Source organism: Convolutriloba macropyga, chromosome 1, assembly GCF_964194025.1.
Source record: "Convolutriloba macropyga chromosome 1, txConMacr16.3, whole genome shotgun sequence".
Taxonomy (NCBI): Eukaryota; Metazoa; Xenacoelomorpha; order Acoela; family Convolutidae; genus Convolutriloba; species Convolutriloba macropyga.
In genome coordinates this window covers 69,174,181-69,307,332 of record NC_134468.1, presented here as the reverse complement: position 1 = coordinate 69,307,332, position 133,152 = coordinate 69,174,181, and the positions used below count along the sequence as shown (strand labels likewise).

The 133,152-nt window shown below is 36.0% G+C and overlaps 6 protein-coding genes across 14 annotated transcripts in view; 1 reads left to right on the top strand and 5 right to left on the bottom strand.

Annotated features, from left to right (window-relative positions):
- The window catches only part of LOC142341977 (putative phosphoglycerate kinase), a 55,839-nt gene extending 39,196 nt beyond the window's left edge, over positions 1-16,643 (bottom strand). The window contains exon 1 of one of the 2 annotated variants that reach the window (XM_075393187.1): positions 16,616-16,643. The gene's annotated coding sequence lies outside the window, so the exon portion shown is untranslated. The remainder of the gene's footprint in view (positions 1-16,615) is intronic. The other variant, XM_075393186.1, reaches the window with a different exon arrangement.
- On the bottom strand, positions 868-1,757 carry LOC142348547 (survival motor neuron protein-like). The gene is made up of 2 exons (XM_075399965.1): positions 1,428-1,757; positions 868-1,072 (listed from the first exon to the last, which is right to left on the bottom strand). Exons 1-2 carry the CDS (start codon positions 1,616-1,618, stop codon positions 868-870), a joined length of 396 nt encoding a protein of 131 aa, XP_075256080.1. The 5' UTR covers positions 1,619-1,757.
- Positions 16,644-18,314: 1,671 nt separating the features above from the next.
- Positions 18,315-33,916, bottom strand: LOC142341951 (conserved oligomeric Golgi complex subunit 6-like). 2 transcript variants are annotated; one of them, XM_075393184.1, is made up of 5 exons: positions 33,530-33,916; positions 26,189-26,549; positions 20,726-20,987; positions 19,976-20,431; positions 18,315-19,047 (listed from the first exon to the last, which is right to left on the bottom strand). In XM_075393184.1, exons 1-5 carry the CDS (start codon positions 33,870-33,872, stop codon positions 18,514-18,516), a joined length of 1,956 nt encoding a protein of 651 aa, XP_075249299.1. In that variant the 5' UTR covers positions 33,873-33,916; the 3' UTR covers positions 18,315-18,513. The 2 variants fall into 2 exon arrangements, with proteins under 2 accessions (XP_075249299.1, XP_075249300.1); XM_075393185.1 differs by lacking the exons at positions 26,189-26,549; positions 33,530-33,916 and adding an exon at positions 24,238-24,635.
- A 15,944-nt stretch (positions 33,917-49,860) lies between these two features.
- Positions 49,861-79,091, bottom strand: LOC142341879 (uncharacterized). Of its 2 annotated transcripts, XM_075393181.1 has the most exons (7): positions 78,809-79,090; positions 75,338-75,536; positions 74,622-74,812; positions 66,871-67,048; positions 62,578-63,699; positions 55,373-55,401; positions 50,396-50,536 (listed from the first exon to the last, which is right to left on the bottom strand). In XM_075393181.1, the coding sequence occupies exons 1-6, from the start codon at positions 78,980-78,982 to the stop codon at positions 55,391-55,393; spliced, it is 1,875 nt and encodes a 624-aa protein (XP_075249296.1). In that variant the 5' UTR covers positions 78,983-79,090; the 3' UTR covers positions 50,396-50,536; positions 55,373-55,390. The 2 variants fall into 2 exon arrangements, with proteins under 2 accessions (XP_075249294.1, XP_075249296.1); XM_075393179.1 differs by lacking the exon at positions 55,373-55,401 and having other exon boundaries at positions 49,861-50,536; positions 78,809-79,091.
- A 320-nt stretch (positions 79,092-79,411) lies between these two features.
- On the bottom strand, positions 79,412-109,577 carry LOC142341905 (protein phosphatase Slingshot homolog 1-like). 6 transcript variants are annotated; one of them, XR_012759137.1, is made up of 12 exons: positions 109,392-109,577; positions 108,788-108,859; positions 100,052-100,129; positions 99,285-99,636; positions 96,382-96,600; positions 95,694-95,978; positions 94,649-94,798; positions 90,965-91,025; positions 90,700-90,839; positions 83,462-83,724; positions 79,988-80,264; positions 79,412-79,671 (listed from the first exon to the last, which is right to left on the bottom strand). XR_012759137.1 is itself a non-coding variant. In XM_075393183.1 (12 exons), the coding sequence occupies exons 1-11, from the start codon at positions 109,522-109,524 to the stop codon at positions 80,056-80,058; spliced, it is 1,962 nt and encodes a 653-aa protein (XP_075249298.1). In that variant the 5' UTR covers positions 109,525-109,577; the 3' UTR covers positions 79,412-79,671; positions 80,050-80,055. The 6 variants fall into 6 exon arrangements, 2 of the variants coding, with proteins under 2 accessions (XP_075249298.1, XP_075249297.1); XM_075393183.1 differs by having other exon boundaries at positions 80,050-80,264; XR_012759139.1 differs by lacking the exon at positions 100,052-100,129.
- Positions 109,578-114,510: 4,933 nt separating this feature from the next.
- LOC142348459 (uncharacterized) lies at positions 114,511-130,814 on the top strand. Its single transcript, XM_075399860.1, has 5 exons — positions 114,511-114,724; positions 121,955-122,209; positions 125,446-125,643; positions 126,629-126,787; positions 130,756-130,814. The coding sequence occupies exons 1-5, from the start codon at positions 114,511-114,513 to the stop codon at positions 130,812-130,814; spliced, it is 885 nt and encodes a 294-aa protein (XP_075255975.1).
- Positions 130,815-133,152: the final 2,338 nt, after the last annotated feature.

The following is a 133,152-nucleotide window of genomic DNA, read 5'->3' as shown; positions in this document are numbered from 1 at the left end:
CTACAAACGAAGCTATTGTTAAAGTCCAATGTTCGAAAACAGAAGTCAACAATCAAAAACGGAGTTAAATGCTCGAACAGAAAGAAGTCAAAATTCAAGTCATGAACAAACTTGCTTTCTGCTAAAAAAACCTGTAGAATCTCAATACTCCTCTTCGAGTCGTAAAAACCTGTAGAATCTCAATACTCCTCTTCGAGTCGTAAAAACCTGTAGAATATCAATACTCCTCTTCGAGTCGTAAAAACCTGTAGAATCTCAATAATCCTCTTCGAGTCGTAAAAAGACACACACGTTTACAATAATTGCTATGAACTTCGTTCAATTCGTTCAAGAGCAATTTAAAACTCAGGTGAGCCTATAATTCCTCCCCCCTGGGTAGGTACACTTTGAACAATAAAAAACTAGAACAGCAAAGAAAGTATGAAATGTAAAATCCACTATTCTATAACACAATACTTATTTGATGCCTGCATTGAAAACAGTTTTGCCAAATCGGCCAATAAGAAGCATAATGGTAGTGTATGAAGATATTGGCAAAATGTTTCAAAGTTTTGCGAGAGTAATCAAGATCTTGCATGAGATGGCAATGTATATCAAGTTCCGTCTCAGTGGGCTGGGACTAGTCACTACAACTTTTATCTAGTGTTATCGTGAGGTACATGTATGCACCATTACAGATGGTGTTCTACCGCGACAGGCTTACATATCACCTTAAATATGATCCCTATTATATTGACCATAGAGGAAGTTAGATGCGACTGACAATTAAAAATTAACAGCACTTGAACAATTGATTTTGTTCAGAGCGAGCAAATATCTGCCAATCCATCTATAAGGTAGGTAGGTGAGTGAGACTGGATCAGAGTCTTACCGTACGTAGCAAGTGTTTCCCTTGATTGAGATGATCTCAGCAGGGTAGAGCTCTCCATCTTCAGTGTAATAAGCACAGCACCTGTCTCCCACATTCCACACTAGCACTTTTTCCTCACCTACGTTTGCATTTCCAAGAACATTTCCGCCACCAGTAGCCCCGTTTTCAGACCTGGAACTCTTCCTAGAGCCTCCATTGGACCTAAGACACATAACAGATTCTAACAAAACAATGGCAAAATTTGTCAGCAGCAATAGTCTGTTTTGTCAGGAAAAGAGCTATCTTTGCTTGCTTAGTAACAATTTTGTACAGTTTGTTCCTTCATGAATGCTCCTCAATAATATCATTTAGTCCATTTAGTCGATTACTGCACAAGCCATTTAAAGAACGGATTGATTAGATCAAAATGGTATCAAATCACATAGCAGCTATGTGTGAAATTTGATGGGTAATAATATAGTGAATAACTATAGTAATACCTACGACAGTGAAACCCAGTCTATCGTGTTATCTATTATACCTATTTAACTTTACACTAAATTTGATAAAAACTTACATATTGCTGTTAGACTGAGATTTCCTTGCGCTGGCTGATTTGAACTTTTGACTAGCTCCACCGCTTGGCTTTCCATCCGAACCCAATTTACATTTCTTCTCAAACGAACTCAACGCCGCATCATACGCTCTTATCAAATCAGTATCATCCCAGGTGTTTGCGTCATAGTTGCTTGCATCGTATCTGTACATTGCAGTACACTCTATTGCTGACCAGATTTGGTTAATAAGTAAGGAATCAAGAGCACAGCTCTTCTAACAAGTTGATTGACAAGTACCAGCTAATCACAGATCGCCGTATCTAATTCAAATTAGAATTTCTATCAATAAAATATCTGAAACAAGTTGCGACAATTAGACCAACCCAATTGCTTGCACAGCATTTTTAGCTCAACAACTACGAAACAAGTAATATTTTTTCCTCGTTTATAAGTAGATGACCCACATCCTTAGTTATTACGTGGAATTTAACGAAACATCAATCAGATAAAAGAATTTAAGGTCCAACTTACGGCCCCGAATAGAGAAATACGGAAACGTCCGTAAAAGGCAATATTGCCAATCTTTCGGAGTTTGTGATATGAAAATCAGAGGCAAAAATCTACAAACATGACCTACTAACGTCGGGTTAATTGCTCTCAAACCCCAGTTGAGCGGTTGGCATCAACAGTAGCAAGCTGGCGCTTAGGGAGGCTAGTTAACTTTAACAAAGAGTGCCTTCATTAGGGAGCACGTTGGAGCGCGTGGAGCTCTCAAGGGGGTCAAGCGTGCGGGGCTAGAGTAGAATGCGGCGGAAGGATATGGTCGACGAGTTTCGGTCGAAACATGGGGTCTAACCCCCCAAAAAACCGGCTTCTCGTCGTAATTAAATATCTTCTAATCAGCGCCGGTCAGAAAATCTGATCATTGAGACTAGTGAAGCTCTAAGATAGCTGCTCAGCAACTCAAAGCCCTCTAGGCATTGCATTTTATACCCGAGTTTGAGGACAAAAAATCAAATGCGGCACAATGTGACAACATGACTAATATAATTGCTACAAACTCTGTTTGAGAGCATTTAAAAAATCAAATAAGCATCCAACACATCTTGCAAACGCAAATGTGGAACAATCATTAAATTTTTGTGGTAATTTGTGGTCCAATTAGGAATAAAAACCTACTCAACTCCCTAAAAATTACAAGAAGGCCCGGTAATGTGCGTACGCACATAATGTTTCGACCCCGCTCATCCGCATTATTGACAACCAAACTACAATTAATTGGCTACCAAATGTTGAAGAGACAGAAAAATTTTAAAAACATACATAGTTCAATGAACAACTCGTGGAATACAAAAACGCAACACTAGAGGGCCGATAAACTTGTTGCTAATAGGATTACTAGAAAAGACAACAATAAAAATCGAATAGCCAACATTAATTACGACCAAAAATCAATGTCTACAATAAAAAAAACTCAAAACAAAATCAAACTCGCATCAGATAAAACCTACACAAAACAAATTAAACTATCCTTCAATAGAAAAGAAACGGGACCTGTCCTCAATTAAACTGGGTAACAGTTCAACAAAAAAGAGCAAAACGATGCGAAGTTCAAAAACACGTATTTATTTTTGCAAACAAATAATTTTTTATTTTGAAAACAAACCTACTTCACTCAACGTTTCTACTGAATGGATTCCAAATTATTTTGCGCATTGAATTACGCAACATAGTGACTACGGTCAAAGTCAAAAGAGCAAAATCAAAAGAAACGGGATAAACAAATAAAGCCCGGTCATTAAGTAAGGTTATCAATGTTCATTTAAGCGATTGCTAGCTGGCATTAGTATTAGGCTTAATAGCGCTCAGTTCAGAACTTGAATTAAAAGTAATTTTAGAATATGACCGAATATGCAGAACTTACTCACAAAAAAACGGACACTTAGAAAAATCTGTCATTTTTTCTATCTCATTTTTTTTCTGTTTCAATCCCTAAGTGTGAAGCCGATCAGGTGCGGCCATTTTCCTGATATTATCGGCTATGTTTAATAGGATTAGATATCAACTGAAAAATAAAATTTTCATCTATATCTCCATAGGAAGCAATTAAGACGTGTCATTTTCCAGTACGTAAAACCACTAAAAAGGACAAATAGCGCAAAAATAACAAGTTCAATTCAAACTTGCGCAAAAATGACAGTAAAGCCGTCAGAACTATAAACTTGTCACTCAGAGCTTTAAAAGTGTTCAATGGCGCAATACTTTGAAGTCAACGAGACCTACCAGTAATGTTCTAACTTGCAAAGAATACAAAAATCTTTTAAAATGTATAGATAAAAATCTTAAATACTTTACAAAACTTCTGTATCAGTAGAAACCAAGGCACGAAACAGAAGATTGAAACTAAAACCGTTATAAATATTTAATTATAGCTCATTGGAACTGGAATGGGCCTGTTTTGACACACACTACGCTACAAATCGACCGAAAAACATTTAAAAAATGGAGATGCTCAAAAATCCAAATGTTTTTGAAAACAAATATTTTGAAAAGTCATAAAAGACAAAAAAGTTCCACAAAAAAGATGGATTTAGTTGCAAAGCCTCAGGAGGCCTTAAGTCACAAGACAACAAAATTACAACAAATACAGGCTGAAACCAAAAGAGTTTTTCAACACCACAGTCTTTAAAGCTTTATAATCATAAGACATTATCTGCAAGAACTGTAAACCTTCACTTTCTTCTCATCTGAGCATCAACGGGTGTTCCTTGAAAGAAGACTATATAGAAATGACAAAAGAAAACCCAAAAATGAACAGTATAGAAAACTCGCAATTTTTTTTATGAAATTAAACAATCAAAGAGATCAGTCACAGCATGTAACCAACAGAGAAAATAATGTTTCAATAAACAAAAGTAGCTGAGATTTGTTCTTAGTGAGATTGATTAACATGGTTACGAAAAGGAAAGCAAACAGAAGACAGTTGAATAAATCTTTATAAAAAGGTTAACTGGTCACTAAAAGAAATAGCTATAAGTTGAAATCTACAAACAGGTTCAGTTTTGCGTCCTGGGGAAGGCATTGGGACCTAACATTATCAAGTATACGTCTTAAAGCAAAAAAAAAGAAACATAGTTAAATAATAAAAAAATCCACTTAAGAGAACTGTGTCTCCGCCCGAAAGCATAAACTACTCAACAGAAACAATTAACATATTCAGATTCATTCAGTTGCATTTCCCAATTAAGCTTTCATTCAATTGGACCTGTCAATGATCCGATAAGACTAAAAAGAAGAAATGAACAATTATGCTAAGAAAAATGTGAAAACTCTTAGTATCAAAACTAAGAAACCATTAGTTATACAAAAAACGTTCCAAACATTAGTTTATAACTCACAAAAAAATGCGTTTCCGCCTGTTCTTAATGAGACTACGTCAGAAATGAGAAACATTAGGTTGAAACAAACTTCAAATATTCATCGACAAACTCTCTATTTAAATATACTCAAAGTCAGAGACATTAGATAGCAACTGAAGGCATTGTCGAGGTTCACGTGCACCTCATAAAAAATCTCACACGAAAACAATTTTTCAAAGGCATAAAAAACATGATCTTAACGCTAAAACCAAAAAATATAAATTGGTTGAGACTCATTTTTTCCGTAAAAAGTATCTGTCAATAATTTAGCCCTGATTTGAAACTCCTGTCAGTAATTTGCATAAAAAACTGGATGCGGAAATGTTTTGAAAAAAGGCCAAACAGAAGTATAAGTGTTATCATTAGAAAGTCCGTCAAGAACAAAATATCTTAAGTGGAGGAAGGCCTTTAAGCTTCAAAATGCTACAAAAACTAGAAGCTATATTTGCTGAATATCAGGTGTTTCAGAGCATCTATCAAAAGTTGTCTCGCTACCCATCTCGCTGTTTAGAGCTGAATACAACGATTGGTTTTCCTCTAATCGTGATAATTGTTACAGCGGGAACTGTTTCCTCCCTTTCCGGGTAAAACATGACCATCTTTTGTTTTTGTTTACATTTAAATTGCATTTATTAATTGCAACGACTAGTCACACGTATATCGGGATATACATTTCATTGTAAGTGTCTATGGGACCAGTGTTTAGTTCACACAAGCAAAACTTTTGTTCGGCAGGGTACATTTAAGAATCTCGTCTAAATTTACCTGCTCTCTACTTTAATTTTCAATTTTTACCATAGTCTCAAAACAACCGACTAACGTCGATTATTATGATTTCCAATGACAGACGGAGCTCAATTTTGTAGCCTGCTTTAGCCAGAGAGCCCAATAGCAGACTGATTTATAGAGAGGGGTCAGTGGTCTCTAGGTAATTAGAGGTTAGAGACCACTAAAATGATTTTTCAAAATGTCAAGTTATCGGTTTTATGAGTGTCAGTTAAATATTACAATTATACAGACTTCAGCTTCTTAATTGAAAGCTATTAACATTAACTCAATACCAATTAGTGTTCTCCCTAGCAAGGATGATAACTTTTGGCACTAACTTCATGAAAGGATTTGATTATTTTATCCCGTTTCTTTTAGTTTCGCTCATTTGACCTAATTCACTTTTTTTAACGCCTTTATCACTTCACCCCAATTTCAATCTTTTATAACAGAATGTGCAGAAGTTACTCACAAAAAACTGACACTTGGAAAAAATCTGTCAATTTCTATCTCAATTTTTTCTGTTTCAATCCCAAAGATTGTCAAGCCGATCAAGTGCGGCCATTTTCCTGATATTATCAGCTATGTTTAATAGGATAAGATATTAACTGAAAATTAAAATTTTCATCTATATCTCCATAGGAAGCAATTGAGACGTGTCATTTTCCAGTGTACGTCATACGACTGCAAAAAGGAAATATCGCAAAAAAGAAAAGTTCAATTAAAATTTGCGCAAAAATGACAGTAAAGCCGTTAAAACTATAAACTTGTCACTAAGAGCATTAAAACATTTCAATGACGCAACATTTTGAAGTCAACGGGACCTACCAGTAATGTTCTAACTAAAAAGAATACAATAATCTTTTAAAATGTACAAATAAAAATCTTATTTTGCAAAACTTCTGTATCAGTAGAAACAAAGGCACGAAACAGAAGATTGAAACTAAAACCGTTCTAAACATTTAATTATAGCTCATTGGAACTGGGTTGGGCCTGTTTTGACACACACTACGCTACAAATCGACCGAAAAACATTTAAAAAATGGCGATGCTCAAAAATCCAAATGCTTTTGAAAACAAATACTTTCAAAAGTCATAAAAGAGAAAAAAGTTCAAAAAAAGATGGATTTAGTTGCAAAGCCTCAGGAGGCCTTAAGTCACGAGACAACAAAATAACAACAAATACAGGCAGAAACCAAAAGAGTTTTTCAACACCACAGTCTTTAAAGCTTTATAATCATAAGAGATTATCTGCAAGAACTGTAAACCTTCACTTTCTTATCATCTGAGCATCAACGGGTGTTCCTTGAAAGAAGACTATATAGAAATGACAAAAGAAAACCCAAAAATGAACAGTATAGAAAACTCGCAATTTTTTTTATGAAATTAAACAATCAAAAAGATCAGTCACAGCATGTAACCAACAGAGAAAATAATGTTTCAATACACAAAAGTAATTGAGATTTGTTATTAGTGAGATTGATTAACATGGTTAAGAAAATGAGAGCAAAAAGAAGACAGTTGAATAAATCTTTAAAAAGGTTAACTGGTCACTAAAAGAAATAGCTATAAGTTGATATCTTCAAACAGGTTCAGTTATGCGTCCTGGTAAAGGAATTGGGACCTAACATTATCAAGTATACGTCTTAAAGCAAAAAAGAAAGAAACATAGTTAAATAACAAAAAAATCTACTTAATTTTGCGAGAGAACTGTGTCTCCGCCCAAAAGCATAAACTACTCAACAAAAACAATTAACATATTCAGATTCATTCAGTTGGATTTCCCAATTAGGCTTTCATTCAATTGGACCTGTCAAAGATCTGATAAATCTACAAAGAAGAAATGAACAATTATGCTAAGAAAAATGAAAACTCGTAGTATCAAAACAAAGAAACCATATGTTAAAAAAAACGTTCCAGACATTAGTTAATAACTCACAAAAAATGCGTTTCCGCCTGTTTTTAATGAGACTACGCCAGAAATGAGAAACATTAAGTTGAAACAAATTTCAATTATTCATCGACATATTCTTTATTTAATATATTCAAAGTCAGGGACATTAGATAGCAACTGAAGGCATTGTCGAGGTTCACGTGCACCTCATAAAAAATCTCATACGAAAACAATTTTTCAAAGGCATAAAAAATATGATCTTAACTCTGAAACCAAAAAATATAAATTGGTTGAGACTCATTTTTTCCGTAAAAAGTATCTGTCAATAATTTAGCCCTGATTTGAAACTCTTGTCAGTAATTTGCATAAAAAAACTGGATGCGGAAACGTTTTGAAAAAAGGCCAAACAGAAGTATAAGTGTTATCATTAGAAAGTCCGTCAAGAACAAAATATCTTAAGTGGAGGAAGGCCTTTAAGATTCAAAATGCTTCAAAAACTAGAAGCTATATTTGCTGAATATCAGGCGTTTCAGAGCATCTATCAAAAGTTGTCTCGCTACCCATCTCGCTGTTTAGAGCTGAATACAACGATTGGTTTTCCTCTAATCGTGATAATTGTTACAGCGGGAACTGTTTCCTCCCTTTCCGGGTAAAACATGACCATCTTTTGTTTTTGTTTACATTTAAATTGCATTTATTAATTGCAACGACTAGTCACACGTATATCGGGATATACATTTCATTGTAAGTGTTTATGGGACCAGTGTTTAGTTCACACAAGCAAAACTTTTGTTCGGCAGGGTACATTTAAGAATCTCGTCTAAATTTACCTGCTCTCTACTTTAACTTTCAATTTTTACCATAGTCTCAAAACAACCGACTAACGTCGGTTATTATGATTTCCAATGACAGACGGAGCTCAATTTTGTAGCCTGCTTTAGCCAGAGAGCCCAATAGCAGACTGATTTATAGAGAGGGGTCAGTGGTCTCTAGGTAATTAGAGGTTAGAGACCACTACAATGATTTTTCAAAATGTAAAGTTATTGGTTTTATGAGTGTCAGTTAAATAATACAATTATACAGACTTCAGCTTCTTAATTGAAAGCTATTAACATTAACTCAATACCAATTAGTGTTCTCCCTAGCAAGGATGATAACTTTTGGCACTAACTTCATGAAAGGACTTGATTATTTTATCCCGTTTCTTTTAGTTTCGCTCATTTGATCTTATTCACTTTGTTTAACCCCTTTATCATTTCACCCCAATTTCAATCTTTTATAACAGAATGTGCAGAAGTTACTCACAAAAAACTGACACTTGGAAAAAATCTGTCAATTTCTATCTCAATTTTTTCTGTTTCAATCCCAAAGATTGTCAAGCCGATCAAGTGCGGCCATTTTCCTGATATTATCAGCTATGTTTAATAGGATAAGATATTAACTGAAAATTAAAATTTTCATCTATATCTCCAGAGGAAGCAATTGAGACGTGTCATTTTCCAGTGTACGTCATACGACTGCAAAAAGGACAAATATCGCAAAAATGAAAAGTTCAATTAAAATTTGCGCAAAAATGACAGTAAAGCCGTTAAAACTATAAACTTGTCACTAAGAGCATTAAAACATTTCAATGACGCAACATTTTGAAGTCAACGGGACCTACCAGTAATGTTCTAACTTAAAAAGAATACAATAATCTTTTAAAATGTACAAATAAAAATCTTATTTTGCAAAACTTCTGTATCAGTAGAAACAAAGGCACGAAACAGAAGATTGAAACTAAAACCGTTCTAAACATTTAATTATAGCTCATTGGAACTGGGTTGGGCCTGTTTTGACACACACTACGCTACAAATCGACCGAAAAACATTTAAAAAATGGCGAAGCTCAAAAATCCAAATGTTTTTGAAAACAAATACTTTCAAAAGTCATAAAAGACAAAAAAGTTCAAAAAAGATGGATTTAGTTGCAAAGCCTCAGGAGGCCTTAAGTCACGAGACAACAAAATAACAACAAATACAGGCAGAAACCAAAACTTCACAAACAATTTTCAACACCACAGTCTTTAAAGCTTTATAATTATAAGACATTATCTGCAAGAACTGTAAATCTTCACTTTCTTCTCATCTGAGCATCAACGGGTGTTCCTTGAAAGAAGACTATGTAGAAATGACAAAAGAAAATCCAAAAACTGAACAGTATAGAAAGCTCGCAAATATTTTCAATGAAATTAAACAATCAAGGAAATCAGTCACAGCATGTAACCAACAGAGAAAATAATGTTTCAATACACAAAAGTAGTTGAGATTTGTTATTAGTGAGATTGATTAACATGGTTAAGAAAATGAGAGCAAAAAGAAGACAGTTGAATAAATCTTTAAAAAGGTTAACTGGTCACTAAAAGAAATAGCTATAAGTTGATATCTTCAAACAGGTTCAGTTATGCGTCCTGGTAAAGGAATTGGGACCTAATATTATCAAGTATACGTCTTAAAGCAAAAAAGAAAGAAACATAGTTAAATAACAAAAAAATCTACTTAATTTTGCGAGAGAACTGTGTCTCCGCCCAAAAGCATAAACTACTCAACAAAAACAATTAACATATTCAGATTCATTCAGTTGGATTTCCCAATTAGGCTTTCATTCAATTGGACCTGTCAAAGATCTGATAAATCTACAAAGAAGAAATGAACAATTATGCTAAGAAAAATGAAAACTCGTAGTATCAAAACAAAGAAATCATATGTTAAAAAAAACGTTCCAGACATTAGTTAATAACTCACAAAAAATGCGTTTCCGCCTGTTTTTAATGAGACTACGCCAGAAATGAGAAACATTAAGTTGAAACAAATTTCAATTATTCTTCGACATATTCTTTATTTAATATATTCAAAGTCAGGGACATTAGATAGCAACTGAAGGCATTGTCGAGGTTCACGTGCACCTCATAAAAAATCTCATACGAAAACAATTTTTCAAAGGCATAAAAAATATGATCTTAACTCTGAAACCAAAAAATATAAGTTGGTTGACTCATTTTTCCATAAAAAGTATCTGTCAATAATTTAGCCCTGATTTGAAACTCTTGTCAGTAATTTGCATAAAAAACTGAATGCGGAAATGTTTTGAAAAAAGGCCAATCTCCATTATAATCTAAACTTGTTTTAACGTAAGGTTCCATGGTGAGGTCAAGATCAGCCCTGATATTGCTTCGCGTCTAAGAAAACACTCAATTTTTTGAACGGTTGCAAATTAAATCAATTTTCTCAAAAATTTTTCAGTATATCAAAAATAAATAATGCCTTTTGTATAATTATCGAGTTTAATTTTGCGAAAAACTGGCAAAAAATAATTCGTTACGACTCCTAAAGTCTGTGGGAGTACATCTAGCTCAGTTTTTGAGCTTTCGAAGAATATGAACACAATTTCGCAATTTTAAGGTATCTAATTCCAGTCCACTTTTAAGAATAATTGTTCCCATTATTGACGGAAAGTCTAAATTTTGAAAAATTTCGTATACATTCTAGCCAAAAAAAACCCGGATCCAACACCTCAGCAACTCTGTTCTATCTTTAAAGATAAAATCAATAACACTACTGTTAACAATATCAACATATTTTAGCCAAGTTGATCAAAAATTTGGTCAAAAACAAAAATGTGAATAGAAACAACGGAGTTTCGACTGCTATTCACAAAAGTTCTAACCTCGATAACTCCCTGTAAAAGGCAAAAATTACAAACAATCTTTTTAATTCCATTTTCTGCGCTGGATGGTCTTTCTACTGATACCACTCACATTTCTCTACAATGATATCGATCGCCCAAATTGACTGAACAAAAAACCCATTGGAGTATATAGATCCTCCCACCATTAACGTGGGTCAGAACAAAGAAATAATTTTGACTGAACTGATAACGCTGCAAAGTATATATTACTATTTGATCGTTTAGATCTACAGTGGTGGTAGGAACTGTATGCTCCTGGTAATTTTTTTATTTATGCTCGGGCACTCAATATATTTTATTTAGGCTCGGCCAATCAAAGTAAGAGTTATAAGTGTTATCATTAGAAAGACCGTCAAGAACAAAATATCTTAAGTGGAGGAAGGCCTTTAAGCTTCAAAATGCTACAAAAACTAGAAGCTATATTTGCTGAATATCAGGTGTTTCAGAGCATCTATCAAAAGTTGTCTCGCTACCCATCTCGCTGTTTAGAGCTGAATACAACGATTGGTTTTCCTCTAATTGTGATAATTGTTACAGCGGGAACTGTTTCCTCCCTTTCCGGGTAAAACATGACCATCTTTTATTTTTGTTTACATTTAAATTGCATTTATTAATTGCAACGACTAGTCACACGTATATCGGGATATACATTTCATTGTAAGTGTTTATGGGACCCGTGTTTAGTTCACACAAGCAAAACTTTTGTTCGGCAGGGTACATTTAAGAATCTCGTCTAAATTTACCAGCTCTCTACTTTAACTTTCAATTTTTACCATAGTCTCAAAACAACCGACTAACGTCGGTTATTATGATTTCCAATGACAGACGGAGCTCAATTTTGTAGCCTGCTTTAGCCAGAGAGCCCAATAGCAGACTGATTTATAGAGAGGGGTCAGTGGTCTAGGTAATTAGAGGTTAGAGACCACTACAATGATTTTTCAAAATGTCAAGTTATTGGTTTTATGAGTTTCAGTTAAATAATTTTTTTTTCTCTTTTCTTTATATTTATTTCTAACAACAATAAAGGGCCGTGTACACCATCCGGCATCGATGGATGTAGGTCAAAAAATAGGGCATGATGAGTAGCACTTAGTAGCCGGATGCTGCACTCCAAGCTGTTCCCCTCCAGACAGTGTAAAGACGGCCCAGTCATAAAAACAAATAACAAGTGGAGAGGAAAGCATATATATATATATATATATATATATATATATATATATATAGCACACATAGGGAACTAGAATAGAAGGATTAAAATAAAAATGGAACATCAAGGAATAAGCAAATGAATAAAGATAAGCAGCCAAACACTCAGTGCAGCCTTCCCTCCTCCACGACGGCGCTAATCGAAGTCTCACTGAGAACACGAGGCTTGAGGGCACGACATCCCCTCAAGCAGAGAACACAGCTCCTCAGAAGTGCGAAGCTGATTTTCGTTCGGATGTAGCTTATAGTGTCGGCGTACGGCTCTCCGCGTTTTTCGCTGATCTTGGTTGCGAGTTGTTTCATAACGCGCGATGCTGATGGACCTGGACCACCCGAACAAGCAAAAACCAGTGCATTGAAGCTGCTGTGTTCGGTTTCGCGGATTCGCTCTTCGTACTTATTTCGCTTGATGCTCTCGTGATATTTGTATGCATCTTTTATGGTCTTAGGGCAGCTCTTCGCATGAGGGTTGAAAATCTTCACATCGAAGAAAGTGCGATTAAAGCGGGAGCCCCACAGACCGTTTGCCTTGATGTCCAGTCGAGCGTCATCATCAGTGGTGGTGGAATTACTCGAGAAAATTTCTCCATCGAGCGACTGAAGTTTTGGCTCTATCTGTACATCGTGGCAAACGTCATCCATCAGGTTTGCAAACACATCTCTAATTTCGTTGTGTCGTAGGTGCGTATAGCCGCCTTTGGCGCAATGGAGGGCATGGGTTAGGCTGAATTCTTTCCCGCATGGGCATATGGCTGGCGTGTTCTTCACTTCCCAGGTGTAGCGAAGTGCTATTCCATCACGGAACTCAGTCTTCGTGAGGTCAAAACCATGTTTTGACAACGGAAGCGCGTTAAGCCAGCTTGATGCTCCTTTCTCTGAGGCCAGCTGGATGGTATACTTCATTTCTGGTAGATTGTTTTCGATTCTGGATTTTTTCGAGATGAGTTCACGTTGATTGTCTGCTTTCTGTCTGAGACTGATCTTGGTTTGTTCTACTTCACATTGTTGAATATCATTGGATGACGCCAATGGTCTTGAGAGTTCAACTGATTGCTCAAGATTTTTGTGATCTTGTGGGAGGGCGATGTTAAGCCCACCCATTCTGAGAGGGAGAGAAAAAAGTTCTCTTTCCTCTTGGATTACTTCTTTGCCGACGATGTTCGGTATGACTCGGCCGAGCCGCTCCTCCACCTTGTCCAGAACCCCGTCCATGGAAGGTGTAGTACGCGAAAGGAAGCTCAACTTCTGTTGAACCCCCTTCGTCAAAAATGCATAGGCATTCTGGGGAGAGGTGAGAGCAAATTGACCAAGTCTGTCTAAACTTTTTGTGTATTTAGTTTCTGCATCTTTCAGGAAATTTTTACTGGCCTCAGAGCTTCCGATAACTGATCCCAGGACTCGAGCGCCCTGCGTGATTTCCACATTTGTGCCTGCAAACACAGTTGACGCTTGGCGCTCGCCTCCTGGCTTAATTATCAACTGACACTTCGGAGGATTGACAAGATATCCATACTTGGGACCGAGCTCAGTGAGCTTGTCGAAGAGTGCCCTGATATCTAACTTACCGACGACGCTACCATCATCAGCATACCATTTTTGTGTCAAAGAGTCATTATGAAGTCTTGTTATCAGGGGTAGGATTGCGATTCCATACATTGCCATCGCAAGGGGATCACCTTGTGTCGTACCTTCCTGAGACAGTATGGTCGACTTACCTATGTAGAGATGAGACGGGTGGCTACAGGAATTCTGTAAGGCAACATGCAAAGATGGGCATAAGGCTTTCACGTTCTCTAAAGCTGTTCGTCTATTGAGCACGTTAAAAGCTTTTTTGGCATCAATTAGAAGAATTGCTTCGTTTTCGGGATCATCAAAACTGTGGCGAAGCGAATGTATGGCATGTTCTATGCCACATTTCTGGCCCAGGCACAGTTGCATGTTTCCACCGAGGGATGTTAGATCTTGCCTGATGCAGTCGACGATTATGCGTCCGGTGATGCGACGCATTACTTCACCAATACCAATAGGTCTCACACCTGGACATTTATCCAGAGCCACTAGTCGACAACCATTGTATGTAATCAAATCATCCGGTGGTATTATGGACGTGGCCAGCCTCTTAGCAAACTTGGCAACAAGCTTGCACAGGTTGGTGGAGGTTTGCCCGAAAGCAGAAAGTAGTCTACGCCAGTCATCGGCATCGAGACCTGAAGGGCCGGCACTGCCATGAGTCTTCATTGCATGCTTTCGGACGAGCCTGGCACTGATTTTGCGGGGTGGTAAGGAAGCGTGCGTGGATGTTCGCTCTGAATGCAGTTGGGCTGCAAGGGTTGACCTTCAGGATGTTTGTCGCGTTAAATCTCGAGGACCGGTCTACCGTCTATGAGATCGGTGCACGCCGCCTTTGTGCTCATCCGAAAGAACGCGAATAGCATTACTAATCTTACCACGAGACATGAAATCGTTGAACATCTTGAGGTCAGAGTGCTGCTGTTTGTTCCTTGAATTCATTCTCATTTGGATTGCCTTCGCTTCACAGAACAGTTCTGAGAAGTTGCAGCTGTACCATGCTTGCAGTCTACGCTTGATGGTCTTATTGTTCGATCCATCGTCCGTGTTCTTTGTTCGACTGAGGGTTAGGTGCGGAAGTATCATACAGAGGGTCAGAGATATATCGGATCTATCCGTGTTTACGGCAATCGGGGAGAGGACACTGTGAAGGGCTTCGGCGAACTGTTACCCTGTCTTGTTCTTACCGAGCGTGAAGAACGAGGGCTTCCAAGTGACGACCTCGCGGTATATTTCGCGCACTGTTACCGCGTGATGAGGCTGGAAGTGGTCCCAAAAATTATCCGATGCTGCGGCGACGGAACGTTCGGGGGCGTGCGATGTTGCAGGATCTATGAGTGCAGTGTCGGGAACGGTCAAAGCGTTGTGTGGTGCCGGCGTTGCGATTGCTGTTTCGGTGGCTGCGGTGATCTCAGAGCAGTTTTTGCAGCTGAAGTTTTCGGTCCAATCTTTCGCTGCGGCTAGACCACTGCATTTCACGTGCAAATATTTATAACATGTATGACACCAGATGCCTCCCCTACGTAGGGGACCCTTGCAGAGTGGACAATGGGTTTGATCAGCCATCAAGCTGCGGGCTAGGAGTTGGGAAGGCTGCACTGAGGGGGACTAGATTAAGTTAATTACAGGAGAGTAGTAACAACAACGATATTTAAAGTATTGAATGATTTTAAACAGAATAATAGTGAAAACATGGTTTCCATGAAAGGAGAAGTGCACGGTGTCTTTACAGAACAGGTTAGGTTGAAGAACATTTCTAAATGAGGGTGAAACAAAAAACAACTTTAGGGTACAAGAATCAATATAATTATACAAAGCGTAGTTAAGGGCAATGATTTTCTTATTTATGAGGCGATTACAGCTGGTGGGTATAACTTTGGGAACAATCAAATTATTTGGGCTAAATTTAACAATAATCAGCTGAATGAGGAATTTCCAATGCTCTATGAACGTTTCAAAACTACTACGGTGATCATTGAAGCCGGCAATTACTACAACAGTGTTCAGCTTCTGGTCTGGGTATTTATTGATAACATCACAGAGATCTAGCAGTTTAGCACCTCGATAGGAGTGAACACAACCCTTTACTTGACCCTCGTCTATATATTTGGTACGCGAAGTACCCAAGACCAAGTCCGAGCAGCTGGAGGGAAGAGGGTAGGCATCAAAACGTCCCATTCACAGAGCCTGCTAACATTCAAAACACAAAAAAAATGCTCTAAAAATGAAACCAATTAGAGTGCTACGACCTGATGTGATGAAGGAAGATGGTTGGCATCAAAACATCCCATTCACGGAGCCTGCTAACATTCAAAAACACAAGAAATTGTTCTAAAAAAGAAATCTGTTAGAATGATACGACCTGATGTGATGAGTCGGACCTTGACTCTAACGAACCATACCCGAACCTTGCCTCTAAAACCCTCCCATTGGAGGTCCCCAGTACAAGGATTTTGCCATAACAAATCTTTGCCATAACAAATCTGTCGTTTCTGATTTTCTACAGGAACTGAACTGTATCTGCTCAGAACTGACAACAAATTTAACAATGATCGTTGATGTTATCCTTGAGCGAACAAACTGGCGGCAGTTGGAGTCAAAGAACTAGGAGGATGTCATACTTCTATTTAATAAGTTTATCACAACAATTAGGCTAAATAATACAGTTAAATAATACAGTTATACAGACTTCAGTTAAATTCAGTAAAATAATACAGTTATACAGACTTCAGCTTCTTAATTGAAGGCTATTAACATTAACTCGATACCAATTAGTGTTCTCCCTAGCAAGGTTGATAACTTTTGTCACTATTCATGAATGGACTTTATAATTTTATCCTGTTTCTTTTAGTTTTGCTCATTTGACCTTATTCACATTTTTTTTAAGTTTGTCGAGTTCACTCAACATTGAATTTGAGTGTAAGACAGAAGTCAATAATATGGTGTTCCTCTTTTCACCCCTATTAATTAAGCCCGTCATTTAACCCAGATGCATTCGCCCCTCTTTCATTTAACCCCTATCATTTCACCCCAATTTCAATCTTTTTTATAATAAGGATATTAAATTAGCAATATAATCAGTTGGCCATGCCTCGCCATGGCCACGCCTCAGCGGCCCGTGGGACTTGTTATGAAACTATCACAACCGAACCTGGAATTAAGTTATCCACTTACTTATGACAAATCATGCCTTTAATGTTGACTGCTGATTGGCGGAATGAAATGATAGAGGTGTTAAATGATATGGGGTTAAAATATGCTGGGTTAAATGAATCGGGGTGAAAAGAAGTAGAACCCAATAATTTATTTGGCCTCGGTTCAAGAGCAGTTAAGAAAAGTTGGCTTTATTTCACTAAGATGACATTAATCAGTGAAGCAAAACTTTATTCAAACAAATAACAAGATATAATTCTCCTAATTTCCACTGGAATGATCCGAGTAATTTCATATCCAAATTCGATTCTTGAAATCAGTTTGTTGCAGAGACCTTTTAAATTTTTGGTTCACCTTTTTCTTTTAACTATTTGCACAATGCTAGTGGAAACTATCTTTTTCATGCCAATAATGGTGTTTCTTAAAACCATTAAGCCCCCGTTTGACTCTTAACGCCCCCGTTTGACTCTTAACGAGCTGCGCATTTAGCGCGTCTGGCCATGCCTCGCGAGCCATGCCTTAGCGGACAGTGGGACTTGATGTAACTATCCCAACCACAAAAATTATCACGCCCAAAATTCACATTTAAAACGGGGGTTTATTTCCGTGGGGGTTAATTATCCTAAAATTATGTGGGGGGATGAGGTTAAGATTAATTCCTGTAAATTATACAAAAAAACATTAGCAAGAAATCTGTCATTGATTTTATTCGAGCAACGTTTACATTAAAACGCAAAACGCAATTCCAAAATGTGTCGTCAAATTTCAAAGTGCATCGATGCGCCAAATTTCGTTAACTTTGTTAAATTACATGTGCCAATCAATCCAAATAAATGCTTTGATAAATGTAATTGATCTCATTTGCATACTAGTTTGTTTCCTGATTTTAAGCACACCAACGGCAAAATAACAATTATGCAAATTATCAGAATCTGCATGGCCTTGGAAAATTGAAAAACGCAAATATAGATACCAAAAAGAATGATCCCAAAAGTAAAAAGAGCCACATGCGTCTCAAAAATGGCCAGTTATCCTTTTTCATCGGAAATCTTTGCCATCATAGTAATAGTCCTCCTAGGAGTTTTTTTTTGCCTTCATAGTAACCCACCTTAAATTTACAGAGTCATTTGAGAAACGGGTGTCAATCCCTTTCTTCGGAAACAAGTATGTATTTAAAGAAACAAGTGAATGTTGAATTTTATGGACAATTTTACAAGTCATTTTCCAAGAAAACTGAAGAAAGCCCAAAAATTATCCTGTACATGACCAAACACCTAAATGGTACATAAGATAGCATTTTAATAAAACTTCATCGAATTTTTCTTAATATAGCTACAGTTTTTGACGCCAAGATATGTCTGCACATTGATTTACACTAAAAGCGATTTAACTTGCTCCGGATCTCGCATCAATTCTGTCAGATCTTGCAGCGTCACATCTTGCAAATACTTATACAAGTCACCATATAACTGAGCAAAATAACTCTGACACCTGGTTATTGCAGCTTCTCTCAACGTTGCACTAGACACCAATCTGCTCTGAGTAAGCATAAACTGGTCAGGATTCGAGAGCAATCTGTCCAAATTATTCGCTGCTTTTTTCAGTCTTTCATTTTCTGAATCTGAGAATTTTCTATCTCCACTAGTTTGCTTATTGTAGGCGAACATCAAATCTGTCGAATTTAGGAATGCAATGACTTGTTCGTTGATAAATGTGTCTAAATGAGCATCAATTTGCCCGCTGAGCATTTCTATTTTGTCATCTGTGAATTCGTAGATACTAAGGACAGTTTTAGCTTTGTGTAAGCTGTTCATCATATAAACTGACATGTCTGCGTGTGTAGATGTATTGGCTGCCGATTGTTGCAGACACTGTAAGAGTGACGACACGATTATATCGATTAGCTGAAAAAAATACAAAATATTAATTATAGACTCTAACAATGCCACAAAATACACGGATACTCGATTAAAAGGGCAATAGGGAAGGTGAAGGTGGGGTCCAAATTATTATAATAGCCTTAAACACCACGAAATTATGTAATGATACAATTCAGCAGTTTCGGCGAACTACAGCTTAGAGCCTACTAAAGATTACTGCACAGCTAGGTTATCCCGTTTCACCCCACAAAAGGACATATCGGTTAGGCCACAAAAAAACTATCAAACAAAACTGGGTTAAACTGCCCAAAGATAGGTTACTGCTCATCAACAAAGATTGACCAAAATTCTGACATGCCTTTAAACATCATCGAAGGTGTGAATTTCTTTGATAGGAGATAACTGAATTAGAGTGAACCAAGAAGATATCAATGACGACGTTTATGAGTGCATGTGCATTGTGATTAGTAGAAAAGAAAGGTGCTATAATTCGAGTTTCAAGTTGGTTTAATTTAAAACTTGACACACCTGCGTCCTCAATAGAAATCATAAATCGACTAACGTCGGATAAATTGCTCTCGAACGAAAGACAGGGCAGTTTAATTTAGTGGGTTACAAATGTTTTGCAGGTGCAAAAACACGACCCCATATGAGTTTGAAGCCAAGCTCTCCAGGTTGGCGGTCTGACATCTTCACCTCTCAGCTACAATGGCTTCAATTTCCTTTTGCTCACAATTGCATTTGAAAATGAGAGCAACTTAGATCACTCAAAAATGAAGAACTGAAAACGTCACTCAAGAAGTAAAAAAATGTTTTAGAACAAAAGCGTAAAAGTGGTCAAGCAAAAAATTTGCATAGGACCCACGATTACAATAACTGCTTCAAGCTTCGCTCGAGAGCAACAAAAAACATTAAGCGAATAATTTGCAATTTAGATAATATCGCAACTTACAGCTTTAAAGTCCTGTTGCTTCACTTTGGGGTCGAAAAAAGCCGTGCTGTAGGAATGCAGAATCTGTTGAAGCAACACTAACATCTTTTCAAACGCATTAGAGGGTGATAAGTCTGATGTCAGTGACTCTTTCTGTTCACAGAGTGAGTTCAAACTGGTCCTCAAGGTCGAGAAAAACAACTTATCGAACAAGCTCCCGTTTTCCAACATAGCTGTACACAAAGGCGATGTGGCGGAAACACTCTCTGCGAAAGTAGAATAGTAGAACTTCAGCAATGCCCGAATTTTGAACATCGTAATGACATCAGGGTCGTTTGCAATTACGTGATCCAGTCGCACTTTGAGAGGCCGACAGAGACCTTCACTGGAGAATGCGACAAAATAACCAATTTCTTCTCGACTGTTGTTTGTTTTCTGCAGCATCATTTCAACCAGTTCCCGTTCTCCTGCAAGTGCCTGCAACATCGGTTTGAATTTCATTATCATGCTGAAAATTTCTCAGAACAATTTTCCGCTATTTAATTAACAATTATCGCTTTTTCCAATTTTGGCTTTTCCGCTCGAGAATTATCTTTTTCAGCAGCACAACCTCAAATTAAGATGTGATATACATAGTGGAACCACGTTTTTAATTTGAAATACTTGAAAATTCACCAAAATAAAACAGTCGACTGTTGGCATAGAGTGTTTTAACAATATTTTCTTTTCAAAGTCAAGAAATAAGACCATTGATGATGTTTCATTAAATACCTGATGAATCCACGCAAGCATGTCGCCAATGTACCGAACAGGGTCGTGTGCATGCATCTCAATTGGCTTCACTGATGTGTTTGTAGGTCCACTTGCGCTGCTGCCTCTTGTCAAGGCATCTATGAATCCCCTGGACACCACTCCCTTCCTCACCATGCAGAACTCATCCATCGTGTAATTGAGGAGTGTCTTGCGTTCACTTAGCGCGGCCAGGGCATCCACCAGCAACGAATTGATCTCAGGGCTCTCCGAAACCAGATTTCTTGAAACAATCTCAAATTTCACGTCGAGTTACCCGAAATTTTTCCCCTTTTGTTTCATAAGTAAATATACAGAAAAACAAGGAGGCTCGGTAATGTGCGTTTGCACATAAAGTTCATAACCTTAACTGTCTAGCAAATGAGGAAGAGATTAGAAAAAATTAACATATCGTTCAACGAACTACTAAATGAATAAAACAATCTACCTTAGAGGGCCGATGAGACCTGTCATTAATGTGACTACCAGAAAAGACGGCGATAAAATGAAATAATTACAAAACTCGGTGTCCATTTTTTTAAAACCGTCAATAACCAAATCAAAAGGGCGTCAGATAAAACTTACACTAATGAAGACTAACTTGTACTTCATTAGAAAAAATATGCGACTTTTCCTCAATGCGACTTCGTAACAAGTTGACAAGAAATGAGCAAAGAGCAAAGTTTAAAAACCGTTGATTTTCTGAAAAGAACTAATGAAAAACTGATCAGAAAAATTATGCATCAACTGAAACCATTAAAGAATTCATTTATCCCTCCATAGAAAGTTGGTGAGACCTTTCATTGTCTAGTATATGTCATACGACTACAAGAAAAAATTCAAAAATTTGCAAAAAACGGTGTGCCAGCCAATTAAAGATTAAGCTATTAACTAACTACATTAACCATTTTTGATTGCACGTTTTCAAATGGCCAGAGGAGCGCCCATTATTGTGATAATGTGAAAAGAAAACAAACCTTAAAAATGGGCAAATATGCAAAATCACAAATATTTTAAGAAAACTCGTTGTAACAAGCACAAAATCAATTCGAAAAAAAAGAAAACAAAAACCATTACAAAGGGCCAAAATTAGTTCAATAGATAAGGGATGTGACTTGTCCATAGAGATACTAAGCGCCAAATTAACAGAAATAAAAGCTCAAAAATACATTGACTTATTTAAAACAAATAGTTTCAAAATTCATGGCCAATATGAGCTTTCGAGTAAAAAAAGTAGACCGGTTAGTTTGCAACTTCTTCCAAAGCAAAATTCCTCTGCTACTCATAAGAATAAAACGTAACATTAAATACAGGCAAACATAAAAAACTTAACAAAAAACTTTACGAAACTAGAGTGTTGAAGCCATTAAATTTATAAAATATTAACTGCGGGAAAATTAAATCTTGACTTGCATCTCGTTTGAACATCTTTATATTTATTTATAAAAGAACTATATCAAAATGACAACAAAAAGAACAACAGAAAACGAAAAGTATCTAAAACTCACAAAATTCTCCTGAAACAAATAGTCTAATACCTAACTACATCAGTTCAAACGTTTAACCAGCAGAAAAACTATTGTTTAATTCAAAAAAAAGAGATTTCTCAATCATGAAGGTAAAGTAGGAAAAGGATACACAATTGCAAAATACGAAAAAGACGAAAATCAGAAAAAAGGGATAAGTTGAAGAGAACTTTTACTTTTTGAAAAACCAATTGAAAGTCAATAAAACGATTCGCTATATACTGATATCAGTTATTAAATTCCTTTCATATATCTATAGTAGGCCACTAGGAATTTTCATTATCCAATAATTGGCATGCGACAACAAAAATTACCAATAAATACAGGGCAAAAATTTTATCAAATTCTGCAAGAGAACGGTGTCGCAGCCCCTAAAACCATCAGCTATAAAAACAATAAATATATTCAATAACGCATTTTGCAAATTTTTTCAATTGAATTGTTCAGTAATGTGACAACTAACAAAGAAACAAAAAGAACAGCCAAAAATGTGCAATTATGCACAAAAATCACAAATTTTTGTATGAAAACTGGTACTAACAAAATCAAAAAGCCGGCTTTTTGAAATCCGCCAGAGATTAGTTTTTTATTAAAAAAGAGGGTTTGAGAGTATTTATTGAGAATAAGCAAGAAGTTGACAGAAACAAGATAAAAAAATTGACAAATTCAAAAAAATCAATGAAATTTTCTTCAAACAAATATATTCAATGTCATAAGAGACAACCGTCTCTTATGTATCTATGTCATATAGATAACCACCGAATTCATTTTAGAGGTTTCCCTTCACCTCTCGATGAAACCATTTGGATCTTTGATTGGTTCGAATTAGTAATCAGATTGCAAGCAGAATAAAAATTGAAGGCAAAACACAAAAGTTCAGTTGAAGTTCACTAAAAATTTTCTTCAAAGCCATAAAAACCATAAGGTTTCGTAAATGAGAGCTGCCATTACTGGAGCCGTGACTTGAAAAAATTGTCATTAATCAACATTAACGAAAAAACAAAAGCAAATAACTTTTGAAAGAGGCAACACCAAAATAAAATTTAAAATACTTCTTATTGTTAGAATCCATGATGATATCAGACCTATCCCTGACTTTGGCTCGCATCCAACAAAACACCCAAGTGTTTCGAATGTTTGTGAATTAGTGAATTAGACCAATTGTTAAGTGAAATAACTCAAAAAAAAACAAAAAACAATTATGCATTTGTATAATTATCGAGTTAAATTTACCAAAAACGGCAAAATTGGAATTCCAGAAGACTTTATAGGGCACCCAATTTCAACTAGCTCTTTATGAGTTTGAGGAGATTGTGCCAGTGGTAACAAAACCTCCAATTTCGGTAAAAACTAAAACCAAAAAAGCATATTTTGAGCAATTATTGCTGAATTGTCTCATATTTGAAAATATTATACAAATTTTTAGCCAAAAAATTTCGAATCAAACAATTCAGCCATGCTTTTCTATCTTTAACGGTAACAGATATACTCTACCGTTAAAAATTTTAACTTATTTTAAATTATATTAGCAAAATTGAGCCAAATTTTAGAAAAAAATACGGAGAATGTGAATGAAAACTGTCGAATATTCACAAAACTTTAAATCTCGACATCTCCCTGTAAAAACGAAATTCAAAAAAAATCTTAATTCCATATTCTAGTATGAGCGTGCTTTTCGATGATACCACTCACAAATCGCTACAATGAATATATAGATCGACCAAAACTGACTGAACAAAAAAAACCATTTGAGTCTATAGTTCCTTCCTCCCCACTAAAGTGGGGGGTCGGAACAAAAATAATTTGAAATTAGCAACCCATTCACTTCCACTCGTTTATTGATCAATTTTGTGCAATGGGTATTGATTGAAGCGGTCAAAACATGAAGAGCATACCCCCAAGGATCAGCGCCACTGATTATCAAAACATTTGACCGCAACTGAAATCAAGAACCGTTATTTTTCTCACCTGCACTCTCGTTGCGCCCATCTGTACAATTTCTCGAAACTCTGCTCTTCAAACTGACCCATTCTCTCAACAATCTCAAGCCCAGTCTGCTGATTATTCGCTCTCAGAAGCACTTTCGCGTCCTCATGGATCCTTCTGATCTTTTTGATTATACTCAACAGCAATGGCACGTCATTAATGGTTAAGAATTCTTTACTTCTGATCAGGTTCTCCTCTTCGGGTTGAAGGTAGAACTTCTTGCAAAAGGCTTCTGTCAACTTCTGCTGCATTGTGAGCAATTTAGCCTCTTTGTTCAGCTCGTTTGTTCTGTGCATTAGAGACGAAGTGCTCTCCTTGGTTCGCTTCAGTTCATCTTGCATAGCTGTCAAAAATGAAAAATTGTTTTGATAAATTTATAAACGGTGCTGAATAAACGATCCTAAAAAGCACTTGGAAACTACTTCCACTAATCAAAGGATTAGATTCGAGAGGAGTACCTGGCAGTATTAATGCGACAAAATAAACACCGCACGCCGTTCTGTCAAACATTTGACGTCTTCCTTGTATACAGTGTAAGAACTTACAGAACTGTCACCAGTAATGACCAGGTACAATCTGGCCATCTGTAACTGGAATTTTTACACTATTATCATAGTATTCATAAATTGCAACCGCTGTACATGTTAATTTAAAACATTTTTATAAAAAATTTTGCGACAAGTGACGTTTCCGAAACACTTTTGGAGACTTCAAGGAATTTAAAGGTCTTAGAGAGATAAAAATTGCTTTCTGATTAGCTTTTGTTAAAAAACAACTTTATACTCCTAAAGTCAGAGCTGACTTTCCGAATATATGTATAAGCTAGTTCAAACACATTCTGCAATATTGTTCATCTTTTTTAAATTCCTATTTACATCAGTTAGATGCCTTCATTTATCAGCAGTAGGTATTCGGACCGCCAATATTTTGTACTTTTAAATGAAAATAGGTTCACATTGCCGTAACTTCTGATCTGACGGCTTATCAATTGAGATTCCGTCGAAAACTAGGGACCAATAAATAAACAAAACCCTGTCCGTACCTCTTTTTGTTGAAATCTTACATGAGAGAAAGAAAAAAGTACTTTAGTTTGTAATGTAAGCAGTGCTGTTTTTGATAATTTCGAAATCATAATTAATGTGTATAACTTAGAAATTCAACAATTAGAAAAACAAGAAACTCTGACAAATTTTTGAATGGTTCAATCTTGCGGTAGAACACTTCTCGCTGGAGTCTGGTTAGTCTTATTGTTAGAATCCATGATGATATCAGACCTATCCCTGACTTTGGCTCGCATCCAACAAACCACCCAAGTGTTTCGAATGTTTGTGAATTAGTGAATTAGACCAATTGTTAAGTGAAATAACTCAAAAAAACAAAAAACAATTATGCATTTGTATAATTATCGAGTTAAATTTACCAAAAACGGCAAAATTGTAATTCCAGAAGACTTTTATAGGGCACCCAATTTCAACTTTCAATAAATTATATTAGCAAAATTGAGCCAAATTTTAGCAAAAAATACGGAGAATGTGAATGAAAACTGTCGAATATTCACAAAACTTTAAATCTCGACATCTCCCTGTAAAAACGAAATTCAAAAAAAATCTTAATTCCATATTCTAGTATGAGCGTGCTTTTCGATGATACCACTCACAAATCGCTACAATGAATATATAGATCGACCAAAACTGACTGAACAAAAAAACCCATTTGAGTCTATAGTTCCTTCCTCCCCACTAAAGTGGGGGGTCGGAACAAAAATAATTTGAAATTAGCAACCCATTCACTTCCACTCGTTTATTGATCAATTTTGTGCAATGGGTATTGATTGAAGCGGTCAAAACATGAAGAGCATACCCCCAAGGATCAGCGCCACTGATTATCAAAACATTTGACCGCAACTGAAATCAAGAACCGTTATTTTTCTCACCTGCACTCTCGTTGAGCCCATCTGTACAATTTCTCGAAACTCTGCTCTTCAAACTGACCCATTCTCTCAACAATCTCAAGCCCAGTCTGCTGATTCTTCGCTCTCAGAAGCACTTTCGCGTCCTCATGGATCCTTCTGATCTTTTTGATTATACTCAACAGCAATGGCACGTCATTAATGGTTAAGAATTCTTTACTTCTGATCAGGTTCTCCTCTTCGGGTTGAAGGTAGAACTTCTTGCAAAAGGCTTCTGTCAACTTCTGCTGCATTGTGAGCAATTTAGCCTCTTTGTTCAGCTCGTTTGTTCTGTGCATTAGAGACGAAGTGCTCTCCTTGGTTCGCTTCAGTTCATCTTGCATAGCTGTCAAAAATGAAAAATTGTTTTGATAAATTTATAAACGGTGCTGAATAAACGATCCTAAAAAGCACTTGGAAACTACTTCCACTAATCAAAGGATTAGATTCGAGAGGAGTACCTGGCAGTATTAATGCGACAAAATAAACACCGCACGCCGTTCTGTCAAACATTTGACGTCTTCCTTGTATACAGTGTAAGAACTTACAGAACTGTCACCAGTAATGACCAGGTACAATCTGGCCATCTGTAACTGGAATTTTTACACTATTATCATAGTATTCATAAATTGCAACCGCTGTACATGTTAATTTAAAACATTTTTATAAATAATTTTGCGACAAGTGACGTTTCCGAAACACTTTTGGAGACTTCAAGGAATTTAAAGGTCTTAGAGAGATAAAAATTGCTTTCTGATTAGCTTTTGTTAAAAAACAACTTTATACTCCTAAAGTCAGAGCTGACTTTCCGAATATATGTATAAGCTAGTTCAAACACATTCTGCAATATTGTTCATCTTTTTTAAATTCCTATTTACATCAGTTAGATGCCTTCATTTATCAGCATTAGGTATTCGGGCCGCCAATATTTTGTACTTTTAAATGAAAATAGGTTCACATTGCCGTAACTTCTGATCTGACGGCTTATCAATTGAGATTCCGTCGAAAACTAGGGACCAATAAATAACCAAAACCCTGTCCGTACCTCTTTTTGTTGAAATCTTACATGAGAGAAAGAAAAACGTACTTTAGTTTGTAATGTCAGCAGTGCTGTTTTTGATAATTTCGAAATTATATTTAATGTGTATAACTTAGAAATTCAACAATTAGAAAAACAAGAAACAATTAGAAAAAATTTTTGAATGGTTCAATCTTGCGGTAGAACACTTCTCACTGGAGTCTGGTAACAATCGAAAACATTATCAAAAACTTGAAAGATCTATTAGTGGTTCATTATGTTGTATTTTAACTCCACGGAACTGCTCTTTTGACTACTTAAAACGCCCCCGGGATAATTGACGAAAAGCAATCAATAACTGGTACCATCCATTAACTTCCATTTTGCAGTACTTCTTGCCAGAAAAACATATATTAACGAAATCTTCAATCAGAAGGAATGCTTCCGTAGCCCCAATTTATGATCCACACTCACAATTTTAACTGTTTCGTCTAAAAATCATTTTATTTGCGCTTTGTTCACTGTACGCAAGTTTTTGAAATTTCTGTCTCCCGATTATTTTTCTACTAGACAAAAATTTATTGAGTTCCATTCCTCGGGCACTTTCCCGCAATTGCGGTTCAATTAATCCAAAATTTCTCCATTCAAATTTATGTCTCTGAGGAGTAACTGCTCCCTTACACGCTTCGTTTTTCAACTAATAGAATCGTAGCTCTTTCAATAGCGTCCTTGCGTAGATGTACCACTCAACGTAAAGTTAATTCGCAGAAGAATATTGCATGACTTGACTTGAACAGAGGTTCTACTGCAAAAACAACTGATCTATTTTAGGCATTATCGATTTGCGGGTAAACATCAACTAGTGCACAACAAAGGAATGTTTTCTCAGATCAAAACAATTCAGATGCAACTTTAAACCTGAACTTTACCTTTCACGCCGTGGTCAATGAATTTGTCGAATAAATAATTTTCATTAATTGAAAACAACTTACAGGTCAACTTTATTTAAAAACAGATCTATGTTAAAAATAAGTGCTTTGGCTCTTCCAAACTGTTCTCCAATGCTTTTTCAAAATCCTCATAAAGAACATGTGAATAGTCCTATTAAGCGGTCTATCTATAAAACACTAAACACCATATTTTGCCTACACATGTTAATTAAGTCATAAGAATGTTTGCTTAAGTATAAATCCGAGCAAATCATATCCCTTTATAAATTCTGACCCCCTAATCAAAATCCCTTACTTAATTTTGTTCTTCTTAATCGAGAACAGCTAAATAAACATAAAACTAAAAACAACTATTAAAAGTCACCAGTTGCACTCGGGGCCTAATTAATTTTTTGAGCCAATTGTTTGGAAGTCTTCCAGTGCGTTAAGAATTGATTTAATATCTGCCATATACCAAAAAGAAAAATTTATTTGCAGATATGCAGTTATTATCACTGGGGTGGTCTGAGTTTAAACGTGAGAACTCACAAGAAAGCGAAATTTGTCAAAATGTTCTCAACGTTGTCGGTGGCCCGTGCAAGAAACGTAATTTAAGTATCTGGCACGGCGTAACTAATAATACAATTACCCCACTTAAGCAAACAAAACCGTTTCTTGTTCTTGAAATAAATGAAACTCTGCTGCAATATAAAAACCGCATTGCTGCTTTTGTATATAACAAAAAGATTTGATGCTTCACTCTGTAACGCTTTTAAACAGCTTATTCCGCATCATTGTAGAAACCACAATCTGAATAATGACATATCAAAATAGCGTTTTTGCGTTACTGCCGAATCACGACACGTATTTGCCCACAGCAAAAAAAACAAACTGGAGTTCTTTAATCCATAGAAAATATTTGCGAATTTTTCAAGAAGCTTTCTCAGAACCGAAAAGAAGCAACAGAAAGTTCATTTGTACTTTGGTTTTTCCTAGTCTGCTAGATTCTTTGTTGGTGGAGAGGCTCGTAGTTGGACCAACTTATTCACTAAAAAAAGATACACTAAATAAAAATTTTGATTAAATATTTGAATATTAGCCTGGCATGAACTATGATAGTAACATGAAATATTCGGAAAAATAGCATGATCTTTACTGCTTTGAAGTGCACTCCATTGAATACGAAGTGGAAGCCCTAGAAAGCAATCATACTGCCTCCAACAAAGATCTAATGAAGATGATGGAGCGGATTTCACATTAATGTGATGAAATTAAGTCCATGAAGCAAAATCAGTATAACCTGCAAGAAATGGTAGTGTCAACAATTTAAATTCAAAAACATGACGATCTGATTGTGGAGCTTAAAAATATTTGCGTACATTGTGCGTCATCTTCAACAACAACGAAAACAAAGGTGGTCCGTTAACTAGCACACGATACCTTTTTAAACGCGTGCTACAATTTATTCTGCACTCATCAAGTATTGAAGCGTTTCATCCACTTAATCAAAAAAGCTGCATGCTCCTATTAAGTTTGAAACCATTATTTTCAGATTGAAGCGGAGTTTGGAGACAAACATAGTTGAAAGGTAATTCTAATTCAACTGGACGAATGGTTCCAGTTGAGGAAGGCCTGACCCCGCAAGCTCGAGAAATCAGGAGTGAGGAAAAGCAAATAGGACTACTGCTATATGAGACAAAAGGATGTTTTTGTATAAAAACAGAATCTCCCTAAGGCAGATGCCGTGCCAGTAAAGACGATTGTAAAATTGAAGTATTCTATTCAAGCTCAAAATCCAGAAGAAAACAGTTTTTCAACGAGAGCTACTGAACTGCAATTGACCAATCCCATCAGAACGCCAAAATCAACGGAAACTATAAAAAGGATGCACCAGCGCTAAGCGGAAACGCCTCCGGTTGCCACCGTAAGTTGAATCAAAAAACGCAGCGTCGTTAGCAAGCGATAATGTTAAATGGCTAGTTTTTGCATTAGTACAAGCAATAAAGGAAGCTAATAAATCAAATTGGAAAATAATCAAAAGAAGGCTCACTAATGCGACTAACAAAACCTGCAATTTTTCAAAAGAAGTTGAATATAATTTTGATGATGCATTGAAATTTGAGCTCATTACCGAAAGCACATAGGCAAAGAACTAGGTGTCAAGTCTTAAATTATTCTTAATTCAGACATGACTCTCTAAAAATGACCGAAAGTCTTTCGTTCTACAGACAGTTACTCTGAGTATCTAATAAAAAGCAGAACTTGAACAAACAGGGGTGACGTGATTCAAACGCGAAATGTTTTGACCCTAATCAAAGAAAATGAAGCAACTATTGAGGAAGCTGTTAGCTCATATTTTCGAAGCAAGAAAAATTTTAAATCGATAGGTTTAACTGTTTGTTTTGAAAGTTTGCCGCTTTCAGATCATTCAGTTTTAAATTAGGGAGAAATCACAAATAGTTATTGAACGAAAAAAATTCAACGAGCAGTAAAAATCTGTACCCAAAAATTGGAAAACAATTAACTTGTTAAAAAAAAGAGTTTGAAAACTCGTTGAAAACTACAACAGTATTGCTCTTTTCGATTCGTGCATAAGAGCCGAGACAAAATTAGGCTGAATTGAACGACCGTTATGGTAGAAGCGTACAATACAAAAATGTACAAAATTTACGTAATTGCTGGGATGAATGTCCTCTAACGATTCTTATACTGCTAACCCGAAGAATGACTTCTTTGCTGATATCCGATAACATTTCAGGGAAGTTGCACTCTATTTCTCTCGAGACTGTACTCTCCCATGACAATGTTCCTCTATCCATTATCATATAATGAAGTACGGAAAAGGTAGATCGGTTAGAACAAACCTGCATCTTGTCATCATCAGTAACATCCTGGTAATAACTAGGGTTACTATTCAATAATCAATATCTCTTATCAATTAATCATTCAGTAACGGAAAGTTTCCAAAAGCTTTAGCAGAATACAACGTACATTCTCTGCATGAGGATGGTGATTAGACCGAGGATAATAGGAGCGAAATATCGATGTTTATTACTAGGTGTTAAGTTTTCGAAAGAATTATGTACAGCCTCTCTTTAGCCTCTCAAGACCTCTCTTTAGCAAACAAACACTTTGGATCATGCCGGAAACAGTACGCCTGATGAAATGCTCAAATTAATTGAAGGGACTCAACTTTGCACAAATAAGTTTTTCTTGATCTTGAGAAAGATTTTGGTAAGATTGATAATTAAATATTGCTCCATGAATTATAAGGTTATGGAAGTCGTGGTAACAGTCACAGTTGTTTTGCTTCGAACTTATCGAATAGGTACCAGAGATAACGGATGCGTATAAAACTGGCAAAAATTACATTGTGGTGTACAACCAGGATTGATCTGATGACCTCTACTCAATAGCTACGTAGATCTGCGTCTCAAAAAAGAAAAAGAAACAGAACAAGAAAGAAACTTTTTACTAAACGCTAAAATGTTAAAATTTGAAAAAGAATCTGTTTAACTTATGGCTGCTTCTATTAACTTCCCTCAATTACCCTTCAAATAGAGTGACAAGCCAGTCAAATTAAGAGTGGGCAAATCCTTTTGAAGAGTGAGGCCAGCCACACGTGACCAAAGACTTAATCACGCAAAAGAACACTAAGCGTAAAAATAACGTCGCGGAGACAATTAATTTCAAATTTCACGAACGAATGAACAAAAAGCAAATTTCAAGCTATTGTGACGTCATATGGTTGTAGAAAAATTCTTGATGAAATAAAAAAAACCAAGAGAAGGATAATCATAGCCTCAGCTATCTCTTTGCGATTATTGTTAAACTGTAAGACCACCTGCTTCAGACATAATTCTGTTTGCAGAAAAGCTAAAATATAATCAATTGGATGTAAAGCTGACATTGAAACGGACATCAATGAAATTAGCAGTTAGCTCAATTGTCTCTTAATTGAGACTAAATTTGCTTTCTACTGTTTACTTCAATGATCACTGATTTTGGTATGCGCCAAAACTATTTCAGGGACACGGAATTTTATCAAAATTCGAACTACATATTTATGAAATTCTCAAATTCGTCTGATATCTATATTCCAGATCTACAGCTGAAAAAAAATTAAAAGACTTAGTTTGCTCTGGAAAGCTACGAGAAGTGAACCTTTGCGTGAGCCTCTTGATAGTAAAATACTAAAAGAAAGTAAGAGCAATATCACACCTCAAAACTTTATAATAAGTTCAACAAAATCTCATTACCAGCTTTGAAAACTGCACTGTTAAGGAGTAAGTAATTTTTATTACAAACTGGAAAAACTTACCAACTGAGAACTGGTAAAACATACTTTTGTATCATGAGGTTAAAATTTAGAAAACCATTTACGTGCATGTTACAGCACTGTCCAAATACAGCCGGCTTTTAATGAAAGAATCTTCCAGGACCCCGAGTGCATTTTCTGGTACATTTTCCCAATAGAACCTAGAAAAAGGAAGAATAATTTTCTTAAAGAAATTCCTAATTATATGCTTTCATTTAATACTACAATAATTATATAATTAAAGATCTGAAGGGCAGAGTGTTGAGGACAATTCTTCCTGTTGTATGTCAAATCCGAAACTCTTTATCGATTCAAATTTATAGTTACTGTTTATGAGTACTTGGAGAAACTATTTTTTTCGTTCTTAATTCTTCCAAAGTGAAACTATTTTTCTACCAAGAGTTCCTTTTCTCTTTTTCAAGTTCACTCCAAACAACTACTTTTCAAATAATCAATCCGTTGAGATAACGGATAGTTTATTTCCATTCGTCGTCTTCATTACTTTAAAAAAAGCATCCAATGCTGTTTTAAAACACAAAGAAATATGCTCAACGTATCCAAATAGTTTAGGATGAATTCCTCTGAAACGACGGGCGGGCGGGGGTTCAAGTAAAAACTCCTTCAGTAGGGCGAGAAAACTACAGCGAACGAGTTAAGCTGTTTTAAATTCTGAATACTTAACACGACAGAATCACTTCCTTCGACCTCAGTTAATCGATACACCAAAACAAATCAGATTCCGTCCATTACGCAGTTATTCGGATCTCGCAACACACTTTTGTGAAATTAGTGACTTCCCGCTAATGAGTTTATTAGTGTCTATTGAGAGCTCCTGATGTTGTGATGCTGCGATCTTGCTTACTTCTGCCTTGCCCCTGTCTTGCATCTTTTGCAGACAAATTAAAATTAGCCTAGGTTCCCGCATATTGTTTCAATGACATGTTGAAAATGTTTACAAATTTGTATACGATTAGAAGAAACGTAAACCAGTCCAACCAGTCCGTATAACCGCATTTTTAAGCAGTTACAAATTTGTGAACTGAAATATTGAATCTACATACTTGTGCAGTTAGTTGATATCTGTTCGACCACATCTGACAGATTGTTCAACTCGTCCTTGATGACTTTGAACTTCTCCAGAAAAGCTCGACTGGTTGCCAAATTCCTCCTTTCCAAATCACTCCTTAAATTCCTCCTGGTAGCAATTGTGTTCTCAGGCATTACTTCCGAGAGGTACTGCATAGCAGCGATTGCCTCTTTGTCAGTTTCAAATCGGCTTTCGAGCAACTTCTGCAACTTTTTAGCTGCCGGATTCAGTTGTTGTGGTTGTGCAGCTGAATCTGATGACGTTGTTTGTGGCTCGTTACGGGCAGCCGCAGAACTTGCAGAACTATTCACTGACATATTGATCTGGAAAAACGGTTAAACCAACTTCCTTCGTTGTAGGGGTGCCACTAAAAAATCGTCGTTGAATTTCATTAAGCAGCTTGATTTGTTCCATTATCTATTTTTAAGGAGTTTATTTGGCGATAGCTAGTTAAAAGTACTTCAGATAGGTATTTCAGATACTTAGATTACGAATTTGCTCATTCTTTCTTCAAATGAATGCTTAATTTGATAGTCCTCATAGAAATTAGTCAACATTGCTTTTTAATTCTATGATTTGTTGAACGTTGACAGCATGTCTGTAAAGCCATAACGCTAACGCTAACATTCCAAAAGTCAAAATTGACTACAAATCGAAACAAGACGGATCGCCTAAAACTGCGCATGGTTCACACATTCACCTCGGAGGATATACGTGAGCAATCAGCCCAGAAGCTTGAAGCAAATGCTATATAAATCCGGATTTAAATCTTGCTAACACAATTTTTGATATTCAACCATTTAGCCATCTGATATTCAGTCAAATTGAAAACATGATTCAATAAAAAAACATAGCCGGCAGATTGCCGGAAAAGCTGCGAAAGAATAGACCTGCGTGCCATATAATAGAGATAGAACCAGATACAGATGTAAATTGAAAAAAAAATCGACGCCACTCAAAAAAATAGGCTAAAAAACATTCAGCGATGAATTAACAAAGCTTGTTAAAGTTCATTCCACAGAAGCCTCTTATTAGGGACCTTTACTGCACATATGAGTTTCTTTGACCTTAAACAAATTCAAAATAAACTTAAGTTTCAAAGTGCAAAAGTCATTTTATTGAGTGAGGTAAGTCACGTATGATCAAAATCTAATCACGCAAATAACCTAAAAACTTTCGCTAAAGCGAGTGCGAGTGAAAAATGACATCACGCGCGCAAATGCGGTTAGTGAGAGGAAGAAGTCATTCAGAAAATTTGACTTTTTCAGCTTTGCTGTGTGAACAAATGTAAAACGAAAAAAGAGCGTCAGACGACGAAACAAAAAACATAGCAGGACAAGTCCTGACGTACAATTCAAAGAATTTTCATTGACTAAACAGAACACTAGACCACGAACGGACTAAGAATGGGTTGGAAAAACCATTGAGAAAAAAAATCCGATCCAAAAAACCGAAAAAACAGTAAAATCAAAGTGAAATTGCCGCATGTGAACATAAAAACCACTAGCGAGAAAGCGAAGTTTTGTTCAAACGCCGTTTTCTCACTCTACTTTAAATTTGCAGCGAAAAAATTTCACGCCGCAAAACCACTCGCTTTTTCGCTCAACTTGCTGTTTCGGCGTGACCAAAATCACTACTCCAATTTGAATCCAAAAATCATGAAAATGTGGAACAGATCTTAAAAAAAAGACAGCGCCCCAATACAATTCAAATTCTTTGAATTGTAAAAACCAAGCGCACCGCAATATAGCTACTCTCAGCTTACAGCTATAATAGCCGGCAGATTGCCGGAATAGCTACGAAAAAATAGACCTGCGTGCCATATAATAGAGATAGAAACCGACAGATTTAAAATGAAAAACAATCGACGAAGCTCATAAAGCTAGGCTGAAAAACATTCAGCGATGAATTAATAAAGCTTGTTAAAACTCATTCCACAGAAGCCTCTTATTAGGGACCTTTACTGCACATATGAGTTCCTTTGACCTTAAACAAATTCAAATTAAACTTAAGTTTCAAAGTGCAAGTCATTTTATTGAGTGAGGTAAGTCACGTATGATCAAAATCTAATTACGCAAATAACCTAAAAACTTTCGCTAAAGCGAGTGAGAAATGACGTCACGCGCGCAAATGCCGTTAGTGAGAGGAAGAAGTAATTCAGAAAATTTGACTTTTTCAGCTTTGCTGTGTGAACAAATGTAAAACGAAAAAAGAGCGACAGACGACGAAACAAAAAAAAAAACATAGCAGGACAAGTCCTGACGTACAATTCAAAGAATTTTCATTGACTAAACAGAAAACTAGACCAAGAACGGACTATGAATGGGTTGGAAAAACCATTGAGAAAAAAAATCCGATCCAAAAAACCGAAAAACCAGTAAAATCAAAGAGAAATTGCCGCATGTGAACATAAAAACCACTAGCGAGAAAGCGAATTTTTGTTCAAACGCCGTTTTCTCACTCTACTTTAAATTTGGAGCGAAAAAATTTCACGCCGCAAAACCACTCGTTTTTTCGCTCAACTTGCTGTTTCGGCGTGACCAAAATCACTACTCCAATTTGAATTCAAAAATCATGAAAATGTGGAACAGATCTTAAAAAAAAGACAGCGCCCCAATACAATTCAAATTCTTTGAATTGTAAAAACCAAGCGCACCGCAATATAGCTACTCTCAGCTTACAGCTATAATAGCCGGCAGATTGCCAGAATAGCTACGAAAAAATAGACCTGCGTGCCATATAATAGAGATAGAAACCGACAGATTTAAAATGAAAAAAAAAATCGACGAAGCTCATAAAGCTAGGCTAAAAAACATTCAGCGATGAATTAATAAAGCTTGTTAAAATTCATTCCAAAGAAGCCTCTTATTAGGGCCCTTTACTGCACATATGAGTTCCTTTGACCTTAAACAAATTCAAATTAAACTTAAGTTTCAAAGTGCAAGTCATTTTATTGAGTGAGGTAAGTCACGTATGATCAAAATCTAATCACGCAAATAACCTAACAACTTTCGCTAAAGCGAGTGAGAAATGACGTCACGCGCGCAAATGCCGTTAGTGAGAGGAAGAAGTAATTCAGAAAATTTGACTTTTTCAGCTTTGCTGTGTGAACAAATGTAAAACGAAAAAAGAGCGTCAGACGACGAAACAAAAAAAAACATAGCAGGACAAGTCCTGACGTACAATTCAAAGAATTTTCATTGACTAAACAGAAAACTAGACCAAGAACGGACTATGAATGGGTTGGAAAAACCATTGAGAAAAAAAATCCGATCCAAAAAACCGAAAAAACAGTAAAATCAAAGTGAAATTGCCGCATGTGAACATAAAAACCACTAGCGCGAAAGCGAATTTTTGTTCAAACGCCGTTTTCTCACTCTACTTTAAATTTGGAGCGAAAAAATTTCACGCCGCAAAACCACTCGCTTTTTCGCTCAACTTGCTGTTTCGGCGTGACCAAAATCACTACTCCAATTTGAATTCAAAAATCATGAAAATGTGGAACAGATCTTAAAAAAAAGACAGCGCCCCAATACAATTCAAATTCTTTGAATTGTAAAAACCAAGCGCACCGCAATATAGCTACTCTCAGCTTACAGCTATAATAGCCGGCAGATTGTCGGAATAGCTACGAAAAAATAGACCTGCGTGCCATATAATAGAGATAGAAACCGACAGATTTAAAATGAAAAAAAATCGACGAAGCTCATAAAGCTAGGCTTCAGCGATGAATTAATAAAGCTTGTTAAAATTCATTCCACAGAAGCCTCTTATTAGGGACCTTTACTGCACATATGAGTTCCTTTGACCTTAAACAATATCAAATCAAATTTCAAAGTGCAAAAGTCATTTTATTGAGTGAGGTAAGTCACGTATGATCAAAATCTAATCACGCAAATAAACTAAAAACTTTCGCTAAAGCGAGTGAGAAATAACGTCACGCGCGCAAATGCCGTTAGTGAGAGGAAGAAGTCATTCAGAAAATTTGACTTTTTCAGCTTTGCTGTGTGAACAAATGTAAAACGAAAAGAGCGTCAGACGACGAAACAAAAAAAACCAAGAGCACCGCAATATAGCTACGCTCAGCTTACAGCTTCGCAGCTATAATAAAGATTTTTTCGGAAATTTTGCTTCTAGATTTTTTTTTAAAAAAACTAAATTTCCTCATTTGCTATTCTATACAAAATTTCAACCTCATAAAAGCAGTGTATTAGAACGCTTACTTGAGGGTAAATCAGAGACAATGCTTCGACGGATCACAACGAAGATATTGACGTTTCCATTTCTTGTTGTTCAAATGCATAATTGTTCCGACACCTCTTGAGGGGGGAGGAACTATATACTCAAATGGGTTTTTTTTTGTTCAGACAATTTTGGCCGATCGACATTTTGATCGCAGAGAGTTGAGTATTAAAAAGCCCCTCCATTGTAGAGTATGGAAGAAAAAGGAATTTTTGAATTTCGTTTTCTAGAGCGAGTTATCGGGGTTTAAATTTTTATTAATATTAGACCGATTTGCGTCATTTTTATTCACATTTTCCGGAATTTTTGCCTAAAAATTCGTCAAATTTGCTTAAATATGTAAAAACTGTTAAAAATAGTACTGCTAGTTTTTAAAGCCAAAAAATATTGTGGACTATTTTGATTCAATTATTTTGGCTAAAATTTCAGCTAAAATTTTAAAATTCAGCTTTTTTAATCAAAAATTGCCCTAAATTAAGCTTGTTCAAAACACTTTGATTAAAATTGCCGGAAGTACACACCAAAAATAGATAACGGAATCTTTCTAAGATACAAAGGGACTAATCCTACATCCACTTCCATTGAGAGTAGTCTAGAATTGAAAGTTTTCGGTTTTTTGTAACTTTACTCCATGATTATCAAAAATACAGCATTTATTCTCGATCTTTTAACTAACAAATTATCTAGATCCATAACACTCGAAACAAAAGAGTGTTCTTAAGGGACGAACAGCAATATCAAGCCTGATTTTGGTCCAATCTTGGACTGCTACAATAAAAAATAATTCGGGTTATCAGTCGGTCTTTTTTTCTACAGAAGTTTCGATCATTATTTATATTACTTAAAGAACAGAACGATTCAAATCAAAGCTCACTGTTGATAGGTTCAACTGTCGTCCAAACCAGTTCCAAATTAATGTATCTAGTTTCCTTCATCGAAAGATTATGTTAGTTTTGATTTTTAAAAAGGTTTGATTTTTAAATAAACAGTGGATTATTCAACTTTGCAACAATTGTTCTCTTAATTTGGTCAACTTGCATCTTAGTGTCAGAAGAGAAAGAATGCGTCTTCTTCCTCGTCTTTCCAGTGATCTAAAATTTAATTATGCGGGTTTTGCACGTTAAGTTATGGTTTTCTGGCTTAGGCACTACTAGATTTCATTTTTTTTTGATTTTTAGTCATTGACCCGTTTTTCACGTTTTTTTTCTCGTTTTGTCAAACTAACATTATTGACAGTTCACGTATTACATTATTGGCGATCAAAATTAGGCATAATTGAACACATAAAAGTCTTTAGTAGCACAAATAACGGTGTTAACGGCTTCCACAGCCCGTTCTCGAAGAATTCAATTGAAATTTTTAAATTGCTATTTAACTGTCGTTTAAACTTTGTCTTTTCAGTCGTATGGATCTTTCTGATAACGACTCTTTCATTTGTTTTGTATGGAGGAACAAATGAGCCTACATTCTGATTTGAGAAGATAGCTGATGGCTTTCATGACTTTGAAAACAATTGTTTTCAGAAAAAAAACTTAACTTCGCATTTTTGTTCTCTTTTTGTCTAATTGCAACGTAATCTCGTTAATTACAGGACACATGTTATATCTCATTGTCGTCGAGTAAAGGTGCAGGAGTGCAAATTTTAATATTTGTAAAGAATTTTATGAATTTACTGGTTTCGACAGGGGTTTTTCGCAAAAAAGTATACTAATTTTGGATTTTTGTCCTGTTCATTTGACGTTCTTTTTGTAGACGTAAGACATATTCTGAATAATGAAAACGTCTCAAGCGCTTCCTTCGGACGGATACACGAACGTATTTAATTATTTCATTTTGTAGGTAACGACTTTCATGACTTAGAAAAAAGAGAAAAAGGCAAAATTATGTAATACTTGTATTTTTTTGGAAACAATTAGTTTTTTCTCTTTTTTTCTACTTGTTACCTATTCTCAATAATGAGAGGTCGCATATCACATTATTGGCGATCGAGGAAGGCTCAATTCAATATAATTTGAGGGGCAAAAAATGGCTTTACGGCTTCAACAGTGTTTTCTCGCGTTTTTCTCTATTGAATTTATGTTTTTCTCTATTTACTGTTCTTTTTTAACAGCATAAAAAACTGAATAATGAGAGGTCTTAAAGCCCTCCTATAGAGACGTATGAAACAAAAATCGTATCGGTGGTTTTCAATTGCAATCTAATGGTTTCATTTGAAATTCATATTTATTAAAAAAAATAAGCCAATTTTTTAAGTCGCTGTTCTTTTTCTTCTTTCTTGTCCAAATTTTACCGAGCTTAATTATCAACTGGTCCCATATCTTTTCTGGTGGAGTACAAGTTTTTTGTTTAGTTTCAGTTTTATCTGACAACTTTTGACATTGTTAATAAGTGTTTTTTCAAATGAATAAGATTTGGATGCAATTAATGTTCGTTCTTAATGCTGTTTGATTTTGTTGTTAGTCTTGACTTGCCTGTTTAATAATGGTTGATTTCATCAATCTTATGCGGTCCTTTTCACTTCATTGAGTTATTTGCGTTGGAGGCTATCTTTTTGAAACATACTTGAATTTTTGTAGGTTTTCTATCTTCATTTGGTAGACATTCAAGCCATTTTTTAAAGTCCATTGATTGATTTGAGTTGGAGGCAATTTTTTCATTTTCCATTTTTTTCAAAAAATATTTGAAGTTTTGAAAGTTTTCTATCCTCTCCTCATTTGGTAGACAATTAAGATTAAAACGTGGATGAGCGGGGTCGGAACTTTATGCGCGGACGCACATTACCGAGCCTCCTTGTTTATTATCCTGTAAGCGAAAGCAACTGTCCGTTCGACTGTGAACAAAATCTTAAACAAAAACCCTAGCAACGCTTTGTCACTAAAATGGTATTGAACACCTTCAAAATTTCGAGGAAAAAACAAATTGAGAAACTGTTATTAAAGAAAATGCAGAATCTAAGAAGCAGAAGTTATTTATATGAATTTGAGTTGGTCTTTTAAGTTTTTGCTTCTTTAAAGCCAAATTAACAACCATAATAGCCACCAAAGACCGAGAGGGAAAACAAGCACATCTATTGATGCGCAATATTTACACAAACAAAAAACTGCAGAAAATCTTTTAAATCCTTGCTTAAAAAATCTCACGAGAAAAAATTTAATGAATACAAAAAATAAAAAATATGTTATGATTTTCAACTGCTCAATGCTCACAAAATGTTATGATCGTGACTCATTAGTACGAAATAACAGCCACAGCGATAATCGCAGATCAAAATGTATTATAACACTTCAGTTAACTCATAACATGTCATTTCGTTTCATTAAATCAATATGTCGTTTCGTTCCGGTCAAACTTAGAACTAAGTGGTCACAACTCTTGGCCAGCATCCTGGATGGTTGTGCCAAAACACCAGATGAAAGAAATTGGCAGAAACTGTTTTCAGTTTCCAAGTGCATCCTGCGTGCGAGCCACCGAGGAGGTAAGAAGCATGAACGAAATCAGGATCAGCGGCTCTCCGATCGCATCGATCGATGGAATGCGGGTGAATATGCAAATCTTTGGACAGAAGCTTTCTCAATCAAAGCAAAGAAAAATTCCACAAACAGAATAGAAGAATTAGCCAGCAGAGCTAAGAGTATGTTTGCAAGGTCAATTTGGTCCCGCCGCAAAAATCCTGTCATCTGAGGGACTTGCGCCCAATAGCAGAGCTACTTTGAAAGCACTGGAAGAGCTACATCCCAAAGAAGTGCCTCCAAACTTGCTCCAACCTGATAATGTTGCATCAAGTGCGTATCAATTTAGCGATAACATAGTTTTTGAACAATTGAAAACTTTCAGCAAGTACACTGCAGCTGGTCCTCCCAAGATGTATCCAGAGCATCTATTGCAGGCAGTAGAGTGTACTGCTCCCGACCACTCTGAATCCGACCTTAAAGCAATAACAAGGTTTGTAAATACCGGAAGCAGGGGTAAATTCCCTTCATTTGTTTCAAGAGCCCTCTGCAGCGCATCGCTCACCGCTCTATCCAAAAAGAAAGGAGGAGTACGCCCAATAGCTGTGGGCGAAATCCTGAAGCGCCTTATTGCTAAATGTTAAGTGAAAGAAGCAAAATCAGAAGCAATTGAATTGTTCAATTCCATTCAGCTAGGGGTTGGAGTCAGAGGAGGTGCGGAAGTAATTATCCACTCTGAAAGCAATTATCCACTCTGCGAAAAAACTTACGAAAAGATCCTCAACGCTGACTCTCAGGCAGGAGTGCTTCAGATTGATTTCCGAATTGCCTTTAATTCGGTTAGGGGTTCACACTTACTGCAAGCAGCATGCAATTTCATACCAGGTATTGCAACCTTCACAAATTTTTGCTACTCTCAGCATGTTCCACTACTTTATAATAACGCCAGTCTAAAAGTTAATCAGGCGTGCAACAAGGAGATCCCCTGGGTCCGCTTCTTTTTTCGTTGACGTTATGGCCTGTTATAGAAAAAATAAGAGACGCGATTCCAATTCTTACCCAGCACACTTGGTATTTGGACGATGGTTTCGTTGCAGGCTCCAAAGATCAACCCGAACTACGCTCAAAATCTTAGCCAATGAAGGTCCAAAAAGGGGTCTATATTTGAGGAGACACGTGCGAACTCTGGTCAATCGTAGATCTACCCTCAGTTGATCGAGTAGTTACAAGAAATACGGGCAATGGCTTTGAAGTACTGAGTGCCGCAGTCGCATCACCAGAATTTGTTTCTTCTAGCTTGCAGAAACGTGTTCAGAAGGTTGTGTCGTTCTTGGAACTTTTCAGTTATCTGGATGATCCTCAATGTGCTCTCGGCATACTTCGTTGTTGCTTAGGGACACCAAAGTTAATCTACTCTCTCCGCACTAACACGCCGACAAGAGATCTGATCGACGTTTTAAAAGTCTTCGATTTCAGCCAACGGGATGCGTTGGATCAAATAATAGGTACTGTTAACTGTGACTATGCATGGAAGCAGTCATCCTTGCCAAAAATTATTTCAGGCCTCGGAGTGCGACAATCGCAAGAGCAATACAGAGCCGCATATGTGGGCTCAGTGTTAGAGATCTGATTACTTGGTTCAGAAAATTACAAACCAGCGCGTTTCAGATAGTAGCTTTTAAAGAACTCTATACAAGCCCTGAACCTTTCAACTTGAATTCCTACACACAGAGGAAAATTCAAGAAGCTGTAGATACTGAAAAGTTTTCTGAGCTGCAAAGAAATCGGTCGCCAAACAGGGAGAAAGCAAGACTGCAATCACTGTTTGCCTCCATCCGGCGCATGGCTTGCGGCACCTCCAGTTCCTGCCTTCCGTCTCCATCTCAGTCCCAGTGAATTTCAAATTAGTGTCAAGTACAGACTAGGGATTGCAGTTTATGAAGATGAAAGAAATTGCCCTTTCTGCAGGTCTGGGACCCTTGACATTTTTGGTGACCACGCCGTCATCTGTCACGGAAGAGGAGATGCAATTTCTCGGCACGGCATGATTCGTGACCGTATTGCATCAGCATTCTCAGCAGCTAACTTGTCCCCAGTCATCGCAAAACGGGAACTTATTGCTGGAAACAGTTCTCGACCTGGCGAAATATTTATGCCTTCATGGAAATCAGGTCGTCCAGCTGCTCTAGACGTCACCGTAACTTCTCCACTGCAACCAAACATTATAAATCATGCGGCAGAGAAGTCTGGTTAAGCGATTGAAGCAGCCGAAGAACGAAAGTATGCACAACACGAAAATAGTTGCTCTGAGCAAGGAATTTCCTCTTTGCTGTTGAGTTTGTTCCTCTTGCTGTTGAGTCATTAGGCGGTCTGTCAGTTACTCTCAAGAAAGCGTTAAAGCGAATAGCTCAGTTAGCTGACAGCAGAAATTATCAGTCTCAAGGACATGCTATCGCTTTTGATAGATTGGCTCAGTCGGTTTCCGTTGTGATTGTACGAGGATCGGCTACAATGTTGCTTGCACGAGTCCCTTAACCCCAACTTTTGCAAATTTTTTGGGCAAATTCTATTTTGGGCAAACATTGTGAACTCCAAGAAGAGTGGAGTCATTTTAGAGGTGTCACACAAAGCGAGGGGACCTTCGTTCTTGTAAATAATGTCTCACCCAACGAGCGGGGAGAACATAAATAATTTTCAAGAGTTCAATGAAGATTGAAAAGAGAAGAATTCTGAAATTTAAGGAGAACAGGACTGATGTTACAGGGAGCGATTGAGAAGAATTCAACAAAACAAACACTCCCTTATTTGAACTTTTAATGAGCAGAAACTTCTGATTCCGAATCAAAGTTTGATAAAGATTTGTATTAATTTAATTTAAACAAAACAAATTTTTTTTCACTGGAAAAAAATCCTTGCTGCAATCGAACAGTTTGATTTTTCAACAACTCAATTGAATTTTTAATTGAGCGCTACTTATATGACGCAAGCACATTAAATTGATAATGTTGCTCGAAAAAGTTCAAAAGAAAATGTCTATATACTTTTATTTGATTCCACAGGATCTAAAAACTCCTTTTATTATATACTATCAGTTACAGTAGTTGCAATATAAAAGACTACGTTATCAAATACTCTAACGGCAAAAACAATGTAGAAATCGAGACATTTGCAGAACCGGTGCGGTAGTTGGAGTCGCCGGTGCAGTAAATAAATGGCACTAAAAAATTTGAAAAGTGTATAAAACATAAATATTCACATTTTAGTCGCGACAACAATCTTTTGAATTACAGAGTCCTCTTTTAACCTCAATAACATAAAATGACTGATGTCGGACAAATTGCTCTCGGACGACAGGCGGGGCTATTTAATTCCTAGGGGGCTGTAGCCTAGATACTTTATGGTTGCAATAAAATTCCGACTACATAAGGCTCAGAATCCCCGACAACCGGCGTAATAGACTGAAGCATATAACACTCGGACATCAAGGCTCTGTAATAGCTTCTCTTACAATCGGTTGTGTTTCAGCAACAGACTTAATTTCTGAATAAGAGCAATTAGGTCACAAAAAATAAGTCAAGCGTAAAGAAATCACTCGAGAAATGAAAAAAATGTTCTGGAACAGAAGAGTCATGCAAAAATTTTGCATAAAACAAGACACGCATGTTTGCAACAATCACTACCGACTTCGATCAAGAGCAATTAAACGTTCTATTAAGTAACCTTAAAATTATCTTAACGTCGATCAAAGCGAGTACGGTTCGTCTTTAAGATAAGTCAGCTACAACTAAATGAATATGAGTGTAAAAATGACGACAAATATTTTAAAAAACATAACCGACTAACGTCAGCTAGTATTGAAGTATTGAAGCAAGCGTAACCCGAGGAAGAGAAGTGAGAGCCGGTGGTAAAGTGAGCTTGGGACTATTCACTAATCAAGAGGCGGCCAAAGGATCTTTTACACTGTGATATTACACACAGAAGAGATCGGGGGTTGGAGTAGGGGTACAACACTCCTGGTCCCTTAGATCATGAATCTGTCTTCTTGGCGGTTTGGGTGAACTGCATACTTAAGAGATCAGTACGGCTGTAATAATACTGCTCAGCAATATAACTCTTGCAGGATTTATCAGTTTATCCCGTCTTTCAACAAACTTTTGAGCTAACGGACAGACGAAAAATCAGTTGCACAAAAAAAGTACATCACGGCTAAAATATATGCAAAAAGAGTCCGATTTAGAGCAATAGAAAACAGCAAGCAGATTTCGACGAAGTAGCGTAGATAGTCACTTTTGAGCTGAGTATTGAAAAGTTGACAAAAAACTAAAGCCTTTTTCTTCACTATTTACAGGTTTCATAAACTAACGTACATGAACCTTTGCAAATCCTGATGTCCTTAGTTAACAATAATTTCATCGATTCAAACAATCAGAAACGATTGAAAGAGAAAGATGAGCCATCTTTAGCCACAAAACAAATCGCATCCATAAACAAGAATTTCCGCAAAAACAGCCGGCAAATTGCCGCCGTTGACCCGCTTGACGCACATTGGGATTGAAACAGAAAAAGAAAAAATTTAAGAGATAGAAATTGACAGAATTTTTCTAAGTGTCAACTAAACTGAAGGCTCGCAAGCATAATACTAATGATGGTCAGCAATTGCTTTAATGAACTTAGATAAACTAATGTACTATGACTTAATGACCTGGCTTTATACGTTTTCCCGTTTTCCACTTTTGACCTTGACCGTATTCACTAAATTACGTAATTCAATATCTGAAAGAATTTAAAATGCATTCAGTTGAAACAGTGAGTGAATTAAGTCAGACGTCAAGCGTTAAAATTGTGATAAATGTAAAACGAAAAACGTGATCAAAAGCGAATTACAAAATCTCGTTTTCAAAATTTTATCTAAAGTTCATCTTTTGTCCGAAAGAATAATTGAATTCTAAACCAAAGGATCAACACGTATTTAAGTTTAGCAATATCAGATTTAAACTTCAAAAGGATAGGATCTATCAGGTATACCAACAAGGGTGTTAAAATGAGTCTTCTAACTTTTGATTTACCTTTTAAGTATTAAACAGTCACCAATAAGCGCTCAATTAAATTTTGAATAAGAGCCGCCAAAATTGCAGAGAATCAAAACTTAATGTGTGAAAAACATGATCAAAACAAGTTAAAGCAGCACACAAGAAATAGCTTAAAAAAGCAAGACCGTAATAACAATTAAAACCCTATGAATAAAATCATCCGAGGGTACCAGTAGGACTGTATTACTCCAAGCATATTTTCTATAATTCTAAGTACTTCAGCGTTAACTTTACTTTCAATGTAAATGAAAACAATTTCCTTCAAACGAACTAATTATGGAATAGAGCGATGGCCACTTGAAACCAGTTCACTTTTGACACAAAAATACGAAACATAACCGACTAACGTCGGACCAATTGCTCTCAACTGGCGAGCGGTTGGCTTCGCCAGTAGCTAGCTGGAGTGGTGAGCACGGGTGGGAGGTATGTCTCTTAAACAGCTGCGGTTAATCCCATACTTAGAAACTAGTGAGCTGTAAGGCGATAAGAGAACTTAATGCCATATGGGCTTTACCTGTTGATCCGTTTTTGAGGATAAAAGTTAAAAGCGTCCGATGAAAAATCGGTCAAGCGAAAAATCGCAAAAAATATCACAGGACTAATTTTAATGCTACAAAATTCGTTTGAGGGAAATTAATCATATGCCTAAGATAGCCCAATAAAAGCTCATGTTGAATCCACTAAGCGACGTTGGGATTGCAAAGGTCAAAAGAGATATGAAATGATCTGATGGGCAAAAAGTTCCATCTTTGTCCGCAATTTTATAAGACTTGACAAATAAAATGACGCACGCATAAGTTGAACTCAGCCTCTAAATAGAAGTTCAGTCTTTAAATGCTAGATCGATAAGTTCAATAAAAATACCACTTACCGATATCTCCAATAATATCTGGTAACTTAATAAAATAAGTCTAATGTCCGGTCTTTATTCGCTTTCTTGAATGTCTCCGCAGCTGGCTTACTACTTGTTGGGCAATTAATTGAGGGACTGAATTTGAAACAATTAAGTTTAGAGGTATATCCTCTGTAAATCCCGAAAATTGCGATTTGTGTAAAACAAAACATGTGAACAAAGCGTCCAACCACTTAAGAAAAGAAAAGCACATGAACAATAGCCAATTGAGTAGATGACGACTGCTATTTAACACCACCGACCGTTATCGGACCGACGAATTGCTCTGCTCCCAAACGACTGTCGAGAGATTGTATTCAATAATAGCCAGCTTAACTGTGGGTGTGTGTGTGAGGCGCGGTCAAAAAAAGTGAGTGGCAAAAAATTTAACCAACCGCCCAAAATTGCCTCAATACGATTAAATTCTACCTCCTTTTAGGTGATTTACTCCCTAAAAAACAGGCAAATTAACCGAGATCTTGCCACACTACATTATATGGGCCTTTTCTGTTTGTAACTTTGAAGTGAAGTAAAAAAAAGTACTTCGCTGTAGATTTGATTCGTTTTAGCACACTTGGATGGAAACCGAAGATAACATTAACACAAAGTTTCTTTGTTTCTCTGAACACAAACATAAATAATTTCATCTTTTTATATCAAGAAAGCAACGAATAGATTGTACGTCACAGCAAAGAGTTGGCAATGACCAAGTCTCAGAAGGGACTTCGCTAGCGAAACAGCAAACAATAGACCAAAACTATCAACATATATCTATCCAGGATTGGTTGAGAAAGATAAATTATAATCTAATCTAGCACCAACTATAAACATTTTCAGTTCCTATGCGAGTCCTTTCATAATAATCACACAATATTTAGGCGGATCTGAAAATGGATTGGAATTGCTGAATTTAAATGCAAGATTTCGAATAGCAATTTATATCAATTGCCAAGGAAAACTAAGGGGCCTCTAGATTGAAAGATCTCTTCACCCAGTGAACGAATCATCAAAAGCTATTTCACCAGAACTCATAAAATGCACTTTTGTAACTATTTTTTCTCTAGTAACTATAACAATTTTACATCTAAGTAAATTGGCACCGCAATATATTTTCAGCCAAAGCTTCTAACATTCAATTGAGAATCAGCAAATAATATTTAATACGTTTTTTGGCGGTTAGATAATTAGCTGCGTTTTTTTTCTGTGTTAATGCGATAATAATTTCTCGTTTAGCATTGAACCTCTACCAGTCACCTTGTTAAATAAACTTCCACGAAACATTAGCCCATTTACTATGTAGCAGTCGTATGCAATTAACTAAACCAGTGAAATAATCTACGGGTACGCAGTTGCTGGAAAGAAACATTCACTGGGTGGAAGAGGCAAAGAAAGCTCATTGGAGTTACAGGACATTGCGCCAAATCCCGAACCAGCGGGAACAATGCAGTGTCAGGATATTCATATGCACAATTATTCTTTTACCGCATAGTACATTTAATTTATGCAAAAACTATTTATGGTAAAAACTATTTTTCATTTAAATGAGATTTGTTGCAACTCAAAGATTCTTCTACTCGGCAGTTTAAAAGAAACTACTTTCATCGGCTGTTCTTAGCATGACCGGTTATGTATAAGACCTCCATAACCTGGGATTAAGAATAATTTTGATGATAAAGTAAAAATCACAAAGTAGCGCTCAGACAGGTTCGATCGTAAAATGAGAACTAATTCTTTCCCTGCAGAGATTGTGTCTATAATTCTATCTAAAGATTGTGTAAAAGATTTCAAATGTATAACGCTGCACCATCCTACGTCATGATAGATGTTTGCTTTGAAATATATTACCAGGGTTGACAAAAGCTGATAAAACCGTAGCCCCAAGAACATATTGTACATGTTTCCCTACAAGATCATGTATACAGCTTTTCTTGCAGCCACATTTTCAACAAAGTTTTCAATGCTTGTCCACGGGGAAGGAATTATTCCTTATCATGACTAAATGCACTCTTTGTATCTTTGTACATAAGCGATTCTAAAGGCTAAGAAGAGTAAACATGAAAGCAACGGCAGTTACTCAACCTCAAAAGGAGCAAAAAACAAAAGGTCGTAAAAACCTGCCACTCGGACTTTCTGGATCCGAGTACTGGTCGAACTCTGTAAAAGGAGAAACCAAAACTGCACATTTGGAAAAGTTGGCTTTGAAAATTCAATTGAGCGAAAATTTTCCATTGTTAAATAAATGTGCAGTTAACAACGTTTGAAAAGCATTAACATCAAACAGCTAATAAATTCCATCAATTTTGAGACATATAAAGTGATTTGATAGCTTAGCGATTGCAAAACTTGAGATTTTCTTCTTTTGACGGGTGGGGGTTGTATTATAAATATGAAGAGAAAAATAGAGAAACTACAGATGGGAAACTAAAATGAGAGGTAAGAAGTTTGGCGCTATCTTTGCTGCATAATATGTAAAAGGAGACCAGACAGGCAGATAGAAATCATGGGAACTGAAAACCCACCCCCCCCCCCCCCCCAACAAGTGTGAAATATTTCACATACAAAACCTAAAAACGTACTTATTCAGTATTATAATTCTTCGAACCTTGCATGCTAGTCTTTGAAACCAAATTACGATCAGAGTGAACTCTTTCAGTGGGGGTATGCATTGTGATCGGCATAACACTTCACAATGCCACAAAATATAACTGCCATCACAGCACAGAAGAGGTCGGGAATCATAAATAGCAGTGCACACATATCTGGCCAATTAGTCTAGAGTAATATAGGTGACCTACGTACCGGGCAGCAGTTCCCAAATCTATTCTAGAACACGTAAGAAGCAGTGCTTGTTTAAAACATAGGATATGCGAACCCTGGTGGAGCATTGGTAGCCGAGGCAGAGGCCGGTCCATTATAATACGTGAACACACTGCTCCCATCACTATGTTCCGTAGTTCCCGATTCCGAGCTAGAGGGCGCTGGCATCACTGGCATAGGCTGCAACATTGGGGAGTTCGGGACTACCATAAAGGTTCCCAGTGATCCATTTCTAGATCGACCAGCAGATCCACCTTTATTCACGAGACCACCAGCCGAGTACGGCCCATACATGGACGAATGAAGTGGGTAATCGGGTGAACCCTCCTCGAAGCTCTCGTGTTCGTTGGAGCTCATTAGACGCGGCTTTAAAGGCCCTCTTGGGGAGATTTTGGGAGAGGGTTGAGCCGAAAAGCTTCCACTTACTCGCCATCGTTCCCAGTCATAACTCGTGGACGCGTCAAAGTAGCCTTGATCCTGGTAGTAGTATCCTGAAATATAATATCAACTCAAATTGATCAACTCAAATTGATCGCATCCTAGGTGCGTCTGTACAAAAGTTACAGTTTTAGCTGAAAAGGGATATAAAGATATGTACTTCACACTTTGAGCTGGTTCCCGCGATGCTCTCAGTATTTTAATAGCATGGAATATATGCTCCATGACTTTTTGAAATTGGGGTCGGGTCGGTAGCCTTGAATTCGTAAATCCGTATGTTCAAAGTAATCAATCATTACAATGAAAATCATTGAAAAAATAAAACCATTCAAAGTGATCTACAATACAATGAAAAACATACCCGGAAGATTTTTGCTGAAAAGGGATATAAAGATATGTACTTCACACTTTGAGCTGGTTCCCGCGATGCTCTCAGTATTTTAATAGCCTGGAATATATGCTCCATGAATTTTTGAAATTGGGGTCGGGTCGGTAGCCTTGAATTCGTAAATCCGTATGTTCAAAGTAATCAATCATTACAATGAAAATCATTGAAAAAAGAAAACCATTCAAAGTGATCTACAATACAATGAAAAACATACCCGGAAGATTTTCGGAAAATATCCGCCATTGATTCCCATAACTCCGATTATGATTGACAGAACAGAAAAAAATGATTGATGTCCGAAAAAATTTTAAAGTCCCAACCAACACTTTGATTTAATTCAGCTGTTAGACATACAACTGGCTCTTGTTGATAGAAGTAAGAAATTCAAAACATAACCGGCAGATTGCCGGAAAATAGCCGCCGTTGATTCCAATAAGCATGATTGGGATTGAACGAATAGAATATATTGAAAAAAGATTTTTGTACAAAAATATTTTTTAAGTCCGATTTATTTTGATGGCATTTCGTAGCTGAACATACTTCTGTTTCTTAGAGAGAGGCTACAAGAGCTACTATCAACACCAATAAGCATTAGAGGTGGTAACTAAGACTTATAGGAACGACGTTCAAATAGCGGGCATCTAAAATTGGGCTTTATGGGTTTATCCCGTTTCTATTTCTGACTTCAATTTTTTATACCGACTCTGTTCATTTTGAATTGCTTTGCTTAGCAACTGATGTTCAAATTCACTTTTAGCAGAATGAGAGAAGAGAGAAACTAGCCTAGAGAAGTCAAAAAGCTTTTACGCAAAATGTCGAAAAAGCGGCAAAATGGTAAAGCGAAAAAAAGTTTGACGAAGTAAAAAAAAATACAAGCGCAATAATAGCCGGCTGAGAAGATGAGGGCGGCTATTAATAACTACATGCAGAAACCCTTCACCACAGCATAGTATGAAAATTTAGAACTCACAAAATACCTATTAGCTGATCTAGTGGCTGAAAAACGGACAACAGAACAAATGAAGATTCGCAAAATAACACATTTCCAAAAAAAATTGTACCTCAGTGGATGAAAACGATAGCAGAAAGTTTGAACCAAAAAACCATGAACGTTACGCTGCAGTAGACGTCCAATAAGAACTCATTGTTAAGATTGGGACCAAGCAATAAAAAACCTCACGTTAGTTTTGAGACCAAGCAATAAAAAACAAAAAAAAGACGTTAAGAACAAAAGAACTAACTTATTTTTCGAAAACCAAGTATCAAAATCTTAAAAACGATTGCTGTGCACTGAAGAGACTAAATAGACTTTCACCCCCCACTCAAGAACAACCAATGAAATCTGTCATTAACGAGATTAAAAGATAAAACAGCAACAAGTACACAAAATAATAAAACTCAAAAATTGAGTAAAATGTTTTGAAAACGCAACAGCGCATAAGTCATAGAAAGCAATAGCACAGTGAAATAACTATTCCAAATAATTTAGGCATCCTTAGCAACCAATGACGGTTGCCATTAAGGAGAATAAGTGAAAAGACAACAAATTGAGCAAAACAATCTCGTAGACCTCAAAAATTCGATTTTTCGTGAAAACAACTTAAGTCAAAGTCATAGAAAGAACTAGCCTTGAACCGAAGCAGCTAAATCGCTTAAAACAGTTCATATTATCAACCTAAAAGACCTGTGCCCAAGGAGATTAATTGATAAGACAACAAAAAATACAACAAATACTCTTAAAAATCAAAATCTCCAGAGAACAAATGTAAAAGTCATGACAACCATGAGCCATTAACTCAAAAATTTATTTAGGTTCATTTATACCTCAATAGCAACGAATGACACGTTCATTAATGATACCAGTGAACAAGACAAAAAGACAATAATCATAAAGGAGACAAAAACCAAATTTTCAATAGTAACATATGGTGTCAACGTACATACAAAGGGTGTCAAAGTAAAAAAACACTATCTGCCCATCCATGCGTTTCATCAAAAAATTTTGCTTTCAAAAACCTAATGTTTGTTCAAATACAACTTCTCAATCCACTTCAAAGGCAATTGGAGAAAAATCACGCTTCAAATTTACTCGCTTGTGCGCTCCTTTTGCTAATCTAACCAAATTAAAATAACAACTCTAATTTGGTTTCTCAGTGACGTTAAAAGGCCGAAAAAAGTGTAAACAGAGCATAAAACATAACTGGAAGACTCCGAAACCGACTTAAAAACGCATCCCCTTAAGCCCCAGCCAACCAATCAATGATTAAAATGAGCCTACTAATTAAATCTATTAACCGTTTTGAAACACAAAAACAGGAAAGACAACATGAGAAAGGCCAAAAAAGATATCTTGAAAAATATATAATAATGTTTCAGCTCCAGTTTCGCCACCGAAACCACTATTGCATCCAAATAATTTGCATTCAATAACTACCACTTCTTATTTAGAAAAACAAGAGAAACGCAACATACAGAGAAACCCGGAAGAAAAAGAAAAAATGTTACAAAATGGCAAAAAAGAAAACGCTTTCTCTTGTATTCTAATTATATGCAACCCAATGTAAATTATTCTGCTCGATCAAAGCACTACGCAATTTCAGAGAAACACTAGACAACAATAAAAAAAGGCAAACAAAAAAATCGTGAAATCAGAAAATTGTATAAATTACTTTCAATGCACTCGCAATGCATGAAACCTTGAACTGTCAAGTCTTAGTAGCAATAAATACCTATAGTAATACCTATATAATCGATCTAAGTTAAACATTAAACAAGAGGATATTGCCAAAAGCGTGATTCAGAAGAAATAGGCAAAAAACTTCAGAAAAGACAAATGGTGAAAAAATTGATTACAATTATCCCAGTTTTTTTTAGCAAACCCAACCCAAAATTAACATCTATTCAATAAAAAGACCAACTAAACAAACAAAAGAAATAAATAAAACCAAAAAACTCCCCAGATGCTATGAAAAATGGAATAAGATCACAAAATCTGCTACAAAAAGCATCCAACATGCCGAAAATAGCTTAAAATTGCGCCTTAAGTCAAATATATTTTCAGAGGATCAAAAAGGCCTCCAAACACATTAATACTAGTTTAGTTAGTTGAGACATACACCATTATCTAAACATACCTGGCAGAAATTGCCGGAAAATAGCCGCCGTTGATTCCAATAAGCATGATTGGGATTGAAAGAATAGATATCGAAAAAAAGATTTTTGTACAAAAACATTTTTTAAGTCCGATTTATTTTGATGGCATTTCGTAGTTGAACATACTTCTGTTTCTTAGATAGAGGCTACAGGGGCTACTATCAATACCAATAAGCATAAGAGATGGTAACTAAGACTTATAGGAACGTGGGCATCTAAAATTGGGCTTTATGGGTTTATTCCGTTTCTATTTCTGACTTCAATTTTTGTTCTAACTCTGTTCATTTTGAATTGCTTTGCTGAGCAACTGATGTTCAAAATCACTTTTAGCAGAATGAGAGAAGAGAGAAACTAGCCTAGAGAAGTCAAAAAGATTTCACGCAAAATGTTGAAAAGGCGGCAAAATGAGGTAAAGCGAAACATTTTTTTATTCGACGAAGTAAAAAAAAATAGGAGCGCTATAATAGCCGGCTGAGAAGACGAGGGCGGCTATTAAAAAAAGATAAAACTAAAGAAACGATTAAAAAATTCGCTCGCTTAGCGAAAATTTTGTTCACACTTAATTTTCTTGCTCTCTCTCTCTCAGAATAATGCATGAACAAAAACCACTCTAAATTTTCTCTCCACTCTTGACTTTTGTTCAGCAGATTGACCTTAACACTTCTTTGCACGTGCGCCAATTGACTTCCTCGAAAACACATCCTCTAATACAGAAGTCACCGATTAAAAAATATATATATTATTCCTCTTCGAGTCGTAAAAGGACAGCGCACCAATACAATCCAAATACTTTGGATTGTAAGAAATAATAGGAGCACAATAATAGAGCTGCTAAGATGAGGGCGGCTATTAATCATTAATATTTTTACAAAATGTAATATTTTTTGACATATGTACTGGTTCTATTAACATACCTCCGACAATTACAGTATCGCAAAGAAACAACGAATTCATGTTACCACACTTAACATTGTCATCAATGATGTTCATCATAAATTCAACTTCTATAGTGACCACTGTACACCACGGTGAAATGAAAAGCAATAAAATGAGACCATCCGGTGCTAACGTTTGCGTCATCACTTGCATCGTCTCGTCTAAGTGTGACTTAAAAACCAGCCATTCCATCAGTAATTTCTCAGCTCTTTCACAATTCAATTACTTGGAGGAAAAATTAATCAAAATTTAATCTAATATTCAACGTTGAAGTCAGCGTAAATTTGGAAGTTTGGGAGAGAAAATAAAACAATAATCACTTATAGAACCACTCAGACCAAAATTACGAAGAACAATGTAAATTAAATGAAAACAGATCAAGTTAGATGAACAGTCAGATGTGGTAACGTACAGTTCTCTAATTTGTCCTCTAGAGCGCACCTGAAAGACTTCTCTTGTTCGCCAAATTTTGTTTAGCTTACAGTAATAAAAAAAATATTCAGTTAACATGAAGCCTCGTCTGGGTCTGCTCATTTGATTATGGCTACATTGTCACTCCTTTTCATTATGGCCCAACAAAATTTTTTTTGAAAATTTAGAATCATCGTTTGATAGAATTCAACAGTTCTTTTCATACAAACATAAACGTGAAAAGTTTATCAATATGTACAACTGAACTTCTCTGGTTAAAATGTTTATACAGAAAGTACAAATGACATAGTAAGAATGGCAAACTAATGTAATCGATGGCAACGTTAGAAGCGTTTAAAATGGCACACACATAAAAACAAAAGTTTTAAGCAAGGGGTTTCCTACGTTTTTTCAACATAATCTCTCAGCATACACAAGAGTTCTTACAATTAAGAACATTACCGCAACGTTTTTAAACCCTTTCATAGTTTTTGTTCGGTTTTCGCGACTATAGACAACACTAACACAAATACCAATAAAAGCAGTGAAAAGATATGGAGGCTCTGAGAGAGCTTCAACACTCTACCAGAGCCGCAGATTCCCTGTCACTGTTGACCCCAATGACCGACGTTGGGAGATTAAAACAATGAAAATGGACTCCACCCAAGTGTCAAAAAGTGTTCCAATTTGATCCTCAGTTTCATTAGATCGGATAAAAAGGGCTGTGTTGAATTCAGCCACTAGAGAGGAGAACAATAAGCTTAATTCTTGTAGTCGCTGCTTTGACCTGGCTGGTCCATAAATTCGGCTTCCAGCAAGCCCATTTTGAAGACCATGTTTTTCTATTGTTTTCTGGCCTCAAAATTTGATGTACTTTCAATTATTTGTCCCTTACAATCAAGAAACAGTCAAAAAAGATAGACCAGTTTAGATAGACCAGTTTAGAAACTAAGACATATAAGAACAAAGCTCAAGAAGTGAGCATCTAAAAGTGTGTGCTTTATGCTTTTATCCCGTTCCTATTACTGATTTCTCTGATACTGATTCTGATCGTTTCAAAATTGCTGACCAACAGCTTTTCAAAAGCACTCTTAGCAGAGAGCAAAGAATGAAACTATTCTACATAAATCAGAAAGATAACAGGCATAAAGCCAAAAAAAGTCAAGTCTGAGTTAAAGCGGAACAAGTAGAAGCACTATAATAGCCGACTGAGAAGATGGGGCGACTATTGAACATAAACATAGCCGACTAATTTCGGTCGCATTGCTCTCAAACGCCTGATGAGCGTTTGGTTTTGGTAGCCAGCTGAGAGAGAGAGAGAGAGAGAGAGAGAGAGAGAGAGAGAGAGAGAGAGAGAGAGAGAGAGAGAGAGAGAGAGAGAGAGAGAGAGCTCAAATCATTGCAAGGGGGAGATGAGGGTGATTGCGTGAATGTTGGGAGGTGGGGAGTCGCAATAAAATACCACAGGCCTAATATATTTTCGAAACTAGAATCGTTTTTTGAGAGAAAATAGAAGCAATTACGTCATCCAGAAACCATTCAAAAAAGATGCTGTTGTAAAGGTTGCCACAACTCACTGAAATCTTAAACGCAAAATTTTATTGTTAGATAACGATAAAAATAGTCGATTTAGGAAGGACTTAGTCGATAGTTTTAGGAAGGACAAAAAACGGATAAGCTCAAAAAACTGACTTGGCCAGTTACAGTAAGGAACCAGCCCGTTTCTAAGCTCAAATTTGGTAGCTTCTTCTATTGACAACGGTTTCTCTAAGCTTCCTTTCGCGTCCATCAAAATCATCCAAAGAGCTAATGTAGTTGCACCATGGGTTTCCGTAACCGAAGTTTCAAAAATCAAACCGCTCAACTACGTCGAATCTCTTTCATAGCCACGAATAATATACAAAATCTCTGCATAAACAATACACAACAGCAAATGTCTAATCAAGCTATTTATAAAAATCCGAACTACAGTGGTCACAATTTTGGGCCACCGACACATCCTACTGACATCACTAATTTTCGCTTCTAAGTCGAAATCTAGAAAGTCATCCGGTTAATGTTTGTGAAGTTTGTATTTTAAACGTAAAAGTTAGATCAATCTTCAGATTTGGAAATTTTGGTTTTTGGCCTTGAGAAACAACCATGTGTCTTACTGAGACTAACTGATAAGGAACGACCTATTGCCTGGTTACGATGATTTTGATGTATGTAACCGTGATACACATGTTCGTGGCGTTATGGTCCAGTGCAAAACAGGCTTATCTATGATAGGTAAAACAAGTACAATTTTTGAAGAAAGTTTATTTTTAGATATAGAAAAAGCAAATGTTTTTCTTAAGACAAAATATAATAAGGTCAAATAAAGTATGTCGAAAAACCTGATAAATTTATGGACAATCAACATAGCAAAAATCAATGATCATTTGTGGTAATTTTAAAATTGATATTTTGCACAAAACAAGCAATTGACAAAAAACCACATTACTTGTATAAAAGCAAATGGCTTAGGGTTGCAGTCGAATACAGCAACTAGAGTTACGGATAATTCTAAGATAAGTATAGACCATTTGATCGTGGAAAATATTTATTACAGCATTGATGTTGTTGAGCACCAAAATTTCATTGATCACAATCCGAACATCTCAAAATAGAGTTTTCAAAATTGAATTGCGGACAGGGAGCTTTATCAGAGACTTTAATTTTACCAAAATGCCCAAAGCGCAAAATGGTTATCTTTTAGCTTCAAGCAGTGCGCTTACTCTTGAAAAAGGAAATATATAGTCACAGAATAACCCACAATTGACTTTAAAGGCGTCAAGAAAAGTGATTGGAAGTAACAGCTGTTTGCCCCGATGAAAGTTTTCAGAAAGGGAAGTAATACCAAATAGTTTTGTAATTGCCAAAAAATCTAAAACAATTTGTAGACAAAGGCAAGATGCCGCGTCAGTGGGAGCCTTTAAACGATTGCGCGATGTATTGCAAAGAAATGAAAAATATAGAACGGAACTACTATATTCAAAAATTTAAAGCATGTCATGGAAAATCAAGGTAAATATAAAAACTAAAAACTGATCTTCAGGGCAAACAAGAAACCAGTGATTTTACCGTTTTCTCATCTTGCAAAAAAATAACACCAGATCCTACCCAGCTGGACAACGCAAAAGTCTTTAATAAGTTTTTTCCACAATTTGGGTAAAGGTCTCAGAACACTTGAGTAGAAATTATAAACCCAATATCCGACCATCAGCTCGTTCAATGTTCCTGTACCACACAAATGTTGTTAAAATTAGAGAAGCGATAAAAAAATTCGATAATAAATTGTCAACTGGCGTTGTCAACATATTATTCAAAGTTGTTCAACCTGTAAATTCAGGGTACCTTGAATTTTCATTAAATCTTTTGTTTCTAAAGGAAACTTTTCCAGATCAACTCGCCCAAGCTTAATTTTTTCCATTGCACAAGGATGGTCCTAAGTTAGAAGAAAACAATTACCGTCCCATATCACTACTTTGTGTTATGAGTAAACTTTATGAACGTATATTGTATACTAGGCTCTGATCTTTTGAAAATGTTGATGGGATTTGAGACAAGCAATTTCACTCATGGGCAAACATAGAACAGTTGATGGCCTAGTTGAGCACACAGAAACTCTCAGAATGAAAGTCGAGAACTATAAGTTTTTTCCGGATTTAAAAAGGCCTTTGACACGATCAGTGACAATATTTTGAGGCAAAAACTGAAGAGCCATGGTACAAGAGGAAATTGTCTGAGTTGTTTCAGTTCCCACCTAAGTAAAATAACGCAACCTGTTGATCTGAATAATGGTGTATAACTTAGCTGCTTAAAAAACTGGTTGACCACAAGGCTCCAATCTTGGTCCTCTTCTTTTGGAACTACATGTTAACAACTTACCATCTATCTGAAAATTTTAAGATCACACTTCGCTGACAAAACTAATTTGGATGCCGATAACTTCTCCTTTCAAGGCCTTCAATGGGACCTTGAACAAGTCAGTATGTGGCTAGGACAAAACCAAACTAGTATTTAACATTAAAAAAATCATCTGAATTTCAAAACAAAAACTTCATCACTGTTTCAAGATTAAAAGATTTAATTAAAGTAGAGCCCTTTTAAAGATAAATAGGATTACAATTAGACAACAAACTCTGCTTTCAAAGTGATAAATTTTACGTGGGAAACAGACTAAGCAACGTGGAATCTTACCTTAATTGAGAAATTTCGTGCCCCGCTATCACCTGATTAAATATTAAGTTATAATGCTGTTCCCACATCTAACACGTCGCCTAAGTTTGAGGCTGCTGTTGTTACTCTTCTCCAAAATCATTATAGTTACTTCGGAAAAAGATTTTGAAACCCATTAAATTAGAACAAAGACCGATAGTTGCGATGACATTTTTCAAGGGCAACTTTTGTTATCAATTTACGAATTGCATATTTATGAGCTGCTCAAATTTGTTTTAAAGACAATTAACAGACAGCATAAGAAAATATTTTGCAATAAGCTCTGAACTGAAATATTGCGTTGCTTTATGAACTTCGTCTCCAACTACACAAAGACACGCAATCAGACTACGTGGTGATGAATTGTACAATAAGTTAAAGCTCATCGGAAGTTTTCATTGAAGGCTTGAGAAGGCATCGAACAACGACTTAAAAGAATTTTTTCATGGAATTAAATTTTATTTGGCAGGGAAAGAGTTTACAAAGTTTATTTTTCATTATAAAGACTGATAATTCCGTTATATAGCTTTCAGTCATCTTTTGTGTTGACTGATACTAGGAAAATTCTGGGGCAGTTTGTAAAATACACAGCAGACTTTTCAGTCTGGTTATTTGTCCGGGCTTTATCACTTGCTGTAATTTTGTTCAAAAAAGCGAATTAAATTCTTAATTTATAGCGTGCTGTTCTCAAAGTGACGTCAATCCTTCAAATAAAAACATAACCAACTAAAGTAGGGCGAATTGCTCTCAAACGACCGGCGAGCGGTTGGCTCCGTCAACAGCTAGCCACGGATTAAAGACCTCAAGGCACTACCTCTTTATCCCGTTTCCGAAGACAAACGTCAAATGGGTCAGACAAAAAATCGGCCAAAGTGAGTGAAAAATTGCATAAAAAACAAACAGGATTAATATATTTGCCACAATTTGCTTTTGAGAGCAATTAACAATGGTTTCCTAAAAAGTGCCTGTTAGATCAGTTATGATAAAAAATATTGCAACTAAAACTCATTGATAATGAGGATCAGAGATGATGAAATTACGCTACATAACAGCAGCTGAAGTGTGGTATAAACAAAGAGAGAGAGAGAGAGAGAGAGAGAGAGAGAGAGAGAGTGAGATAGATAAAACGTGAAAGAAAAGAGAAGGAAAGGAACCCTAACCAAAAGAGAGAGAGAAAGAGACAGGAATATCGTCCACGATTGGATTCGACACTGCAAATTCTAGTTTTTTAAACCTTGTTAATAAATAAATCACATAGAAAATGACTGAAAAACGCCAAAATAAAAAAACTTCTCAATTTCGCAATGAAAAAATTCAAAAACATTTTTTGTCTCAAAATTTCTGTCAAGTAACCCATCTGCGAGACTTGAAAAAAATGTTGGCCAGTAATGGTCGTTAAACTCAGAAAAGGTCAAAAAATATTGAAAAATTTTAGAAAAATTTGCAAATTTTAACAAATTCTCTCTAAAGTTCAAGACAGTAACATCTTAGGAACCAACTCATTGCGGGATGATTGGGGGCAACACTGGGGTAGGGGGCATTAGCGCGGTGGGGGATTGTCTCAAGAGACTATCCTGTAACCCTGTTTCAAGCCTGAAATAGTTTCACAGGCTCAAAGATCCATACACTTGGAACTAATAAAAAATTTCCAAAAAATTTAAAAGTTTAAGCTATATCCAAAAACTACTAAAACCGGAGTCATAAAAGTGTTGATGACCATCCAATTAACTCTAGAAATTATGCAATAGCTTATTATCAAACCTTGGAGGAGGTCCCAGGGCCTCTGTTGCCGGAAAAAAGTCAAAAACAAGAAAAAATTGCAAATATATATAAAAAATAGCTTAAATTATTAAAATAAAAATTTGAAGACATTCCATTACATCTATAAACTATGCAGTAATATATTATCAAACCCTAGAGGAAGTTCTGTGGCCCTTGAGGCCAGAAAAATCTAAAAAATGACATTCAAAAAACTTTTAAAAAATTGCAAGTTTTACAAAAAAAAATTGCAAAAACTTTTATTATAAAGTTGAAAATTAATCTATGACAAACAAAAAATTTCCAGTAACTTATTATCAAACCCTAACGGAGGTTTTCTGACCTTTGAGGCTCAAAAAATCTGAATGACTAAATTTCAAAAAATTGGGGAAAAAAATGGCAAAAATTATCAAAAATATGCTAAAATTCGTGATGTTAAAATCTTGCTAGACATCTATTTGTTTTAGAAATTATTCAGTAACCTATTTTCAAACACTAGAAGAGATTCCTTGGCTCTTGAGGCAGAAAAATTCTAAAAACTACAAAAATATTTCAAAATAACTTGAAAAAAAGGAAGTTTTATCAAAAAATTGCTAAAATTTGTGGCATTAAAAAGTTGTAAAACTATTCCATGGCCATTAAAAAACGGTCAGTTACTTTTCATCGAACCTCTTAGGATGTTTCCTGTCCCCTGGGTGAGGAGGTTCTTTGACACCTAGGGCTGATAAAAAAATGTCAAAATTTTTAAAAAGCTTAAAAAAAAAACATGGCAAAATAGTAATTTTTTTTGCGTTTTTAGCACGCGGTTGTTCGTCAGTAGCTGGCCACGGGAGTGGGGAGGGGTGGGGGTCACTGGGGGATGATTGGGGGCATCACTGGGGTAGGGGGGCATTAGCGCGGTGGGGGGGGGTGGGGCAATAGGGGGGGGGGGGTCAACAGTGACGGTGTCTTCAACCTCTAAGAACCGCCCTTCACATCATAAGTATAAGTATAGGTCTCCAAAACAGTTCGAGCTGAAAGGCTCTAAGAGCACTTAATGCCCCCTGGGCGCTACCTGTTTATCCCGTTTTTGACGACGAAAAGTCAAAAGCGTCAGACGAAAAATCGGTCAAGCGAAAAATCGCATAAAAAAAGACCGACAGGACAAATATAATTGCTACAAACTTCGTTTGAGAGCAATTAAACAGGTTCAGCTAACACATTTACCTGAGCTATGACCCTTTCTGCCTTGGTATCCAGTTTTGCCACGCTTGTTGTTGCCATGATAAGAATGGCGGTTTCTGCTGTATATCTCCGGATTGTTCGCAGAGTAGAAGCTTTCGTTGCTATTAGCTGCATTGTTTACTCCTCCTCCATAGTACCAATGTTCCGATCCTCTGTAATCGTACCCATACTGAGAGTAGTATTCACCCTCGGCGTAGTTGTGATTTCCAGGAAAATTGGCCTTCGACGGTAAACTCAGGGGTGGCTTTTTCTTTATGCGTCTCGTAGGTGGTTGCGTCATGGGGTCAGTTCTTGGTGGGTTATACGCTGGCGTTGTAACATCAGGGACAGGATTTGAAACAGTGTGATGTAGGTTTGAATGTCTAACTTCCGTTTCATTTACGCTGTCTTTACTGCTTTGTTTCGAGGCCGAGCTCTGGTTTGGAACATTACTCGTTCGTTCATTCGGTACGCCCTCTGAGGAATTGCTGGTTTTTACTTTATTTTCAACAGCCGCTGAGATTTCCTGTTCCTCGCTGAGATCAATCGCGGAGTTCTGATCATCTAACGATCTCGACTTTTCTAACAACTCGGCGCGTATTTCGAAGTCGTGTTTCTTACGAGGGCGCCAGCGACCATCATGATACTTATGGTCTATTCGGGCAGCTTGTTCATTGGTTCCAGAACCTGCACTGTAGCTTGCACTTAAATTACGAGGCCGGAAGTCATTGCTAACTTCTTTAGAGTTGGTTCTCCGGAATGTTGAGTTCAGCGGGTAAGAGGAATTTAGATTTTTCGTGTAACCTCTACGACTAACAAATGACCCTGGCTTCATATCCAAATTAGCTTGGTTGCTCAATCGGTTCTGTGTTTCCTCTAACTTTGGAGCAACAGGATCCCCTTTTGATGTCAAATTTCCACCCGTATCATCGGTCGAATGACCGTCAATTGTGGAGCTGCTTGGCTGGTCACTTGAGCTACTCGAGTTTTGGGGAGATTTTCTACTGGCAGCTGAGACGTCAATGACGACGTTTGAAGTTGTAGATGCATCAACTGTGCCTCCTTGTTCCTTTTGTTTCTCTAACAGCTGTTGCATCTGCTGCTGGAATTTGCGGAACTCTTCACCTGAAAACCTTATCGAATAATATAGGGCAAATTTTCTACAAGAAACTGCTGTACTTGAATCCAATAATCCACATATGCCACTGAATAACAACAAAATTTAAGAGTCCATCGGTTCGGAAGAAAAATGTGGGAGGATACATGAATAATTGAAAAACAGTCGAATTTAATTCTTTAATCCAGCAACCTGCCTCGGTATATTAATTTGGAGACTACTCCTGCAACTAAGAATTGAAGGAAGCCTGCAACCCGGTTACTCATCAGTAAGTGATGAGGCAGTAGGACAGCGCATTCGGATTCGCAAAACATGTTGAACATATCCGGCAGATTACTCGTAAAACGCCTCTGTGTTCTCACAACCCTCATTGCGATTAGAAAAACAGGAAAAAAATGACAATTGATATTTGTACAAAAGCGGTTCTAAAGTCAGAACTTCATTACTTCATTTGCTAAGCAGCCAATGTTCAAAAACACTTTTAGCAGAATGATCGAAGAACTAAAATGGTCTAGAGAAGACAAAGATTCCACGCAAAATGTCGAAAGAGCGGTAAAATGAGGAAAATCTAAACAAACTTTTATTCGACGAAGTAAAAAACATAGCCAGAAGAATTCCGGAAACACCTCGAAGAGTCCTCTACGCCAAAAACCAGCTTTTGAAAGAAGCAAACGCCACTAGAAAACTAGAAAGAACCAAACACCAAATTAAACTTAAAGCTCAATTTTATGTCAAACTTCTCACCAAAAAATCTGCTTTAAACCAACAAAATTGCTATTAATTGGTAATTAATGATACCTACGAGCAATTGGGGTCCCAGTAAAAAGAAAACCACACAAGGGCCAAAAATCGATAAAATAGCTTAAATACCCGCAGAATACTTAAAAACATCCGATTTAACATGAAACGCAGTTCATTTTCAAAATTTCACAACTCTATCAAACCAAGCTGCACAAAACAACAACTTCAACCTACTTAGCAAAAAAAAGTTAAAATCAAAGATAAAGTGCTTGAAAAAGCCGCAAGTGAACAAAAACTTTTGCTCGCACAGAAAATTTTTTTTCACACTTCAATCTCTCACTCCCTCTAAAATATCGGTACGAACAAAAAAACCACTCACTCTTCTCTCCGCTCTTCCAATCTTTTCAGCAGCAAAGCCACTTCAAATTTTAGCACATGCATCATTTTCTGTTTCAACTAGCCTGCCTTTCAAATCGCTAGTATCTCGTGGCAGAACGCTTCAGGTCAGAAAAATAAAAAAAATAACTCAGATATCTCAGATAAAGAACTCATACTAAAATTTTAAAAACTTCAAATATTTTTTCAGATAGTTTAACTAAACATACAAACAATGTTGTTTCAAGCACACGAAGCAATTAATCTGCCCACACACAAATGTGCAAGACACATTAAGCTCACAAACATTTTCCATATTCTCATATTCCATAAAAGAAGCAGATTTTTACCAGCAAACTTATCAATTTATAGCAGACAATGCGTTTAAGCATGCGGATAATTTAGTGGCTAATAAACTCAATGAAGCAGAACAATAGGCCAAAAAGCAAACAAATTCAAAAACACAAAATTTTTGAATAGCATTCAAATTAGCGCCAAAAGATTTATAGCAAAAAAATTCAAAATGCAATCACATGAATATTGTCACTAAATTCCACAACCCCTCAGACACCATAAAAATAAAAACCAAAAAACAGCTTAAAAAGGGTCACGTGGACCCAAAACTTCACTCGCCTAAACAAATTTTTTTACAATTACATATCTCGCTGCTTCAAAAGAGGGAATGAATATAATAACCACGCTCTCTTTCTCCGCTCTTCGAAATGATCATCAAAACAACTTTTTCTAACTCAGCTCACTCATGAATTTCCGAGTTCTTTTGCTCGCTCACTTTTGCTCGATCAAGAGAAGAAATCCGGAAAAGTTTCGAAGAGTCATCTCTGCCAAAACAAATCTTTCAGAAAACTATTATCTATTGAAACTACTCAGGCAATATAAAAAGAGCAATTCGAAGCCAATGAAATATTTAGCCCAACAAACTAGAAAAAAATCAAATTTCCCTCTTAGAATAGAAGAGCATATGGAAAAAAGACTTTTCCTGAAAAAAGGAGTCCACTAAAATGCCCAAGAAGCAATAGGAAAGCCATAATAGGCTCACAAACCGGTCTAATTCTGTAGGAAAATTGAAAAAATGCAAGAAATCAACAAAAAATAGTTAAAGTTTTTTTGTCAAATTTTGCAGCAAAATCATTGTTTTCGCCAGCAGAACTGTAATCAATTGGTAACTGAAACGCCTTTGAGCGTAAGGCGTCTTTCTAATTCTCTAGAAAAGCAATAAAAAACAAAGATAGAATTTTCGCAAAAATTGCTTTAAAAATCCGCAAAATAACAATCCTCAAAATTAGCTAAAAACTCGTCATTAATTACCAAAGAATCTCAAAAATCTATCAGAAAATTGTAAAACCATTAGTATAGTCCATTCAATCCTATTAACCAAAACAATATGCAAAACCAACAAATCTGCTTGAAAAAGCTGCATGTGATTTTAAAAAAATCTCGCTTAGGAAACTTTTTCACAACTGAATAGTTGACGCTTTCAATTACTCGCTCTCTCGAAAACAGCGGTATGAACCAACAAACATAAAACGACTAATGTCGGAAGAATTGCTCTCGAAAGATAGGCGGGTGGAAAATTATCTGACCACGCCGGGATTCGAACCATTGACCTCCCGATTCTTTTCGAAATGCACTGCCCACACGGCTATCAGGACCTTCTGGTTGCTATGCTGCAACCAATTTTATATTAGCAACAAGCTTTACTTCGGAGTGAGAGCAATGCATATCACTCAAAAATGAAAAACAGAAGCGTGAAAAAGTCACTTGAGAAGTCGAATGTGTTCTAGAAGAAAAGCGCAATATATTCAAGCAAAAAATTTGCACAAAAAAAGACCAACACGTTTACAATAATTGCTATGAACTTCGTTCAAGAGCAATAAACCGCTCTCTTTTCGGCACTCAAAATTTGTCCAATAAAATTGATTAAAAAGAAACTTTTCCAATACTCCTCTTCGAGTCGTAAATAGCCAGCTGAGATGATGGGACGGCTATTATTAACTGAAGTTAGTTTTCAAGTGTGAACAATAACAATATTTAGCATTAGTTACCAAGCTCAATCGGCTGAGCGTCTGGAGTTCTATCACTCTCAGCATCAGTTGGCCTTTCAAAGGAGTCCAGATACTCGACTGTCAAACTCAACTCAGTTCGGCAAATTGGACAAACGTGTCCAACGCAACCTCCGCCAGGTGTCTCATTCGGATCCGTATTCTCGTCTTGTACAATTACCTAATGAAAACGCGTTCATTTCCCATGCAGTTTAGTTAGCAACTAGATTAGTATAACGCAGGATGAATCGCTTTCAATTGACCAGCAAGTTTTGTTTGTAGCTAGCTTCAGCTTAGGACGGCTAGCGTCACCGGGTCAGCCCGGATGGTCGACCAAAACTGCGCTAACGTTATGAAATTATACCTCCATATCAGTTTCAGCGGAATTTAATTCAGAGTACTTTAGCAAGAGAAATTCGCTTCAACGTAAGGCTCTCTTTTGTCAGTTTATCTCGATTCCGACAAAAAGTCAAATTTTTCAGAAGAAAAACTGATAAAGCGAAAAATCGCATACAAAGACCAACAGTACACAAATTAGCGGCTACAAACTATATTTGAGAGCAATTAAAAGTACCTTCAGTTTTAACTAAATTTTTAACTGCTTTTAGTGGTTTTCCTTCGGCGGGAAACCTAATGATTCGGAGGAAGACTTAATGATACCATATTCATGTTGAAATTTATCTCCAATTTAAAATCCATAGAAAAAATTAGTTTACGGCAAAGTAACATCTGAACTTTCGTATTTCTATTGGTATGAAATATGAATTCATATAGCCTTGCAAACCATTCCTAAAATTCGGATGTTTTTCAGATGCTCATGCGTGGTTTTCGACAGGATATAAATTTTTGGAAGTATTATTCTGTTCAAGAGACTTATTCGCTCAACAATTTCATCATTACATAGTTGAAACTAAGAGCGAAAACAGCTCTTGAAATTATATGGATGAGTCGAAATGGTCAATTTTCGGTTTAGTAAGAAAAGCTTAAAAAAGTCAGTCAAGTGAAATCCGACACTCATCCACGCGGCATTAAAAGTATATCTAATGCTATTGCACCATAAACTGGTAAAACGAGGCAAATTCTGAAGCAACCATTCTTAGTTAAACAAATAAATTTTGTTTCGGAGCGTCGGAGTGGGGTCAAACTACTAAGAACGCCCTTCACACCATGAATTTATGTCTCCTCAACAATTTCGGTAAATCGCATACTTAGAGACTAGAAAAGCGAAAGGCCCTAAGAAAACTGCCCCCAGGCTTTAGCTGTTTATCTCATTTGGGAGGACGATAAGTTAAATAAAAGTCAGACAACAAACTACCAAACGAAAAGTCAGTAGAACGAAAAACATGAAAAGATCAGCAGGTGTAATATATTTGGTACAAACTTCTTTTGGGAGCAATTAAACACAGCTCACAAAAATTCAATGATTTTCAAGAAACCTGCTCTTGAGATAATGTTTCCAGTCAGACTTTACGAGGTCTTTAGTGTAAACATTGTGAGTTATTGCCAAAACAATATTAATTAAACAAAAACTGAAATTTAAAATCTTAACCACTGAATGACTTCGACTCCCGTTTCACGATGGAATTAAGTTTTACATTTTCTTTTTAAAAAAAGGAAAATGTTAAGTTTTAACCATATTAAGCAATTGAATTACTCTATTGGTTATTTTAGAGGACCGATAAGCAACGCTAACTCCTTCTCAAAAGCATCTCATTAGCGAGTTGACAGCCTTTCATAGAACAGACGAACTCAACAAAATTCATACTGACTGAAGAATCCCAGATTTGACAGTTTCTAGAGAACAGTCAAAATATTAGAGTGCCGAATGATCAGTACTCATTTCTTAGAGTACCGAAGAATCATATAAATAGGGTAAAAATAGTTGAACTAATTCAGAAGCTAACATTTGATTAGTTCACCGGTTAGAGTTGCTTCGAGATACCGAGTAGAAAAAGCCTGCCAGATAATCAATGACGAATGAAATCAAAATTTTATTTACTTTCAACTACATTCCAAATCGAAGAAACAAAGCGCCTTAAAAAGCAAGCATTCACTCAATGCTTTCACGAAAAACCAGTTGAAAGAACAACAAAACAGAGCCAAAAGACTTAAGAACATTTGCTGAATTGAAACATTTGAATTGAACATTTGCTGAAGAACAAAGCACTCAAAACACTGTATTGAATTTTAAAAAAAAACAGGTAAAAGGGAGAAATTTTCCTTGTAGCCATTGCACAAGAATTGTTTCAAGAACATTGCACGCAAAGGGACAACAGTAGGTTCGAAACAGAAAAATTACAGCCCAACACTGAAGTGAACGAACTTTACTTCGGACTTTTGAGCGATCTCAAATCTTCTCACTCCATAAAGTTTATTGCTAATCTAAAATCGATTGTAGCATAATAAATTACAAGGGCCTGATGGCCGAGTAGTGCATGCTTCTATCGAGGTCGCGGGTTCGAATTCAAAAATGGTCAGATGTTTTCCCATGTACAGCCCTAGAATTATATTGCCCCGCCTGTCGTTCGAGATCAATTTGTCCGACGTTCGTTGGTTTGTTTTTTTTTCGTCAGAATTATCTGATTCGCCTTGTCAGCCATCTGTTCTGGTCATCGTGGCAATTCTCAGGCGGGTAAGAGTTCTATTTTAAATTGAACAGACGTTTGAACAATGAAGGTAAGCAAATCATCACTTGTGTCGGACTGTATATTTTTTTTCTGTTTCAAACCTACTTTTGACTCTTTACATGCAATGTTCTTGAAAAAAATCTTGTGCATTGGCAACAAGGAAAGCTTACAAATGGACAAGCAAAAATTTTGCATAAAAAAGACACAGATTCAAAATAATTGATTCAAAGTTCGTTCGAGAGCAATTAAACACTAACTATTTTTAAAACTTCGCTGAGTCATATTTTTGAACTTAACCCGTAGACTGTCGGACAACAGCCGTAAAATACACTCCTGAGACCCCATAGTTAAGAAAATCATGAAAAGGAAAATGAGTATCAGTAGAAAAAATTTATCATTGTTGTAAAACCTATACAGAAAGCGATAAAAATAACGTCTCACACACAATCCAAAAGCAGCAATCACCCAGAACAGTTGCTCTTCAATTTCATGGAGTGAGATCAGATTGTCGTAGAAATAATAGGGAAGACGACGAAAAACAAAACAGCCCAAAATTTGCGGGATCGACTCAAAGCGCCGGACCCTCCCAAAAAAAATCGTAAGTGCAGCCAATAAAATCTTTTCTCTGAAAACACTCAAAATATCCCCAGAGTAAACTAAATTATTAGGAGAAAAGTTTAACCCCTGTCGTAACGAGAAAAATTTCAGCACGGACATCAATGAAGCAAGCAAACATAATAGCATTTATGACGTTATTCAGAAACCCACAAAGATTGAAAATCATAGGACATAATCTTCACAGATAACTCACAGTAAAATCACGAAGGAAACATTAATATAAATAGAAACCTATCTTTATTTGATAATAACAGAAACATATCTTCAAAACTAATCCGATATTTTTGAAAAGTATATTCAAAAACCATAAGCTATTAACTGACGAGAGAAAACCGGATCACTTACAACTGGATAAGAAACAAATGAGGTTTGTCACTATTGGGAAAGGTCATGCGATTACAAGAAGATCAATAAACACAGGCAAAACCAAACAATTAGAGAAAAACGCCGAAACCATTAAAACCATCAGCTATTCATTGAAAACATGTTATAGAAAAGATTGGGTCTCCGTTCAATTACAATTGAATCTGTCATTAATATGATAGTTCATAACGAGAGTTCATAATCGTTATTCCTGTTGTTTCAAAAAAAGCTGATAGACACTGCTCTATATAGATAATAACCGACTAACGTCGGCCAAATTGCTCTCGAACGACCGGCTAGCTTCGTGAGTAGCTAGCCACCGTTTAGTGAGGCTAGCTTTAGCTTAATTGAAGGGGCGTGAGGTGAGCGCAGCGGGGGGGTGCAACGGGGGCTGATGGGGGGAGTGAGGCAACAGTGGGGGGCAATGGTGGGAGGGTTTTTTTGGCTTGTGCAGGGGGGGGGGGTTGAAATGAGAGGGGGGTGTATTGCTGGGGGTCAACCTCTAAGGACCCTCTTCACACCATAAGTATGAGTCTTTAAAACAGTTTCCGTGAATCGCATACTTGGAGACAGGTGAACTGAAAAGCTCTAAGAGCACTTAATGCCCACTGGGCGCTACCTGTTTATACCGTTTTTGAAAACGAAAAGTCAAATAGGTCAGACAAAAAATCGGTCAAGCGAAAAATCGCATCAGAAAGACCGACAGGACTATTATAATTGCAACAAACTTCGTTTGAGAGCAAATAAAAAGTTGACAGAATAATGATCAACAGCGGGACAAAGTTCTAAAAATCACTATGTTACGCAAAGTTTCAAAAATATTTTAGTTGATTTAAGACATCATAGAGGCAACCAGGTAGCTATTTAGATGTTTCGGTGCGAAATTAGGTGCATAGTATTGTGTCAAAAATAGCCTACTTCAGAGAGGTTTCGTAAGCGCTTTATCAACCCCGATGCTATAATTTTAATGATTAGAAACTGCGTTCTAACTTAAAAAATATCCAATCAATCTGACCTTAAAAAAAGATGCAAGATTTTTACAAAGATGTTACTTATAAAGATGTTATTTTTAGTTAGAGTTGATAGAATTTTGCAGTAATTTTCCAAATTTCAAGAGAGGGTTTTCAATCAACAGCATCTCAAGTCAATTTTCCGGGGCTCTGGTCTTTGGTTCCCAGTTACATATGTATCGCGGGTTGTATTGCTCCTACGTAAATATTTGCTGATCTCTCATAAGGGCTTATATTGGTTCCCACACTTCACGGTGTTCAATACATACAAATGAATGAATGATAACTGCCTTTACGGTAAAATTACTTCGACTACTTCACTTCTAATAATTTTTCCCAAATGTAAAAATTTATCACAAAATTTATCATCACGAAAGGTAAATTTTAATCCACTTTTAGGTGCATACTACAGTTTCCTACATGTACAATAATTATCTTTGTCGTCCCGTATTTATTCATAGTTATAAACAAATTAATTGTTATCATCCTAGATTGAAACCACAACCAAATATGGCATTCATATAAGGCTGCAAGGGAGAATTCAAATAAGGCTGCATTCAAATAATTCTGCAAGGGCGCACGCATTTGCTTACCCTTTTTACCACTGAACAAGATTTGTTTTTACAACTTGCATGTAAAAAGGACAAAAGTACATTTGAAACAGAAAAAAATACAATCCGACACTTGATTAATTATTTGTTCAAATTTATTGTAGAGACAAACGTTTGTTCATTAAAGTAGAAGTCGTATTTATCTGAGACTGACCACAACAGATGACACAATGTCAGTCAGATAATTCTGGCGAGAAAAAGATGAATTCCATGACCTATTTTTTTAAACATCGTTGAGTCATTTGTTTGAACTTAGATGGTAGATTGCAGGACAACAGGCGCAAATTACACTCCTGCGACGCCAAACTTGACAAAATTGCAAATACTAAAGAAACACTGCGATTGAAAACAAGACTCATACTTTATATTATCGTTACATTCAAAAAAACGTACCCTTATTTTCAAGCACTGATGTCTTTCAAGTTACATAGCCCCATAATTATGAATCTTGAGTGACAGTTTACCTTCTGAAGTCAGATTTAATATGTGAGTGCAAAAGTAACTTTTTTAAATAGTTAAGTTGTTCATCAGTAAAAACTTATCACACCACTCATAAAACCTATACAGAAAGCAATAACAGATGACTTCCGTCACACACAGTCATAAGTAGAAATAACTCAGAAAAGTGGCACTTTAACTTCATGGAAGACCGTCAAATAGTCGTAGTAATAGAAGGGAAGACGAAGAATGGAAAATAAAACAGCCAGAGAATTCAGCAATAAATCCGAAACGCCACACTTCCGAACAAAATCGTAAGTGCAGCAATAACCATTATCTTTTGTCTAAAAACAAAAAATCGATCTCAGTAGAGAACTAAATTATTAGGTAGAAAGTTTTACCCACGTCGTAATGAGAAAACTTTCAGCATCGACCTCATTGAAGAACGCAAATAAGATATCATTTACAACTTTATTCGGAAACTATATGAAAAAGCTGCAGAAATTAAAATCATAAAAAAATTTGACAGAAAATCACTGCAGAATGTTCAAACAGCAATTCTTTTTAATAATAAAAACATATCTGTAAACGTTGCAAAATTAAGACGAACAAAAACTGATAAGCTCAAAAACTGATCAAGCCAATAACTGTCGCGAATCCGAAAAACTGCTCTGAACTGAAGACACATTGGGAAATCAAATCAATTTGAAGTAACAGCACTTCTAAATTTAACTTATTCACTCAACACCGCGCATGAACTGAAAAACTTTTCCCGCTCAGAAAAAAAGTAAACTCACACGGTTATTTTACTCGCTTTCGGTTTTAGGTCAAAACGACGTTTGAACAAAAATTATTTTCGGCAAGAAAAACCTTAACAAAACCAATGCTCCTTTTCGAGTCGTTACAAACACCAAGATGAGACGAATAATAGCCTCCCTGTCGCTTCCTGCCTATTCAGAATTTCGTAATATAGCTGAAACGCTTTTATTTATCTGAAAACTGAACATAGCCGGCAGATTGCCGGAAAATAGCCGCCGTTGACGCACTAGACGCACATCGGGATTGAAACAGAAAAAGAAATAAGGAGATAAAAATTGACAAAATTCTTTCCTAAGTTTCAAAAACTGTTCTAATTCAGTGTGCAGATTCAGTTAGAATGAACTATGAATGGATTGGGAAAACCATTTAGCAACAAATCCGACCCAAAAAATTGAAAAACGGAAAAAATCAAAGTGAAATTGCCGCATGTGAACAAAAAACCACTAGCGAGAAAGCGAATTTTTGTTCAAACACCGTTTTCTCACTCTACTTTCAATTTAGATTGAAAAATTTTCACGCCGCAAAACCACTCGCTTTTTCACTCCACTTCCTGTTCGGCGTGACCAAGATCACTGCTCCAATTTGACTTCAAAAATCATGAAAATGTGTGAACTGATCTCAATAAAAAAGACAGCACCCCAATACAATTCAAATTCTTTGAATTGTAAAAAAAGGAGAGCGCCTAAATAATAGCCGTTTGAGAGGCTGACGGCGGCTATTAAACACCTTATACTGAGTACTGCTTTTGATGCAGCAATTTTGTCTTCCTTGTTTTATACAAACTCTGAAATCAAAGTTTTATACAATCAAAGTTCAAATGTATGACAAACGTGAACTCGTCTACTTGTTTCCCCCGTTTTCTGTGGCAAAAACCCTATAAAACCTTAACTTTTCACAGCAATTTGCGGTCACCAATATAATGGCACCAAAACGAGTTCCGGCACAAATCTCAAAATTTTCCCATTTATGTTCTTTTGAGCTTATTCTTCATAGAGGACGGCAAAGTCATTTTAGTACCATTAGAGCTATGTACGGATAGACTAGAATAATGATAGATGTGACCCAATTTTAGCTAAGAAGTAATCCGGATCAAGTTTCCCGAAACGTAAGTCAATTTTTTTTGTGTGTTGCTATGACTTTACCGACAAAATCTAAAAGTAAACACCCATTAGCCTGCATATTTGTTTAAATTAAGCTTGATGGCATTATCTTAAATTGTTTGACACATGGTTCTTTTGACCAGATCATATACTGCAGTTGTTATTTACCTGTGTGCTTTTGAGGTACTCGGAGAGACACCAGGGGTGGAAATAGTGGAAACAGTCAGTCTTCACAAAGGATGAGAACTCGTGATAGTCACTGCTCATTGTCTCCAGACAGATTGCACACTCTACTGAGGGGTGGTTGTGACAGGTCAGAAACTCCTTAATCAGGTCGATGGCGTCAAACAACATCGCACCTAAAACCACGCTACAAAAATAAGAGAAAATTTATGTAGGAGTACTTATGCAAACTAGTACATTTAGCTGATGCAAAGAGGTACGCGCGAACAGTTTTCTGCTCCCCATCACTGTTTATTATGTCCAATCTCGTATACGACCGACCATCTATAACCGATATTCTACATCCTTGTTATGATCGATACAAACGAATGGAAAACAAGCTTTTTATTCACACATTTTTGTTTACGGGGAGAAAGAATAGAAAAAAAACAAGATTGTGTATTTTGCAAGACACCGGCAAATATGGCCCCGGAATGACAGAATTATTCGAAAACTTTTACATTAACATTTTGCCAAATTAACTGTGCATCGAAGGATCCTGTCGTATCATTCTCACGGCATAATTTCTGTGAAACATTAACTTTTGGTCTTTACTAGTGGTCATATCATTACAGAAAACAAAGCCAATGGCAGGGCTTACAAATTAAAACAAAAGATGTTTATGTTCACTTTTGAATTGATAGCTGATCACACATATCTACCTTCTAGTCTGGATTCTAGCAGCTCGTCCAACTTTACCATGAGTTCTTTCTCGAGCTGCTGGTTCAACCCTCGCACACTATCCAGCTCAACGACTGGCTTTTCTTTGGGGTATGTGGGCGAAATTGTAAACACCACAGTCACACAAACATGCTTTTTAGATTCATCGTCTGCTGTCGAGGGGAACAATTGCATTGAAACCTACAACGAGAACGCTCTCTTGTTGTGCGTGGCACAGAATACTCCCACATTCGCATTTGAAATCATAATATATATCAAATCAATATATCGAAAATGATATTTCAGAAACTTTTTTTTAGCACCAACATGGTTTTTATCAGGCTGTTACGAAAAAAGTTATTAGCTGAAGTTTGAAACAGAAACAACAAACAAAAACATTTGAGTTTTCAGTGGAACCAAACAAATTTCCACAGAAACCTTCAATTTCGAAATACTTTGCTGCACTTAAATTAGGATGCATATTATCAAAAGAGGTTTCCTAAAACGTGTTCTAACTTCTATAACTCTCAGAAATAATTTTTTGACAATTCTAAAGTCAAATTGATGACTTCTGATTCACAGTTAATTGTTTTTCATACCCTCTACTCTTCTCAACAAGACCGTTTTGGTCGAAAATATTGAATGTGGCTGCAGAGTTTCCAATAGTTTTTTAAAAAATAATGTTATCATGATATGTCTAGAGAATCGAAAACGAACCGAAAAATCATTAAAAAACAGCAGCTCCACGTTACGTGCATTCAACGAGACCCTTTTGATTTCAAGCTATTCCTAGCCTGCCGTTACAATTTTTTCCAGAAATGCGAAATACAAGAAAAAAACAATTTTTTTAAACATTATCAACGGGACAAAATTCTCATTTTTTTCAAGTTTACTCTGGCAACACCACTAAACATTCTTTGGGTCAGAGGACAGAAATAAATAGCAAGAAGTCAAAGAAATATAGGCAGTTTCATAACGGCACAACCAGGTTAAACGGATCAATCTGACAGACATTCATAAACATAGCAGGACAAGTCCTGGAATAAAATTCAAGCAAAGCAAAATAACAAAGAAAATCAAATTCTGGTTGAATAATTGACTCTGTGACTTCTGAGGTGCTCTGCTAACGATAAAGCAGAAAAGGTTAAACAATTGAGAAAGAAATGTTTAATATTGGTTTAACATAATGTTTAATTCAAAATTTGAAAACTGTGGGCTTCAAGTAACCAAAAAACACCTAATACACATATTGAGCTAGGTACACTATCAATGGACCCACATATTAGCAAAAATTAGCAGATGTGACTTGATTTAGCAAAACGGGTAGCCTTTCCAAAACAGGTGGTTCTAAAATATACTAATTTTTTATAGCTTTAAAAAGACGAAAATATAAAACCAATGCAAAAAAATACATGAGACTTATTTAGGACAAATTAGCAGCAAAAAATCAGCGACTTAGATAAGAAAGCACAGCTTTATTCTTCACATCTTGAGATATTTTTCTTTGTGACAGAACTGAATTAGATGAAAGTTCTGATAGCTTATATATACCTCTGCAGTTAAATAAACATACTCTCAGAGGTAACAAGAAATGGTAATAGTTTTATGCAGTCGCTTTGGTTTAAACTTTACGAGAAGGAATATATAATTATAAAGGCATCAAACAAAAACAACTCAATTTCTCATAAAGAAAAATCAAATTGGATAGAACCATAAGCTAAGGTACAAAAGTTTTCAAAAGAAAGACGATATACGTTACTAGAGAGCATTTAAGAACTCTTATTTAATTGTATTTCGGACAGAAAAAGAAAAACCTGCATCATTCAAAACTGAATTAGGAACTTATAAAAATAAGCAAAACTCGTTTACTGAAAAAAAAAAACACGTTGAACTTATCAAAACAAAGAGAGACGGAACAGTTGAGAACAGTTGAAGTAGGAATTGTTTTGAATTGCTGTAATTCAAAACTCGAAACAGCTGTCAATAAAAGGAAGGAACACAAAGCGAAATAGAAAACAAAAACAAAATTTAAAAAGTAAAAGATTCTGTTTTGAAAACCGTGTCGTTTCTAAGCAGGTAATCTCCATGGGCATAAACCAATGATATGATAAGGAAAGTCGCCATAAACGAGTATGAATAGAACTAGAATTTAAAAAGTCGAGTTTTTTAAAAACAATGATTTTTGCAGTTAAAAAATATCAGAATGAAAAAAAGTGATTCACAAAGTTGAAGCACTAACGGAAATATCATGGTGCATTCGAATAACAGTCTTGAAGAAACCTAATATTACAAAGGGGATAACACAAAAAGCACGGCAACTCAAAAACTAGAAGAAATTGCCGTCCGCGCAATAAGACAAACTTTTTTGTTACCCGTGCTACCTTAGTATAATCACCCGTTCTGCTACGAGATGCGCCAAGTCAAATTTAACTTCCGATTGACTTCAAAATTGTCAAAAACAACGAAGAGTTGTTTAAGACTGCACCCAAAAACAGTCAAAATTATATAAAATTCGAAGTCAAAAATAGCTTACTGAGCCCCTAACCTCTCATAAACGCTGCTTCTTAATATATGACAGAAATACGAAATATTAGTAGCATAAAAGGTGATCAAATTTTTAAAAACGGCAAAAAAAGCATCTGATTTCTTTTTCAATCTCATTGTAGTCCAAAAAATGCAGAATGAGGCATTGTGGACTGCTATTCAGTCAATCAGTTCTTGAAAAAAGTGTTTGATATCACTTAGACCTAAAATTTGAGTTTTCCAGGTTCAATATAAAATCTTTAATTTTTCGACTATTCAAAAAAAATTTATCAATTAACCATTAATAGACCGATCTCAAATGACTTTCTCAGGTTTATCACGACTTAAACAAGGATTTAAAACAAACTGACCGTTGGATGAAAAGTTAGATTAAGGCAGGTGAGGGACGTATTAAAAATTCATATAAATGTTTAAAAAATGGCTAAACTTTTGTCGCAATTTTTTCTCAAAAAACGCTATTTTTCTTTTTCCTGTACTATTTGGAGACATTAACATAACGATAAAATACTTGTTATTCAATGATACCATTGTGCAAGATAAAAATAATGTCAATCTTAGCATAGTCCCTATGTTCGTTCTGGGTAATTTGGGAGGCATCAGTCTATATAACAACCTCCTAAGTTATTGTTGCTGGGCTTCCGGTATCATTTCATTAGAAGTACATATTGCGGTACGAGGCAATATTTTATGTTTTACGAAAACATCCTTGCAGCTATTTTAGAAGAACGTAAATTTTTCGGCATATTCTAACGTGAACTCAATAAATGTTCCTCTGCTGTACCAAGATTACACATTATTCACTGAGCAAGAGCTCATTAAACTCGATAATTACGCAAAAATTTTATCTACCAAATCAGTACAATGAAAATGAGCAAAACAAGCATATTTCCAGCCATGAACTTTTTGACATTGAGGAGGGTTTAACTAACCTGACTTCGGATGCCATCCTGGGTTTGTTCGGAGATCGACACCTCGTCACCAAAGATGGAACGAAGGATTCCCAACTCCTCCTCCAGCTGCTGATTGTCCATCTCAATCTGAAAGATCCCCAGCCTACAGTTAGAATGGGCATCTTTCAGTCCCCTAGGATAGCAAACTGCCATTTCACCAAATAGGATCAAATTTCATCAGGCAGTTGTCACTTTCATTAAAGGTCACACAAAAAAAAATCTCGATCAAAACCATGCTTCCATTTCTGATGTCATTTTTGATGGTGAAGCGAAAATCATTTCAATTCATGCAAGACTTATTTTGAAAACATTTAATTCATCTTTCTATCACACATGCCTAATTTGGCACACCAATTTAGCTTATCCGTTGCAAATCCAGCTCGTTACAAAATTTGGCGCATCGTACTAATACTATAAACGATCCATCAGCTGTTATTATCACACTGCCTATCTAATCAGACCGGAAAAAATTGGAAGAATTCCCCCAGCGTTTTGTCTCAAGAGATGGAAGTTATCACAGGCACCTTTTGTAACATATACATCGATTGAAAAATTGTTCCGGAAACAGTGCTCACGGTAGAATTTCGATCGATGCATGAATTCAAAACCGAAGACTATTTTTTCTATCTCAATCTACAAACAAATCTACATTAAAATTAAAGATATGTACCTATTTCAAGTAGCACCATATTTTCAGATTGTACTGAAAATCAAGACACTTGATTGTCGAAGCTTGAAGTCAAATGTTTAAGTTGCCTTTCATTATCATACGCTTTCCTTCTTCATTGAAATCTATTTTCAACACTCACTGAAGGGCTGTTCATTGATAAACTTGCGCTAACCTAAAATACCAACATCAAGTCCTTAATATATGGTAAAATAGTTCACTCCTTGTAGAATTGCGATAAAGGCTCAAATTTTCAATCAGTCCAGTCGAAGGAAGTTTACGTCTTCAGACATCATCTGTATGCAAAATTAGGTCCCCTATGATTCAATTGCTAACTCAATAGTGTACACCAATTCAAGAAGTTCCCCTGCCACTAAAATCTTAGTTTCATATAATCTCGCGTGTTGGCAAAGAAAACTGAAAAATTAATTTACTGTAGAAAATTTGAAAGGGAAGGTCAAAATTTTGACAAGGAAGAGACGGATACGCACAGAAAGCTGAATTCTTTCAGGGGAAGCCAACTTAGACAGTATAGAATCCTTTCAACTCATGCCTGAATTTAGTCGGTAGAACCATTCATATCTCCATCGCTATCTTCATTTTCTGCTTCATTGATGACTTTGGCTGTTTTGTCCCAATATCGAACACTGTTTGAATTACGAAAAGCCAAAGGACGTTTCGGTTTCGAAGACGGAACATCAGCGTTTCCACTGTCGAATCCTTTGTCATCGTTGATGGATGCCTCACGCAGACCCGAGTTGATCTCATCTGGAACAAAATGGAGATCTCGGCCAATAATATCCACACAAACCTCCAAAAAATGTCATAAATTAGTTTGACCAAAAACATGTCAAAAGGCACTCCAATTTGGCAGTTTCAGTTAGATTACTCATATATACTTTTTTATTCAGCTTCTCAACCGAGGGTTATAAAGATTAATTCTAATTCCACCAAAAATTTCTCTAACGAACTCTGATAGCCGAATGCACTATTGCTTAATGACCGGGGTTCAATCAGTATATCCAGTTTCTTTTGATTATACCCGTGACAGCATTCACTATAGTTCAAAGATTTATATAAAAGAATTCTAAATTTAGGAACATAAGCTTAATACTAATAATACAAGTTAGCAGTACAATATTAGCATTGAAATAATTTTTGAAGCACATGTCCTGAAAGCCAAACCCTATCCATTTAATATAGCCGCTAACCCTAACACAAGCTCTAAAAAGGTTTGGTTAAAATTGCAAATTTTATTGACGATTTCTAAATTCATTAAATTAATACCTTCAAAACCAAATCATTCTTTTTGAAATCTGTCCAGAATTCCATTCTGAAGCGCGAAAAAAAGTTTACTGGCCCTCAACATGTCAAAATCGTAAAAAATATCAAAAAGGTATTAAAAAATTTTTTTTGAAAAAGAAGTTGCTAAAATTTGTGATAAAAAGCCAAAACACATCCTTGTTTTCTAGAACATATAAAGCAATCTATTTTCAAGGTTAAAGAAGTTTTCAATCGCCTCTAAAGGACGAAACATTAGATTTTCCAGAAAACAGAAAAATCAAAATTTTTTTCAAAATCTTGTTTTAAATTTTTCATGTTAACATCCTGAAAATCAATTCATTGTCTGTAAACTATCCACTACTCCAATGTTAAGTCCTAAAAACTTCATTGACTCCTAAACCTCAGAAAATGACTAAATTTTCAAAAAAATACGAAAATCGCTTTCAATTTGGAAGTTTGCATTACAAAAACAAAACATACCCGGCAGATTGCCGGAAAATAGCCGCCGTTGATTCCATAAAGCATGATTGGGATTGAACAAATAGATATTGAAAAAAAAAGATTTTTGTACAAAAAAAATTTTTTAACTCCGATTTATTTTTATGGCATTTCGTAGTTGATCATACCTCTGTTTCTCAGAGAGAGGCTACAGGGGCTACTATCAACACCAATAAGCATTAGAGGTGGTAACTAAGACTTATAGGAACGACGTTCAAATAGCGGGCATCTAAAATTGGGCTTTATGGGTTTATCCCGTTTCTATTTCTGACTTCAATTTTTTATACCGACTCTGTTCATTTTGAATTGCTTTGCTTATCAACTGATGTTCAAATTCACTTTTAGCAGAATGAGAGAAGAGAGAAACTAGCCTAGAGAAGTCAAAAAGATTTCACGCAAAATGTCCAAAAAGCGGCAAAATGGTAAAGCGAAAAAAAGTTTGACGAAGTAAAAAAAATACGAGCGCAATAATAGCCGGCTGAGAAGATGAGGGCGGCTATTAATAACACGAAAAACAGGCATAAGAAGGAATTGTGGCTCTTCAGAGAGATTAACGAAAATTGAAAAACGTTAATTTGATACCATCTAACAAAGTGTCAGAAAATGACTATGACAGTCAGATGATTAAGGAGAGAAAAAGAGAGAGACAAATTATTGAAAAAAATACAAATGCCAAAAAGTTGCTTCAATTGTTCAATTTGAAATCTTCACAATATTTTGTGTCGGTGAAAAAGAGATTGTATAAGAGATTGTATTGTATAAGAGATTGTATTGTAAAAAGAGAAAAGATTTTCTTTGAAATGAACTTGTATTGTTGCGGGGTGCTCTGATGTTTGAGCTGTGTTTCAAAAACTTTATTATACATCACTTACCTGGCCCGTTTCTGCTCTCATTTCCTGAATTTAAATTTCTTATTCAAACCAGTTGAAGATCAATTGAGGGCATCTCAACGTAGTCGGAAACGTCTAAAGTCTGGCGTGAAGTTTTTTCCGCAATTTTCATCAATATGCGAAAATGATGCTTAATTTTAATAAAAGCCACCGTCACCATTAAAGGTTATATAGGCGGTCTCCTAATTTTAGTATCCAATAATTGGAGCTCTGTTTTATTATAAGGTGTTGTCATTTTTTTGGAATACTTTGAGCTTTCGAAATTTAATTCTGTTGAATTAATTATGAAAACCTATTGTTTATGCTGACTTTGACTCCCAATTTTTGCTAATTATTTTGATTTTTAACAAATTTACAAAATATTTTGAGTTTTTCACTTTTATGCGCAAGCAAAACCTTGTAAAGCTCGCAGATGGCTTAATGTGTCAACTTTCACAACACAAAATATTGTGAAGACTTTAACTTGAAGAATTTAAGCAACTTGTCGGCATTTTTAATTTTTTCAATAGTTTTTGTCTTTTTACCTTTTTCTCTCCTTAATGTCCAGCCATGATTCCTCTAGCCTTAGCGCTAAGTATTTTGTAGATTACGGTGACGAGGAGTTGGTCCTTATGATAAAAATATCTAAATTAATGAATGTTTTGGGAACAGAAGATTTATTATCACTTTCGTTTTTTAACATTGAGTTTATCGAGCTCGAGGGACAGGAATATTTGTCCATTTTTCATCTGTTGCTCATTCTGCTGAATATCTGGAAACGTTCCTAACTTCAGTTTTTTGGCAGTTTTTCCCCGTGCTCTGTGTTTTTTTTGCCAAAGAAGAGTGGCCCTCAGCTGACTTTTTTAGTTTTCAAGTGCCTAGAGTTTTGAACCTGCAAGAACGACCTAAATTGAAAAGGTCATTTTATTAGTTTTTGAGCCCAAAACTGTCTAATTTTTCGCATGTTTGTCATTTTTTGTGTTATACGCGTTTGTAATAGAAACTAAAATTACTGAAAGTAACCCAACGTCAAGCTCTAAAAAATTTCATTGACTCCGACATCAGAAAACGACCAAATTTTCAAAATCTAAAAAAAATGCAAAAATCATTATCAATTTCAAAGTTCAATAATTCTTTGGCCGGTTCATTGGTTTGTAAAAATACCACAAACACCTCGATACAGCTCCGCTCGGCGTACAGCTCCGCAGCTATAAAGACCAGCAGGACTAATATAATAGGTAAACTTCGTTTGCGAGCAATTAAAAAGTCGTCATAATTTTAAAATTGGCATTAATATATTGAAACGTAACTTACCTTGGTCTTTACTTGGATTCTTACTGTTTTTCGACAACTGAAAACAAAAGTCGAAGATTCCCGATTCGAAGAGCTCTTTTGTTTTCCTTACAGGAACCACATTGTGACTCTGGATTTCTTCCTGCAATTCCAAGGACCTCTTCGCTCTCAAAAGCTCCTTTGTATTTTTCATATTTGTGACTGCTGAATGTGAATTATCTTCTGTTGAACCGTCTTCACCGTCCAAACTCGACTCGCTCCAGAGGGGATTTCGTTTATGACGTCTAAAAATACCTTAACCAATAAGGAATTCGCTTATGCAAGAAATTGAAAGATGAATACCAATAAAAAGAACTCTATTGATGCGCGCTATTTCTTCAATGAATTGCACAAAATAACGTCACAAAATTGTGAGATTACAATGTTAATTACTCACATGTTAACATATTTGAATTTCTCTAAAATTGATCAAAGAAAGAAACTAACTATACTCTTAATAGCAAAACATAGCCCGCAGACAGGCGGAATAGCTGCAAAAAAGACTTGTCTGCCGTGTAATACAGATAAAAACTGATACAGATCTATGTCAAAAAACAATTAGCGATAAATTAATATGTATTTAAATTCACTGATACAAAACCTATGTAAAAAACATTTACCGATAAATTAATATATCTATACAAAATTCATTCCGCAGAAGATTCTTTAATAGGGACCCCTTTTACACATATGAGTTCCTTTGACATAAAACTAATGCAAATCAAATTACCGATTTAAAATGCAAAAGTTTATCTTCATTCTACCATTCTATCAACCTAGTTTATACCCTCAGAAGGTAATTCAAGTAGGTCACGTATGATCAAAATGTTACCACTTAAATGACCATGAACATATTTCACTGAGAGAGTGAGAAATCACGTCACGCAGGTAAATGCTGTTAATGAGGGGAAGAGTCATTCAGAAAGTTTTACTTTTTTACCTATGCTGTGTGAAAAATGCAAACGAAAAAAAAGAGCGTCAGGCAACATATCAAAAGAAACATAGCATGACAAATTCTGGCATACATTTCAAAAACTTTTATTTGACTTAACAACAAATTAGACTTAGAATGGACTTCGAATGGATCGGAAAAACCGTTATAAAACCCGAAAAACGGAAAAAAAAACAAACTTGCAGCTTTAGAAAACAAAACAAAAAAACAGATGGTCAATCTTGCCCTACAATTTAAAGAAATTTCATCAACTTAACAAAAGACTTATAAAATGCACAAAAATTGATTGGAAACACCACGCAAAAAATCCGAACTAGATATTTAAAAAAAACAAAGCCGGCAGACTGCCGGAACAGCTGTTAAATAGACTTGCGTGTCGTAAGAAACAGATAAAGATATAAGTTGAAAAAGATACTATGAAAAAAATATGTAAACGTTAGGCAAAATGGATCCGGCTTCTTAAAAACCACTCCGCAGAAGCCTTTTTATTAGGGACCTTCATTAAACATGAGATTCTTTGACCTTACACTAAGTCAAACTCAACTCAAATTTTAAAGTGAAAAACCATTTAATGAGTGAGGTAAGTCACGCATAATCAAACATCTAATAACGCAAATGACCGGAAAAATTTTGCTAAAGTGAGCAAGAAATGACGCCACGCGCGCAAATGCCGTTAGTGAGAGGAGGAACTCACTGACTTTTTAGCTTTGCGGTGGGAACAAAAGTGAAACGAAAAAAGAGCGTCAGACGACAAAACAAAAAAACCAAGAGCACCGCAATATAGCTCCGCTCAGTTTATAGGTTCGCATCTATAGAAATCAGAAGAAAAAAAAGATAAATTGCCGCATGCGAACACAAATCACAATCGAGACAACGAATTTTTGTTCCAACGCCATTTTCTCACTCAAGCCTTTTAAAATACACTGAAGAAAGTTTACGACCACAAAACATCTCGCTTTTCGACCTCACTTGCTGTTTCGGGGTGATCAAAATCATCATTTCAATTTGACTTCAGAAAACATGAAAATGTATGAACAGATCTTGAAAAACAGTCAGAAGAATTCCGGAAACAGCTCAAAGTAGCAAATCGACTATTCTCACAGACCTAGCGCACCTCCTACATATAAAAAGAAAATTGAAACGATAACAGGGAAAAACAAGATAGAATTAACTGACAAAAACCTACATAGCATTAGAAAAAATTTCGTTGGCGGTAAAATGGTACCAATAAACAGACAATATTGAATCATAAACGGAAAAATCGTGGAAACAAAAATGAGACAACCAAGGGAAAATTCAAAATTCAAAATTTTCCACAAAATTCTCAAGAAATTTTAAACATCGAATTTTATCTAGACCGGCCCCTTCCCAAAATTTGGCAGAAATACTTAAATATTAAAAAATGCAAATCCAGGGAAAAATGCCCCCTGTCTGCCTTTAGAGCGACTACGCCACAATCATTGGACAAAAAAACTAATTAAATCGTTTGCTATGTCATTCACCAAAAAAAATCGGCAATAATAAATAACTAAAAACGCAATGAAACATATTAAAAAGAAAACTTGTGTAACTTATTTCAGAAAAGTGTCACATCTAGCTTTTATGTGTCACGATATAATAGGGAAACCTCTAGAGCTCTTAATTATGAAATGATTAAAAAACAGCAACAAGCAGAAAAACAGAAATAAGTGGAAACATTTTTTAAAAAAACAGGTAAAATTCGGTACAAACTTTCTAGAACTTCGAAAGTAAAAACAAAAATGCTCTAAAAAATGCTCTAAAAAACATAACCGACTAACGTCGGGCGAATTGCTCTCAAACGACCGGCGAGCAGTTTGCTTTGTCAACAACTAGCCACGGTTTAGTGCTCTCAGTGCGCTACCTCTTTATCCCCTTTCTGAATAAGAAAGTCAAATGAGTCAGACGAAAAATCGGCCAAGCGAAAAATTGCATAAAAGACACAAGATTAAAATATTTGCTACAAATTGCTTTTGAGAGCAAATAACAATGCTTTCCTAGAAGTGCCTGTTAGGAAACCATTGAAAAAAAAACATTTCAACTATAACTGATTGATAATGTGGAACAAAGATTGTGACATTAAGCCACATAACAGCAGCTGAAGTGCGGAATCAAGAGAGAAAGAGAGAGAGAGATAAAATGTGAACGAGAAAGAGAAGGAAAGGAACCCTAACCGAAAGAGAGAGAAGGGGACAGGAATATCTTACATGAATAGATTCGACACTGCAACTTCTAGTTTTTTAACATTGTTAATAAATAAATCATAAAAAACTGAAAAAGGCAAAATTAAAAAAAGTTTTAAACTTTGCAATAAAAAAATCAAAACAATTTTTTGTCTCGAAAGTTCTGCCAAGTTACCCAACTCCGAGACTTGAAGTTTCGTTGGCCAGTAATGAAGGACAAAACTCAGAAAAGGACAAACATTAAAAAAATTTGGAATCGCAAATTTTAACAAAATCTTGCAAAAACTCAAAACATTAATATCTTAAGAAACATTTCATTGTCCCAAGAGACTATCCAGTATCCCTGTTGCAAGCCTGAAATATTTTTACTGGCTCATAAAGATCCATACGCTTGGAACAAAAATTTTCCAAAAGTGTGCAAAGTTAATTTTATCTAAATTTTACTTGAGTAGAAAAAATGTTCATCACAATCCCATTAACTCCAGAAACTATGCAACAGCTTATTATAAAACCTTGGAGGAGGTCCCAGAGCCTCTGTTGCCGGAAAAATTCAAAAACATGAAAAAATTGCAAACATTTTGAAAAATTGCTTAAATTCGCGATACTAAAATATTGAAGGACATTCCATTACATCTATAAACTATGCAGTAACATACTACCAAACCCTAGAGGAAGTTCCGTGGCCCTTGAGCCAAGAGAAACCTAAAAAATGACAAAAAATTTCAAAATACTTAAAAAATGGCAAGTTATATAAAAACAATTCCTAAAATTTGTGATAATAAAAAGTTGAAAATTAACCCATGACCAACAAAAAGTTTCCAGTAACTTATTATAAAAACCCTAACGTAGGCTTTTTGGACCTTGAGGCTCAAAAAAATTGATTAATGACTAATGTTAAAAAATTGGAAAATAGCAAAAATATGTTGAAATTCTAGATGTTAAAATCTTGCAAGAAATTTAATCAAGAAATTATTCAGTAACCTATTTTCAAACCCTAGAGGAGCTTCCTTGGCTCTTAAGGTTGAGAAAAAAAACGACAAAAAATTTCAAAAAAATTTGAAAAAAAGCAAGTTTTGTCAAAAAATGCAAAAATTTGTGACATTAAAAAATTGAAAAACTATTCCAAGACCATTCAAAGTTGAAAAACTATTCCATGACAAATTTTCAGTAACTTATTATTAAACCCCATAGAATGTCAAATGGAAAAATTGCACGTTTTGTCAAAAAAATTGGTAAAATTCGTGATGTTAAAATTTTGAACCCATTCCATTACCACTAGAAACAAGGCAGTAACCTATTATCAAACCCTAGAGGAGGTTGCTTGAAACCTAGGGCTGATAAAACAAAAAATGTCAAAAAAATTTAAAAGGTTGAAAAAAAATTGCAGAGTAGTATAAATTTGCGTTTTTAGCATAGCAAAAGGTTGTTCGTCAGTAGCTAGCCACGGGAGGGAGGGCGGGGGTGCACCGTGGGCTGATGGGGGGGGGGGGGGGGCAAACACTGGGGTGGGGGGGGGCAACAGCGCGGTAGGGGGGGGCGTGAGGGCAATAGGGGGGTCAACCGTAGGGATGTCTTCAACCTCTAAGGACCGCCCTTCACACCATAAGTATAAGTATAAGTTTCCAAAACAGATTGAGCTGAAACAGAGCTGAAAGGCCCTAAGAGCACTTAATGCCCGCTGGGCGCTACCTGTTTATACCGTTTTTGAGGACGAAAAGTCAAAAGCGTGAGACGAAAAATCGGTCAAGCAAAAAATCCCATAAAAAAGACCGACAGGACTAATATAATTGCTACAAACTTCGTTTGAGAGCAATTAAACAACCTTAAATCAATCAGGGTCCGTCGTTTTTGAAACTGAATCTGTAACTCGTCACCTGGGTCTTGCTTGAAAGCCAATGGAAGCTCTTTCAAAGAGAATATCTCAAAACAACAAAGAACCAAAATATTGACAGTATGAAAAATTCAACAGAAAGAACCACAAATATTGACCAGTATGAAAAACCAGTATGACCACAAATATTGACCAGTATGAAAAAATAACATTAAAAAACATTGACTTTTTAAACCAAAAAATCAAAAATAAGAACATCAATAAAGCCAATTGGACCCCTCATTCTTCAAACTCAATCTATAAATCTTCACCACACTAAGCCCTTGAAGCACTACTAAACTCGGCTAAGGGCCTCTAATGAAACTCAATGTCCGCTGGGCGCTACCCGTTTTTAAGGACGAAAAGTCAAATGGATCAGACGAAAAATCGGTCAAGCGAAAAATTGCATAAAAAAGACGGACAGGACTAATATAATTGCTACGAACTTCGTTTGAGAGCAATTAAAAAGAATATGAAAACTGCTAAAAACCAGGTTAAAAAAAGACAAAATGGGAGAACAAAAGTAGCTGAAAATTGAATCTTGATGTGTATTATTTGCTTCTTACGGTCAGAAATCCTTCCAAGCTAACTATTACTAGTTAAGATAGTTGAGAGGAACGCTTTTGACTGAAAATGTTGGAATTAAAACGAAAAAAAGTGCTTTGAAAAAGGCGCACATAATCAAAAAATTTTGCTCCCTTAGCTAAGAATTATTTTACACCTACGTTTCTCGCTCTCTCAAAAAAACGATATGAAGAGAAGACCACTCTCTCTTCTCGCCAGGTTTCTTCAGCATATTGACCCAAACAGTTTGTTTTCAAGCATTTCACTTCCTTTTCAAATACACTCCAACAAAAGTACGGAAAAAAAGACGCTCCAACAATACTGCTCTTGTGTCGTACAAAAGACAGCGCCCCAAAACAATTAAAATTCTGTGATTTGAAAAACATAGCAGGCAAATTGCCGGAAAATGACCGCGATACACGCTTGTGGCCTTCCATGGAATTGAGACAATTAAAGAAATAAGATGGACAGATTGACCACCAGTCCTTTAATAGACCAGAAGACTTTTTGGGTTAGATTTGGACTGTCATTTTCATGAGACACAAACGCTCTATTACAAGGAAAAAGCCCTGAAAGAGCTTTTTCAAAATTGATAATCGAAATAATAAACAAGGCACTAATACCCGAGAATTAGGGCATACACATTTGGTACTACTTAGATGCACACTATTGATCTTTCACTAGTAAATGTTCAAAAAAATTGAAGTTTATTAGGTGAGCTCAGAAGTAATTTTCTTGAGCGAGGTAACTCACGCAATTGACCCACACAAGTTTTAACTGCAAATCAGTAGAAGTCACAAATTGAAAAAGGCAATGGTCGCAAGAATCATCGATGGAGACGACAAATTAAAAACACATAGCAGGACAAGTCCCGGCGTACAATTCAAAATTTTTTCATTGACTAAACGAAAATTAGACCTAGAACGGATTATGAGTGAATTCGGAAAACCATTTTAAAAATATCAGACAAAATTTAAAAAAATGAAAATCAATGTCAAAATTCCGCATGTGAACAAAAAAACCACTATCGAGAAAGAAAACCAAAAAACTAGCCCTAGAATGAACTATTAATGGATTGGGAACACCATTTAGAAAAAAAATTCGATCCAAAAAATCGAAAACAGTAAAAATCAAAATGAAATTTCCGAATGTGAACAAAAAACCACTAGCGAGAAAGCCAATGTTATTCCAAACACCGTTTTCTCACTATATAAAATTACACGCCGCAAAACCACCCATTTTTTCGCTCCACTTCCTGTTTTGTCGTGACTAAAATCACTACTCAAAATTGCCTTCAAAAATCATGAAAATGTGTGAATAGATCTTAAAAAAAAGACAGCGCTCCAATACAATTCAAATTCTTTGAATTGTAAAACATAACCGACTAAACATCGGAAGAATTGCTCTCGAACGACTAGTGGGAGCTCTAATCAATTGCAACCTGCTTCAGTCGGGGGGGGGGGGGAGGGAGGGGAGGGGAGGGGGAGCCTAAATGGGACTAAGAAGTTCAACAGTGGGCTTCAAATAACATTAAGATGTTAAGATATACCACTATTAAGATGTAAAGAGAAAAATGGCACCAGTTTCAGTGCACTTTTCATTTGACTTTCAGTACATCAAAAAAAATGCTAACTTTGCTGCCAGGATGCCGGAATACAGTCTTAACTGCTCGATGAAACCCTCGTTTGGGCAGATAACTGGACGTTTAGTTTTGACAAATTCAAATGCCTCGCTGTCTGACCAGCCCTCACTTTTCATTGCGTAAGCTATCACCTAAATATACCAAATACAGTTTAAAATAAAGGTCAACAAATCAAACTTACCAATTATTTTGCAGCTTCTTTTACTTTCTAAGAAACGGATTTTGATCTGCAGATCTCCTAATTTTGGAGTCTAACCGTTGCAGCACTCCTTGATTTGCCCATCTTGCAATGCACCAGCACCTTTCCCCTTTCTCTCCTGTAATTAATACGCACTTCATACAATTGAGAAAATGTAAGGCCACTCCTTCGAAAAGAGCAAACAAAACTTCAGTAAAAATAAATTGTGATTTGAATTTGTGATCGTCCATCTTCCCGTTATTAATCGACAAAAACAAAATAAAAACATAGTTACTTTGAGAATTTACAAAGGTGAAAATATAGAAAACCAATCTGAAATTTTTTTTCGAAATTTCTCAAGCGAGAACAAACAGACGGCAAAACCGTAAAAAGTACAACACCAAGACCAAAATTTCGAACATGGCCTATTTCAAAAAAAGAATGAAGTTTTCCTCCCAGATATTCTGGCGCATCAGCAAATTGTTAATTGATTAATTAAACGTCTTGTTCATATAAGTACCTTAAAATAATCGCTCTAATTAACCACAAGATTGCCAGAAAATAGCCGCAATAGCTTCAAAGATCTACAGCATCAAAAAAACAGTAAGAAAAACAGACCAGAAATTTCTTCGTTTCAATGAATGCTGAGATGCTATATTTTGATTAGGAATCTGTATAACTTCTTGCTGCTTCTATTAGCTGCCATTAAACAATCTTCAATTGGCGTGACCCAATCACTTGACTTTATCGCCTTGAACTAAAGTAAAAATGTCAATTTGAGAGTGAGGATGTCATTTTTGAGAGTTAAGTAGTCACGTGTGACCAAAAACTAAATCACGCAAATGAAGAAAAGCCTCGCAACACTAGGTGTGAAAAATGACGTCACAAACGCAATTCAGTTGAAGTTGCATGAACGAATGAACCAAAAGCAAATTTAAGTGATTGCGATGTCATACGGTCATAACAAAGCTCTTGACGATATTAGAAACATACCTGGCAGATTGCCGGAAAATAGCCGCCGTTGATTCCAATAAGCATGATTGGGATTGAAAGAATAGATATTGAAAAAAAAAAGATTTTTGTACAAAAACATTTTTTAAGTCCGATTTATTTTGATGGCATTTCGTAGTTGAACATAACGTATTTCTGTTTCTTAGAGAGAGGCTACAGGGGCTACTATCAATACCAATAAGCATTAGAGATGGTAACTAAGACTTATAGGAACGACGTTCAAATAGCGGGCATCTAAAATTGGGCTTTATGGGTTTATCCCGTTTCTATTTCTGACTTCAATTTTTTATTCTGACTCTGTTCATTTTGAATTGCTTTGCTGAGCAACTGATGTTCAAAATCACTTTTAGCAGAATGAGAGAAGAGAGAAACTAGCCTAGAGAAGTCAAAAAGATATCACGCAAAATGTTGAAAAAGCGGCAAAATGAGGTAAAGCGAAAAATTTTTTTATTCGACGAAGTAAAAAAAAAAATACGAGCGCTATAATAGCCGGCTGAGAAGATGAGGGCGGCTATTAAACATAGCCCGAAGAAATCCGAAAGCAACTCGAAGCGTCAGGACTTCACAACCATTATATTTTATCTTTAATATTTATTGTTTAACTCAACAGATTTGATTGATTTCATAAAAACTTACACCTGTCATAACAAGAAATATTTCAGCAATGACATTATTGAAACCAGCCAACAAAAAAACAATCACACCATTAACAAACAATTAACGAAGCTTTATTAAATCTTAAGTCATAATTTTGACCGAAAAAAACCTACCGCAAAAACTTGAAACCGCAAATAAGCACTTTTATGAAAAAAATGACTTTAAAGACTTAAACTCAGCAATTAACTATGCTGCCCAAAAGACACATTGGGAAAGCATAAGGCGGACAAAATTCATAGAACCTAGACTGAATTATTCAAAAGAAAACAAACAGATGACTCTAGAAAAAGCTCTTTTTTAACTAGCCATCGCAGTAGGACAAAAACAAGCTTTACTTCTCCCTCCGTGGAACTAAAAGACAAAACGACGTCAAACAATTGCAAAAAATGGATCACGTCAAAAACGAAGGAAACAATAATACTCAAAAGCAGAAAAAGGTTTCTGCTAAGAAAAACAATATGACCGCACGCAGCCCAAAAAATATTTGCAGAAATTAAAACTCAGCCACAATTTTCAAAGTAGCAGGTTCTCAGTACTACATTATATTAAATGAAATCAACTGCAAACCAATCAAACTGAAACAAAAATCGAAGGAAAAAGAATATTCATTAAATTTTTTAACATCTAAAAAAGCAGAGCCAAAAAAAACTAGGTCTTGGGAGAATGCTAGAATTATACATGCCAGAATGTGGCGAAGCGAAAAAATGAAAAGATTTTCGTAATTTTTCTTAAGTTAAAAATTATATCAAAAAGAAGTAGAAAAACAGAACAGTTCATTATTGAGTTGCGTAAAAAATACATAGCAATCCTCCTGCCCAAAAAGAAAATCTAAGAGTTCACAAAGATTCAAATCAAAACATTTTTGCCACACATGTCAACATATTGTTATAACTGCGACTATGAAACAAATTTTAACTAAAATCAAAAAGTTGACTCCAAAAACTGAGTCAGTTATTAATAACACGAATTCAAATAAGTGACATTGCACAGATAGACTTTTTCTAGTAATTGAAACGGAAAAACCAACAAAAACTTAACTGAAATCACCAAAATCTAATTAGAATGTGTACACTATTATAAAACAAAAATACCTCACTAAAAAGAGGTGCCCATGCAATAACCGCCAAATGTACGTTCCCATATGATTTCGAGAAAAAAGGTCCGCTCAAATCTTCAAAAGCAGAAATTTGAAAAATCCAAAAAATTAAAAAATGGAGAAATATGAGTCAATTCTACACCTGGAACAGTTTAGTAGGGTCTTTGTTGTATCAATGTCAGAAAACTACATATTAATACAGCATCAGAGCGAAAACCTTTCTACAAAAACCAGATTACAAGCAAAAATTGAACCAAATTGACGATAAAACGGTCTATATGCGTCTTTCTCTCAAAAAACACTTTTTGAAGTCAAAAAGTCATTCATTGAACACAGCGCATGGTCAAACAACTCACTTCTTTCCCCTCAGAAAAAATTATTTCACAAAACAATTTTCTCACATTCGATTTCAGGTTAAAACTTTCAGGTTTGAACGAGTAGTACTTCCGTTAAAAACATAGCCGGCAGATTGCCGGAAAATAGCCGCGAAAGACGCTTGTGACCTACCATGAATTTAAACAACTAAAGAAATAAGATACAGATTGACCAGACTCTAATACTCAAGAATTAGGGCGCATATAAGTTTGGCACTACTTAGATGCACATTATTGACCTTTAATTAGTAAAGGTTCCATAAGTGAGTTCAGAAGTCATTTTTTAGTGAGGTAAATCAACCAATTGACCTAGAAGAGGAAATGACGGCACGAACACAAATTTTAACTGCAAAGCAGTAGAAGTCACTGAAGTCAATGAAAAATTCAATTCCAAGAAGTCAGGGTAAGACGAAACAAAAATCTGTAAGACGATTTAAAAAAATTAGGAGCGCAATAATCGCCGCCCGCCTGGAATTGCTCACGCGTCTGTTAAAAACCTAAAGAAAACCAATACTCCTCTTCGAGCCGTAGAAAACCAAGAGAAGGCCAATAATAGCCCCAGCTATCGCTTCGCAGCTATTAAAAACGAAACTGATAATTGCTCTACACTTAGTTGCTGCTTACTTTGCCGAGTGTATGAATCGATTGGTGGAATTCTGCCAATGTCGCATAAGATCAACAGATGGCTCATCATTCACTTGGATCTTCAGGTAGATAAAGTCATGAGGATAGAGGTTATCAATCTCATTCGACACATTCAATACGTGGGTTATCCTAAAAGCAAACATTACTGTTCAGAAGGTCAGGAACCATAACACGCCTTACAGCGAAATTGAAGGAATATATGTCATCAACTATACTCATTCAACATAATTCGATTATCAAAACTCATCGGGAATAACGCCACGAAGGGGCTTCAAACTAAATTAGAGCTCATTATAGACCACAAAAATTATAAACATAGCCGGCAGATTGCCGGAAAATAGGGTTGTGGCTTACCATGAATTGAAACAACTAAAGAAATAAGACCTTTTTAATAGACCACCAGCTTTTTAATAGACCACTAGACTTTTTGGGTTAGATTCGGACTGTCATTTTCATGAGACACATTTGCTCTACAAGAAAAAAGCCCTAATGGAGCTTTGTCAAAATTAATATTCGATATTAAAACTCAGACTCTATTACTCGGGAATTAGGGCATATAAGTTTGGCACTCTTAGATGCACACTATTGACCTTTAATTAGTAAATGTTCATAAAACTTAAATTTCCATAAGTTAGTTCAGAAGTCATTTTTTAGTGTAAGTCACGCAATTGACCTAAAAGCAGAAATGACGTCACGAACACAAATTTTAACTGCAAAGCAAAGTCACCGAAGTCATTGAAAAAGTCAATTCCAAGAAGTCAGGGTAAGACAAAACAAAAATCTGTTAGACGATTTAAAAAAAATTAGGAGCGCAATAATAGCCGCCTGGAATTGCTGACGCGGCTATTAAAAACAATGAAGCTACTTTCGGCGAAATTTCATTCGAATTTTAGTAGTAAACTGCTGCCAATTGAGCTGCTTTTGTTAACAACTGACAATAAAACCTATGCTCCTGAAATTATAATATATTAAAAGCTAATTAAGATATTCCCGGGTCTTCTCCAGTATACTAGTAAACAATTACCCGAGATTTTTCATTTCTTCCTTGTTTGTCGCGTTTCCCTCGTTACCCAAATAAACGTGATCAAAAATTTTACTGGGTGCCTCCGCCTGATTGCACGCAAACATCATCAACTTGTCAAAAGTAGACTTCAATTGACACAACTGAATATGGCTCTCAGCTCCAATTTGATGCTGAACTGCGTCGCGCAACGCCTTTGATGTCATGTCCTCCAAATCACAGGCAGGGAGAACTTTGCGAAGAGCGGAAAGAATTTGTTCTTCATTTTCTGTCAGTTCGTCCGCTACGCTAAAAAGAGGATACGATTGAGAACCTGATTGTATTATCGATTCTCACAAATTCCCATTATGAAACCAAATGTTATGGATTTTCAATATAAATCAGCATTGCTTATTAATTAGCTCTTGTGACGTATTAGTCAAACTGTCTAATGAACGTGTGGGTTGGGGGCTTGAACTATCCGCTGTGCATAAACATGCCCTTGAAAATTTGGACCAATTTTAACTTCTCAAGTCCATTCTGTCCAAAATTCTTGTCAAGATACATACACCCACAGGAGACACGTTTAATGCTATTTACATGTTTCACTTGAAAACTCATGTTTTAAGACATAAAAATTAGCTAGAAAAAATATTTGCTAGAAAAAGAAGTATATTTAGAGTTTGAGATATTAATAAAATAATTAACTAACACGGCTCTAGTGATCGGTGACGAAGCTAAAGTATGTTCGAACTCGTTGTCTGGGAATGTCTTCCATTCAGTGACCATTAATTCTTTGGACGTGACAGAATAACCATTCGCCCAATCTAATACTTCTTTCTCGTCATCAAATAGAAAGACACCACTGCCAGCAACACCAGGCGAATCTTCTCCATTGACCAGACACTTTTCAAGAGCTTGGAAGCAGTACCTGGAATAGAATGAATATCAAATAGTTCCCAGCATTCGGAAACTCATATTTATTTTGTTGAAACGTCAAAGGAAAGTGCCCCTGAGTTAGATAAAGAGAAGCGAAAGTCTAATTAAATTGAATAGCCAAAATCCACATCTTGAAAACAAAAACCAACTAACGTCAGATGAATTGCTCTCAATCGACAGGCGCAGGTTGTCTTCATAGTTCCAAGCTTAAGCCGTATTTTGAATGGATTTCTTACTTAGAAACACTCTTGTTTATGATGATACAGGGATTAGTATCAAACTTCGGGAATCTGAAACTGGTCTTCATGGGTCTATCCCGTTTCTATTTCGTTTTTCACTATTAACTGTCTTTATTTTACAGTGCTTTTCTGAGAAATGCAGTCATAGCGTCTGATAAATTTGAAAAACGTAGAAGCAGATTGCCCAAAAATCCTGCCAAGCCTCGTAATCCTGCAGTCTCAGCATACCAATGAAATAAATGAGACCCAATAAACTGACATTTTCCTACAAACAGTTGTGATTGATGTCTGTAAATATTTTACTTTTATGTATTATTAAAATACCCTTCAACAACATTTAATTAATGTCTCTATTTAATAACGAAAGGAGTATTTGAACTGAAAGTGACATCAAATTTTGTATCAAAAAGTTTGACAAAAAACACGTCCTGAACTAAAATTCAAGGAACTAAAAACCAAGAACTAAGAACAAGGAACTAAGATTATCTTCATTTTAGAGGAGCCTTTGATAGTCAATAAAGCACAAACACAAAAAACAACTAAAACAAAAGATTTCCATTTTCCAAACTAGAGCTGATAAAGCAATTAAACAAAATAAAACATGTTGCAAAATCCATACCAGCTCTACACAGCATGCACCTCCTTTGCAGAAAACCAATGAAAAACAAAAAAACGGACAACTTCACATGTCTTTGAGAAGAGGAGGCGCCGGAGTCATTAAAACACGTAAAGAAAACGTGCGATGAATCTTTTCATTTTTCTCTCGGCCACATTCACTATATTCCGTAACCTTATTTGAAAGAATTCTATATTCCAGACAATAAGCTTAAAACTAACATCAGTTAGCAGTGTACTCGAAGAAACTTTGAAAACTTAATCTATTTTATAAACGCTCAATCTTAAAGCCCAGGTTTTATCTATTTATCCCGTTTCATTTGATCTTGACCTTGACAATATTGACTACATTGCGTAATTCAATAAGATAAAGAATTCAAAATCATTCAGATTAAATAGTGAGTGAGGTAAGTCCGAAGCCAAGCAAGAAAGACGTGAAAAGGTGATCGAGAAGTAAAAAGAATTATTAAAAACAGCAAAACAAGTCCTAAAATACATAGCAAAGAATTGAATTGAAAATCTGAAAATCAAAGACTTGGTCAGTACATTAATCGACCATTACGAGCCACAGACGAACAAAAATGATATTATCAATTAATGGAAGAATATAAAACTCATTCAGTTGAAACAGTGAGCGAAGTAAGCCAGAACTTCAGCCTGAAGGTCGTGACTTTCAGTTAAACGAAAAACGTGATCGAAAGAAAACAACAATAAAATAATCATAGCATGAAAAAAGCTGAACTGCAAACTAAAGAATTGAAAAGACTAATAGTCTGCCAATAACACTAGCTCTTAATACCCATTAAAGCATATGACAACAGTCCCACTAATATCAGTTCAAAAACACAATTTTTTTTAAAAAAAATTCATCGCCTTTTTGACATCAACGTCATTAAAACACGTCACCCGATGATACTGATATCTTATTATCGTATTTAACGTTGAAACGAATATAACGTTAAAATGAAATCAAATTCGACGCTTTATTAAACTGTAACAAAACACGTTTAGCTGCTTTAAACTCTGAATGCAATCAATTTAGCATAGTAAAATCAGGAAGTCACGCCTGAAAAAAGTTAGAAACTGTCAGACGAAAATACGCTCAGACCAAAAATTGGTTGTGCAAAAGAAAAGTTACAAAAAAAATCAACTGAACGAACATAATTGCTACAAACTTTGTTAGAGAGCAATGAATTAGCGGAAAAACTGCTCTCAAACTACTGCCGAGCGGTTGAGCGCCAGTAGCTAGCTGCGTTTTAGGGAGGCTAGCTTTAGCTTAATGAAGAGGCGTAGATTGAGCACGGCTGGGGCACTGGGGAGGGGTCGAGTGCGCTGGGTTACGGTTGGAACGATGTGCAGGGGTGGGGATTGGGGCGGTGAACGTGAGGGCTGATATGGGGAGGGGATGTGAAGTTGGGGGGGGGGGGGTGGGGGGGGGGGGTGAAGTGGAGGGTGAAGAATCTATGTCTTCAACACAGTTTCTGAGAATCGTATATTTAGAGTCTAGTAAGCCGAAAGGCTCTTAGAGAACTTAACGAATTCCGGGCGTTACCTGTTCATCCTGTTTTTGAGGACGAAAATTCAAAAGGGTCAGACGAAAACGCGGTAAGAGAAAAATCTTATAAAAAAGACCGCAGCAATAATATAATTGCTACAAACTATGTTTGAGAGCAATTAAAATTCTTTCTTTTTGTTTGAAAACGTTGGAAGAACAAAAAATCTGTAGCTATATTGTTTTCTGGCACTTTCATGGGTAACAATCAATAGCGCCCAAATAATTTCACCCTCAGGAGGAATTGAATTACTTTCTCAGACAACTTACCACATGGCCTGTACAGACACTGGTCGAAATACGTACGAGAAGTTATCACTCGGTGAGTAAATCATAAACTTGCCATCTCCATAGAAATTCAATTTAACTCCATTCACAACGGGAAACCTCAGACCGATAGACGTCGTACGATTCTCCGATATATCAAATCCGAACACAGCATGTTGTTTCCTCATCACAGAGTCAGCACTTGAACTACTTTTGACGATAATGGCCAGGTATTTTGCTCGAGTTTTGGATTCCGTTCCATCTGGCAATGCTAGTTCCAGTCTCACTGCGAATCGGACTTCATCTTCTTTTTTCAACTGATCACAAATCAATTGTATATGGTCTTGTGACATGCCTGCAATTTATTGAAATGTGTAGGGCTGGAATTGTTTAGTTTCCTTCAAAGTCTCAATTAGGAGAGAATCAAATTCAATGTGAACTGACTACCGAAACTCTTAAATTCAATAGCAGTTTGGCTAACTTGGGTTTCAACCAGACCATGAACATGTAACTTTTGATGTTAACTCTTCCCGTTGTAAAACTTGAAATTACCGATTTTTTACGTCACTTGTGTAAAATCAACAACGGGGCAGCCTTTAAATTACTTTTGCTGAGTACAAATTGTGGCATTTTTTATCATATTTTAGCATCCATTTTACTATTTCTGCTGAATCGTTTATTAAGCTGAGTTTCCTACACTTCCAGCCCTAACATAGAGATAGTCTTTCGCTGATACTACAGAGGGATAGGAGAAGGAACGAGACACGAACCGGATTTGGATGAGGCTAGGCACTTTTTGAGGTAAAATTTGAACATGTCCTTGATCTTCTTCTGACATCGAGACGCAGCTGTAAAGGAGGAAAACTTTCACTAAGATACAGGATCAACAGCAATGGTGATTGGTCTAATCTTTCGGATAAAGCGAAACAACTTTGAGGGGCAAATTCATAAGAAAAAACATTTACATCCATATTGGTTTGGTTAAATTAGGTAAACGTGACGCAAGCTTTCGGCTCAAAACAAAAATGAAAATAACTATTTAGTTACTCCAAAAACCATCTCAGGAGGCATAATTATTGAGAGGGATATGTTGGAAGGTTTTAGGTTTCGAAATTTCTCAAAATTCACAAAGTATTACCAAAGGCAACTAACTACTGTACATTAAAAACGAACTCTAAATGCTAATGCCAACGCTCGAAAACGGACGTCAGCTTTCGAAAAGAAAGAAATCCAAGCTCAAGTAGTTAACAGACCTGCTTCAACAAAAAGAACCAGTAGAATAAAAATACTACCCCTTCGCGCCTGAAAATCACACAAGACTAAAACAAATTTTTCTAACTTTGTTCGAGAGCAATTGAACAGATGTCATAAAAAACTATGGGTGGTTGGGTTACGAAAAAAAAATTCACTTGAAAAAACAAACGAAAATTTTAAAAAACTTCAAAATTACCTTTTTACTTTGTACCCACAGAAACGCCGATCAGCTATTGTCATTTTCATCTCTAAAAAAACATAAACCGACTAACGTCGAACGACAGGCGAGACAATTTAATTTAGAGGCCGCTGTAGCCTAATTTTATATGGGTGCAAAAAACTACCACCTAAAGAAGGGATCAAACCCCCCCGACCTCCGAAGTGACTCCAGAAGTGGGATCGAATGAATTTTTTACAGCAAAACGGCCAAGAGCAAATTTTGCATAAAAAAGACATACACGTTTATAATAATTGCTTCAAACTTTGTTCGAGAGCAGTTAATACTAGCATTCCATGGAAGAAAACTAGATCTTTTATCTATGAGTTTAATGAAAACAAAGATCAAAAAAACTTTCATTTTTTCTACTAGTAAATTGCCTCCGTAGAAGGCGATAGCCTTGAACCCTGATTTGATGCAAAAACCAGTGCAAAGTTTTTGCCTGTATCTATTACAACAATGAATTAATCTCATTATTTTTGTTCCAAGAGTGTCTTTTTGAAACACGATTTAATTCAGAAAATGGTTTCTCAGGCCTCTGAAATACCTGCAAAAATTCACCCAAAAATGCTTGGTTATCAAAGACTGCGGGTTAAGTGCGGACTGCTAGTACCCTGGTGTATGGTTTGAAACAAAAATTTTAAAATCTGTTTCGAATCATAGATGTTTGAAACCTTTTTTCAACTTTCCTCCAAAATACTGCGGATTTTAGGGCACTTACTATTTCAAAACAGCTACTACTGTGAACAGTTGGCTAATCTTCAAAAAAAAGTGGATTGAAATAATCTTGTGGTAACTAAACATCCGAAGCGAAGATCGTCACTTTTTTCCTAGAAGAGTTAAGTGACCCCTTAATACTTTTTATCCAAAAAACATTTAACATTCTTAACACTTAAATCTCTGACTGTTTGATATTTGTAAAAAAATACTATTAAGCGGCTTGGCGGAAAACTCAATGGGAAAAGTTAGGGGACTTTCAAAGCAGGTTGTTTTGTTTCATAATCACTACTATAATATGATAATACAAAATACTACTATAATACAAAATTTTTGTCCGCCTATCAAATTGGTCCCTCAAAATTTGGTCCTTTCGCAAAATTGAGCAAAATTGGGGAAAAATAGCTAGCGAAAGAAAGCCATCATGTCGCCAATAAGGGCTGTGCTCCACATGGTGGCCCTTAAACCTAAGAACTTAAAAGCCAGTTTGCTGATAAATTCCTGTTCTATTGTTGACCGATATTATTGACATAACTATAAGAAAGACGACGGGCTGCGAAAGCCTGACCTTCAATTATAGCACGGGATTGACTGCAAAACGTTTTATGTCAATTTTGAGCACACGATAGTTAATCAATTTTGTACAGTTTTTTTCAAGGAAATGTGATAGAACGATGAACTACAGCAATATAAACACAACGATTTCCGGACAAATTTGAGGAGTTAATTGTAGAAAAAAAAATCTGTTATCAAGAAACAAAGCGATGCCCTTGTTCTTCAATGGCAAAAAATGTTCGGATCCCTAATAACATTTTTTTAGACATTGAACGAAAACAGATTCTGTTGAAAAAATTCTGTGGTAAAAATTTTTAGATTTGTGAAACTGGTCGTATTAGTTTTCTGTTGGCTATATTATCTCCATTTTCACTATTTATTATTGAGAAACATCTGAAAGAGTGCCCGAAAAAATTTAATTGTGTACTTCGTGTACATCGCTAACAAATAGCAGAAGAGAATTGGAATAGCTCAAGACGTGACAAACTTACGTAGATAGGTTCGCAAACTCAACCTCCACTGCTCTTTAGTCAGAGCGTCAGCCGCTGAAGTCCACTCAGATCAAAGTACGATTAAGTCATTTTGAAGGCGAGATAAATGATTTCCTGATCAAAAAATGTAACTCGCGCTTTCTTATGACAGCAAAATCGACACGCAAAACCTACAACTGAAAATCGGCGTATATAAGGAAGTCAGGAAGCTGCTTTGAGTCTTTTGTAAATGGTAACAGAAGGTTGTGACATACGTTGAAAAAATATTAAAACACCAGAACCAAATAATAGCTATCGCAGCAATTAAAAAGGGTTTAAGCAAAAGTTTCTCAGCTAACAAGAGACATTGCAACCACTTTCTTCCAACCCCACTTGAACACGTGAAAATTTATTAAAAAAGAAACACTGTTAATTTCAAAAACAACAAGAGACAGAGCAAAACTAATCATCATAAAAGTTAATAAAATGGAGGTGGGCATCGCATAATTCAGTTGGTCAATTAGGAGAACGAATTATGAATTTATTATTATTATTATTAAATTGACTTGGTACCCGCGATGCGGGAATCACTTTGTTAACTAATTAGAAACAGGACCAATTAACAGGATACTGATAGTATTTAAAGTTCAAAGCCTTTAATTTCAACAGCGAGTTCAGCTGTTTCCGAAATAACACTGTTGGACATGTCCAGTCAAAAGTTGAGATGTCATTTCGCTGAGAGAGAACATTTGCATATTTCACAACTCTCAAGACAAAATACTCTTCGAATTTGACTGATTTCGTCCAATTAAAATTGGTCTTCAAAAATTGTTTTGCTGCAGAACGGTTACTGCGTGGTCCCTTGAAAACTTTCCAATAATCATCAAACTTAAGGGCAGTATCACAGTTGTAAATTTTGTTCAGCATAAGAAGATCATTTCGAACCAAAAGAAAACTGATCGGCAACAAATTGTTGTAAATGAGGCTCTGATTGTAGTCACTATCTGTAAAAAATTTCTTATTCAAAGCCCACTTGAGCGCTCGTCTTTGCATCTTTTCGAGTTTTCTGCAATTTGGCCAATTCGAGAACCATACATTTGACGCGTACAGGAGAATTGATAAAATGTAACTTTTGTATAAACTTACTTTTACTTTCGTATTTGTAGAAAAGGGAACGTTTCTCTTCAAGAAAAAAAGCTTTTGTTGTGCCTTTGACAGCCGCTGATTGATATGACTGTCCCATTTCAAGTTATTAGTAATTACTACACCAAGATCATTCACCGAAGATTTGCATGTAATTTCTGTATCGTCTGCATACAAGTGGACACTACACTGATCTAACTTTTTTACATCAAAACATATAGCTTCAAACTTTGCATTGTTGAATTGCATTCTGTTTTCTTTTGACCATTTAATTGCTTTGTTTAAATCATTTTGTAGTGAAAATAAATTCATTTGACTTCCAATAATTTTTGTGTCATCGGCGAAAAGATATGTGCTGTTCTCCATTAGAGATGGAAGGTCATTAATGTACACAGCAAACATAAAAACCGCAAACACTGAACCCTGTGGACCACCACTCGTAACAGCTAACTCTGACGAATAATCATCTTTAACAAACACGCACTGCGTTCTATTTGACAAATAATCTGCAAAAAACTTGAGAAATTGGTTATCAAATCCAAAATGCGTAAGCTTCAACAAAATTGCATTGTGATTAATTGTATCGAACGCTTTTGCAATATCGAGATAAACGCTTAAAGCAGACTCTTTAGCATTCAAACAACGAAAAATTTTTTCACAATACTGGATCATTTGAGTGATAGTAGAATGCTTGGTCCTGAAACCGTGCTGGCGATTGTCTAAATTTTTCCATAAACGATCCCTAAATTTTCTATACAGTAATTTCTCGAAAATTAGGGAAAGCGCGCACAACATTGACACTGGTCTGTAATTTTCTATGTCAATTCTCGACTCTTTTTTATGCAGGGGTTTAATTATTGCTTTCTTCCAGCTCTTTGGAAATTCTTGCTGAATTATAATTTTGTTAAATATCTCAGTAACAACTGGGACAATGGCAGGTGAAAACGTTTTCAATAAGATTGGCTGCAATTTATCGTAGGACTCAGAACCCGAATGACAACTAAAGATCATTGATTTTACTTCACTGTTAGTGAAATACATATCTTCTAGACAAATTGTTGGGTCTGCTGAAGCGAGTGGCACTGAAAGAGGGCTCGTATCCTCTCTGAAAACAGATGCAAAATGTTGATTGAAAGCATTGGCAATTTTCAACGGTCCAGAAATACTGTTTCCAGCAAACTTCATCTTAGTGGGCAGATCAGGAATACGACGAAAGCTCTTAAGATTTTGAAAAACTTCTGTCAGAGTTAAACCTGCGAAAGAGTTCAGATATACTGTCTTATCTAGTTCAAGTGAATCAGCTAAATTCTTTTCAAGCCTTTCAATTATGTTCTTATCTTTTTGACGTCGTCGAGCTGTATTTAGAACATTTTCTGCGTGAATGGAATGAGACGAAAAGTAGTAAGGAGCTTCCCTTCGCCTTCTCGTTTTCCGAGGAATAAAGGCCATACAGCAAAAGTTGATTTCATCATAAAAATGTTGAAGTGTGTGGTTTATATCTCCAGCTGAGGCATCAAAGTAACTGAATCTTTCAGCAATTTTGGGAAGATTCGCTTTTCGGAAAGAATAAACTGATTTTGATTTCTCAACCTGGCTGCTAGAAAAATTTACTTCAGCGCTAATCATTGGGTGATCGGAAAACGTTGCATGGATATGAGCAAAAGAAATAGTGTCAGGGAAAACCGCAAGAAAGCAATCATTTTTAACGTTTTTGTCCTCTATGAGAGAGCAAAATCCGTATTTCCGAAAAACCTGGCAAAATGTTTTTTCATAGGCATTATTACTGCTCAGGAGACTCCAATCAATTCCAGGAAGGTTTATATCACCTACTATGAGCACATTGATGAGATCTAAATTGTTTTTAAGAACTTTTTCATGAGCCGAACTAATAATTTCGTGTAAGTAAGTATCAAACAATTTTACTTCTAAGCGATAAGGCGATTCATGAGGTGGATTGTAAACATTTATAACAATTATTGCCTGCTCTAAATTGCAAAAGAGAGCCGAAGTTGCAAAGTCAACAGGAGATTTAGCTTGGATTGTTTCACTGTGAACATTAATTTCTGTTTTCATACCAATAACAACTCCTCCATGGCTACCATTACATCGATCAATTCTACTAACTACGCTGTAAAAGTTTGAAATGAAGACACATGTGTCATCAACTCTCGAATCAAACCACGTTTCACTCAGACAGATAATATCGGGTTTATGAACTTTGAGATGAATATCAAGGCTAATTCTTCGATTAATATTCAGCAAGGATCTACAGTTTAAGGACGAGATTTTGATGGCTGGTAGTCAGGACGTATGGACGTTTTGATCTGTAGAGGATTGCATACTATTCGGGTTAAAATTTTCAGCGATAACTTTTCCCTTATAAAATAACTCTTGACCTTTAATGGAGAAACTGTGTTTTTCGTAGCCAAAATTGTTTATCAGATTTGTCTTCCGCTGATATAGTGTTTTTTCCTTTTTGTAGTCCTCAACGGAGAGAAATTTTTTTTATGACAAATCCCGAACCTTTTAACTTTGAAACAGATAAGAAGATCGTTCTGAAAGTCCACGCATTATCAATTTTCACTACAACAGGCCTGTTCTTCTCGTTAACGAGTTTCCCTAATCTGAAGCAGTCATGAATTACGACATCTTTCAGTCCCATTATTTGTTCGAAAATAGATACTACTTGTTTTTTGTCTGTATTCATTGCTTCAATTCTCGAAATCTGGTCTTGATTCTCCTGTATTCCAAAAATTATTAATTTGTCGCTCATGTGGTTTTCCGATTGTTGGTTATATTGAGGTTTTGGTTGGCTATTTTGCTTCAGAGAACCCACGCTGCTCTTTAAGTCTTTGATTTCATTTTGAAGCTGCTCAATTTTAGCTTCGCAAGAGTTTTGTTTCAATTGGTAAATATCATTTCTGATTTCAGACAATTCTTGTTGAATTTGTGTATTAAGTGAATGAATATTATCCGACAAAGAATCAATATCGGCTTTTGTTACTGGAAGTTGACCTTTTTGCTCGCAATTTTCACAAGACCAACTTATGCCCTTAATTTTTCCCAAAACTGCCAAAATGCTGTTTGGTAAATTTGAGCACGAATCATGAAACCACGTTTTGCAGTTTGAACACTGTACACAAAAGCTATCACAATTTTTCTGACAGGATCCGCAGGGAAAATCTAATAAACTGATATGCGCATTAGGTTTCGCTTTTTTGTTTTTTGTCATCTTGAGAATTGCATAAAAATGGGCGTCGGGGAATAGTTTCAGTTGTTTTCACAGGCAAACCGCCCCAGAAAACTTTGGGGGGGGGGAGAGAACACCCCAAAAACTTGGACAAAGAATAGGTACGATCTCACCGGGGAACTGATAAGCACTTCGGTTAGCCCCCGTAGACCCAAAATAAACTACACTCCACTTGCACTCCACGAAACAGATGGTAACCAAGGTGTGTAAATTTTATTGAAAAAAAAAAAACTACTCAATTTTCAGGTTTAAGAATCCATCAATTCAGCAACTCAATTTCATAGCACGTGCAACTTTTTTTATAAGGCAGAATTTTGAAAATGGTACAGGTAACGCTTCTCTTGGGCGAACAATTCCTTCCTTGCACGCGGCAGATGCCGATCAAAATTAGCCCCAAACCGACTAACGCGGAACAAATCGCAAGCAAACGATATTCGGGTGGCATGGATTCTCTGTGACCTTAAAAGAATTCTTTTAGAACTTATTTAGACCACTATCAACATTTAAAGTAAAAAAAACATAGCCAGATAATTCCAGAAACGACTCAAAGTCAAACTCGATTTTGGCCTCAGCTTCCTAAAAACAATTAATGAAAGACAGCGATTTGAAAAAACACTATCAAAAATGAATGAGTAACAAGCAGGAACAGAAAAATTAATTCTGATTATCCGTTTTCTTTAAACAATTACATTAAAAGTCGGCTCTCAAAATTATCAAACGAGCTTGTATTGATCAGAATTTAGTACTTGCATTTTTAGAGACAACAGTGAAACAAACAAAAAATGAACGAGAATATGCAAAACAAAAAATTGAACTCTACTTTAAAGAAAACACCGATAAATAAAACATCAAAAGGTCAATATCAAGAAACAGAACGTAAACAATAGCCTCAGAAACCAATCGAAATAAGAAAACTACGCAGAAAAATTGAAGTATACAATAAATGGTAGTAGTCGTAGTTTGGACTTCCCAGCATCAGGCTCGTGGGTTTGCACCAATAATTTGCTGCCTGAGATGATCTGTACAGGATTGCAATGCCTACAATTTCTCACAGATAAGACCACTAACAAGAGTTGACGTCTGAGAAGCAATTTTCGAATTAATTCGAGTTTAGTTAGTCTAAAGAGTTCATTTCGTTTGATAAGAGTTTTTCTAATTAGATTTGGTAACTGACTCTATCTTTTCCAAAAATTTTCATCTCATCCACTTTTTTTTGAGCGAGCTGAAGTTAGGAAGAAACATGCAAAAATTCGAAAGTTGTTACAATAACTAAATTTATGAAAACTCCTCAAAAAAGACAACTTAGTCTGAAAATCAACGCAAAAGCCCAAAAAAATTGAAATGCTCGTTAATTTTTAACGTAATCTAGAAAAATATTTTAATCAAAATCATGGCATTACGATTAACAAACTGCTCTGACAAAGCCAAACTTGCACAAAGTTTTTCACAATTACTTTTCTCGCTCTGATTCAAAAGAAAGTATGAACAAAATAATCAATCTTTTCTCTGCTCTTCGAATTTGTTCATAGCAACAATTTCTTCAAACTTATTCCCTCCCTGACTTCGGTTTTTTGCTTACTCACCTATAAAAAAAATAAAACAAACAACCGACTTTTCAAAAGCAGCCAATTTGGGCGCACCTTTCATTTGACCTTTAGTAGTTAGCTGCAACCGATTCGAACCAACAGCTTTATTTCACATTTTAAAATCATGCAAAACTTCGGAACGCAAGCGGAAAAAAAGACACCGGAAAAGACGAAGAAACTGATCAAGCGAAAAGTTGGATAAAAAACAACAAAAACATTATAGTGCCTGTAAACGATGAGGGAAAATCAGTACATCAATAATGCAAGCAATAAAAAAAGGAGAACAGTTTACGCCAATGAATTAGAAATTTTACCTGAATCACAAGGACTGTCATTTTCGAAAACAGTATCGAAAACTTCGTTAATTGATGCTCGCCTTCTTGCTCCTGAGAATAAAAATGTGACTTTGCAATGAACCGATGGCAAAACAATTCTCGTTCAACAAATTGCCACGGATCTATTCCGTCCCCCAGGTTAGTGGGCATTTGTCTTTCATGCCCCCAGGGGTAGGGTTGGGAGGGCAGGATGTAGGGTTGTGTGGCGAGGGGGGGTGATTGAGGGGGGGGGGGGGGTCAAACTAAGATTCAGAACAGCCCTTCACATCATGAAATTGTCTTCTCACAACAGTTTCGGTGAATTGCATACTTAGAGAATAGTAGGGCGTGCGGCTAAAAGAGAGCTACTGAGCCACTTAATGACCTCCGTGCTTTATCTGTTTGAGGACGAAAAGTTAAAAGGGTCAGACAAAAAATCGGTCAAGCGAAAAAAATCGCATGAAAATACTACAGTACTAATTTCTAACTTCTTTTGAAAGTAATTAATAAAAACGGAAAATTTGTAAGAAGGGCATTAAAACACTGGAGGACGTAATAGGTCCATTTAACCTTCGTTGTCCATTAGCAAATTCGACAAACTAACTCGGATGTTTTCGGAAATCTAGTGGGTCGTGGCGCCTAAGCAAGGTCCCCTTTCCTTTTTTGCTCCAAGAATAAAAAGTACTACGCGTATCGTTTGTTTGAGGAACGTTGAATTCAATATCTTCGTTATCCATGGTTATACATTAACTGACATTTAGCATAATCAATCATATACCTGAAAATAAAATTCAAGTTATAGCATTTATAGCAGGATCCGGATCTGTTCCGTTTGTGCCCCCCCGCTTAGTGGGTGCATATTATTTGCACCACCCAAAAGCACGTGCAATATTTTTACATAATGATTTGCCATGTAATGTCGAATGCTATGTAATTGGGGGGAGCATAACGTACTGGGGGGGGGGGGGGGGCACAAACGGAAAAGATCCCAGGATCCTTTGCGCAATTTCCTAATTAAAAATGATAGCGCAAATATAACGTTACATGTTGATGCGACCAGAATGAATTTGACCCCATTTACCAGTAGAAGTTTATCTGAACTGCGGGAAAACGCTCCCGATCTATCCCACGACACAAACACACATAAGAACATAAACAAGCGTACAAATTTTACGACCGAAGGAGGAGCAATTAATTTGAAGATTAATTTAAAGGGACATCTATAAGAATTCGGCATATATCGTTCTATGTGAAAATAACCCCCGCAATAATGATTTTCAAAATGTTTCCAAAAAAATATATTTGCAAATTAGAAGTCCTATATACATAGAGATCATTTTATATCTCAGAATTGCTCGCGAAAGACTTGTGAGAGCTCAAATCCAAAACTAGCTTCAATCGGGGGGGGGGGACTAAATTCACCACGGGGGCTTCAAAAGAAGCCATTAGAGGTTATTATACGCCACAAAAACCACTAATCAAATTTAGAGTTATAAATTACACCAAATTTGGCACACTTTCCATTTGACAATTTGTATTGAACTGCCGCCACACAAGTAACAGATCGTCCTTTGCGAACAAAAGATCCTAATCAACAACAGTTGGCTTTTAGTTTACGTATATGGCGAATACCGACAAAAGACAGGTTGTACCACACGTATACCACTTAAGACAGGTTGCCATTGGGATTTCTTCGAAATCAATTTTTATCTTTGCTGCTAGAAGGAGATGAAGCTGCTTATCGAGATCAAAGCATAACAGCAAAATCGAGTATATCGCATGATCTGAAGTAGGAGAAAAACAGCAACTGCAATAACAGCAATTCCAGCAGACGTAAATGGATAAAACAAAGGATGAGTTCGAGTATTCTGGTCTGTAGGTTTGTTGCCTCTGTCGACCAGCTCCTCCGTGTTGTCCCTTACCCTAGGACAATTCGCGGAACATCCTGTGTTGCCAGTGTCTGTCAAGTCGTGTCTTGAAGATATCCAAGCTTTCACTTGACACGACGTGTTCTGGTAACTCGTTCCAATCTTTAGTTCAGGAAAACAGGAAAACCATCTCCAACCTATACTAACCATTGGGAATGAAAGGAAAGACTATAAACATATGTAGAAATTATTTTTTCGAAATGAAAATAATTGTGATACTAAAACCGAAAGTTTACGAACTAACGTTCATCATCAGGTTAAAACTGTTTCACAAATTGTTAAAGGATAAAATGCATTTTATTACATTTGTCTGAGACCACAATTTAAACAAATAGAAAATTTTCTCTACAACAATACTTAGCCTATATACAACTTCAGATTTACATCTGCTATCAATTTCTTTAAAAACGTTCCTATTCCGGATTTTTCAATTTTGGCCAGGGTAATTCGAATTTACCCTAACCCTAAGTATCCCTCTTGTGGGGGGTTTTGCAAATTTCGATTTTGTCATGCACAATGTATATTTTTGTGCTCTATTTTTCTTTCCCAAGTCAAAATTATAAATTGAACTAATATTTTAGCGTGAGTTCAAGCCCCTATACTCATCGCGTGATATTCATGGGTTTCTCTACTGTGCGACAGGCATCCAAAAATTTCCTTTCAATGTCATTCGTGAAGCCACATTTCCACAATATGTTGACCCAACTTTGAATCCTTCTTTTGAAGTTCTGATATCCTGTTGATAACATGCCGTCTTCTCTGCAAATCATAGACAAATCCGCAAACCATTACATTTTATCTCATATAGCACGTGGGCTTTCAGGTTTCTATCCAAAGATAATTTATGTCGATGAGGCAAGATCATATTCTTCGTGTTATGATAACCACTTGCAAGTCACATAGTTTTTTTAAATTGCTTGCCAAGTTTTGTGTAAGGTTGCCGTTGCATAATAGAAAAAGTGTTGATTCATCATGTGACACAGTCTGGCTTATTGATGCTGTTTTGGTGTTGTTTTCAATTGATCCTTACTGCCACTTATTATCTTTTGTAAGATCTGGTTTACTATTTTCGCATGACCTCCGTCTGATTATTGACATTTTCAAGCATGTCTTGTTTTTTTTTCAAGCGCCTGAACGAAGACAATCCAATTAGACGTTGCGTTAAAAACCCCGTGAACAGTCCTTCGAATCAAAAATTTTTTATCCTCAGGTGGTACAAAGCTGGAAAAATTCAGTATTATTCCTGTGTCAGTAGGTTTTGAAACAAATGACCAATTTTATTTTCAGTGCTCATATTTACGTTGATATCAAAATTACTTGATATCACTTAAATTAGAAATATACTTTACCCTCAAAATGCCCCACTGTCTGTTGATTGCTGCAAAACGTACAAATTAAATCAATATACTGCTTGTTGGCGTATTCCTCATGTAATAATGACTGAGTACCCTCTGTTGTATTGTAATCACATGTTCCATATAATGACTTATATTTGTGTTTTTGTTTCAGATTTTGTTTTTGTTTCAGAAAAGTTTGCAATAAGCGGTGTTTCATCTGATCAACACGACACCTCATTTGTTAATTTTTGGTATTTGAATGAATCCAGTTTTTGCATGACTCACATTTTGCTCCATTTCCTCGGAAAGCCACCCTCTGGTTGCAGTCTTTGCAATTACACTTTTGATCAGATTGAGAGAGTGTTTTCACTGAGCTCTGGGTTTTTGTAGTGATGCTTCAAACGGTTTCAACCACAAGTTTGCTAATTTGACAGCCAGTGATGCACCCATAGCTGTCATATCTGTGTGTGCTTAACAGATACCGTTTCATTTAATTTGAACATTTGTCACCCCTAGCTTCAATAAAATTTTCCTTGCCGAGATTGGGATTTATGAAGCTACTATGCTTGATTAGAGTTCTCTTGGAACAAATTCTATAGCTTCTCTAACCTGCACGTTGATGTACAAACTTTTTGCGTCAAGAGATATCATCTATTTGTCTTTGAGAAATTCTCTCACCTGTTTTCCTCTGCTTTATCAATATATGCAGGCTAATATTTATCTGTTTTTCAGTTTGATCACATTTTCAACATTTGTTCCATTGAATTTTTGGAACTGATTTGAATTTGGCACATCTTCAATTTTTTCTCTGTACGTTGACTTCGTCATCATAGCGAAACAGCACCCTTTTGTCAAACGGTCCAAACAGCAAATCTTTGGCCTTAAATTAATCATGCACTTTTTTCACACCTCTATTCATTTTGTTTTTCCGTACATTCTTTGGATACCATTTTGCCGGCGCCTCAAGGTAGTGATGCTTCAAAATGTTTCAACCGCACGCTTGCTAGTATTACAGCCATTGATAGACCCAAAGCTGTACCATCTGATTGTACATACCAGATAGCGTCACATTTAAAATGAACATTTTTTTACCTCTAGCCTTAATAACTACTTCATTGCGAATCTTTAGACCCATTCTGGCTTATCGATGATGATTTGGTGTTGTTTTCAATTGATCTTTAATGCCAATTATTATCTTTTCTAAGGTCTGGTTCACTATTTTCGCATGACATTCGTCTGAATATTAATTTTTGGTCAAGCATGTTTTGTTTTTCTCAAGCATATGACCGAAGGCAAGCCAATCAGATGTTGCGTCAAAAACCCTGTGAACCGTCCCTCGAATCACAGGTCTCTTATCCTCAAGTGGTAAACAGCTGCAAAAATTCAGTATTGTTACTGTGTCAGTAGGTTTTTGATACAAATGACCAATTATTTATTCGTTGCTCATATTTATGTTGATACAAAAAAAACCAATACCCTTGCATACTCAATTTTTCTGAGGAAATTAGCAGATTTTTGTGTACTGAATTTGCAAACTTTCATTACTAGTCTGAGTCACCACGAACTGTGCAGATAATGTCATCACTTAAATTAGAAAAAATCTTTCCCATCAAAATGCTCCACCGTCTGTTGATTGCTGCAAAACGTACATAGCAAAACAAAATCCTTCACGTTGGCGTATTCCTCATGTAAAATATTTGAGTACCTTCTGTTGTATTGTAATCACGTGTTCCATTTAATGATTTATATTTGTGTTTGTGCTTCAGATGTCAAATAACAGCTTGCAATAAGCGGTGATTCTTCTTAGCAACACGACAATTTTATTCAATATCTGTCATGAAGTTTCAACTTCTTGATCTTCCGTCGGAGCCAACCCAAGTGCAATGATCTTGTTGGAAGCAATGTTTTATTGATGATCTAAAACTCAATGGAATTACGAATGACTGTCATAAGTTGACATTTCTCAGATCAAACGCAGTGGCGGGATTCTTCACAATTCTTTCGGGAGCAGCTATTTTCGACGCCGCAATTGGTATTCTGAATTCTCAATTCAAGAAGTTTTAGAGAATTATATACACAAGACAACAAGTCCATTCGTGCAAGCAGTGAATTTGATGTTTGCATAACAGCGTTTTTGCCGCGACTACGGATTTTTAATGAGCATTGTTAAATTACATACCTCATCGTGGAGCAACACAGGTACATATTTCTTCGCGATGTTTTAGTATCTGTTCTTAAATCTGATGCAATACGTGTTCGACTTTTGTAGTTGGCGGACTCGGAAGCTGCGCTTGAGAAATGCATTTCACTTGCTAATGCAATCGATGAAACTGACAATTTTACCAGCTCATTCAATGCCAGCTCAGAAAGAAACTCCGCCATCTCTATCTAGTCCACCCGTCGGAAATATCGCTGCTGTCAAAAATTTAGCTCAACCATATAAGTCTTCTAATCGTAAATGTGGGTCTGTGGTCTGAAGGACCATCCACGGTCTAACTGCCCAGCGGGACGAAGTACGTGTCTGAAAGGACATTGGGCAGCAGCGTGTAAGTCAACTGTTGCAACTGTTGCTTCCGATGACAACGAACAAATAGATTCTGTTCTATGGAGTGTGAAGACAACGAACGAAGTGACAAGGTCTCCCAATGGTGTCTACGAAAATGATTCTTCCAGTTAGAGAGTGTATTGATCTCGGTTCTACTTATTCGTTTATAACGGCTGACGTGTGTGAGCAGTTGTAATAACTAATCCAGCCAATGAACTCCAAATCTCGTATCGCGAACGGAAAATGTTTTCCAGTTGTTGAAGTTTTTAGGGCTTTAGTGAACATGATTAACTTTGAATATACATATTCCTTCTCTATTTTTGTCACTTCATTTTTAGCGCTACCATTAGCCTGGATGTACTCTCACAACATGAAGCAGTCTTACTTAAATTTGGTAGAAGGAAGACTCTATTGGACGTTTCAAATTTGGCTGCTATTGCTGAAAGTAACGAGTTTGGACAAATGGTTATTGACCAACCGAAAATTTTTTCCGGCGAGAATTACAAACCTAAGCTAATTGCAATGATGTCCAGACACTCAATCAAACAAAAAAGATTTTGAGTTTATGCAGAATGAGATTTCGGATCGGCTAAAGAAAGTAATATTTTGTCGCTCGAAATCTCCATGGTGATCTCAGGCGTGAGTTGTAAAAGAACAAAAACAACGTTCGGTAAACGACTACTCCATGACAGCCATTTTATTTAACAGACTTGATGCGTGCCCGTTTCCGAATGCGGAAGAACTGCTGAAAAACATTTAGTGATGCTTGTAGTGATGCTTCAAAGGGTTTCAACCACACGTTTGCTAGTATTACAGCCACTGTTGCACCTATAGCTGTAACATCTGATTGTACATACCAGATAACGTTACACTTAAAATGAACATTTGTCAACGTTAGCCTTATTAAACTTTTCATTGCTGATCTTGGGATTTTTTGAGCTACTATTCTTGACTAGTTTTCTCTTTCAGCAATTTCTATAGCCTCTCTAACCGGCGCGTTGGTGTACAAACATTTTGCGTCAAAAGATATCATCTATTTGTCTTTGATAAATTCTGTCACCTATTTTCCCCTGCTTCATTAATTTATGCGGGCTAATATTTATCTGTTTTTTAGTTTTGATCACATTTTCAAAATTTATTCCATTGATTTTTTGGAACTGATCTGATTTTAGCACATCTTCAAGTTTTTCTCTGCCTGTAGGCAATCATGCACTATTTTCACCCCTTTATCCATCGGGGTTTTAGGTACAATTTGTGCTTACCGTTTTGCGGACGCCTCAACTTCACGAAGATTCCTCAACCTCCGTGTTTTTTTCGCGTATTTTACATACAAGTTTGTCAACGTCTGGGAGGAGGTGCACGTCATTAAATTTGTATCTCACAGGTTGTTTAGTTACCAACAATAGGACGTCAAATACGAACTTTGGAATTTCACAACCATCCATTATCGCAACTTCGATAGCCATTCCACAGGGGTCTATCCTGCCTCCATGACAGTTTATCAAATTTTCCATTAAGTCTTTTTTGAAAAATTGTTGAGTGAATCCTTATTTCACGTTTAATGCTGCTTACAGCGGACGTCATCAGTTTGGATCCCAAATTCTCCCTAAACTTGCTTCTATTTGTTTAAAGTGTCTTTTTGAGCACGGTTTATTTCTTGTTTGAGTAAGTTTAATTGAAAACTGTGTACCGCTTGTTCCGAAAAAAAACTATTCAAACTGTTTCATCCAGATGTTTGCTAGTTTTTCATCCAGGGATGTACCCATAACTGAGCCATCTGATTGTATATACCAGATCCCGTTGTATTTAAACTAAACTTTTTTCAACGCTAGCCTTAATAACCTTCATTGCGGATCTCGGGATCTCCGGAGCTGCGTTGCTTGAGTACATTTCTCATTGAGCAATTTCTATAGCGTGTCTAACCCGCATGTTGGTGTACGAGCTTTTTGCGTCAATAGATTTTATCTACTCATCTTTGATCAATTTTTTCACTAATTTTTTGCTGCTTCATCAATTGTTGCAGGCTATTATTGATCTGTTCATCAGTGTTGATCACATTTTCAACTTTTACTCTATGATTTACTCTACTTCATATTTCGGAACTGATCCGAGTTTAGTGCATCTTCAAGTGGCTCTCTGTACGTTGACTTTATGAGCACAGAGAAACCGCAGCCTTTGTCGAACAGTACAAACAGCAAATTTGGCCTTTAGGTAATCATGCATTTTTTGCAGCCCTATATCCGTTTGCCTTCCCATTAAGAATATTAAAGCGATTAAGAATATTAAAGCAATTAAGCCATTAAGAATATTAAAGCGACATCAAACCGAACATATTTAGATGGTTACGTTGGATTTTAAAATGCGAGGGGTGAATGTAATGACAATTAAGTACCTTCTGTTGTATCGTTATCACATGTTCAATGTAATGATTTATATTTGTGTTTGTCTTTCAGATATTGTATAAAAGCTTGCAATAAGCGGTGTTTCATCTGAGCAACACGACAGCTCATTTGTTCTTTTTTGTATTTTGAATTAATCCAGTTTTCGAATGACTCATGTTCATCTCCATTTCCTCGGAAAGCCAGGCTCTGGTTGCAGTATTTGCAATTACGTTTTTGATCGGATTTAGAGATATATCACTGAGCTCCGGGCTTTTGGAGTGATGCTTCAAACGGTTTTATCCCCACGTTTGCTAGTATAAAAGGCAGTGATTCATCCATAGCTGTACCATCTGATTGTACTTACGAGATACCGTTACGTTTAAAATGAACATTTGTCACCGCTAGCCTTAAAAAACTTTTCATTTTGGACCTTGGGATTTTCGGAGCTACGATGCTTGAAAAAAGTTCTCTTGGAGCAATTTCTATAGCCTCTCTAACCCTCTTAAATAGGTCATAAAAGAACCTATTTCTGACAAAAGACCTTTATCATATTTAATTAGACTCTATTTAAAGCCGCTCTAACAAAAAAATCGAAAAATGACAAAAAAATACGAGACATTCCAACATATTGGGCTAGAAATCAGCAGAAATGATGTTTTAACGTACAGCTACGTCTTTCCCAGTAGCTTCACCACACTAAGCACTTAAAGAACTGCAACGCGCGGCTAAGGGCGTCTAATGAAATGTAATACCCGCTGTTATTCCGGTTTTTTAGGAGGAAAATTCAAATGGGTCCAACGAAACGTCGGTCAAGCGAAAAATCTTAAAAATAAAGACTAATAACAGGACTACTATAATTCCCGGGTCGAGAAATATTCCAAAAGTTATGTAAGGAATGCGCTGAAATGCGCTCAATTTTCAAAAAATTCAGCGCAAAAACCTTACATAATAATGCGCTGATATGCGCTAAAAAGTGCTGCAACTTTGTAAGAAATGCGCTGAATTCCGCTGAAATGTCAAAAAGTTCAGCTCTTTTCTTTCGCTCCGAGGATCGAACCCCAATCATTGTGTCTCATCTATCAATTAATCCAGTGCGCTATTGAGAACTGAAATGCTTCCCATTTAATTTGAATTTTTAATAATAAAACGTTTGATATGAAAAGCGCTGAAAAATGTGCTGAAACTTATGTAAGAAATATGCTGAAAATGCGCTGAAATCATGTAAGAAATCCGCTGAAGAAGCGCTGAAATTTTGTAAGAAATGCGCTGAATGTGCGCTGAAATTTTAAAGTTTCAGCGCCATTTCGAAATTTTAGCGCATTTCAGCGCATTCAGCGCATGTCTTACATAATTTCAGCGCATTCAGCGCATTTCTTACAAAAAGATGCGCTGAAACGGCGCTGACATCTCGACCCGGGTTGCAACAAACGTCGTCTGAGGTTTTTTAATTGGCTAGACTAAACCACACTTACCGCAAGGGAAATACCACAAGGGACATCTGCCAGTGTTTCACACGAAATGGAAACTTTTCTAGAAAGGCCGTAACGTGTGAACTAAGTTCCTAGCCAGAACGCAGACAGCTGATCAAATTTTCAAAAAAATTTCAAGGGCAAGATTGAGTGGTTTTGTGGCAAAATATGAAATTGGTTCCATCGAGCTCCATTGCCAGAAAAGAACAATACGTTTTTAAAAATTTCTTCAAACTTCCTTTAAGAGCAGTAAAAACAATAACGTTTTGGAGTAGAATAAAATTTTCTCAATCAAAGACCCAACAGCTGTTACGATTGGCTTTCCAAGTAATTTTTATTACTTTATTTGATATTAATTTTTGTTTATATATTTAGGATCAATTCTGTAGGTAGTTCGTTTCAGTCTGCTGCTACTTTAAACAAAAACTAATTAAGCACATTCGTTCTTGATTTTTTTCACTATTCGAAGAACTTCTGTGACTGTCGTATCCTCGTTTCCGTTGATAATTCCGAAGACTTCTTTGATCATCTACCACTCTTTTGTCAATGTTACTAGGTCGTGATTTTGTTGTAGTAAAATTAAAATGGAATATTTTGGCATTTACACGAACCCTTAGAATTTCGGAATCTTTTCCGTATGTCACACCCCCCCCCCCCCCCCAACACTGAGTGGGCGCATATTTGAAGCACGTGCTATATTTTTTCATATCCCGGGTTGAATTTTTCCGCCCAAAATGGTGTAAGAGAGGGGCTTCAATGGGACGATTTTTTTGCAAAATGCAGCTCAAAATTCTTACATCTTTTTGGACTGCATTGGGCTTCCAACGGGGGTAAAATGGTGTAAGAATGAGGGGTAAAAGACAAATTAACCCCCCACTCTTATGTCTTTTTGGTCTGTCAAGGGGGTAAAACGATGTAAGAGTTCGGAGGTAATTTCTCCATCACCCCCGAACTCTTACATCGTTTTACCCCCTTGACAGATCAAAAAGATGTAAGACTGATGGATTAATTTGTCTTTTACCCCCCCCCCCCTCACTCTTACGCCCTTTACCCCATTGGAAGCCCCATGCAGCCCAAAAAGACGTAAGAGTTTTGAGCTGCATTTTCTTAAAAAATCCTCCAATTGCAGCCCCACTGTTGCATTATTTTACCCCCTTGGCAGCCCACCTCTTACATCATTTTACCCCTCAATCTTACATTGTTTTGAGAGCCTACACTTGAAGACTGCCAGTCTTGAACCCAAAATCTCTGTAGCCTCAGCTGCGTCGCCTTAACCTCCAGACCATCAATGCTTGTCCAACTCTTGATAGTCGATATATATGAATGATACTTGTTAGAATTGCCCCTCTCAAAAATTACCCCCTCACTCTTACATCAATTTAACCCCTCTGATCAAATTACTCCCTCACTCTTACACCATTTTACCCCCATTGGCAGCCCAAATCTTACAGCATTTTACCACTCTGAACAAATTACCCCCTCACTCTTAGACCATTTTACCAATTTGCAGCCCAACTCTTACCTCATTTTACCCCCTCTGGACAAATTACCCCCACACTCTTACATCAATTCACCCCCATAGACGAATTACCCCCCCCCCCCCCAACTCTTACAACAAAATGGGAGGATTTTAGGACGGCTGCTTGTTTGGCACGTGACCCAGAATTCCTCGCCTTCTTTCGAGATCCAAAACAATCGAGCTCAGGATTTCGAGTTTGAGTATCGGACTTTGGCCACAGTCCTACAAAACCACCTTGGGCTCACAGACCCACACAAACGAGACACACTGATCTCAAAACTCTATTTAAAACTTATTTTTCTATTTTTTTCTTTCTCTTTCTCTATTATAACTTTTTTCTCTCTAACGAATATATATCTGTCATATATTCTTCTCTTTTTCCACAGGAATGAAGATTAGGATCAGTTCTTTTCTTCTTTCTCCCCGGTCGGGACTTACAAAAGAAAGCATTTAATCTCACTAATAAATATAATAGGAAAGGTAGCTCACACAGTAGCTTAAAGACGGATTTCCACCAGAAGGTAAGCTGGTAAATCCGACTGGTTCAAAACTTGTACCACGTGGAGATAAACAGAAATCTCCTCGTCCAAACCAGACAGAGACTACGACTACAAGCGATCCTCCAACTGGGAATAAATCCTCACTACAAGACAGTGAGAGCAGTTGGGCATACTCTCAACAGGACTGACGTTACTGGCCAGCACACCCTGTAACTGGCACCCTTACTGGTTTCACAAGGCAGACCTCTTTAGTGACCACACTAGTGAATACTTCACTGACAGGGACTTCAGACGATGACACAAGTCACAATCCACTTCAGAGAGGACACAACTCATCACTCACTTCACCCTACCTTTCAACGAGGATGACACATTCAACGTATTTCTGCTACACTTCACAGATTCGGATTTGAAACTCTCAACCCCGGATGGATGTGGCAGTGAAAATACTGAATGTGCACCTTCAACCAATCAGAGACTGAGAAGACACTGTTCTCTTTTAAATAGAGAAAACTGAACTAACTGTAGTCAGTCTTGTAGACACCATGTGTATACCATTGACTCCGGTGCTATACTTCTTAACCACCTTAATAATAGAAGTTTACTCTCAGTCTTTTACAGAGTCGGTTAGTCTTAGTGATATAGGTAAGTCTACTTCGCGCGCAAAAATATGTAGCCCTAGCTCTTTATACTTTAAGGCTGTAAAAGGAGCCCACATCGGGTCTGCCTTAGTAGCAACGAAACGGAAATTATTTATAGTTTGAACAGATAGATTACCGCAGTTTCCTGTCTTTAAACATGAACACATTAGTCACTTGTCTGGGTTGATATAACAAAATGAACAGAATATATGGACATCTAATGACATCTAATATGCAAAAAAAGGCAAATATGAACTAAAGAACAAAGAAATATGGAGATGCCATGTCCATGTGCCACAAGAGTTAATCTTACTCTCACCAATCAGCTGTAGAGGAGGCTGTATTACTGGGACCGCACACAGTGGTTAAAATGGAACAAAATCTACAAAGTCTTAATGGCAGTTAAATTAAACCGGCATCAACGCAAAAGATCTTATTCGATTTTCGATGTTCGCTGTTGATTCTACCACAGAGAGTTTTGCTCAAAAAACAGAAATTGGTTCGCTTAATATTTTTGACCAACAAACATATCTTTACTAGGCGCTCTACTTAAATATTTACAAAGATCATATGAAGATTACACATCATACGAAGATCATTCGAAGATCATTACAAAGATCAACCCTCAACGCCTCCCTCCACTTATTACACCTCATTACACTCAAATAACAACTCTTCCACCCTTAATTAAGCGGAGAATTATGGTATATTTTTTCATTTATACACTCTACACTCTTTTCCTCGTTATTTTTGTGGAAAATTCTCGGCCCGGGACGCTTTAGAAAAAGAGACCAACAAATGTTTGCTCGGAGCAGAACATGATCAAAATCAGGAGAAATCAATTCAGCATTCTTCATCAAAGCCATTTCCATGAGCTCGCCTTTAAGTAATTCTATCACACAATTTAAGAAGTCGATTAATGCTTGTCGACAAAGTAAAATCTGTTGCTGTAAAATGACAATTCGACGCTTTGTGATTTTGTCGTCTTTTCTGGCTTTCCTGTTCAACGTGTACAACATTTCGATGGAGTTCATGACGTCACAGATGGTAGTGACTCGGTTGTCCAGGCCCTATGACCCCGCCGAAGACCACTTTTACCCAGGTCTGTTGTTCCTTTTTCTGTTTTCGTTTCACTTATTAATTTATTTGATAAATTCTAGTTCACTCTTTTGTTTCGATTAAACAGATGCAGTTCCCTACAGAACTAGAGAAAAACAATTGACGGACAAAAACTATTGAAAATAAGTTTTATAGAGAAAAAGAAAAAGATAAAAATAAGTTTTCATAAAGACCGTATTTTGCTTGCGTTACTAAATTGTTGAACAAACTAAAATAGGAAAAGTAGCTTCTAACAATAGGTTGTTTGATTTAACAGAAACGTATAAATTTTTATTTATAAATCATTTTATATCAAAAGACAAAATCAAACTTATTTTAAAAAAAACCTCTAAACATTTTGTGAGCATTTACTCCAAGCTTGAAACTCAAATCCTGCACTTTGGTCAAAAAATATTTTTTTGCTGAAATCTTATAAAATCGAGCGAATATAAGATACTCGAGATTAGAACAGTAGAGAAACTAAATTTCTTGAGAGATTGACGCTAGGAAACTCGGTTAAGTTGTCAGCTCTATCTTATGTTGATTGTTCCCAATTCTGCAAGCGATTCTCAGATTGAAGCTTTCTTATCGCCTCAAATTAAGTAGTGCAGGATCAGTCTTTACAGTTTGACGTTAAAATTTAAAAAAATATATGAAAATAAGAAAAAAACTATTCAGTAAAGTATGAACAAGCTCTTGTGAATTTCTGCAAGGTGGCTAAAAACTCAGAAGTTCTATCAAGAAAGTATGATAAACGTTTTCAAAACGGTCTGTCTTTGATTAACGATAATAGAAGTCCAATTTCTAGTGATTTTAGAAAAATTGGAGTCCAAAATTCTGTAAAAACTTAAGCAGACTTTCCATCAGAATAGTTAAAGGTTATAGTTGACAAAGAGTTGCTAATAACTATAAATGAGGTTTTCGTTTCAAGAAGAACAGTAAAATCTTTGTTTGTTGAGAAAATAGCAAAGCATTTTTTCTTCTTGAGTCATCTAGCGTGGCATATGTACAAAAGGAATATTTCAAAAAATGTTAAAAATTGTAACGTCGTTCTTTCAATTCAGCACGTAAACATTGGAAAATAAGTGTTCGAAATTCTTTTTTTGAGTGATTTGCTTTAGATTCTTTACAACTGTCCAAATAAAAGAAACAAAAAAAACTTTTAAAATTTTTTACCAAAATGACAAAATTTTGACCCAACAATCTAGTTCTCCTTCAACATCATACATTTTATATGTGACCTGTAATTAATGAGAGCAGGTAACTAGTAGTAAAAAAGGAAAAGGGTAAAGCTAAAAAACACATAAACATCTTTTATAAACCATAAGTTTCCCGTAATACACACAATTAGCACAATTGTTCAATTGCACCCTCCTCCAACATAAGTTATTTTATATATGACCTGTACTTATGAGACTAGGTAATTTGTAGACAAAAAAAGAACAAAAAGGACAGGCTAAAAAATACTTTCATTTCATCAAAATTGTTTCAAGTCAATATTGAGTAGATTGGTTTGCTCATCCATGGGAAGCCACCAGGAATTGTCAATATCAAAAAATTTTCATGCGAGTACAAGAAGAATCACAAATAAAGAAAAAAAACAAAATTTAAAAAAATTTTCGAGAAAATTATTGTTGAAGCTGCAAAATCGTAATATGTACTGAAAAAATTGATCTTTTCTGTTGCAGTTTTTTGAGCAAAAATATCATCCTGTCAATCATGCGATAATGTGACAAAGACAAAAAAAGAATCGGAAATCGCTGATAGCCCAAAAGTCAGAACTTTTGTTTTTGAAGTTTCCAAGCCAAAAAAATCATTATTTCACAATTAGAACTGAAAAAAAAAACTAAAATTAAGTAGTAAACTTAAAAACAGGTTGGTAGAAGAAAGAAAAAGCAGTTTTTTTGGTAGTACGCTAGAAGTTAATCAAAATAAGAGCAACATCGGGGCAAAGCTCAATAATCCATTCCTTTGAAGACTATCATTTTTAAAAATCAAAACAATTGAAACCTTTTGCCTTAAAAACACTAGATAGATTAGTTTGTGCCTCCTTATGAAACCAATCGGGACTTTCATGAGAGATATCGAATTATAAAACAACAAGATAACAACTATTTCAGTCAGAACAATATTTCAAACAGTTTTACTTAAACTCATTGTTGAAGCCTTAAAAACTATGAGCTACTCACTGAACACAATATGTGGTCATTGGGTGTCATTGTCACGTACATAATTTTTTAATAACTGAGCCTAAATTTGAATTGTTCTGATGTGTAATTAGCATTAAAAAGACAAAAAAAGCAACACATTTTTTAAAAAAGGCCAGAGCAATCCGAATTACATTTAGATTGTAAAGATTCACAATTAGATCAAAACCAGCCGTGCTACTGCTGTTTGTCAATTAATAACATTCCTCTTCTGGACTCAAATACATTGACAAAATGTGAAAATATCAAAATTAAATGATGCATTTTGGATAATTATCAAGTAAAATCAGACAAAGCCCGGCAAAAATTTAATTCCATAACATTCTCAAAGGACGTTGAACAAAAACTGGCACTTTTTGGTGTTTAAAAATCTAAATAGAATGGACTAAAAAAGATTTTTTGGTGCCAATTTTAATGAAAAATGGCTGAATTTTTTGAAAAAAACGTAGCGGTATAAACAAGAATATTTTTCTTTGCAATTTTGGCATAATTTGAGCAAAGCTGACACAAAACTTAAGTCAAAATACAGAAAGTGTCATCAAAAAGAATGGAAATTGGTCAAATGTTCACATAATTTTAAATTTCAATAAAAAAGAAACTCACAAAAATCACTCAAAACGAAACTCAAAAAATCCACTAAATTTTTATTTATGTATTCTACGCTGAACGCTCTTTCTAATGATTCCACTCTCAATCGTCTACGATGAATGTTTTGATCGGCCAAAATTGACTGAACAGAAAACCCAGTTGAGCATAGAGTTCCTGTCCCACTAAAGTGGGTCGGAACAATTATATGTATTTTCAATTCATTTTTCATTTCAGTACCATCACATTCTTTGCAGAGAGTACTTTTTTCTGTAACAATAAAATTCCGAGAACAGGCCTTGGTTTCAACAGCGCTCATCGTAAATGTATCGTTGAGAGCTGAAGATAACTTGACTTGTGATTTTGAAGATTTTTCTTTAATAAAGTAAGAAACTCGATTTTGATATGCTGTACTTCAGTGCTTTCAGTTGATATTTTCCTTTGTCAGACATCATAATCTGCCCAAATGACAATCTGAAGTACGACATCCACAATTACATTGACGTGTCTGAGCTGGACAGGTTCTCATATCTGGCTGTGGAGTTTTATTCCAGACACAGTTCACATTTGCTACATTCTGCCGCTAATTTGACAGTCGAACAGGTTCCTCAATTTTTGCAGGATCTGGGATACAATGAATACAGAGGTTAGTCAATAACCACCTGGAAATATTGCTTCAGTTTGGTTTCATGAGGGATGTAACAAAAACTGTATAACAAAACTGTAAAGGATGTAACAGAAATATTTAGAAAAGGTTTTCCTTAATTGACCCGTGATGCCCTCGGAAATGTCTAAACAAGTTATAATATAAAGCGAGACTACCATATAACAATCACATTTTCCCTCAAAAATGTGAAATCAATTACATGGTCAAGAATTAATTAACAAAGACTTTTAACTAGTTTGTTCGAATTAGCTTGTCACTGATTAATTGAAGGTATCAAGATCTGGATTAGATAGATATGAACATTTGATGGCAGTTGCCTTCTTTCTTTGCTTATGAAATCATTATCCACTGTTCCTTACCGATATTTGAAAACTTTTCCACATATATCAATGGAAATACTTCAGCTCTATTTGATCTAGTGCACTGTCTTTTGTCAATTTAATCAATATTGAATGATCCGATGAAGTAAGAAATGTACTAAATGTAAGAAATTTTTGTAAGAAATGTACTAAATGCAATGATTTTTGTTTTTGAAGGTATTGAATTTATGTAGGAATTACTCCCCAGTGCCGTTTATGACGCCCCAATTGAAATTATGTTTTGTTATATATATATATATATATATATATATATATATATATATATAGCAGATTATGAAGTAAAGAATAACACCTACGTCTTTGAAGCGTAAAGTTTTTTGTCCATGAAGACGGGGGTTCCCAGAATCAATAGATCCAAATATTTTTATTCAGCACCTAAAACTACTCAACACATTCAACACATTTCTAGCATAATGTCTATATATTCAGCGCATGCTTTACAAAAATGTACGCTTACATTTGCTAACACCTCGATCCGGTATTTGAGCAGTTACATGTTGCAGTTCAAGTCGGCGTTTAACATAATTTTTTTCTTCGATAGAGCAGTGAAATGTGAAACTGAAAGAATCTGAGTATGTGTTCAGATGACTTCTTGCATGGGTTCGAAGATGGCGAGGAACTGTTGATGCCTCGGACTCTCTATCAGTACAACTCAATCCTCAACATAAACCAGACAATGGCAGCCATGCAACCACTCCACAACACTGTCATGCAGTGCATTGTCAGATACAACGACGGATTTGGTAACATTTTTCGGTTTTTTACCATTATACGCAAGTAGAAGTCAAAATGCCGGTATTTTAACGGGCATTTTGACTTCTAAAATACCGGCATGGTCTTTACCGGCATGGCCCCCCGTTAAAATACCGGCATGGCCTTTTTTAGGTATCTTTTTCGAAAACTTGTAAAATTTTTCGAAAATTTTGTTTCTCGTGGTTGGCAAAGACTTGTAATTTTTTTGAGAATTTGGTGTTGTGAGAGTGGTGGAACTTGTAAAATTTTTGGAAAAGTTTTTGGTGTGGTGAATGAGTGAAACTTGTAAAATTTTTCGAAAATTTTTCGAAAGTTTTGCGAAAATTTTGTTTTTCGTGGTTGGCAAAGACTTAAAATTTTTTGTGCATTTGGTATTGTGAGAGTGGTGGAACTTGTAAAATTTTTGGAAAAAAGTTGGCGTGGTGAATGAGTGAAACTTGTAAAATTTTTCGAAATTTTAGCAAATTTTTTTTTAAAGTAATTTTTCTTAGTTCAAATGCAATTTGCAATGAAATTTTGTCATTTTAACAGCTTGGCGAAACAAATAATTGTGATTAACTTGGTGCTGAATATTTGTTTTTTTTTGTTATTTTTTATGTTTTTACTTAAAAATATCACTATTTTGCAAACCGGCTAAAATAACTGACGTCCAATTTTACAATATTCAGTTTCAATTATTTGTGCCGAAATTGTGGATAAAAAAGTGTGATAGATTAAGAACAAAAAGGGCATGATTTGGACATTTTTGACGGCGATTAACACATTTATGTATCAATGAAGACTTCTTTGAAGTGTTCATGTATGACTTCACTACATGTTAGACAAGACATGGGTGTGGCAACCATAAAACTAGGCAACCATAAAACTAGACATGGGTGTGGCAACCATAAAACTAGGCAACCATAAAACTAGACATGAGTGTGGCAACCATAAAACTAGGCAACCATAAAACTAGGCTGCAATCGACCTTGTAAAGCCGAAGTGAGGAAAATTGGTCTTAAATAGTTTTAATGGTATTGCCTTTTCTTTAGGATTCAATTCGAAGCAAGCCGCATTTCTTAAATTTCTCTTACTACGTGTTGAAACCATTTAGAGCGTATTTCTTCTCCACAACAGAAACAAAGTTATGACTGAAAAACTTTCCTTTCACGATAATAGTGACTTTTCCACGAACAATAATGAAGTGCTTTTTTGCCAGAATTTGATACTTGAAATAAACTGAATGATTTGAGAATTCAATTATTAAATAGTCAAAATTTATAAAGTCAGCTTCACAAAAAAATGTCATACACTCAACAAACAGTATCAACAAAGGAATAAGTTTGATTTAGTTTTCATAATTGAGATCGATTCTTTGTTTCTTTGGTGCAAAACACTTGCTCACAGGTGGAGTCGCAAGGCTTCCACTGCTCGAAACATCATCTGGTTTGTTTTCAGGTTTCTTTTCAGGTGTACAGACAATTATATTATGAATAGGTGTTGGTGGTTTGCTAAAAATTTCTGGGCTCTCAATATCTGGTATCATTTTCCAAATTCTTTCAACCAGTTCAAGATCTCTCCAGTAGCCCTCTTGATTTTCATACAGCGCGACTTCTTTCACGTCCTAATCGTAAAAAATGTTCGTACTCCATCGTTCAATGTGTCTGGGTCAAATACAAACTCTCTGACATAAGTAATTACAAAATCCAGCAAGTATTGAGCTCCTTTCATAAGGATTTCTCAAATCGAAATGACTGAATAAAATCAAAAGTCACAATAGGCACAGCCATGTGATTTACTGTAACCCACTCATCTAACTGATAGTCCTGCTGTACAACGATAACAGTCTGTTTTCTGTAAGTTTCATAAGCAATTTTTCGGCTGTGAAGCGTCGATTCCGCCTTTAGAATGATGGCTATAGGAGACATTAGAATTATTTCTTTGATTATAGCAGAATTTTGGTAATCGAATTGAACAATAGGAGTCTGTTGTAAAAATGCTCTTCCAGGAACAGTTCTGCTGAATAAAATTTGGAATTGAGCAAATGAAAATTGAAGAGAAAATTAGGAAATAAAGAGTTCTGTTGTAATTCTAAACTAAAGCGTGTTCAATCAATTCCTTCCGTTTTTGTTGTAAAAGGTCACTCAAGTAGCCATCACACACAAGTTCATTACACTCAAATCCTTGTATTTTAAGTGAACCTTAGTATACTATTCGTTTTATCGTTTCCAATCTTTCTGTGCTAGCTGGACACACCCAATTTTATTACTTTCTTATCTAGAGAAAATAATGAAAGCAGTATATTGTTCAAATACCAAACAGCGTTGATTTGAGGAATGTCATGTAGATCAAAAGTTATATAAAGCTTTAAAGTTTGTTAATGTCTGGGACTTAGCATTTGTTCTCGCAATAGTGTTTTGTTACACTCGCGGGTTTATTAAGTTTTGGAACAAAACTTGACTTCACTGCTTTTACGCCACCTTTCGTGTCTGCATAGCACTCGAACGTATTTAATACTTTCTTATCAATGGTAATCAACAGTATAACGTAATGTTAACATTTTTGTATACGTTTTGTGTGTGTGTGTACAAACTAACACCAGCATATGCTAGGAACATTCTTTTACTGCTTCCTTATCTTGAAATAGTTTCAAAGGAATTTGCTTTTGTATGATCAAGTTAAAGTAAGTTAAATAAATCATCAAGTTAAAGTAAGTTAAAGTAAGTTAAATAAATCAAATCCCATTTTGTCTGTTGTTAATAAATCGTTTTCCGACGCAGGGACCAGTAATCCATTTTCTTATATTTCCAATCAATTTAATGCGCAGCCGGGCTAGCGAAAAGAAGGTATGCGTCTTGAAAAGCCAAGTGTATGCAAAAATTGTTTGAACAAAATTCACGAAAAATATTTATCGGTTTCAACAATGTACCCAAACAAGAGTGTAAAGTTAAATTATTTTGTGGCTACAAGTGAATATTTTAGTGAAATTGGAAGGTTTGATTTTGATATAGCGCTAAAATTGAGGCCCTACTGTGGTATTATTTCGCATAGATATTATATTCGTCAGTAGATAAATACTTAAAAATCTCAAAAGTTTGCACGCTATTTTACACCACGCAGGTGGTTTCATATACGAAATATATAACCAAGGACCTGGCTACTCTTATAAGCTCCGGTGGAAAAGCAGCAACTGTTTTAGCGGACATTGGTCGGGAATATTGTTTTGCGTATGTATAAAGGTTTTTCATCCGTCAATTTTTCATTTATTGGAATGCTGAGCAGCAAAACAGTTGTGTTAGACGCTGAAGGGTTTCGTCATAGAATAGAAAAATTTATTGTTAAAGAACTTAGTGATTGCACCGAGGACTATCTCGACTGCGTGTCATTTTTACCTCCAACAGGTTATAGAGAGTTAACAACTCAACAAAAGCAATCTTTCAGTTGGTTGACTAGAAATTTGCACGGCATTGAGTGGGACACAGGAAACTATCCCTATATTTTTCTCACACAATAATTTCAAGGCGTTCGCTTGAGGAATCCGGGTGCAATATTCTACGCTAAGGGAGAGGAAAAAGTAAATTTTTTGTCAGATTTGCTGGAGTGCCCTATTATTGATCTGAATTCACTCACGTGTCCTTCGATATCTGTGAACTATTTTTCACAAAACCATTCAACTGTCAAAATCATTCAAAGGGCAAAAACATTTTCAACAAACATTGTGCAAAAGAAAAAGCCATATTCTATTTCAACTGGTTAACAAATGAGAGAGGAATTGACGAAAGTGGAAGCACCCTTGTCACTGAGATCAACAATTTGCGCCCTGATTGAGGGTGACGGGAATCTGAGTCTTTCAGTTTCCAATGACGAAACCATAAAAACCGGAAACCAGTTTTTACAGAGAAAAGTTAAATTGTTGCTGACTGAGGACGAAATTCGTTCATTTACTCCTTTAGTATATTATATTGAACTTTCTCTTCAGTGGAAAAAGCAAAAAGTCAAAAACTCAACCCAGAGTTTGTCCTCCGAGACCCTTACTGATGTCGAAGCACCTAGTTGGTGAAGAAATTGACAAGAACAATCCTTCACTGCCAAAAGAGATTCAACAATTGGTGAAGGAAGAAAGAGTGCAAAAAATTGTTCATTATGACAAAACTGAGAGACTCTCGGAGTGCTTTATGGTTCATATGAAAGACTTTCTAACTGAGTTCAATTGCTATGAAGTGTTTTATGTAGAGTGATTTTTTTTCTCAATACCTCTTTTAAAAAATTTATTTTGTCTCGAGATGGAGGGAGTAACAGTTGATCAAGTTGACGCTGTTTTAGAAGAAAGTTTTTTTGAAAAAAAAAGTAGCAGCAAACCTTCATGGAAATTTTGTAATCAAACAACGTTGCCACGATCAGAAGTTGCATTTTTAATAGCCGCACAGCGATAGCTGGGGCTATTATTGGCCTTCTCTTGGTTTTTTTTATTTCGTCGTTATGATTTTTGTTACAAACATATGACGTCACAGCCACTTTTGTTCAATCGTTCATGCAATTTCAACTGATTTGCATGTGTGACGTCATTTTTGGTCACACTTTACTTACCTCACTCTCAAAAATGACTTTCTCATTTTGAAATTGACTTTTATTTAGTTTAATTCAAAGAGATAAGGCCAAATGGGTGTGTGTCACTCTAAATGAAGGTTATTTGAGATCAACTAATAGAGGCAGCAATAACTTATACAGATTTTTAGTCAAAATATAACAGATCAGCCTTCAATGAAAAGACGAGTTTTGTTGGTGTGTCTTTTTAATGTTTTTCATATTGCCGATCTACGAATCTATTGCGACTAGTTTTTGGCAATCTGCAAGCTATGTCGTTCAAATTTATATTACAGCTAATATCACATTGTATTGTTAAATTGACCATTTTGAAACCAAATTTTGAAGAAACTTCAGTTTGGATATCAATATTTTCAAGTTTAGTTGGATACATTTTACCAAATCCAAGACTATTAATAAAATTATATCTACGCAAGATAGGGTCTTCATGACTGTTGTAGGGCCTTCAGGTTGTGGCAAAACAGAGTTAATTTTCAAAATGCTGAGTGGAAACACATTTTACCCAAAAATTAACAACGTTATATTTTTATAAATGCAACAGATATACATCAAAATGGAGAAAACACTTGGTGTTACGTTTAAAAAGTACGCCAATTTGGAATTGTTTAATAGCGTTGCAAACTGTCTTCTGATAATAGACAACTCGTGCGAAGAAAATTGCAATGACAAAGAATTGATAAATTGGCCACTGCATGGCGTCCCAAAAACATTAATGTTATTTATATAAAGCACAACCTTTATCAACAGAGCAAGTGGTCTCGTACAATAGACATGAACACAACACACATCAATTTGTTCAAATCAGCTCGCGATATTCAAAAAATCGAATTTTTAGGCAAACATGTGAACCTTGTTAAATTTTTAAAACACTGCTATCAATTTGCAACGAAAGATCCGTTAGGGCATTTGCTTATCGATCTTGATCCAAAAACTTCTGATTGTTTACGATACTGTTCAAATATTACTGAGCCAGGTCCTACAGTTTTTTATCTTCCATCTGATAAAGCATTAAAGCAGAATCAACTGCTCTAAACAATGAAAGAGAATAAATTATCTATACTGAAGCAAATGGTGCATTTGCAGCCAAAACAGTTAAGGAAATATTTGCGTAGTTGTGATAGTGATGTTATACTGGTTTTGTGTGAATGTCTTCACAATGTTTTACTGGGCCATGTTAGAGCGAAAGTAACAGACTTAGAAAGTTACAGACACATATTTAAAGGTGTTCTCAAGGAAAAGACATCAGTGGATAAACGGCGAGCACTTTTACTAATAAAAATGGTTTTCGAACTGATTCAACTCATTATTAAATTTCGTTTCATCCATTTGAGCTAAACAATGTCAACTGCTGAAGAGTTAATTTTGATTCCCAAAACTCAGTTTATGAAGGAGCAACCGTATTCCTCACAAATTCTAAATGATCCCAGAGTTAAGCATACAGGTGCCCAATTTTCGTTTTTGAACCGTATGCGACCAAATGAAAACACTGACAAAAAGAACCAAGAAATTTTGGATACAGGGGAAACAACTGATCCTACTGGGTTGTCAAAAGTACATGCAGACAAATTCTTCAAAATCTCAACATCCTATTGCCAGCAAAATTTACTATGACGGAAAAAGTTGTTAACATCATTAAAGAATCAAAAAAATTTGTTATAGACGAAAAAGAAAATTTCATGGTTGACGGAACAGCGACTAGAATAAATGTTCCCATTTTTTTTCTATGATTTGCAGCAACCAAATAAATGAAAAGATAATCCAGATTATTTGA

Bases quoted from the DNA above. Each gene is read 5' to 3' on its own strand.
- LOC142348547 (XM_075399965.1), bottom strand. From the start codon at position 1,618: ATGTACAGATACGATGCAAGCAACTATGACGCAAACACCTGGGATGAT. The intron at 1,073-1,427 runs GTAAGTTTTTAT...TATGTGTCTTAG, and splicing joins TCTCAGTCTAACAGCAATAT to GTCCAATGGAGGCTCTAGGA.
- LOC142341951 (XM_075393184.1), bottom strand. From the start codon at position 33,872: ATGTCAGTGAATAGTTCTGCAAGTTCTGCGGCTGCCCGTAACGAGCCA. The intron at 26,550-33,529 runs GTATGTAGATTC...CATTTTTGACAG, and splicing joins GATATCAACTAACTGCACAA to CTATGCAAGATGAACTGAAG. The intron at 19,048-19,975 runs GTAAGTTGCGAT...TATTTTTTTCAG, and splicing joins AGCAACAGGACTTTAAAGCT to CTAATCGATATAATCGTGTC.
- LOC142341905 (XM_075393183.1), bottom strand. From the start codon at position 109,524: ATGGATAACGAAGATATTGAATTCAACGTTCCTCAAACAAACGATACG. The intron at 108,860-109,391 runs GTTAGTTTGTCG...TTTTATTCTCAG, and splicing joins AGATTTCCGAAAACATCCGA to GAGCAAGAAGGCGAGCATCA. The intron at 96,601-99,284 runs GTAAGTTGTCTG...ATTCTATTCCAG, and splicing joins GTGTCTGTACAGGCCATGTG to GTACTGCTTCCAAGCTCTTG.
- LOC142341879 (XM_075393179.1), bottom strand. From the start codon at position 78,982: ATGGCAGTTTGCTATCCTAGGGGACTGAAAGATGCCCATTCTAACTGT. The intron at 75,537-78,808 runs GTTAGTTAAACC...TTCTCGTTGTAG, and splicing joins AGGATGGCATCCGAAGTCAG to GTTTCAATGCAATTGTTCCC. The intron at 74,813-75,337 runs GTAGATATGTGT...GCGTGGTTTTAG, and splicing joins GCTAGAATCCAGACTAGAAG to GTGCGATGTTGTTTGACGCC.
- LOC142348459 (XM_075399860.1), top strand. From the start codon at position 114,511: ATGTGGGTCTGTGGTCTGAAGGACCATCCACGGTCTAACTGCCCAGCG. The intron at 114,725-121,954 runs GTTAGAGAGTGT...AAATCAATTCAG, and splicing joins CTACGAAAATGATTCTTCCA to CATTCTTCATCAAAGCCATT. The intron at 122,210-125,445 runs GTCTGTTGTTCC...TTCCTTTGTCAG, and splicing joins CGAAGACCACTTTTACCCAG to ACATCATAATCTGCCCAAAT.